We start from the raw sequence: 139537 nt of genomic DNA on the forward strand, positions 1-139537 counted from the left end.
GATGATGAACTTGGGGAAGCTATAGGCCAACCAGAGCAGCCTGGGTCCCTAGGAGCCTGGAGTGGTTGCTTGGCGGGAGGGCTCCTGTGTTTGGCCCCCAAGCACCAGGGAGCAAGAAACACATTGCGTCAGAGAGGTACAACTGAGACAGGTGGGCAAAGCAATGAGGACCTGAGGAGGGAAGCAGAAAACAAGGGATGTAGGTGCGACACGGGAGAGAGAAGTGCGGGGGGCGTGGCGGTACGAGCTCTTGTCTGCCTGTTCCCAGCCCTTTGGCATGGGAAGTCTGGGCCAACTGAAAGGACTCAGGCCACAAATGACAGTAAGGACTACATGACTGTGTTTGATCCTTCAAGGCCCCCTTGAAGGCCTCTTGCGTGTGCAAGCTTTCTGGTTTAGACCTGTGGGTCCATAAGCAGCCATTAGCCAGGCCTGCTTCCAAAGGAAGTATCTTCTGAAAAAAGAAAGGGAATTTTCTTTTTGGAAGGAGTTACCTTTATTTTTTTCTTAACTGCGTTGAGAATAGGAGGAGGGAAGCGCAGGGGCATCTGGCTTTGGGCCGTCCACTGCCCGTCCTGAAGTAAAACAGACTTGAACTGGCCCAGGGCGAGCCATCATGAGGGAGGGCTAGCAGACTGCACCCCAGATAAGAAGAGCCAGTCCTCTACGTAAAAGACTACGAGGCAAGACAAAACAGACCGCAAATTAAATACGTGACACTTTGGGGCGCCTGGGTGGCTCAGTCGGTTGAGCGTCCGATTTCGGCTCAGGTCATGATCTCACAGTTCGTGAGTTCGAGCCCCGCATCGGGCTCTGTGCTGACAGCTCAGAGCCTGGAGCCTGCTTCACATTCTGTGTCTCCCTCTCTCTCTGCCCCTTCCCTGCTCATGCTGTGTCTCTCTCTGTCTCAAAAATAAATAAAAATTTTAAAAATAATAATAATAAAATAAATAAATAAATAAATAAATACATGACACTTTGATGAGGAAACAACACAAAGCTATTTTAAAATAGGAATAAATACATCTAGCCATTTTCATCCAAGAAATCCAGAGAACTGCTTCCAAACCCTTTGAAGAGTCCTGAGACACAGGAAATTGGGAAGATGGAATTAGAGCGAGGGGCGCCTAGTGGGGGCAGAAAGGCATATGGGCAGCTTAACAAACGTGTCATTTCAGGGGCATGTAATGGCACAGCGCTTCCCCGATGCTCCATCTTCGCCACCGGTGGCTAAATTCGCTCCATGAATAATGTATCTCCATCCAAAGGCCTTCTCAGGACTCCAGCACAGAGGTTTCTCAAACATGTCAATCCCCCTGCCCTGAACTTGTAGCCTTAGCTCGCTGGTTACACTGAAACGACTGGAGGACGTTGGGGTCCCGTGATTACTCAGCACTGGGGGAGACGGGGGGGCGGTGGCAGAGTGGATTTGAGGTAATTTTCTCCTCCCTCCAATACCGCCAATACATCTTATCCTAGGGAACAATCAGATGCCATCAAATGAGCAATAGAAACTAATATGGGTTTAATGAAATGAGGACCTTGGATTGACAGTGCTTTGTTTTAAGGACTCTCTGGGGCTCTGGCAGCATAATTTATTCATAACTTGCAACTCCCCAGGAAGGGAAAAACAGATGGTTCATCTCTGTTTTCAAATTGGAGGGTGAAGGACTAAGATCAATAGGCATGATCCCATGGCAAACACTGTTGTCTGGCTCTTCTCCAAATCCCCCTTCCCTTTTGCCCTCCTCCCATTCTAGAGTGAAAACGCTAGAGGCTCATGTTCCAAGCCCCCTCTGCCACTGAGGCGGTGCTAACAGAACACTGCTGGGAGGTCTCTGGGAAGGAGTTTTCCTCCCTGATCGAAGGTGGGAGGCACACAAGCAAAACACGTGTATGTGACCCTCCTTTCTGCCTCTTGGTCGTGATATAGGGCCTGGAGCTGTGGCAACCATCTTGTGACCACGAGGAGAAGGCCAAACACTGAATGAGATGGCAGTCGTGTGTCTTGATGTCATAGAAATGCTAAACTTACCCAGGAACCACCTACCTCCAGGCGTCTTGTTGAGGAAATAAAAGCATACTTATTGTGTAAGCCCCTGCAATTCAGGTTTTCTGTTACTTGTAGCTAAACACGTTATTTTTACATTTAGTTGAAATAAACAGAGAGGCACAAGTAATATACCTGAAAATACAGAATGACAGAATCAAGGGGGCAGCACAGGGGCAGTGGGGACTTCCATTAAAGGCTGGGATACTGGTAACACTTACTAGGTGGTGGGAAGACATTTGTTTCAGACTCTTAATTTTCATGCCTGAGATTCAAACTGAAACAGACAAATTAAAGAGACCCTGTGTAAAACTTTTCCTGCTTCCTACATCCCCGCCTGGGTGGCTCAGTCGGTTGAGCAGCCAGCTTCGGCTCAGGTCACGATCTCACGGTCTGTGAGTTCGAGCCCCGCGTCGGGCTCTGTGCTGACAGCTCAGAGCCTGGAGCCTGTTTCGGATTCTGTGTCTCCCTCTCTCTCTGCTCCTCCCCTGCTCGTGCTCTGTCCCTCTCTCTCTCAGAAGTAAATAAACATTAAAAAAAAAAAAAACAACCACCCTACTCTCACTTCCTCTAGGCTCATGTTTGATTTCCATCCTGTGAGAAGCCAAGGGACCGTCATGGCTGGTCCTGTGGGACTCTCTCTAGGTCCTCGGACCCAGCCAACCTGTATCAAAAGCACATGCCTACTGAGGCTATAGTGTTACGAGACATGGTAAGAAGCACTTAGGATTTGGGGTTACGTTGGCTCCTTTTTGCAGCTTCTGGCAAGGTCCTACAAGAAAAAGATAAACACAGGTTAGAGATCTGTCGTGACAAAGGGAAGAAAAAGACCTCTTCTGGGATGTTCTCTGCTGATAACCAGCGATCTAAACTGACGGAGCATTTCACAATTCGGAGACTTCTGGAGTCAGAAGCAGGGAAGCGTGGACATAGCAAAGGCTAAGCCGGGCAAAGTTAGAGCCAAACCTCTCCAACTCCTCTCGTTCAGTTTTCTTCGCCTGTGGGCAAAGGTCTGATAAAAATGAAGCCTCCCCATCCGACACTCTCTCGTTCTTAACTTCTTCACAGCAGCCACCATTAACTGATAAAGAGAGAACACAGACAAAGCCGGTCAACTATACTGTTGGCCGTATCCTTGCACCTCCACAGCAGCCCCATTCAGGACCCCTTTAAGAAAGAAGGCGCAGTGAGAATGGTTAGCTGATAGCCTCTGGCTGTGAGCCCCTTTGAGATGCTGCTCAGCTGTAGATCAGAAGCCGCAGTCTTTCCGAGAAGCCTCTAGTCAGTGACTAGATAGGGCTGGCTATTTCTGCACAATGTGGGATCTTCTAATGAACTATCTTTGCTCTGAAGCTCCCTTCTGAGTTAGCAAAGACTTTATCAGATCCGTAGCCAAGCTGGAGGCTTTTCCTGCCCAATCCGACTTCCTTCACCATTTTCTCTCACAGAAAATGGGGCTGAAGGCTTTCCTTGCCTTGCATCGTATTTTCCTTGCCTTGTATTATAGTTCTTACTGTGTATCATAGGCTTCCAGATAGGTTAACTAAGAAATTGAATCCTCTCGCATCCTTACTGTTTATTATAGATCAACGGGACTGGGTATGTGCTAAAAACCAGAGACTATTGTGTGTTTCCCATTATGCCTTTTCCAAATGCAAGATTTTGTTAAAGACAGTTTCTTCCTTCTACATCACTGTGTTCGAAGCAGGTATGTTATCTCTCAGTTGTAGGCTGTTGCACTTTAAGAGTCTACATGGAGACATGATGGAGATTACCAACCACCCAGAGATTGGGGATTTGGCGGTAGCTGTAGTAACTGAGTGATTCTGTACGTTTGTCCTCCCATAGAAAATGGGTGACAGCATTCCATCCACAGTGGCTATTGGGGAGGAGTCATGTCTAGAGGTGGTGAGTGGCCAAGGAGACGGATTCTGGTTAACACCCTGGCAGGCCATCCACAGGCATGCCCAACCTTCTTTTCCCTTGTATACCTTCCCAAGTAGAAGCTGAAAACAACAATGGATATTCTCTTTAGCAGCTTCCTTTGCCACTGAGATACAAGGGAAGTCTGGAGGGAAGGCTTCTGGAAAAGTGATCTTTCCAATAAAAGAGGTACACAAGGAGAGGTCTATTCTGCTTCCTTCTTGTGGTTACAGTCATGTGGGGAGTTGATATCTGGAGCTACGGTGGCCATTCTACAACTGAAAAAGCAAGAAAATGGCGCAGATAGAAACCCAGGCCCTGAGACTTGTTGGGAGAGCAAAAGGTGTTCTTGTGATTTCAGTCATTGGGTTTTCAGTTAGCTGTGACTGAATGCGTGTAACTGATCTCATTTCAGACTTCTTTGAGACAAGCATCTACAGTGTCTCCAGTGGATTTGGTTACCTATGTTCATCTGTCTGAAATTAAAAACAACCCAATCTCTATCTTCATATAGATCATATAAAATATTGGAAAGTAAATAAAATTTATAAGACCGTGAGCTAATTATTTCCTTAAGGCTTCATAATTACTAGGTAAGAAATATATCATCTATTCACTCTCGTCAAACTCCAAATCGCTGGTACAGTTGAAAATGCTAATAAAATAAATATCCAGCCTCATGCATTAGATTTAAGATAGTATGCTAGGCCTTGAGATGTTTTCCCAGCCTTATAGGTAATGGAAGTGGCCAAAGAATGGCAGCAGGACAAAGCCCTGAGGTGTTGGGAAAGGACCTCCCATTTAACCTAACTTTGCACTGGATTCTTCCAACATTTGCACCGTGAGAGGGGACAGTGCTCTCTATAGGTACAAAACTAAAACAAAAACAATAAAACAATACTTGGCCTTCCTGCCAAAAGGCTCTAGTTACTGGGGAGAGTCATCTGGCTCAATGACTTTCTAATCTCTACTATTCTTTAGATATCATCCAGTCTGATGCCCTAATTTTACAGATAACAAACTGACATCCTGAGCTGTGGGGAAGACTTGTTAAGTTTGCTTTGTTCTTAGTGACAGAATAGGGGTGGGAATTAACCCCAGATCTCTTGCTGTCTGTGGGGTGCCTTATCTACTGAACTTTTCTTTCCAAATGGGCAAGGACAGCATGATCTCTTCTTCTGTCTCACTCCTTCCAAAATATCTAATCCAGAGCTGTTACGACCATCTCTAAGAGATGTCCAACAACGCCTTATGGAAGAAAGGAAGGGATGGAGGGAAGAGGAAGGGCTACACAGTAAACTTGAGAGAATCACTTTGTGGATTGTTCCAGTTGGACTTGGGAGCCCAAACTTGTTCAGAGATTTTTTTTTTTAATCCCAAATCACCCCACCGAAATGAAGCACTGTACTCCGACACTATGAGCCTTGGACATCATAGGCACTCAATGAACACTTACTGAATTGAATTGAATGAATGGAATATACTCTTTATGAGGTCAAAAGTAGCACAGACATACATATTTAGATAAACTTCTTTGCTTTTGAATTACATTATTAACAGAGCCAGTGGAAATGAAGCTTACTAAAAATATTAATGGGAGAAGATGAAGATTCTTACATTTCTCAGAAATCCATGAAAAAAGTAAATGCTTTCAATAATCCTTTGAATATGACTCAGTTCAATAAACTTCATAGAGCACCTACTATCTACAAGAGCATGATGGGGCATTGTTGGGTACGCAAGGGTGAAATAGATACAATATCCTCCTGCTCTCAAAGAACTTAAGATCTGATATATGAATAAAACATTGATGTCTGTATCAACAAATAATTGTTTTATAAGTGCTATAGAGAGCAATAAAAGATATATATGTATTTGTGACTTCCCAAGAGAGGGCAGGGTCCTTAGAAGCTATGTTAATGATTGATCTTCATCAGAAGAGAGGCAGAGAGCTATTGATGGATTTTAATTAAATGGTGTTTTGATGTGTATTTTAAAATGCATATTAGTGAAGTGAGGCTGAGATTATTTATTTCACTACATTAGAAATCTACTAATAGCACTAGAATACTGGTGATAGACCTTGCAAACTGTTCTCAGATGAGATTCCTTCTCCAGATTTGATGGTTGTGAAAAACCTCAGGCCCCCTTTGCTGTTCATCATCAGAAAACACTTGAGGAGCACTGACAGTGATCTGGTTGCTGATCTGGGCTGGATAAAAGTCTAGGGCTGTGTTTGTATAATGATAGATTTAATATATGCTGGCTCACGGCATCAACGCTTTATCAGAGGAATAAATGGAAAGTTATTCTGGGCTGAGAGGGTAAAGAGATCAGTTTATGGAAAAGAGAGCCTCCTTATGCACATATTCTGTAAACTACAGATCAAAAGCCAGAAGAGGAGCGCCAGCCATGAATAATGAAATCATACATCCAAAGGTCTGGATGGAGTCAGACATCCTGATGATTTCTTTTTAAGGAAAAATCAAGACTTTTGCCTAGTGCTGAATGCTTTGAAGATAAGTGCTCTGAAGGCAGAGCAAGATAGCTATCATATTTAGGAGAGACAGGTGAACTTTCAAATTGGGTTCATTTAAATGGTGTGCCCTAGAGTATCCTGCCAGACAAGAAAGGTCAGAGTGGCTTTCACTGAATTTGAGGGACACTCTGATCCCCAATAATTTGGGTGTTCCATGACGTCAGGTGGTTAGAGACTAAGCTGACCTTACTGAAGATCTCACTTTGGACTAAAGCCCAAGCCCACATCCTAACCAGTGAAATTCCCAATCTAGTGAAATTGTCAGAAAAACACAGCACAACCACGAGAGCCACAATCATACCCACAGGAGTACATTTCTTGATTCCTACTCACTCCCCAACCCATTAAACTTTATCCCTGACTTCTCTCCATCCTCAGTTCCAAAAAACTGCTGATGCTGAGGTAGGAAACCCGCCATCTAGGTGGGCCTGGCATTGCTCTGCAAGGGCTGCATCCAAAGCAGCTCCCCACCCCCGCAGGCATGGGTAAACGAAGATGGTTGGTCACCCTACAGAGGTCACCACTACTTCCCAATGGACACATGCACTGACCCATTTGAATCCCTCGCACTTGACCTCTCAACAACTATGGATGTAGGTTAGTGATTGTGCTTCAAGAAGACTCTTTACTCCTCTGGCTTCCTTGCTTCCCCGCTCTCACATTTTTACTTCCTCTATCTCTCCTCTCATTTCTCTGCTGACACTTCCCTTCTAACCTCCAGAATGTTAGTGCTTCTCAGGATTCTGCCCTTAGCTTTCTTTCATTCTTTTCTTTACCTTTATACTACATTGAATAATGCCTCGCCACACACAATTCATGTTCACTCGGAACTTCAGAATGTGAGTTTATCTGGGACTAGAGTCTTGGCAGGTGCAATTAATTAAGTTAAAGTGGGGTCATACTGGATTAGGTTGGGTCCTGAATCCAGCACGACTGATGTCCTTATAAGAAAAGGGGAGGGCCCACAAAGATAGACAGACGCAGAGGGAAGGCCGTGTGACAACAGAGGCAGAGATTGGATTGATGCAGTTGCCAGCCAAGAAAGACCAAAAATGGCCAGCAACTATCAGAAGGTAGGAAGAGGCAAGGAAGGATTCTTCTCTAGAGCCTTCAGTGGGAGTGTGGTCCTGGCGAAAACCTGATTTCAGGCATCTAGCCTCCTGCACTATAAGAAGAGAAAACATTTCTGCCCTTTCATGCCACCAAGTTTGTGATAATTTATTCCAGAAGCCCTAGGAAACTAATGCAAGCATCTTGAAATATTTTATCTGATCTTCATGGTCTCAGTTCTATCTATTTGCCTGTGACATCTAGCCCTCTCCCAAGTTCTAGAGCTGTGTTCTAAGCATCTGCTAAAACAGCAGAACAGTGGATCCCTGGGTCTTTCATGCACTGTCTGTGGTTAAGTCCAACTCTGAATTTATCTTTTACATACCTGCTTTCCCCCTCAATAGATTTTCTATCTAGGCTTGTGGCCTCACCAAACACCTGCCTCCTCAACCTTAAATCCTGATGTGACCCTTGATTATTTCTCCTCCTTCTCCCCTTCCTCCTCCTCCTGCATTTATCTGGCCATTGAGACCTCACAAACCTCTCCATACAGTATTGAGTGAAGTAGACGGTGTGTCCAGCCAGAGCCCAAGTGATCTCCACGTTTTAGACATGTGTCTGAGCTTGTCTGATGCACTCGGGCACCAGCAGGTGAGAGAGATCCAGCCAAGAGTCAGTCTGGGTAAGAGATTTGAGTGAATTTGTGATAGTATAACCTACATGTTTCCTGGTTTCACACGCCTATGATTATAAAACAAGGTCATACTTCCCTTTTACAATCCAAATTATTATGGCAGGAGACCTCATCCTGCTTGCCTGCAGGAGGCAAGTCTTCCTCAAAGTGTCCTCATGTTATTTCCCGAAGTCCCCAGAAGGATGTGTCATCTGTACTCACAAATCACACTGGCACCTGCTGGCGTCAGAAAGTGCATTAGTCGGGGCCATTTTGCCACTTGTGTCAGAGGGCATCACAAACGAGCTTATGCAAGATGAGAGAATAAATGGGTCCCATGGTTAAGAAAGATGCTGAAGGTTTTCATTTAATTGAGGTGGCAGTGGAGGGGACCAGGGCCCCAAGGACCAGAACCCGTGTTCGGTGCCTCCATAATACTTCTCTCTCCTCCTGTCTCTCACTTCTGCCATCTTTGTTCTTCTTTATGTACTGGCTTCATCTTCTGTCTTCACTCGCATGGCATAAACCATGCCTACGTGAATCAATCCCAGGGACAGACTCTGATGAACTCTATACGGGTCTCATGGCCATGCCTGGGCTCATCACTGTGGCCAGGGAAAGGGAAGCTATGATTATTAGGCCTGGTCCCTTCCCCATCTCTGCAGCTAGGGGACAAAGTCTGTCACTGGGAGAAAGAGTGTCAGGCAAAATCAGTCGCTACCCCAGGCCACTACCCATGTGTCTTCCTTTGTCATCTTTTCCTGCATGTCTGTGTCCACTGCTTCCAAAGCCTCGTGGTAAAACCTCACCACTACCAATGCCGTCATGAGACCCGGAACACAAGCAACACTATTTAAGGCCCAGTGACGAACTGCATCCCCAAGAAGAGAAGAAGGGCATTCTTTCATGTGAAAATTCATAGTCTGATACCCAAGGACTCCCAGTAAAGTCAGCAGTGCTATCTAGCATTGGATGAGGGAGGAAGTAGGATGAAAACGGTGACAATATCCGGTGTGTGACTCTACAAGAAGAGGAGGTGAGAGTTTTAGAATCAAGGTCAGTGTCCCAGGATTGGCTTTATGGACAGCTGTTCAGTTAGCACCAAATGAGATAGAGATTTGTGAACTCAGAGATCAAACCAGCAGATGAAGACTTATTGGCCCAGGGGTTTCTTTGAAAGGTATGTGTGTAGGGGGGTGTATCTGTCCTTACAGGGCCAACTAACCCAACGAACAAGCCAGTTATCCTACACAGGTTCAAGATTCAGTAACCTTAGCATCCCTGACTCTTTACGTCTTTCTCAAAACATCAGGTCACAGAGCTTCTCCGGGGGTCCCATTGCAAGTGTTTGCCTTTTGCCTTCAGGCCCCATTGCCACTTGTCCTGGGTAATGACAGTGCAGTCAGATGCCCCATGCGGATTAGGGACAGTAGAGAGCCAGGTGGGGCGGAAATGGAGGTGTGTGAGCAGCCCTGCCTGCTCCTGGAGGGGGAGCCCTGATTCGACCCTCGGCCTGGGTCGGTGGCCACAGAATGTGAGGCAGGTGGTTCTGCCGCAGCCCATTCTGGTCTCGCCAGTCCACTGCAAGCCTTGCCATGGCCTGAGCCTTGACTATAGACAAGTCAATGGAGCCAAAGTTAGCAGCCAAGGCTGATTTAAAGCTACCATTTAGACTGATTCTCACTTGCGGCGTGAAACACAAATGATCGTTCTTACCGAGAGTCGTTTGGGGAATCGAAGTTTGGGGCTTGACAGAGTGTAATTAACACATCATCGGCACAAAGCCCAAAGACGGACTCCGTAGCATCACCGTGATCACTCCCAGGAAACACACGGTAATTGTATCATTGCATGCAAATATACTGGGACAAGCATTTTGTGTCTGGATGAAAGTCAAGGCAGATTAAGAAGCGCTTTTGCCAGAAGCAGCTTCCCTGACCAGCATGAAGAAGCAAGAGGTGAGAGGAACTAGGAGGGCCTGGTAAAGTAAATAATTCCACAGCCACACAATAGAATGTGCTGCATAATTAGGAATTACGTTGCAGGAGAACATATAACAACATGGAAAATTTCCACAGTCCAATATAAAAAGGGAAGAATAAGAAAATTGAAGAAACCATATAATCGCAAGACCCTCAAATGTTTATTATTTTTGTGTGTTTTTTCTGTATTTCTACAAGTTTTCTTGAAACCAACTTTCTTTGTATAAGGAGAAAATCTCAATTGGCCTGATTTGAAAAACAACAGTGAAGGTCAGAAAAACCTTTCTCAAACTAGGAATTTTTCTTTTTCTTTCTTTCTTTCTTTTTTTTTTAATTCCTGACCTTCTTCCCTAGTCCCTGGCCTGAATCCTACCCAGGAGTCTTGCCTGAGAGGTCAAGACCTCCTGTCCCCTTTTCTGCCCCTACTAATAGTTGGAGTCACCTGCGAGCAGAAAGTCCCAGGGTCTAACTTGATATGGGACACACACAGAGACAGTAAATAGACAGCCATTCCAATGGGGACTTGAAAAATAAACCCTTTCACTTAATGATGTTCTACAAAAACTGATTACTAAAGAAAATAAATGATAACAAAAGCAACACCACAAAGGATGGCCATCTTCTGTGAAGGTCGTTAAGGGATTGTCTGCATGGGGAAGGAGGTTGAGCCAAATTATCTCTAAGGACTCTTCTGGATCTCAAATTCTATGAAATAAATGGTGTGTCCATAATAAAGAGAGGTACAGGGGAAAAAAAGGGGAGCCACCCCATTCTGCTTTGATATATATTCTGCGACTTCTGGCACCACTGCGTGCTCAGCCTCAGACTGGTCAACTGTCCCGTGTTTCAAAAACACTCCCCCATAGATGGTCTGTTTCCCCTCGAAGGAAACGTGGGCACCACCATGCTTTAGCCCACTGTCCCTCTCTGTCCCTGGGACAGTTCTGATGACCACCCCTCCTTTGTCTCCACCAGCTTCTGTCAACCACCAGGTGCCCAAAGGAGGGCATCCTCTCTGCAAAGGGCTCAACTTCAATCCTTCTCGTGCCTCTTCCCTCATCCCTCGGGCTGAGATATCAAATCCCAGAATGTGGCCGGGGTGGTTTCTCACCGCGCAGAGCAATGGCAAAGAAACAAGCAAGGCTCACACTGGAAGGGCTTAGGCCTTCGTGTCACACGTTTTAGGACAGTGCGTTTATGTATAGTGTATGTGGGTTTGTGGCGTCATCAGATCTAAAATGGATTGGGGGGGGAGGGGCCTGGAGCCTGCCTTGGATTCTGTGTCTCCCTCCCTCTCTGCCCCTCCCCCACTCCGTCTCTCTCAAAAATAAATCAACATTAAAAAATTTTTAAAGAGGGGCGCCTGGGTGGCGCAGTCGGTTAAGCGTCCGACTTCAGCCAGGTCACGATCTCGCGGTCCGTGAGTTCGAGCCCCGCGTCGGGCTCTGGGCTGATGGCTCGGAGCCTGGAGCCTGTTTCCGATTCTGTGTCTCCCTCTCTCTCTGCCCCTCCCCCGTTCATGCTCTGTCGCTCTCTGTCCCAAAAATAAATAAACGTTGAAAAAAAAAATTTTTTTTAAAGAAAGAAAGAGGGGCCCCCCAGGTGGCTCAGTCGGTTAAGCGTCTGATTTCGGCTCAGGTCACGATCTCACCGTTCATGAGTTCGAGCCCCGCGTCGGGTTCTGTGCTGACAGCTCGGAGCCTGGATCCTGTTTCGGATTCTGTGTCTCCCTCGCTCTCTGCCCCTGCCCCACTTGTGCTCTGTCTCTCTCTGTCTCAGAAATAAATAAACATTAAAAAAAATTTTTTTTATAAAAAATAAATAAATAAAAGAAAGACAGAAAGAAAGGAAGGAAGGAAGAAAGAAAGAGAGGAAGGAAGGAAGGAAGGAAGGAAGGAAGGAAGGAAGGAAGAAAAGAAGAAAGGAAGAAAGAAAGTGGATTTTGTCCCTGGCTCATTTGTGAGAAAGGAAGGATGAAGGGGGTGCTAACACTGGCTGACCGCCAGGGACACCTGTTAGGTGCTTATCTGAATTCATCTTGCTCTTCTCGAGAACTGCATTTTATAGAGCAGGAGCTGGAGATCCTAGAAGACTCGAGGATCTTGCCCAGAGGTACACAGCCAATAAGTGGCAAAGCAAAGGTTAGAACTGAATTTGTCCAGTTCTTACAGTTTATGTAGCTGGTTAAAAACATACGATTTTGTTAAATTTTCCTGAGTGTCACGCCATTTGAAAAAAAAAAAATAATAACGCGTGGATGTAAAGGTTATGCTTGTACCTCAACAATATTTCAGTTTAAATTTCAAGTTACATGTAATTAAATTGTATAATTTAGAATATAATGATGCCACTGTATTAGCAAGATAGACACACTTAGTGATGCTTACTACTGAACACAAAAGAGCCATTTAATTTAAACAAGATAATTCAAACATTTGCTTTGCCTAAAGCTCATAAAATGCCATTTCATTAAATCATGTTTTCATTTCTGTAAGATGACTGTCATATCAAAGCTATTTTATTGTTATAGGAGTTAGAACAGTATGGCGTATTGTTATTAAATTATGAACATATAATGAAAAATACTTTTTAGAATAAAATAACACTGGGCTATATTAATTTATTTAGTCACTTAGTAAATACCAGCTGAGTATCCACTATGTTGTGGGCACAGTCCTAGGTGCCTGGGGCATAGCAGATTGCTCCCACTGAGCAATGGAGGGAGACAAATTGCAGGAGGCACGATAATGCCCCTCCCCCACCTCCCCCAAAATATCAGGCCCTAAATCTCTGGAACCTGTAAATGTCAGCTTGAAGGAAAGAGGTTCTTTGTAGATGTGATTGAGTTAAGGGTCTTGGTATGGGAGATTATCATTGATTATCAGAGGGGGCCTCAAATGCAATTATATGTATTCTTCTAAGAGGGAAGCAGAGGGAGGTTTTGACACAGACACACAGAGAGGAGGTGACGCGGCCGCGGAGTTGAGAGAGCCGGCCTTGGGGGCTGGAGGAGTGCAGCCACAAGCCAAGGAATGCTGCCGGCCACCGGAAGGTGGAAGAGGCCAGCCCAGGTTCTCCTCTAAGAGCCTCCATAGGGAGAATGACCCTGCGGACGGACACCTTGACTTTGGCCCAGGCCCAGCTCTGATTTCCGACTTCCGGCCTGAGTTAACTGTGGGAGAATAAATTGCTGCGGTTTCAAGTCAGCAAGCATGTGCTAATGGGTTTCCGCACCCACAGGAGACGAATACGCACATGTACAAGTAAACACGAGTACGTTGGTGGCGACTGACAGAACTGTGCATGTGACAGATGGGGACGAGAGGTGCCAGCTCAGGCGACACAGCCGGGGCAGGCCTCGTTTACCAGTGAGCATTTCGGCGGGAGCCCGTGAGCCTGGAAGGATGCTGAGCGAGAGCAGCTGGCACTCGGCGGGGGAGGCAGGGCTCCGTGGGTGTGGGGAGGTGGGAGCCAGGCCGACCAGGGCAGAGGGCTGTGACGCGGGGTCAGACAGACTGGCTGGAGCCACTGCGGGTAGGGTTTTGTCAGCCAGAGTCGGGAACCCAGATTTTTAGAGTTGTGAGCCATGGAGACGCGCTTTGCATTATGTAGAGCTCCCCGGGGTAAAGGGTGGCTGGTAAGGGGCAGGTGAAAGGAGGCAAAGTAGCAAAAAGCCTCTTGCAGGATTCCAGCCCCAGGGATGCTGGTCCCGGCCACCAGTGCTCCACTTTGCTCTGGGTGCCAGCTCCCCCTCTGGGCGTCCCCATTCCAGCGACACCGCTGCTGTTGCCCAGGGTCTATGGCAACACGATGGATGGGCCTTTTCACTTTTTCTTCTCCAAACCCACCACCCCCCCCCCACACCCCCACTGCCGTCACACAGGACCAGGTGGCCTCTGGGCCCACGGTATCGCAGCCCGCCTCTAGCGCTCCCCACTTTCGCTCAGGCCCTCGTTGTGTTTTGCCTGAATAAACAGCTTAGAGCATCTGGCGGCACCCTGGGTCTTCCACCTCTTCGGCGGGTGACCCCGGACAAGTGACTTAACCTCTCTATCCCCCGGTTTTGTTATCTGTAAAATGGTGAAAATGGCAGTCTCCCTCCCAGTGGTGGTGTGGGCATTACCTTAGGGACGTGAGACGTGCTTGAAACAGTGCATGCCATTCTAAGGATTACCTGCCATCCTCTCCCTCCTCCTCCTCCTCACCATCCTCCTTCTCATGCCTGCCATCCCCGCCGGTCCCCCTTCTTCCTGGCCTTCTGTCCCCCAGTCCGTCAGACGCTGCTGTGGGACTTGTTTGCCGAAGCACTGCTCTGATCGGCCCGCTCTCCCCAGACACCTTCAATAACCGTGGGGTGTCTCTTGTAGGGCGTCTGACATCCCTAGCCTGGCTTCCGGCCCCCTGCACGGTCCGGCTTCCCACGTCCCTACTTACTTCCGGCACCACAGCCTAAGGGTCAGCCCCACCTTTTCCGAACACGGCCCGGCCCGGATCTGCCTTTTCGCCTCCAGGCCTCTGCCCTCGGGCGGGTTCCTCTGCCTGCACTTCCCTCCCTGAGAGCTGCCTCCAGGGTGCATCCTCTGGGGCCGGCCTACATTTAAGCTTTTTTTCATCTTTGAAACCTTCAAAAGTTTCTCAGCATTTCCCACGGAGCCCTTACCCTCTATTCCTTGAATCAGTTCACTTATCTACATGTCTATCTGGGGATGAACCAGGGACGCTGCTTCCGGCCTGCTTTTATCAGAAGTCCCGGATCAAGACAGTTTAATCCGAGCCAGGCCTGGCACCACGTCTCCATCTCCCTCTGCACCAATGAGCACTTCCTGATGGCCTTGGAAAGGCACGGGGCCTGGGGGAGTGGGGGAGTGGGGGAGTGGGGCATGCGCTGTTCCGAAGAAGCAAGACCAAAAGGAGACAAATTGGAAACGCGCCCCTTTCTCCAGGTGGGTTCTAGGATCAGGCTGTGTGGTCTCTGAGGAAATCTTGCTAGGTGCGACATCATAGATGGCCTGGTAAGGCGGTCAGCCTGCCCACAGGTTCCCCTGGGCCAGTCAGCAGTCCCCAGCGCACCTGCCCAGCGGCTGTGATGACGGAGCCAGAGACAGCACTGCACATGGAGGCAAAGCTCTAGGTTAGAGGATTCTTGAAGAAACCTTTAGAAAGGCAGAGCATTTTCCCAGTGCACCTGCGGGGCCCCTGCACTGAGATCTGGGGAGGTGGCTGTAGGGTGGATGACCAGAGGGAAGAAATTCAAGACCAGCGGTGGGGAGGGGGCGACGTGAGGGGACAACCTCCATGTACAGCCCCAAGTCTGGAAGGTGTGGCAGAAGGACACGTCTACCTAGAATTTCAATTGTAATCCTCCCTACATATTTGCAAACGCTCATCGGAGATTTTGTCTGGCAGTTGTTTGTCTTGCCAGGAACATTCCCGGCTGCCTTTCCTGCCCCATGCACGTACACATGTTCGTGGAGGAAAGGGGATTTCCATTCCAAGATCAGAAAGGAGTATCGGAATGCCTATTTTGGTCCTCTTTCTCACCCTTTCTTCACAGTTCCCAAAAGAGGAGGGATTGACCTGATTGATGAGTGGACAGAGGAAGAAATTCTTGGGATCCTGTCCCACATACCAGCGGGTAGGGGTACGTGGCCTTAAGAGTGGGGAACAGGCTCAGCCCCTCTCTTGCTCTCCTGGCCCCTCTTTGCTCAGGCTAAAGGGTCCTTTGTATTCCCAAGCTGCACAGGGATGAGGTCACAAACCAGACAGGCCTGCTGCTGGGAGGCCTGGCTAGGTGTCCGCCCTCCTAGTTCCTTTTCCTTCATCTGTGACTCAGTGGGGGGGTCCGCTGGCCTTCACCGCAGACCTTATAACTTCAATTCTGGGGAAGGGGGTAAGGAAGCACAACTGGGCCCTGGGTGCCCCACAATGCTATAGCCCAGAGTTGCCCAGAGACCTATATTGTCAGGGTCATTGAGCACCTTCCAGACCCGCAATAAAGTGGATCCAACTTTTTACTTGCCAAGGTGGCAATGTGTACCATTTCTGGATTGATTAGAACCTCCAAACAAATAGCCATGCAGTAAAGAATTTCACATATCTACATTGTAGTCTGAAGGAGTGGACCCGGAAGAGGCTGAAGCATAGGTCTATCTCACCTTAGGTGAGACAGACCTGGTCTAGCCCTTTGGGTGGGTTCCTTCTTAGATAAACCATAGAGCCAGCTGCAGAGAAGAGACTCATGACCAGGAGATGCTGGATAAGACTCCAGATTCGGGAGGCAATATGATTAACCTCTTGACTGTCCTCCAAGGATTGGTAAAAATCCCCCTTACGAACAGAAAATGAAGGGACCCTACCACACCTATGCAATTTATCTAATCCCTCTCCATATTATAACCCCCTCATCATTTGCAGCTATGTTTTACTTGTCTTTGTATTCAACTGTCAAGCACTGAGTCTGGCATAAGGTAGGAGATCATTCATATTTATTGGACTGAATTAAAGCCAGACTGAGTAAGACGAACCTCTGGGTGATAGATTTAAGGATGAGGTTGAAGGGCATGGGCTCTGTCAGTATCAAAAAAAGAAGCCACTGCTCATCTCACTTCAGTAAGAAGTAAATGACACCACTAAATGGAAGTAGGATCTTTAAATACAAAGAACAAGGGGTTGTGAAAGGAGAAACAAAATCATTAAAGGAATTGAGAACCTCTCTAATTAGTTCAATTTTTCATTCTCTTGCCTTCAGTGTATTTTCTTATACATTCTCTAAAAGATTGCAGTGTGGGTCCTCCCTAGTCCTTCAGCTCTGCTGGCTCTGGTTCATGCATGAACACACACACACACACACACACACACAGGCAGCTGGTCCTCTCAACTGAGTATCTGCTAAGTTGCTATTCAGAAAGGAATCCATGAAGAAATAAAGACCCAATGAGACTAACGTCACAAATCTCTTCCAAGGCACTGGGTCCCTCCTGTCATGGCCTCTTAGGTACACAGCAGTCATCCAGATGCCAGCTATTTGCAAGCGATTAAGAACCAGGTAAGTTAAATTGATGATCTGAGATTCTGCCTTGGGGCATTAACTTCAGTCAATTATTGAAGTTACTGCTAGTTCTGAAATAGTGTTTGCTTTAAATCTCCAATAATGTAAATCTCACAGGCAGGAAGAGTCCCCCAGCAGCCATTCCAGCTCAGTGAGTAACCGGAAAAGATGCTGAGGAGTTAGGACGCGGTGCAGACCAGGGTCTCCCATTTGACTAACACGATGGCCATCTTTGCCACCCAGAGAGGAGATGAAGACTTTTGTTTTGTAGCATTCGTGCTGCAGAGAGAAGCCACTGACGGGTTTCAGCTTACAGCACAATAATTCACTTCTGCAAATCATAAGTGAGATCATATCACGTCGTAATGAATAAAATATACACACCGATCCAATGCAGGCAGGCATCTCTCCCTTGTTAATTCTTGTATTTTGTTTGTATTTAACATACCATTAAGTTCTAAACTTCTAAAATGTGTCCACTCAACCAATATTTACTCGCAAGCGCTGTGATCTGTGTCGGGGAGTGGGCTGTAGGGAATCTTTGAGCTCTCAGTCTACTGAGTGAGATCGGGTATGCTCGCAAGCAAATGCAATTTACAGTCACGCTGTAAGGACCCTAAGAGGGTGGGTTGGTTTGCTAGGACTTCAACAACAAAGTACCACAATCTGGGTGGCTTAAAACAACAGTAATTTTTTCCCTTAGAATTCTAGAGGCTAGAAGTTTAAAATCAAGGTGTCAGTAGGGATCCGGCTTTCTCTAAAGACTCTAGGGGAGGATCCTTCTCTTTCTCTTCCTCGTTTCTTTTTGTCATCGGCAAGCTTTGGCACTCTTTAGCTTGGAAGCTGCATCGCTCCAATCTCTGCCTTTGTGGCCATATGGCATCGCTCCAACCTCTACCTTTGTGGCCACAGGGAGACCCGTGTGTTTCTGCGTATACGTAGCTTTCTTCTTACAAGGACCCCAGTCATATTGGGTTAGGGGCCCACCCTATTCCAGTATGACCTCAGCTGAACTGATGACATCTGTAATGACCCTTTTTTCCTTGTAAGGTCATAACTGAGGTATGGGCGTTAGGACTTCAACTCCCATCTTTTCGGGGTGGGGGGCACAATTCGACCCTTAACAGAGGGATCTCGAAAATGATGCCTTTTGGTGAATGACAGCGAAGCATTAAGGTTTAACTCTTACTCCACTCACAGGGCTCAAGCATGACTGTAATGTGGCTCATCTGGCCAAAGAGTCAGCAATTGACATCGGGCCCAGTCAGGCATCTGTACTGTGAGTGTCAGGGCTGTCCTTCCAGGGGAGGGCTGACCGGGAGGAAGGAAGGAAACTGTTTATATCTTCCTTCCAGGTTTCTGAATCCGGCTGGAGCTAGAGAGAGGGGAGCAGTTTACATATGGTGACAGGTAACAATTTTGATATCAGATTGTGGTGGAGTTTTTAATGTCTGCTAATAAGAATGGATATTGTCACCTGGAAATAACCAGAAAAGCTATGCACTCTATGTATCGTCCAAGGGCAGGGAAGAGCGGGATTGAAAGAGAATGGTAAGAAACCATTAAGTGGCACCCCATCATGTGCAGCTGAAACATGTATGGTAGTAAGAGGATTATGATGGAAGTGGTAAAAAAGCCTTCAGTGAAGGGTCAGGTGTAGCTCAGAGTAGCTCTACCATGTTGGAGAAATAGACGTTCTCTGTAGATTTCACTTGAGCATTGGCTTGCCAAGGAAGCAAGGACCACAGACTTGAGTCTGGGAAAGGTTCTGGTAGAACAGGTGCTTGCCATGGACACCCCCACCCCCGTCCCCTGGCCACCTTCCTTTCTCCCCTGCTCCTCACTCTCCCCGTTGCCCCCACACAGCCCCCTCCTTACAGTTCCCCAGTAAGGGGAACCCCCTTCCCCCCTCCCCCCATTCCACCTTGGAAAACCCTACCCTTCCCCAAAGGTGTCTCAACCCTTTGGTTTCTTCCCTTGTGTTGCAAAAATGAGTAGCCAGGGTGCAGCCAGATCCCAGAGGAGACGCCCAGCTCAGTCCTGTTGACATCAGAAAGAGAGGTTGTGTTTGTCTTCCTGCGGGAGGGAGATGGTGGGTCCTGGGTGTGCAGCCTGAGCACTGCCTGGGAGCTTGATGGTGAGGAAAAATCTTGAGTCTCACCTAAAAACCACTGAACCCAAATCTGCATTTTAACAAGATCCTGTGGGATTCATATGCAAATTAGCATTTGAGAAGCAAAAAAATCAAAAAGGCGCTAAAATCTTGCGTTAACAGACACCCCAGATGATGTCCGTGACATTAGGAGAGGAACCCTAAGCCAGACAGCACTTCCTATATCCCATATGTTGAGGGGGAGCCTGTGTATTCAAAAGTCTTGCCCTTCTGGGTCATTCTCTGAAAAGCAACTTCTCAAAATCCAGATGGTGATGATGACGATGATGAATTTTATGTATAATATATCTACATTTTTTTTTAAATTAAAATTGTTAAGGTTTCTGTAGTCACGTGCCTTCATCCACCTAGGAGGGCCCACAACCCTTATCACCTCACAACGGGCTATTGAAATCCATTCTCTAGTAAAGTACTCACACACCACTCAGCCACCTTCTAAGCTCAGTGCGTCATTCGAAAATAGCAGGTTGTGAGGAAGAAAGTTCTGGGCACAGTTGGTGCCACCAAAGCAGTAGAAACTTGAAAATTTCGATTGGATGTTTCTTCAACATTCCTCAGAGAATGCATTTCACAGAGTGACTAGTTTAAAAGAACAAAACAGAACCTCTGGAGGCCAATGTGACATTCTCCCGAATTCAAAATGTGTACAAAATCTAAGTCTGACTTTAAGTTTTGGAGGTTTCCCCACCCCACACCCAGTAAATATCCATAAAGGTCTCAAGATAGGAATGGAGAACTGTTCTCCATTTCCTCCTAGCATATTTTAGCACTTTATTTTAAAATTCTGAACTTTGTTAGGATCTCCTCCCCAGCAACATACAGCATTAAATCAACAGAATCAGCGGTCGCAGCCTCAAACCCCTCATACAGGATGGGGAGCAAGATACATCCCAGGTCTACTCCAAGATACATGACACACAAGAACCCCTTGAGTAATCCATGCTCTCGCGCTCAAGATGGACTCTAACAAAATGCATGCCCAGACATAACGAGCTCATTTTTTCTCGGCCAAATTGCAATTCAAGTCTAAGAAGTGTATTCGTTTTGCATGAAATATTCTTTCCAAGAAGTTCCTCCCAGGTGAGGAATTTTAAATGCGCCTGCCTCGACTGAGAAGGCAGACAAATGGCTTTGGCTGGTCAAGGGTTATATTTCTCACAGCCAGGATATTCCAAATGGTTTCTTATTCCATGGGATCAATAAACAGCCAGGCTCATATGCATAAAACTGTCTTAACCTTGCCAATGTTAACACAGACCATTTCTTGAGCTTCTCCCAAGGTGGAGCCTTAAAAAAGCCTGACATCACTGAAATATGTACAGTAACAAAAACAATAAAAGGTTGAAGATGAGAGAGACAAACTCAGCTCTGGACATGCCCTCAAGACAGTTGTTCAGTGCAATTCAGGCTTTCTTCTTGTGCAGAAGGAACACAGGCCAAATTTAACTCTGTCAGCAAGAACAAGCCCAGATTTCTGTCACAGTCATCGTCGCCCCAGATAGGACCTATAAAAAACCAGCCGATGTGAAATGAATTAATGTGACAGGGCAATCACTGTTAGTCATAAAACTCCTGGAAGGACCTCAGGCCTGCAGAAGATCACAAAGATCAAAAATGTTTAAATGCCATGATCTCCATTTATAGACCTCACTAAGTGCTTGAGTGTCAGGTGGCTAGGCTCAAAATCCATGCCACCCCCTCAGCCACAGCCTGTCTGTGAACATCAACCATCAGCTCCACAGCCTGGCCCCTGAAGGGCCAGCGTGCACATGGGATACCACACTTCCTTTTATACACATATTTCCTTCTGGAAGCAGAACCATGAGAAAATTTTGTCCGTCTACCTCCTGGAAGGTTTTGTGGGAATGTGTGCTCTTTTCAAATATAGGGTGACTTTTCCTATGAAGCTCTTGTGAGGAAATAGGATCAGAACTGATCCGTCATTCTCTTTCATTGTGTCTTCTAGCCCCTTCTCTTGGTATCCCATCCCTGTATCACTGTGACCGAAAAGACATTGGCCTTAAGATCCTAAGTCTAGGAAGTTAGGCTTCCCGTCGGGTTTGCTTCCCTCCAAAACCTCCCAACAGATGGCAAAGAAGGACAACGGGGAAGACTAGTTTGGGCTTCTGCAAAGATAGCCACTTGTCCATCATTTGACCTCGGAAGAACCTTCTCCCAGTATTGATATTGACCAGTCAGTTGAGCCCTCGGTAAGAACAAACACATATAAAACTCACTGTAAAAAAGTAGATGAGAATGCAGAATACCAGCAGTCACAAATGAGACACGAACATGACGGCATCCTTGGACATCACTGCACAAAAGGGAAAAGACAATTGGAAATTATAACGGCATTCAGTGGCACATATCTATTGAGTCTACCGTGCGCTGACCAATATCCGAGGCCATGCAGGTAGAAAGGGACACACTTGATAGAAAAACACTGATGCTGACCTTGAGGACCTCAGGGATAAGTGGGAATACAGAAAAACGAATGTTTCTGCGGCACAGCGGGGTGGCGGGAGCCAGACGTTGTTTAACAACACAGGTGGGAAGGAAATCGTGCGAGCGCAGAGAGAGATACCTGATCATTTTCAAAGCAACCAGGAACGGTTTCTCAGAGGATGTTTATCACTTAGGAATTTTAGAGGACAGGTTAGTCTAACAAACCAGTCGTGTGTGTGGCATATCTGGCTCCGTGAGCAGGCAGTAGTGTTAAAAGTCAAATCGGCCTGGGTTTGAACCCGGGCTCTGACCCACTAGCGGGATTTGCCCTGAGCAAATCACTTCGCCTTGCTGACTCTCTACTTCTGAATCTGTAGGATGGGCAGAGTACTGCGTATCTCCTAGAATTCCTATGGGGATAAAATACCACCATACGTCCAAGATGCTCACTACCGTGCTCGGCACATTCTAGACTTCCAACACAACTTCTGTTCTGTTTCCCACTTTGCGCTTCGGTTCTTAAACTGAGTGGCGGACCACATTCGCGAGAGACCGAGTCCTGAAGGAGAGGAGACTATTGATTTTCACTGCTGCTACCAGTCTGTTGGCAAACGTCAGGACTGCGGTGCTGAACTCCAGAAGGGCAGACTTGGGGAGCTGCAGCTGACCCTTGAGGGGACAGCTGGGGGTCCACCAGTTCTTCTAAGTCATTCAGACTGGACTCATCGGAGTGCTGAGGGCCAGCACCCGAGGTGGTCAAGACAGAGCTCTCCAGGCCAGTTAGTATCACTGGAGGGGGTTCGGCTCTGGCTGGAGTCCACAGCATCGAAAAGCAACACTTATTCAATACTACATATTAGGGTTGCCAAACTTAGCACATAAAGACACCCGATGTCCAGTTACATTTGGACTTCATAGAAACAATGCATGTTTTTTCAGTATAAGTATGTCCCAAATATCCCATGGGACATACTTCTATTAAAAAAAAAAGTCCATCGTTTATCTGAAATCCAAATTTACCTGGGTGTCCTGTTTTTATGTCCCAAATATTTCATGGAACATACTCAGGCTGAAAGATTATCTGTTGTTTATCTGAAGTCCAAATTTAACTGGGTTCCCTGTATTTTATAGCCGGCAAGGCTACAACATACATATACACAGGCCTAAAAGAAAGAGATATGGTTCTGTCTGCTATAACCCTGCCGTCCAAAGCAGAGAATCGCCCTGAGGAAAAGTCCAAACTTCTCCATCTGGCATTCCAGGATTTCCGCTATCTGCCCTACTCTTTGCCAGCCCTTTTCCTACTCCTTCCCAGTAAAGCAATTCCATTCTAGCCTGGGCAGTCTCCTTCCTGAGCCCTGAACATGTACAAAACAGCCTGCTGTCCCTCACACGGGGACATAAATTTGTAGCGTTCTCCCTCCTGCTCACGGGTCCACATCTCAGCCATGCGTCCCAACCTACTCAAATCTCCCCCTCCTCTATGTGTTCCAACATAATCCCTTCCCAACACTCCCTGCCCCCCCCCCCCCCCCGCCACCCTGAGGTCACCTTGAGGTCACCCTCTCCTGCGTGGAACTCAGGGAACATCTGCTTTCTTCCTCACTCATTTGGCCTTGGGTTGCCTTGCCAGGTGATTTTCCTATTCCTTTGTCAGCTATGAACTGGTGACTCTAACTCTACAGGGCAAGAAATGACTCATTCCCTTTTCTTCTACATCTGCTCTGAGCCCCTCCCTCCCCCCCTTGCCCAGCTGGTGGGAAAAGTAATCCCAGTGACCGAGTGGATTTCCACCACAGGACCATACGTGATTCCCAGGCTTGTTAGCACAGACGCACTGGGGGACAGGGTGGGGCAGGGGATAGATGCTGACTCCGGTCAGTCGTCCAGTCTGCAAACACACCCTGGTACACGCAAATGTCGCCTCCCAAACCACACGGTAGGTCTGGCAACACCTCTTTCCATGGGAGATTGCATTAAGACTACTCAGCCTTTAAGACCAAGCTGATGAAGCATTTTCTGACTTCTTCAGAAAGAAGCCAACACCCACACAAGTGCCTGTAGACCCTCCCTGGTACCCCATCCTCCCTCCCTCCTTGCTGCATTGCCCATTGCTTCCACTTTGCTCACTCTGCTCCAGCTACCCTGGCCTCTTTGCTCTTTTTCAAACATGCCGTGCATGCTCCCTCCTCATGGTCTCTACCCTTGCCGTTCCCTCCGACTGGAAGGTTCTCCCGCCTGTTATTCACACAGCGCCCTCTCTCTCCCCTGCCGGGTCGTTGCTGGCAATGTTCACTCTTCAGCCAGGTCTGTGCTGACCTCCCTATTTATAATTGCAGCAACCTTCCCAGCCACCCCCATTCCTGTTCCTGCCTCACTGTTCTCCTTCACACTTGTCACCAGGTAACGCTCATCAGCTTCTCTTATTTGTTGTTTATTGGACCCCATACTGGACTATAAACTCCCTGAGAGCAGGAATTTTTCAATCTGTTTCGTTTCACTGCTGTAGCCCTAGTCCCAAGACATAAAGATAATCAACACATTTTGTTGAGTGAACAAATGATTTTTTTTTCAATATGTTCACAAAACATTATACAAAATCTGTAACCCCACCTAGTTTATTTTCTGGTGTCCGTAGGTTGTACCCCCCCCCCAACAGAGCCTTCAGTTTTCTCTAGTGAATGAACAACGAATGTGCCAGGGAATTGAAGCAAAGGAACTATGTCACGGTCCTTAATGTACGGCAGGTACTTGGCAAATACTTGCTGATTAAATAAAAAAGGAAAACGCCAAAAACACATGCACAATTAGAGAGGATCAAATAGGGAATCCTGGAGAAAACCAGCGTTGACCTTTGCAGAGGGCAAAGGCACCACAGGACGTAGCTACATTCTCCAGTAGAGGTGTAGACAGTGTGTTGAACCGTCTATCTCCTGCTGCTCCCTCCTTTCTGTTGGCGTGCCCTCCCCCTAGTGTCACACACACAGGCTCTAGCCAGAGTGGCTGGGCGCAGCCCCTGGCAGTGGAGGAGAGTGAAGTTAACTGGCCCCCAGGGGGATTGAACCCAGACTTTGGCCTCATTAGCACCAGCTGCAACCCACCAGTCGCACACAGACTCCACAAAACAAAGAGAGATCACAGGATGGTTGGGCCAGGCCCATGAATAAACCAACACACCCGTAAAGAATGAAATATTTACACGAGCCACAGGATTTAGCAAGACTTCGTGAGGAGAGCATTGAGTGGGAAAGGGAGAGCATCAGGGTTCTTTCCTCTCAACCAGGAAAGGCAACGCCCCCGCTGTGTGTTTTGAAAGTAGGCACCAGGTCTCTTCAGTCTGATAGCCCCAGCAATTTGCGACGGGGTTTTGCTGCTGTTGGTGTTCTTTAGATTATTAAAATACCTTTCTTTTCTGTTTTAAGAGAAACTGATTGCAAACACCTTGGGTGCAAAGACGCTTAATTTTCTCCTAGTTCAATGCCTTTGTTGATGAATAAGAAAGGCCCATTACGCTATTTCTTTTCTTATTAAATTTTTTAAATGTTTATTTTTGAGAGACAGAGTGCAAGTCAGGGAGGGGCAGAGGAAGAGGGAGACACAGAATCCGAAGCAGGCTCCAGGCTCCGAGCTGTCAGCACAGAGCCCGACGCAGGGCTCGAACTCACGGATCTCAAGATCATGACCTGAGCGGAAGTCGGACACTAAACAGGCTGAGCCACCCAGGCACCCCTCATTACACTATTTCTTAAGAACAGTTAACCAACCCTTTCTCACACCTCGGCCTTTAGGAAACTTGCAGCTTCCAGAAATCACTGTAGAGTCAGGGATCCTGCAGCAAATGAAGGCGGGGTGGGCAGGTGGTCTATAGACTCACTGAAAGAGAAGGGTTGCGCTTTTCCCCACCCGTTTATTTGCCTGAAAGCTGTTTAAAGAACGTTGCCACAGCCCTGATGACACTTCTAGGTGATTTTCTCAGTCACATCCTCCTTGCAGAGCCTGAGACAAGGATTATAGTACAGCTATTTTCTTTGGGAAGTAAAACCCTAGAGAGGTGGGGGTGAGAAGAAAAGGGGAAGAAGGGCAGGGAAGACAAGAAGCAATGTGATGCCATGGCCACCAGAATGGCTTCTTGGTGGGTGGCCAAAGACACGGGCTGCTCTGTGGTGTGTCCCCTCAGCCTGAGGAACGGCTGTAGGTTTGCCGGGAGACGCCACCGCTCAGAGACAGAATAGGTTCCCCATCTCCAGTTACCTGAGTCCACGTTCACTCCCGGGGAGGCAACATCCCGCTCTTCTGAGTGTCTTCTGGTCCCTGAGCAGCCACTCCGGAAACCAGGTCCCATGCCCCTGGCTGTAGCATGACATCTAAATCCTGGAATAGACGGCATCTGGAATGAATGTGCTCCACAGTGAGGCTGTGAGGCTTAGGGCCTCAGCTTGGCAAGGGGTCCATTCCAGAGCTTGGCAAAAGCAGCGATGCCGTTGGTGGGGGATGTGGGGACGGGCGGCCTCTTCAGAAACAAGGTACTCCTGAAGCACATCTGAGGGCGCCTCCGATGTTTGTGTCCCATACAGGGGGGATCTCAAAGAGTTCTTCCTACTTCCAAAGTAGGTGCACAGTTTCTTCACAGAACACTTTTTTTGAAATCCGTTGTCATCCCTTTTGGCTAATTTGTTCGCTTAAATCCAAGTCGGGACTCAGTTTCACTTGGAACGATTCTGCTACCTTCCCCTTCTTAGGCCCACGTTGTTTCGCACTTTTTCAATACCGTATTCCCAAATTCCTCTTGCTTTTGCCCAAGCGACACCTTGTTTTACTCTCCCACCCAGGCCCTTTCCTCAGCAGAGGACTAAAATTCTCCGAGACTACACCTGAGAACCTGGGTTTCAAGATGGTGACTTTGAACGATACACAAGCCTCAAGAAAGATCGTTCGGCCTGTCAAGGTAGCAGTTGCAATTAAGTTGGCTCCCATGGGAAACGATTCTGAGATGGGAGATGGGGAGAACGAGACTTGGAGGCAGCCCCTCCAGGTTCACGGTCTGTCTCTCGTCATCATTGTCGTAGTGTTCCCTGAGGCTTGAGTGCCCCACTTCTCACTTGCAGAGACTGGCGTCACAGGTAAGCACAGCATCTCTGCGAGGTGCTGGTGAGATGCTACAATGACATTTTAATCCACTGACGTCCAAGGCTTCCAGAGAACTCGAGATGTAAGACGAGAAGCGGTTTGGATCCAGTTAGCAGTTTCTTTCAAAAAGGTGATAGAATATGCATATTTTCCCAGATGGAACGCAGGCATGTTCCCACCATTTTCCACAGATCATTGATTATTTTGTACTTGAACGCAGCTAAGGTAAGGGTGTGTGTGGGGGGGGGGTGTGTACATGCACACGTGTGTGAGGGGTTATGAGGCCACAGAATGAGGCAGGAATAAGATCTGAAAAAAGTCTCCACCCCAGCCCCGTGACAACACAAAGGAAATCAATGCAATGCAGTAGGTTATTTTAGAGGCAGCCGATGAATAGAAATCTCTCCGCCATCGCCCTGTGCTCAGAAGAGACAGGGACCCCTCCTGCCCTTTCGCTGTTCTGCCTCCAAGACCCATTGTCATGCTTTTTTCGGGAGAAGTTGAAAATTAATTTGGTTTCCCTGCATCTTGTCCTATTTTTGTCTAAGTGCGAACTGTTCACTCAAAAATAAAAATAAAGGATCACGAGAGATGCATGCAACTGCCTTTTCTACGTAAGGATGAAAAACTGGTTATGAGGGAGGTTAATGTTGTTATTCCAGAGAGATAACCCCGGTTGCTATGGCGAGGAATCTTCTGTCAATCACCCCGATGAAGTTGGCTCTTCTTGTAAGAACAGCCTCGATCAGAGCTACAGTTTGAATATATTTGCCGCTGAGCTTTGACTCAAATGTTTAACTTAGTGGACAGGTCTGTGTTTTAGCAATTGGAATATTGTAGACTTTAAACGTGATGCCTATAGAATGTGGCTGAGTGAAACCTCATGCTCTCAGAACGGGCCAATTTAACCACCAGGCCGGAAATTCTTCAATCTCTGAAAAAGCGTGTAAGGATTTGGGCAAGAATAGAGCTAACCGTTGACCAACGGAGGAAAAGACCCAAAGAATATGTTACAAGATGTGGTGTGATTTGGTTTGTAGAATGGGAGTTCTTCTTCATGGATTAGTTGATTGATTTTTTTTTTTTTTTTAATTTCAATGGTTTTGATCTGTGGTGTTCATGGCTTAATGATCTGCCATTCCTGCTGAAATTTATTCAGGCAATAATCCACAAGAAATTGGTTGTTTTCAGCGGTTTATGACTTGTTATTTAACATTTAACAGAATGGCTATTTATTTTGGAAACAACCAATTGTGAGAGGTTTATTGCTATTGTAAACCATAATCAACTGCTTGTATCATTGCTAGTTTTGCACGAGATAAAATGGGCAGCTGCGAGGGGAAATTGTTGAGTAGCTTTAAAACATTTGCATCTCCCATCGTACAGGGGAGCCACTTCACCTTGGAGTTCGCCTTACATTCGCGGCAACTATGCACTTGCCTTTGGTGCAAAATATTTGGCCTTCCGGTTAAAATCGGATCCGAAAAAGATAATGCTCCAGAAGGTCTCTGCGATGTTTTTTTTTGCAATCACTTACATGGAAAAAGAAGATACGATTTGGAGGAGCTAGGACAATGCTGTAGATTACATTTTGTTTATCCCAGTATCATAGTAGGAATTAAGTTTCACGGCATCTCAAGAAACCCAAGCGTTTGAGTAATTTATTCCACCAAACCCTCAGAGAGCTCCCACTGCCACCAGGGTTTCTGCTTTGGCTCTTGCTGTTCCACTTGCTGTAGATTCACTGCAGGGACTAAAACTGCGGACCTGATTAGATCTCTGAGCGGCACTCAGTTTGGAGCCCCGGCCAGCGCATGTGGCCGTAGGTGACAATTTAGAGAGAACACTGTGTGCATTGAAGCCACCCAGACTCTCTGGGGCAAGTCTGGTCTGAGTTGTTTGGAATTTCTTTTTTTTTTTTTTTTAATGTTTATTTATTTTGAGAGAGAGAGAGAGCACGTGCGTGAGAGCAAGCAGGGGAGGGGGAGAGAGGGGGAGAGAGAGAATCTTAAGCAGGCTCCACATTCAGCCTGAAGCTTGACCCAGGACTCAATCTCATGACCCTGAGATCATGACCCTCAGCCAAGATCAAGAGTCAGATGCTTAACCGACTGAGCCACTCAGGAGCCCCTTATTTGGAATTTCTGATGGGAACCAGAGAATCTGGGAGCTGGGGCCATGGAGGGGAGTGAGGGCCTCAAGGTCCCCAGCAGATAGGGGTCCTGGGGCAATGAAACTTCGTGAGGGTGAGCAAATCACGGCATCTCTCTGAGCCTCAATTCCCACCTTCAAAAATGGAGACGATAATAATAATACCACCTCTCCTACTATAAAAGGGTTACCCTAAGAAACAAAGAGTAGGGTAATAGATCAAAAAATAGATTATGAAAGGGCTAGGATTTTAAATGCAATGCTATAATTATAAACATTTTATTTGTAGTTATTCTGCATGTTTCCAAGCAGACTAAATCAGTTAAACAGCCACAAAGATTTTGTTTCAATACAATTGATATATTTGAAAGTTTGTTTTGTGATGGGACCTCCTCACCCAGAAGGTTTCCCCAGCAAGAGCCCATGTACACTATTTCTCTTTAGGAAAAAGGGCTGTCAGAAGGAAGGGCGCATTTTTATCTCCTGCCTGGGAAAGAGGAACCATTTGCTGAGGTGCAGCCCCCTTCCTGCTCCTGCAGCAAATGTCTATCAAGGGTGTGGTGGAGGTTGGGGAGTGGCATGGGTTTTATTAGTAGTTCCAGACCACAGTCCCCAGAGGGGCTTTGAAGACTCCAGGGACACAAGGAGCCAAAGAGTGATAGGCAAGGGAGGAGGGAACAGAAAGAGATTCACGGAAAAAGACAAAAATACACAGAGATAGAGAGAGAGAGAGACAGAGAGAGAGAGAGAGAGAGAGAGAGAGAGAAGGAGAGGAGGCAGCTCTTTGGGTCCCCCCCAGGTTGCTGACTGAGGCCCTTATTAATAGCTGCTGGATGTGGGGGCACCTGGGTGGCTCAGTTGGTTAAGTGTCCAACTTTGGCTCAGGTTATGATCTCGTGGCTCGTGGGTTCGAGCCCCGCGTTGAGCTCTGTGCTGACAGCTCAGAGCCCGGAGCCTACTTCAGATTCTGTGTCTCCCTTGCTCTCTGCCCCTCCCCTGCTTGGTCTCTCTCTCTCTCTCTCTCTCTCTCTCAAAAATAAATAAGCATTAAAAAAAATTTTAATAAAAAAAATAGCTGCTGGATGTGAAGGGAAAGGAGGAGACAAGGCAACAAAAAGAAAACTGGAGAGTGTGTTTGTTTTGAGTGGGATTGCTGTAAAAGACAAAATCATTTGCAAAAATGACAGACTTATAATTAAAAAAAAAAATCCCTCCAAACCTCCATAGCTTAAACCAAGAAGTGTAAAATGCTATGAGAAGCCTGGCAGCGTCCTCGTGCAGGGGGCACGCAACGGAGACTTAGCACAACTGCCCTGTGGGCAGAGGGCTGGGGCTTTCAGGATCCAGAAACCACCCCCAGGCCCAGCACCTTCTCATCCCTGTCCCACAGGAAAGGGGACCAAAGTCATAACACAACACGGATGCCAAGGCTCCTTGATCTTTTATTATCCTGAAGATTTCTAGAGCAAAATAACAGTAATTCCCATCTTGTATTAGCATATCTGATGTGCCGAGGACTGTCCTAAATGTTTTTCATGCATTATCTCATTTATTCGTCATACAACCCAGGGAGTAGGCACTATCACTGCTCTCATTTCACAGAAGGGATCACATCTGTCTGAACATATTCTTAACCACTCTGATACATATATATCAGATATATATAAATATATATATCTGTATAATATATATATGTGTATATATCTGTATATAAATATATATATATCAGATATATAAATATACATATCTGTGTATAAATATATGTATATATCAGATATATAAAAAATATATATGTATATATTTAAGGAATTTTAGAAGAAAAAAGTCCCATAACACTCTCTCTCTCTCTCTCTCTCTCTCTCTCTCAGGAATAAAGAAACATTAAAAAAAAAATTTTTTTTTAATTGGGGCGCCTGGGTGGCTCAGTCGGTTAAGTGTCCGAATTCGGCTCAGGTCATGATCTCACAGTTCGTGAGTTCAAGCCCCGCGTCGGGCTCTGTGCTGACAGCTCAGAGCCTGGAGCCTGCTTTGGATTCTGTATCTCTCTCTCTCTGCTCCTCCTCCACTCATGCTCTTTCTCCCTCTCTCTCTCAGAAATACATAAACATTAAAAAAAAAATTAGAAAAAAGTCCCCTAACTCACGCATGCAACCTATTTTTCCATAAGCCCAATGATAATAAGCTTATACCATATACTCCCATTTTTTTCATACATCATCATGTCATCGTTATTACAGCGTCTCCCTCACCCCTAAATGAAAGATATTTGGCATGAACATTATTTGACTGTCCTACATAAATTTCCTTGGGGTCTGCATTAGGTCTGTGCCAACCCAATGAATGTTGGCTGGGTACTTCCAATGTCAAGTACTGTGCCAGGTCCTGGGTAAGCACAGGGGGCCCCACCGCTAACACATGTCTCTACATGAGGCAGCCTCTGCCCCTCCTGGGCTGCAGAGCACAGTCCAGATCCTAGAACCGTGAGCATGATGGTCAGGACTAGATTGAAAGTTGCCTTACTTTTGTTTTCCTAGGAAGCAGCCAACAACAAGCAGTACAAAGGACATAAACAAGACAAAAATGCAGGAGGTTAACTGGGGCTCCCCATACCTCTGCCTATTTCTCACAGGGCACACCCAGTGTTTCCGGATCCTGCCAGCCGGTGTGGATTTGAGGTCCACCAGGATGAAGAAGCACAGAACTACTGCCTCACTGCCTTTGTACTCCTAGCCTCATCAGCCACCAGAAAGATGGATGTGACCAAACAAGGCAGTAATCCTGACACTCAAGGGTTTTTTCAAGGGTTAGGCCAGCATGGTCCAATGGAACTTTCTGCAATGATGGAACTATTCTGTATCTTTCCTGTGCAAAATGGTAGCCACTAGGTGCAGGTGGCGATTGAACACTGGATATGTGGCTAGTGCACCTGAGAAAATAAATGTTTAATTGTATTTAATGTTAAGTAACTTAAATTCATATTTTAACAACCATTGGCCATTGGCTACCATATTGGACTGTGCAATTCTAGGCTTTGAGATTTCAGGTGGGTCAGTGCTGGAATAGTCTTCCCTCTGTTCAATTCTTCTCTCCATGCCTCTTGGGGACCCTCTGTGGGCAGACGTGAATCGTGTCCTTATGTTTTTATACAATCCTGATTTTCATAGTAGGTCAACTTTCCTTCGCTCTGTGTGCAAGCAGCCAGGAGGCAGAGTCGAAGAGCTATGCAAATCAGGCAGGCCCTTTCTTGCAAGCAACCGGAACGAACTCAGGCTGATTTGAGCAGAAAATAAACTCATTACGAGGATATCAAGAGGCACACAGAATCACCAGGAAGGCAGCGGAACCAGGTTCAGGGGCCTGCAGCCAGGACAGTGCCTTGGATCAAATGGGGAGGTGACAGTCTACATTACAGATACTGCTAACGTCAGTCACTGGGTGCCACCAGTCAGGGCCGTTACCAGCGCTTGCCCTCAAAAGGTCGTCCTTCCGCAGCTACTACCAGCCCCTACGTTGTCATAACTCTGGGGCGAGTTAGAGGTCTGCCCACCTGCCAGTTGTAAAGAAGGCTGATGGAGCAAGTAGCTGCCATTTTCAGCTTCTCCAAGGGCAGGCAGGATTTGCCCGAGCTCAGGGAATTCAACAAGGCTAGGAAGGAGGCTTGGATGCTCGGTAACGAAGACAATGGACATCCTTCACGACCACCACACAACACGTATCCAAATCTCCACTGAGGCCAGAAAGCCCTGCAGTCCCTCTGATTCGGTAAAGCCCATCTGTGAGTCTAGCCAGGCCAACAGAGCCCGTGTAGCCAGATCTGACTGTATCGGCCTCCCCGCAGAATCGCTTACCCTGAAGGGCACTCGGGTGTGATGCCATAGGGGGACAGTAAAGGATGTCACATAACACAGCCCTTGAAACGTATTATGTCCGCTCTGAGGATACTGCTGAGGACACTGTTCATGACCCCTAAAAGGGTTGGGTTGGCTGCTATAAGGCTTAGGGCTGAAGCCGTGGCCCATCTGAAGCCTAAGTAGAAGACCCCAGAGTATGTATTCTACGCATAAACCTCATTCTTCTTTTTTTTTATTCCCTCTCTACCCCTTATTTCCCTGTGCCCTGATTTTGTCACCTACTTTAAAGTATGTGGCTTATTTTACATTTTAATTGTATATTTGAAATCCACCTTACCTCCCTCTTAGAGGACGTCAAAATTAAAAATATACAATAATGAGAACTCACAATTATGTCAAGAGGTCATTTCAATATGCTAAGGATACACAAAGAAGCACCAGCGGGCTCTGCCTGGTGGGGTGGGTGAAGGAGGGGCAGTGCTGGGGAAGGCTCCTGAGAGGTGATGACCTTTGAAGGATGGAGAGGTAGACACTTATTCGCAAAAAGGACAAGGCAAGGGAGAGCCTTCCAGGCAGCATGAATAAAAACCAATATTTAATTTTGTTGTTCGGCCTTTTTTTTCCTTCTAAAGAATTGCTGTTGCGGTCCGGAGGTGAGTTTGCAACGCACAGGCTCCTGGATGGTTTTCTTTGACTCAGGTTCTTGCCTTCCACGGTTTTCCTATTTCCAGGGGCCCTCGGAACAGAGTGGGAAAGGACTCTGAGGCTAAATTAAGAGGCTATCTGTTGGCCCTGTTTGGATTCCATCTGCCCCATTTGGCCGCCATCCTCTTGACAGGTGGGCCTGGCACGGCACTCAGGCCTTTTGGCTAATCGTGGGCAGCTCTGAAAAGGCCTGTTCACTCACTTCGGAAGGAAACACCCAAATAAATCCACCCTTTTGGGGAGATTTAGCAGCCAAAGTAGCTTTCCGGAGAGCAAGTGGTGCCAGACCTATTTAATTTCCTTGTCTGCTAGAATGAAAGGACACAGAGATAAGGAAGCAACAACAGATGCAATCTCCAAGGGCTGCAGGAGAGCTTTCAACTCGGCCCCGTGGATACTCCCATCAGCAGAGCAAAATGGCAGGCGTGCAGCGCAGTGAAATATGGAGCCGGGTCAAGTGGAGCTTGATGACCAACGTGCCTGAGGCCCACACAGAGAGCCCAAGTTCCATGCCAGGATCAAAGTGGGAAGCTTCAAAGACTCTCCTGAGACTGGAGGGCTCCTTTCTTTGACAACTTGGTGACCCTGATGGACCTCCAGCAGGCTACAGAGGGTCTCTCACATGCGGGGTTGGTGTGGCTACAGGGACCCATTGGTGGTAGGGAGCACCTTCCGTGGGAAGCAACACCTGTGTTTTAAAGAGCCTGGCCTTGGTTGTCTTGGGTGTCAAGCAGACCCATCAAAGTCTGGATGCCAACTGTGTTCCTTGTTGCTAGCTGGGTGACTGCCAGAAAGTCATTTACCCTCTCTAGCCTTCAGGGTTTTTTTTTGGTCTGTGAAATGGGCAGAATTCTTTTCTGTAAATACCTTTTTGTGTATTAATAAGTAGAGGTTAAAGTGAATGTAAAATGCACCGTGCCGAGCACTCACTAAATATTATTTCCTTTCCCTCCTAACCCCGGGCTTCTCAGTGCTCCCTAAATGGTCTGTGCCCAGTAAACCAGCACAGTTTACATTGGCCTAGTTAGACCATTGTTATGAAGGGTCTGTAATGAAATAAAAATCTCTCAGGGGCCTAGAATCCTGGAACCCCAGGCCAAGAACCACGGAATAAGACACAATCAAACAAAAGGTAAAGCCCATGGGTGCATAATCACGTGTGGATAAAGTCAATTGGACTTAATGATTTTCGTTGTTGGTTTCTGTTGTTATTGTTGGTCTGGCTTTGTTGAGATATAACTGACATACAACATTGTATATATTTAAGGTATATAAGCTGATAATTGGATCCTCTTATATACTGTCGTTGCAGAATAATTACAATAGGCTTAATTAACACTTCCATCACCTCATATAATTACCGTTTTATATTTTTGTGGTAAGAATATTTAAGGTCTACTCTCCTAACAACTTGCATGTATACAACACAGCACTGCTAACTATGGTCACCGTGCTGGACATTAGATCCCCAGAACTTATTCATCTTATAACTGAAAGCTTGTGCCCTCCGACCAACATCTCTCCGTTTATCCCATGCACCAGCCCATGGCAACCATTCTACTCTCTGTTTCCTCGAGTTTGGTTTTTTAGATTCCACATATAAGTAAGATCATCCAGTATTTGTCTTTCTCTGACTTAGTTAACTTAGCAAAATGCCTCAAGGTCTGTGCTGTTACAAATGGCAGGATTTCCTTCTTCTTTGTAGTTGAATGATTTTTCCATTTTATATATATATATATATATATATATATATATATATATATATAAACCATATCGTCTTAATCATTCATCTGTTGATAGACATTAAGGTTGTTTCTGTATCTTGGTTATTGTGAATAATGCTGTACTGAATAGAGGAGTGCAGACATTTCTTCAATATCCTGATTTCCTTTCCTTTGGATACCCTCCCAGAAATGGTATTGCTCGATCATATGGTAGTTCTATTTTAAATTTTTTGAGGAGTCTCCATATTGTTTTCCTTCACTGCACATTAATTTACACTCCCACCAATAGTGCTCAAGGATTTCCTTTTCTCTACATCCTTGCCGACACTTGTTATCTCTTATCTCTCCATTAACAGGTGTAAGGTAATATATCATTGTGGTTTTGATTTGCATTTCCTTGATGAACCTGCTGGCCATCTGTCTTTTCTAGAAGAATATCTATTCAGATCCTCTGCCCATTTTTTAATCAAATTGTTTAGGTTTTCTTTTTTTTTTTTTTTTTTTTTTTTTTGCTATTCAGGTACATGAGTTCTTTCTATATTTGGGACAGTAACCTCTTCTCTGATAAATGATTTGCAAATATTTTCTCCAGTTTGGTAGGCTGCCTTTTCATTTTGTTGATGGTTTCCTTTGCTGTGTAGAAGCTCTTTAGTTTACGTAGTCCCACTTGTGTGTTTTTGCTTTTGTTGCATTTGCTTTTGGTGTCAAATCCAAAAAACCATCACCAAGAGCTTTCTCCCTATGCGTTTTCTATATATGTTCTATATATGTTCATTGAATGTATAAGAACTAAGAGATTATAGGTGTTTAGTGAGCCAGCTGATATCACTTCTGCTGCCTTCTTGAGCCAGGACGATGCAGGAGCCCTTAACCTATCCCCCTACACCTGGAGTACACATAGCGGTGTGAAGGTTGAATGCCTGCTTTCCCATTCCTGGCTAGGGTGAGTCTCGACAGCTTTCCTTCACCTCTCTGACACAGAGCAGACCCTCAAAAAAGAATAATTTTCATTCCATAAAACCAGAATAAACCAGAAAGATGCCTGCAGGGAACGCTGACTAGACACAGTGTACAGGGAAAGGCTGGGGGATCCTTTGGTCCGAGTGTAGGACAAAGCATGATGATGCCAAGGAGGGCAATCAGGTTGCTTTCATTCGCATCCCTGCTAAGCGTTAGACACATTGGATTCCCTTGTGTAATCATCAAACTTGCAAGGCAGGAGAGGGGTTTCTTAAGCTTTTCTTGTGCCCTGAACCACTAAACCCCTTTTCAGAATAAAGTTTTCAAACACATACATAAAATAAATAAATGAATAAAATTCCAAAGGACACCAATTAGTTTAAAACACAATTTTCAAAAAGATAAAAACATTTACGATGGAGTAATGTAAGTGCCTCGTTATAGTTTAAAAAAAATTTTTTTTTTTAAATGTTTATTTTTGAGAGACAAAGACCCACAGTGCGAATGGGGGAGGTGCAGAGAGAGAGGGAGACAGAATCTGAAACAGGCTCCAGGCTCTGAGCTGTCAGCACAGAGCCCGACGCGGGGCTAGAACTCACGGACCGGGAGATCATGACCTGAGCTGAAGTCGGAAGCTTAACTGAGCCACCCAGGCGCCCCAGTGCCTCATTATTAATTCATTAAATACTGAGAACTAGCAGTGAGTCTAACGACTGTAATTTTGAAGTAGATGAAAACAAACGTGTGTAGAGATATCTGTAGCAATGGTAATGTGAGATGCGAATCTCTGTGCCTTCTACTGCTGATAAAGTTGTCGATTGCTAAAACTCCTGTGGTTTGCTGCCTACATTCCTAGTTAAAAAGCATGCTAAATTTCAGGTATAGATTAGTGAAAATAAAAATGCTTTTGTTCCTACCCAAGTTCACAGACCCCCTGGACTCCATCCACAATTCCCTTGGCAGTCCATTATTATGGTAAAAATATTGACCACCAATTTTCAGATGAGGAAACTAGAGTTCAGAGAAGTTAACTTTTCAAAGATCACTCAGTAAGTGACCGAACCAGGGTTCAAATTCAGAAGCACGTTCACCTCTAAAGCCGGTTTTATTTTTACTGTAGCGGTGCTTCTCCATCTTTAATGAGCGCAAGACTCACTTGGGAACTTTGTTCAAATGCATAGTCCTAGGCCCCATCCCTAGAGATTCTGATTCAGGTTTGCCGAGGGATGCGGGTTTGAGAGTCTGCATTTCTGACTAGCTGCCTGGTGATACCTCTGGTCCTGCGACAGACCACACTGCACTTCCCAATAATGATTTGGAGAGACCCCATTCAGTGTAATGAGTCTATCAGCGGTCCTTGACTCCAGAGGAAGAAAGAGAGGGGAACTCTGGGCACCTTCCACTGAAAGTCAGAGTGCCTGTGATGTCAGGACCTGCGGGGAAAGGCTTGCTCTCACCATCTCCTTCTGCTGTCTCTTCTCCCTCTTTGCATGCCATCTCCCCTTAAGCAGTCTGCTTTGGCCCTGATTCTGTTCCAAGACTCCCTCAAATTCCATGTGAAGCTGGTCTCACTTGGATAAAAGTGCTGTGGGGGAAGGAGAGGCCCCAGGGTGATTAACCTCCACCAGGCCCTGGGGACCGCTCTGCCTGAAGCCCCCAGGGAGAGCGGAGAGTCCCTCCCACACTGCACGGCGGCCCTCAGGCCCCACACCTGCTGGAGCTGTGTTCCTACAGAGCTTGGGCACATGCTGGGTCACTCGTACTGTACCCAGCCCCGGGATGCCCAACCTTGGCTGGACAAGGAAATACCAGAAGGGCTTTAAAGAAACTGTTGCCTGGCTCCCATCCCAGAAAGTCTGATCCGGGGTGCTGCCTGGGCATTAAGGGTTGTAAAATCTACAGACGTGATTCCAAGGAACAGCCCAAATAGAGGAGCCCTGGCTTCATGAAAGGAAATCGATGATGTGCAGTTAGGGAGTGCTGGCTGTGCACCAGGAGGTTTTGCTCGCATCACTTTCTTTCATCCTCATGGCAATTGTGTGAAGTGGTGACACGATCCCCATTTTACAGATAAGGAAACTGAGGGCTCAGAGAAGTTAAGTAAAGTCTTATTATGATGAGCCCTGAGTAATGTACAGAAGTGTTGAATCACTATATATTGTACACCTGAAACTAATATAACACTGGGTGTTAACGACGCTGGAATTAACATTTTTTTAATAAATAAAGACCTTGTCAATAAAACAAGAGTGATACAATGGTATATAGCAATAATTTGTGATCTCCTTTTACTTTAAAAGAAATAATTCCTTAAAACTGTAGACCTACATCTTTAAAAAAGAAAGAAAAAATAAAGAAGTAGTTAAATAACTTGTCCAAAGCCACACAGCAAGGAAGCGTATGAGCCAGAATTTAAAACCACATTAGTCTGTCTCCAAAGCCCGAGTTCTTGGAAGCCTGCCGTTTCCCAACGGAGGGGACTTAAAAGTGGTACCACTCTCTTTTGCCCCCAGGCCTGATGCTATCCCTTTTAACTCACAATGTTTATCCTCTTTGCTGTGATCAAGTGCTTAGAAAATGCCATGGATCTGGAAATCCATCAGACAGCGCCTGGAGGAGGCCTGCAGATCTGCAAGGTCTTTTCCCGCTCCAGCTTCAGCTCCTTAAGTCTATTTGTCACAAAAGGGCCTCCGTTCATTTCGCTGGATGCCTCCTCTGGCATCCTGAACGCAACATGACAAGTGACAAATGTCTTCAGAGGTAGGGAGGCCCTTGGACTGTGATCATGTTGGAATGAATGACCACCCCGAGGAGACTTCATAAAATCCCCAGCATCCTCTCTAAGCCAGGAGTGACGTTTTCGGGAACTCAAGCTAAAAGTCTTGAGGGCGAGTTTTGTACTTGGCTGGGAACGCTTCCTGGGAGGCAGCTGGACAAGGGAAAGAGGACGGACTTCGGGGTTAGTCGGATTGGAAGCAGAGGCAACTCCATTCCTTCCTAACTGGGATTCTGAGCAAGTGCTTAAGCTCTTGAACTCCCCTATTTATGGATGAAATGGGGATAAAAATACCTAGTTGAGTGGGTTGTTGTAAGGATTAAAGACATCACGTATATAGCATGTTTTGGGGGTGCGTGGGTGGCTCAGTCGGTTAAGTATCAGACTTCAGCTCAGGTCATGATCTCACAGTTCATGGGTTCGAGCCCACATTGGGCTCTGTGCTGACAGCTCAGAGCCTGGAGCCTGCTTCAGATTCTGTGTGTGTGTGTGTGTCTCTCTCTCTGCCTCTCCCCTGCTCACGCTCTCTCTCTCTGTCTCTCTCGAAAATAAATAAACAGTAACAAAAAAAAAATTTTTTTAAATACTGTCTGGCACAAATATCAGGCACTCAGTAATTACCAGTTGTCATACCTGGCTTTGCCGTAAAGCTGGCCAAAGGACTGTTTTTTTCTCTAAATTCTCTTGGATCGATTTTTCAGCTGTTAAATAAATAAGAATACATATTCTTATTTAGTCACAATTATTGATAATCAGTTATTCATTTCAATAAAAACATTCTAATTTTATTACAATGTCATTGTAAAATATAGTTTGATTTCCCATCTAGAGATCTGTGTATTTGTCCACAGGGGTTTTCTAGAAGATTCCTAAGGCTCTATATTAAGATGCACTCGAAGGGGCCCCAGAAAAAAGAAAATGGTTGATGTTCAGATGTTGGAATTATTGGTAATTTGCTATTCATTCTTTTATTCTTTTATTTTTTGTTTGTTTGTTAAGAGAAAGAGAAAGTGCAAGTAGGGGAGGGGCACAGAGAGAGGGAGACAGAATCCCAAGCAGACTCCACGCTGTCAACCCAGAGCCTGACATGGACCTCGAACTCACGAACCCTGAGATCATGACCTGAGCCGAAATCAAGAGTCAGTTACTTAACCAACTGAGCTACCCAGGCGCCCGTTATTCATTCTTTAAAAATCATTTAATTGTTATTATGTTTGTGTAGTACTTGAAATAAAAAACTAGTAAAGTCAAAGAGACAAGCAGTAAAAATGAACATTTGTGGAAAAGCTACCGTGCACAGGCGCTAACAAGCACGCACATCCGTATCTATGAAATCTTTAAACTCTGGAAATAACCCTCTGAGGTACATAATATTATACCCATTCTATGGGTCAGGAAACAGAACTTCCACAAGATCATTCTACTAACAGAAGGTGGAGCAGAGATTTAAACTTAGGTCTGTGTGACTCGGGAACAAGTGCTTCTCCAGATGGCACGCATCTGAGAAAGCAGCGCATTCAAGTATTTCGAAAAGGCTGTGTCCTGCCCAAAGTCACATAGCTCATTAGCTGCAGAACCAGGGCAATTAGAACCCAAGTCTTCAGTCAACGTTACAGGAACTCAGGTGTGTTCTTTTCTTGGAGGAAAACCGCCATCTTCAAACACATTGTCGAAAAAGAAAACACAAAATCCTCAAATAAGTCCTTATTGGGTAATTTAGGTCAGACCCACAGGATTATCAGAAAATGCCTTGATAATTAACATAAGGATTTGTCGTCCCGTCCCCTCTGAAAGCACTTTGGATGGGCAGATAGTTTTCCAAGAGGCATCTACAGAAATACTAGCATCAGGAAGAGAAACTCGAGGCACCATCCTCGTCTGAAAGCAAATCAAATCAGCAACATGTGTGGGTGCGTCTGCTTAATGGAGTGGGTGGAGAACAAGACCAAAGATGACTCAGTGTCAAGTGAAAAACATCTTCATATAGGGCTGAACATATGCAGATCCCATCAGAGCCACGCGAGTCACTTACAGATGTTACCTGGCAGCTTTGCACCTGGCTCTGTGAAAAGTACTAATTGGCTTCCAGGTATAGTTGGACACCTGACTGGCTGGGTTGCCAAGGAAAATTTTAAATCCTTGCGCCTGGTGAGTTTGCAGCATAGATGCACAGAGCATCCTGTGCACAACGGTGTATGTGCTCGACATCAGCTCACACACCCAGCCCTAGGTAGAAAACTTAAAATAATGCAGTATTATCTCCCGGCCACCCACAAAATGGAGCAAAGATTCATGCCTGAAGCTGGAAATAAAAAATAGCAACTTCAAAGTCTGTGCTATTAGGCGGTGGGCGAGGTACTTCGCCCATTTATAAGAGAAAGGTTCAATTCAACATTCCAACTCTGTACACATGCAAAATTGGTTCTCAGATGAAAAAAATCAATGTTGCCATACTTTGCAAAAAATATTAATAATGACTTGAATAAACATCTCTCTTCAAGGTGTCCAGAACATTCAACGTGTCTCTCATTATTTCCCACTCGTTTCTCATTGGTCTCACCATCTCACTCTGTGGGCAGGCAGGTGGATGGTATTCCAGCAGGAGCAAACGCGGCGAGGCAGGCTGGGGTGCTGGGTTGTGGGCCCAGAGCTCACCGACGGCCCAGCAGGAATCACGCCCCAGTGCCCCGATGCCGGATGCTGCCGCGGCTCCCAGCCTGATGCAAGCGTGACTGGTACGAAGGTGAAAAAGAGGCCAAGAGTAGGAGATGACAAGGGCAGTTTGGTTTATTAGGAGAAAGAAAAACTCTGACTGCCGCGTTGTGGACATGTAACTCCCAGACAGCAAAGACCAAAAGCTCGGTTTCAGGCTAGGCAGCCTAAGAACCAGAAACGGATGCTACTGGGGGACCACAGGGGGGACACAAAACCTGAAGTCAAGCAGTCAACTGCTATGCATTTCCTTACTGAATCCAGAAAGTCGAAACCGTTACTGTAACACCAACACTGAGAAGCTTTAAACCTCTTTCGGTTGATCAATATGTCCTCTAAAGTCACATTATTCTATAATAATTCCACCACCGCCAATGAATGGGGCTCTGGACAATTACTGCCTAAACTCCTGCTGATCTCCACTAACTAGGTTGTTTGTGGCTCCAGATGATTCCTTCAAACGGGTAACAGATTTGTCAGCCAGGTTCTTCTTCTTTCCCCAAGAGTAACTTTCAGCCAGGCTTTGGGGGAAAGCACACTATTCCCTGGATAGTAGGAAGTAGGAGAGACCCTCAGACCTCCTGACACCACACTTTACTCACAGCCCTACAGGAAGAAGCTGTTAACAAACCGAGAGTGTTACTGAGCCATACATCAGACCCTAGGAACTGCCCGCTAGGTATTCTTGCTCTGCGAAAAAATTCAACCCCAAAAGGAAGATGGTAACATATTAAAATAATGTATTTGTCTTTGTATTTGTGCATAGAACATACGTACTTCACACGTATTCTGAGCAAAAAAATTCAAGTTAATGTTATCAGTTGCGTTGTTTTCAGGTTTCTCTGATTTTCCCCTTCGTTACATTTCTTAAAACTTAACATCCCACACACCATACGCATTCTTGCAGTTCTCATACCATGGTAATATGTACTCAATTATGTCTGTACAGAAAATTGATGTTCCATACATAAATCCTATCGGCAGAGCCAAATATAACGCGTTCACCGTATGATTCTGTATACTGTTCTTAATTCACCAGACTGCTGTGAAAAACATCCCTCCCCGACGAAACAAAATTCAAGCTTGTATTTTATGACAGACACACCCTATGTTGGCTCAACACTGTCAGTCCTGGTTCCTCCACCGATCTGAAGAACAGATCACAGGATGGGGCCTCAGGACAACACGAGACCCTCCCAGAACACTTAAGTGACTGCTGTACGCTCTGGCCGTGGGAGGTAATTACGAAGCGACCACTTTATGGGGCACGGCATGTGTGGGGGCGGTGGGAGGATGAAGGGCGAGATTGGAGAAACAGAGGGTCCACACCTACCTGGACTCCCCTCCTGTCAGAAGCTGGAAACTGAACAGTAGTAGCCTTATCCTTCACTTACACTAAGTACGGAATCAGGCATCTGTGCCCACATACTCGGTAATACATTCTAGGGGTAACAGTTCGGGTTGTGTCAGCATTTCCACCACCAATGCCTACGTTTCGAGTTGTTTAGGCAGTTAGAAGTGCCGCAGACCAAAAACTGCTAGGGATACACCCGAGGCAAGGAAGAAGGAAACCAAGGGAACAGGCACTCTCTTTGGTATTTGCATTACAAGATACCTACAAAAATAAAATTTAAAGTATTACTGGGCTGATTTCTATTTTTTTTTCCCCCTTGCTTATTTTGGTATGCAGGGTAAAAACCCAAGTTTCACTAATGGCTTCTAAGAAAATCCACATGTTCACAATTTTGGTGCCTGACAGTTATCCTTAGAAGTAAACCAATCAATACTGTGTCCTGAGGGACACCCGGCCAGGCATCTCCTGAAGTAGAAATAAAAGCAGCGCCTGCATGAAAGCTCAGTGTAGACGAAGTTACGTTACATATAAGATTAGTGCCTTTTCTACAAGAGTTGTACGACAGAAAAAAATTGAGTGTAAATTCAATTTTAGCAAGTCAGACTTCATTTTAACTGTGCTGGGAAAATGAGACAGCTAAAAGTATCCCACAGTTTATCCTTTACAATTTTAAAGCAAAACAAACACAACAGTGTGTATGTATATATGTATGTATGTATTTAATTTTTACATATGAGGTTAAAAAATATGCTTGCAAGGGGAGAAAAGCCCAAACAAGTATATAGTATGTAAGTGTAAACCGGGACAGAATCAAGTGCTAACTGAATACCTATGTCCCAAGAAGCTGAGGAACAAGGCATAAAATCAGACCCAAGCAGGGTTAATTAGGGAAGGTTGCATTTCTGTGTGTACATGCGGCTTTCCGCAACACCGTACTATAGAATGTGCCGGCACAATTTGAAAGATAGAGACCACGCAGATACAGTATGGCATCTCACCATCACAGGACAAACACTATTAGATTTCATCCTACTCCAGAGGCAGAGAAGCCAAAACGTAAACACTTCTGAAGTCAACTCCTGACTATCCACATTTACAGAAGGAAAGAACAAAGGCAAGGGTAATCTAAGAGTAGATAGATGGAAGATCCTGGAGTTGGCTTTGGAATGTACTTATTCTTGAATACATGTATATCTAACATTCAAGGAATGCACAAATCTCCTATGAATAGGAGAGTCATGCATAGTTATAAATCTCTGGAAGTTTGAAACCTTTTCACCATTTGATTAGAACACCTTTCTGAAAGCATAGAAAATTAAGTGATAATCTCAAGACACATTGTTAGATTGGCAACTAAAGATCTATGGGTCCTACTAGACAAGCCTATAACTGTGCAAAATGTAATTTTGGAATTTGGCATAAAAGCGTGGCATGAAGAAATAACCCAGTCCACAGCTGGGAATATTGGCAAATGATTTTTGAAATGTTCTACTGAGCACTGGCAATTCTCTTTCAAATGCTGTAAGTGATCTCTTCTTGGTTCAGTTGTCTCTCCTGTTAACCTTAATTTTTTCACTACCTCTCTGTTCCTTTCAATAAATTCAGCTTTCTTATTCTCATCTTTATTACACCGAGCAATTTCTTCATTTCTCCCCCAAGGTCTGCTGATTCAATTTCACAAGCCATCTTCTGAACGTTGCTCTAGATGTTTTCGTAGGAAACTTCTGCCCATGAAAGTTTCAAATAAAATCTCATCCCCACTGAAGTCAGAGAAACTCACACTGCTAAACTCCTTAAGTGAACTCTCAGTATGTGCAATTGGATGGATATCACAAGCTTCCAGGGCAGAATAAAAGACATTAGGCACTCCTTGTTCATAACGCCAAATGTAACGCCAAATGACACGACCCTTCCCACAAGCCTTTCACAATCTATAACCCAAGGTTCACAAGCAAAGAATGAGTCAAGTCCCTCCATTTTACAACGATTCCCATGTGTCCAGAATTAGTTTAATACAATAGAGCATGTAAAGAGCATGTGCTTCAGAGTCAAGCCAAACTGGATTTGGATTCCAGTTTCACTGCTTATTAACTATGTAATTTTTGGCAAGGTTCCTAAACTCCTCTGACCTTACCTCTCTTTCTCCATCTGTGAAATGGGGGATACAGATAGTAACTATCTCTTAGGGGTACTGTGAAAATTAAAAGAGAAAATGTAGGTAGGAGGCTTGGCACATGGTGTTCAACAAATATTTGCTATTATTAATAAAATCTCTTGAACTTACACTAACAAGCCAATTCTAATTTCTTAGTCTTTAGCACTACTGCTTAGATGTCAATACTGAACCAATATCTCAATGTGATTTCCATGTTGTCAAAATTGAATTAAGTTTCCCACCGTTGATTTAAATTTCCAGGGGCATCTTCCCCCCTTAAGTTGAGGAACTAATGTGAAATTTATGGCCAATTTTAGCCTGAGTGATCATACTCTGCCCATCTGAAATAAAACTCTTTCTTGATGTTGGAGATTGCATATCTATATTATATAATAGTCTGTTCAGACTTAAAGTGTTGACCAGTGCGGCTAGGCACTATTGAATTGAGCAGAGGGGGACAGGGGGTTATTATGGCAGGAAGAGAAATGAATAGTACTTAATGAACTTGCATTTCAATTGAGCAGGGTTTTTAATAAAAAAAAAAAAAAAAGCTTTTTATAAATTCTTTTGCTCAGCAACAATAAAAAAAGGAAAAGAGCACTCAACTGGGAACAATAGCTGCTCAGCTCATAAAAATCATTAGAAGGAACATTTTCTTTGTCTACCATGCCCAGCAATTTTACTGGTGGGCAATGATCCAAATCACTTAGATTCTACCTAAAAAATGAGTCCAGAGAACTTCTCAACTTTTCCAGCTAATAAGTTAAAATTCTAATTTCCTAATGTGTATAACTCTGCCATAAATAAAATTCAGCTGGTAATTGACGGAATGCTTTTGACAAGTAGATGATACTGATCTAGCGTTAACGGGATATGCTCTTTGGGTTGCCTTTCTGTTAGGAGGGAAGCACAATGCTGACACATTCACTTTGCTACCATCAAATCCTCCTTGGAGCCAGAGGCCTTTAAGGAGGTGACTGTGGGCAAGGGGCTGAGTGCCTGTGGATGGCGTGGTTGCCAAAGTGCAAAATGAGCCGATCTACTTAGATATTTAACTTTGCACCACGGCCCCTGTAGTTCATTCTAAGTGAGTTGAGTCAGGGAAACTTCAGTATTTTTGACATTAAGGGCCTAGCTGATTCATCTTCTCCTACGTATGTCATTAAACCACCTTAAGCTAATTGCCAATTGTGTCGGAAATATGTCATTAAAGGCTCCTTTCTGTGTTCAAGGTTCCCCATGACAACAAAAGAATTTCTGTCCTTGGATATGATACGTTATTTCTAATGACCATGCTGGTCATCACAAGCATGACTGGTAATACGACTCTTAATATTTCTTATTTCAAAAGTATCAGGCAAAAAAAAAAAAAGTTCTCTGTTTTTTTTTTTTTTAATATTTTTTTTTCAACGTTTTTTATTTATTTTGGGACAGAGAGAGACAGAGCATGAACGGGGGAGGGGCAGAGAGAGAGGGAGACACAGAATCGGAAACAGGCTCCAGGCTCTGAGCCATCAGCCCAGAGCCTGACGCGGGGCTCGAACTCACGGACCGCGAGATCGTGACCTGGCTGAAGTCGGACGCTTAACCGACTGCGCCACCCAGGCGCCCCAAAAAGTTCTCTGTTTTTAAGAATCTGTTTTTCTATTTAGTTTGAGCATATTACACATTTTAAGAATAAATGTATTTTATAACTTTACTGCCTGACATAATTTTCAAACCAAATCAAGGAAATGGTTTGAAGACTAAAACAATGTCTTCCAAAATCACCATACTTTTTTTTTCCTTACTAGACTTCTCTCCACTTTTGACTTTAGGCTGGAGATTGCACCACCAATTATAGTGTAAGTGGCATTCTATGCTCCCTTTAATTAACTGCCCATTTGACTTACACTTTCTCTGGAATCTGGGAAGTAATTTTTTTTTTTTTAAAAGGTCTTTCCTGCTTCCTCAGATTGCATCTAAGATGTAAAAATAAACAGAAACTGCAGTATCAACAAAGAACCTAATTAAGAAGAATATGCAATGACAGCAAATATGTAAAAGCCATCTTTACTGAGGATAAGTGACGATTCAAATAAGCTTTTTAGATAATAAGGAGTTGAGGGTGGGTAGCTTTTAAAATTCTATTCCGTAAGTACAATGCCATTTGCAGAATGACTACTAAATTAATATCTACCTAAAGTAGTAGTTGTGTCATCGGAAACTACTCTAGCTAGTTTACTTGAATTCTACACTCCTGACAACATTTTGAAAGCAATGCCTTAACTGACTTGAGTAAGGAGAGGAAAATCTAAACCCTGCCCTGCTACATATTAAAAATGGCCACTATGGGGCGCCTGGGTGGCTCAGTAGGTTAGGCGGCCGACTTCGGCTCAGGTCATGATCCCGCGGTCCATGAGTTCGAGCCCCGCGTCGGGCTCTGTGCTGACAGCTCAGAGCCTGGAGCCTGTTTCAGATTCTGTGTCTCCCTCTCTCTGACCCTCCCCCGTTCATGCTCTGTCTCTGTCTCAAAAATAAATAAACGTTAAAAAAAAATTTTATTTAAAAAATGGCCACTAATCCACTAATTCTTTCACTATCCTCTCTATCCTCTCCCTTTGAGACTTGGCATTCTCTGTTCCTATCGGAACCACTGCCAGTTTTCAGACCCGGCCTCAGTTTGCAGCTTCTACTTCCTGTCCCTTCACTTTCTTTGTAACACGGCCACCAGAATGTGATGATGCTTCTCTCCACAGCTCCATGGAGAAGCGTATTCGGACAGCAACTGAGGCTCCTGGCTGACTTGTCCTGGTGAACTTCCCAGCCAAAACCGGTCCCGACTTGCCAGCCACATGAAGTGGCTCCTCCAGAGACAGCTGATGCTGCATGGAATAGAGACGAACTGTCCCCACCATGTACCCAAACTGCAGATTCAAGAGTAAAATTAATGATTACTGGAACACACCTTCAAACCTTAATTCAAGGTATTCTGAAAGATTTTAAATTAAACGGGCAGTGAACAAAGCAATAATTCTATTTTTTGAGCATTTGCTATGTGACTAAATGCTTTACATATCCTTATTTCCTACAATAACCTTATTAAATAGGATTATTTTCTCTATTTTATAAATGAGGTCACTATAGACTTGCAGATTAACTGCCCAAGATCACATAACAGAAGGAGAGTATTCAAAGCTGTATCTTGTCAGACTCTTAGGCACATGCTTAGCAGGAAAATGGGATGAAGGAAATTCCAAGCTAATGCTACAGGCTCAAATTCTCATAAAATACAGTATGGATTAGAAAATAGCATGTTAATTAAAACGTATATCCTGAGGGGCGCCTGGGTGGCTCAGCTGGTTGGGCGTTCGACTTCGGCTCACGTCACAATCTCGCAGTTGGTGGGTTCGAGCCCCACGTTGAGCTCTGTGCTGACAGCTCAGAGCCTGAAGCCTGCTTTAAATTCTGTGTCTCCTCCTCTCTTTGCCCCTCCCATGCTCATGCTCTGTCTCGCTCGGTCTCTCAATAATAAATAAACGTTAAAAAAAATAATTTCTTTTAAAAAAGTGTGTCCTGAGAACACCCCATTATTGCTTAAGATAACTTTTAAAATTAGTGGTAGCATTTTTTAAAACACACTATTTGGAAAACAACATTTTCTCAGTGCTCACAACTTCGTATCTGCTGTGTGCAAGTGCTCCATACTAAAAAGAGGTTATGAAGATGAACGACAAGATTCTTGCTCCAATGGTTCTTGCATTTTTGAGAAATAAGGCGTGTTACACAAGGAGTTTTTTTTCCACAAGGTACCAAGTTGTAACTATCATGAGTGAGGAAGACAGTGCTATGGGAATTTATTCGTTCATTCAACAAATATTTATTGAATGCCAACGCAGCAGTGAACAGATAGATACGGTCCCTACTCTCAGAGAACTGACAACTCACGGTATTACTTTTGCTGGAAACGCCAGAAAGACAGGGGTGCATTTTAGCTTGGCCTTGAATATTCCTGGGCTTTTGGCAGGTGCAGATGCAGGGATCCGGGCATTCAAGGTACAGGGATAACAATGACCAGAAAAACGAAAAACCCTAATGCACAAGAAAATTAGGACATCCATGGGGACTTTAAAGTGAGAACAATATTTTAGTGATCCTAAGATTCAACTGATTTTCAGTGAGATCACTATTTTATGTACCAAAGGAAAAAGTACTTAAAATTTACAGCAGTGGCTCTCAACCAGGGGCGATTTTCCCTCCAAGGAACATTTGGCAATGTCTGCAAACATTTCTGGTTGTCACCCTGAGGGGGTGCTATTGGCCTTTAGCAGTTAAGGGCAGGGATGTTGCTAATTATCCCACAATGCACAGGAGAGAGGAATCACTCAACTCAAGATGTCAATATTGCGAATATTGAGAACCATCAAACTATATAGGATGTCATAAATTGAGAGATGCAACTAGAATATTAAAAAAGTATTTGAAGACAGATGAAGTATAGTGGCTCAGTTTACCTGGGATGACCCAGGATTGATAAAGGATTACAGGAAAATATTGCTGGTACCCTGTATCTGAATCCGTTTTCTCAACTTTGGGATAGTAAAGTGATGACGACTGGGGCTCTATGAGATAATAAATCCATGCAGTATAAAAGGCTGGCCCTTCACGATCATGCGTCCATCTATTGCTTTTGAGAAACCCTGTACTGTAATCACACTAATAAATCTTATTTCTACTAATTGTGACTGATCTCAGGGGAAACAACACTGACTCACCAATCATGTGGTATATTTCTTACTAATTGTATTTAAAGCCCAGCTCTTAAGCCACTTATTCTCTGAGGCTCCTCCTTATGCTCTCAGCTTAAAATATTCTCTTTTTCTTTGAACTTCTTTAGCATATCACCTGTACTTCCCTAATAGTGTTCCTGTGATTTATCTTTCCTCTAAATATAACTTTTGGGGGGTCAAGATCCATGGTTAGTTCACACCTGTAACTCTCAGAGGACCCACTATAGTGCCTTCACATCATAGGTGGTCAATAAATACTTGCAAAATGAATAATTGAATAAATATACAGTACTGGAAGGCTATAATTAAAGACAAATTCCTCAGACTTTTCCTACGTCTTTTCAGCCTTTCCTCACAGGGCTCATTTTGCAAATCTTTAATCATTTTAGTAGCTCTCCAAGTTCTCATGCTTCACTTATAGGGTCTCAGAGAGAACAGAGTTCTTTAACAAGTCCTAACCACTACTTTACAAAACACCATTTAGTAAATTCGATGGAGTTTCCGATCATTTCCCCATGGGATGGCAGTCAGTGTTTGATCTCAAAACATGTAAAGCACCTTACACAGGCAGAGTACTAAAGTCCTCTGAGGAAACAAGGGACAATGTGAATATAAATAGAAGCAGTAAGAAAATCTCTACTAATTGCTCACAAATCCCACGTTACTGATGATGACACTTGAGTGAGGGAGGGGAGCCGGGGGACCTTAGGACTAATGAACAAAAATCTTACACTGTGTAACTACCACAGAGAAAGGAGGAAAATAAGCAAAGTGTTCCTTTAAAAGATAATAAACAGATAGATTATTAATATTTTATTATTATATACCTTAATATTGAAATAAATGATTGTGGTCAATACATGTACGGAAATTGTGAAGGTCGTGGCTTAGATTAATTTGCAGGACTTTCTTGCTTTAAATTCCCCCTTCTCTTCCTTCAGAGTGCTTCTTGGGCATCAATCAATGTTTGGTGGTTGCTTCCAGCAAGTCTTTTGCTTCATTTATTTTGGTTGCTAAGTAAGGAGATCCACCTAGGAGGACAAAGAAAAAACAAATGGATTAAAACTTCATCACTGACATTTTTAAAAGTCTCAAATAAAGAAAAACACTCGTAATTGGAATCCTCTGATATTTTCCCACACATTCATCCTGTTGACAAATTATTTTACAAGCTAAGTAGAAATCATAACAGCATAAATTAAATTTGTTTAGTGAAGCGCTACAGATACCCAACAATCAAAGATAACCTCTGAGGAAAATAATGAAAGAAAGCTATGATCAGGAATAATTTGAAAAACACTCAAACATTTCATTGGTCAGACACTGCCATTCAAATATTTGATCACAGAATTTTCTGAAATTAAGTGGATGGTTAGGTAAATAAAATAATGGTCTCTGTCCAAGACTTTTTTTTCTGTAAAGAGAAGAATATTCATCTATGAAGGAGGGTATCTTTCTGAAGGAGGTAAAGCAAGCCACAGGAACTTTCAGAGATGTATCAAACCATACATTTCCACAAAAATGAAAAACATGTTAGAAAATCAACTATGTACTATCCAATCCTAAAAATCATATTTACTAATGCAGATGAATGAACTAATAAATGAGTGGTAATAAAAATAATGTTTAAAGGAAATGCTCTCTGTTCTCCAAAATAATCCTATTAGGATACTTATGTATACTTGAGTAGTCTTAGATTCACTGTACCCTAAAATAAAATTACATCAGTTCTTTTTTTTAGAATTCTTTCTAATGCAAATAGTAAGAAGGAAATTGAGCTGATTTTCAAACTCAGAATCATTATAAATCACAAACAGAACCTAACTGACATACAAAAATACTAGCCCCGGGGCGCCTGGGTGGCGCAGTCGGTTAAGCTTCCGACTTCAGCCAGGTCACGATCTCACGGTCCGTGAGTTCGAGCCCCGCGTCAGGCTCTGGGCTGATGGCTCAGAGCCTGGAGCCTGTTTCCAATTCTGTGTCTCCCTCTCTCTCTGCCCCTCCCCCATTCATGCTCTGTCTCTCTCAGTCCCAAAAATAAATAAACGTTGAAAAAAAAAAAAAAAATTTAAAAATACTAGCCCCAAACAGTCACATTAGGCTATTTAAGCATTATATGCCTTCTCATTTCTACCCCTGAACATTTTTACTGCTTAACGCTTGAGCTAACAATCATATTATGGTTCACCTATCTCTCTGTGTTTATTTTTATTTTTTTACTCTCCCCTTGAGTACAAACCATCTATGGCTTTTGAAAACCTCATAAGACCTCACTAGCTTACAAAAAAAAACAAAATACACCTAGATAGCATTGGTGTGTAAATTGTCCAGGTTTTATCCAAGCCTTTCATTAATATGATACCACCCACTTTATATAGGAATAAAAAATCAGGGAAACAAATCAACAAACATGGTTATAGCAGAAAGGGCAATGCTGGAGGAAGCTATATTTAGCTTTTTGCCCTTGAGGATAATACTGACATTTTTACATCAAGATTTGAACTGCTATAAACACTTATGGAATATATCAAGGAGTGTCCTTGAATATACAGTAAGAATTACAAGCAACGTTGATGAAAGTTTCCATATGCACTTACTTGGTTATGAAATAAACTGATTTCGTGATTATCTTTGAAAATGATCTTAACTTAGGTAATGTCAATCTTGGAAAGCTGTTTAAATGTTTAGAGTTACCAAGGCAATGCCAGGCATTCTGCATGTCCTCAACAAATATTAAAATATTAATTGAATTCAAATATAACCTGTAATTGATTGATATGCACTCTGGATATTGAAATCGTAACATGCTCATTTAGCAATTAGCAGACAGAAAAAAGCCCACACTGGGCTCTGCACATGGCGTGGAGCCTACTTAAAACCAAATTGAAACTTTCCCCTTATCTCACACCATATACAAAAATTGATTCCAGTTTATTACAAATACAATTATGTCAGGTAAAAGATTTCAGAAATTATCTTCATGACCTTGAGACAGGCAAAAATTTCGTAAACAGATAAAAAATGCACTAGGTATAAAGGAAAAATCTGACAAACTGGACTTTATTAACATTGATATTTTTTTCTTAAGTTTATTTAATTATTTTGAGAGAGAGAGAATGTGTGCAGGTGTGCATGAGCTGGGGAGGGACAGAGAGAGAGGGAGAGAGAGAATCCAAAGCAGGCTCTGTGGTGTCAGTGCAGAGCCTGACACGGGGCTCAATCTCACAAACCAGGAGATCATGACCTGAGCTGAAATCAAGAGTCAGATGCTTAGCCAACTGAACCACCCACACACCCCTAAAATTAAGAATTTCTGTTCAATGAATGGACACCATTAAGAGGCAAAAGCAAGACACAGAGAGAAGATATTTACAACACAAAAGACTCATGTCTAGAATGTTAGAATATATAATGTTCTCAAACGTCAATAAGAAAAGGAGACAACACAACAAAAAATGAATAAATGGAGAATATATATTCGTACCATGGAATACTATACAGCAATACAAATGAATGAATCATTTCTATAACATTCACTGCTACATAAATGAATCTCACAAAGATAATAAATGAAAGAAGATGAATACGGAAGACTGCACACTACAGGATTCCACTTACATGACATTCAAAAAAAGGCAAAGCTAATCTATGGCTATAAAAGCCTGACAGTGGTCACCTCTGAAGAGTGGGGAATGACAGGAAAAGTACCTGAGGAGAGATTTGTACGGTTTTATTTCTTAATCTGGGTAATAGCTGCATAAATGAATTCATTTTGTGACAATTCATTGAGTTGTATACTTATCATCTATGTACTTTCATGAATGTATATTTCAATTTTGAAAAGCTTATTGAAAAATTTACTGAGGTATGTCGACCTCCTGCAGTCTGATGACACTACAAATTCATACTGTCCAAAAATCACTAGGTTCAACAAACCTATGATCAAGACCATGATGATGAGGGTAGTGACTAGGCGTTATTTGGTGTTTCCAATTCTATTTTCATAAATTAAAGAGTCTAAATCACAAAACAAAGTGTAGTAAGTTGCCCAACACCAGCCACAGAGTTCATATGAAGTGGAACCAGGATTCCTAGGAAGCCTGGCTCCTGAGCTGCCCATATTCTTCTTTTTTAAAAGATTTTAAAGTAATCTCTCTACCCAATGTGGGGTCAAACTGACAACCCCAAGATCAAGAGTCATACACTCCACTGACTGGGCCAGCCAGGTACCCCAAGATGGCAATCTTCTTGATCACCATACCACACCATTTTGTTTACAAGATTTCTTGGGTATTAAATTCCTATCGTATCGAACATGTGGTTGTTGTAGACCTTTTCTGCTTTCTTCAAGCCCATAATCCCATCCTAGGCCATCCCGTTCCTTCTAGAGAAGATTGAAATCATGAGTGTGATTTATCATTTGAAATATATATCTATATACCCATTAGATAATAAATACCTTGAAGAACAACCTTATATCTGTATTATCAACACAGCTCTGAGTACACCAATGGGGCTTGAGGTACTCTTTGTGGAGGAGTAGAAAAGTGATGAGTTACTATCTATTATTTTCTTAAAAGTTTTTCTTTAAGTTTATTTATTTTGAGAGAAAGAGACAACAAGGGAGTGACACAGAGAGGCAGAAAGAGAACCTCAAGCAACCTTCACATTGTCAGCATAGAGCTAGACACGGGGCTCAAACTCACCAACGTGTGAGATCATGACCTGAGCTGAAATCAAGAGTCAAACACTTAACTGACCAAGCCCATCCAGGCACCCCATATTATTTTTCTTGCATCAGGTACCAGCTTCATAGAAGAAAAACCACTCCAAAGACCCAAAGATACGGAAAACAGTAACAAGAGTGTCACAAGTAGGTGCTTTAAAAAATAAATGTCTGCAAAACAGCTGAGTAAGAAATCCTAACAAGTACAAAAGAAAATAAATATTCTATAATTAGTAAGTGTTTCAAAGTTAGGTATAATTATTAATAATTATATATAACTAATAATATTAGTTATAACTTAATAATTATACCTAATTAAGTAGAATAATTGTTACTAATGTGAGTTTCATAATTAGCACACCAATCTGAGGATTAAGAAAATACAAGTTCCCTTATATCCTTGGGCTTTCCTTAGGTAGATCTTTTCATGGGTTTTTACATATTCTTCAACCTTCATTAAAACTTATGAATGTCTACATTCCAAACCTGTAAGACAGAAGTAAAAAGTATTACCATCTGCTGATTTGAAGGATCCTTAAAGGCTACCCACAATTCTTAAAAGAAAGATGTTAAAATCATGTGGAGACAGATGGACTTCTGGCATGAGGAGTTCCACTGATCTGCTCCCCAGTGGAACTGGTGAAAACTATGTAAATAACCCCAGCCACTTAAAACCTCTGAAAATGGTCTTAAAAGCAAAAGTAAAAAAGAAACATCTATTCAAGAAAATCTATGACAATTCAGTAAGAAAGGCAGGAAACTGGTATTTGAACCAAAACAGCTTCCCTCCTCTCCTCTCGGCTCAGCCAGACAAACACTTCTGCTGGATTGATGCAGCCAAAAACACAGGGCTCCCCTCTCTCCCTACCTCCTGGACAAAGGGTTTTCTTTCTGGGAGGAGCATGATCTCCATTATTTCTCTTCCTTCCCCCAGCTGCCTGCTGCTGAGGCTAAGTGCTAAGCAAGTGATACAGAAGCTCTACCTTAAGTGTGGCTCCTTTAGAATACTGGGCCTCAAGAGTCCTTCTCCAGTCCATAAAGCGTGGTGGTTCCACACAAGAGAGGTAAGCCAAGAAGACCTCAGGCTACTGCTCCCTGTGTTGCATGCTTAGATCCTACAGCGGGGGTTTCATTTGCAGAGAAGACTGCCATAGTTCCCAGTCTCAACTCCAGAGCCCTGGCAGATATTTTTCCTATGAAGTAAACAGGCCATGAAACAGAGAGCCCCAAACCTCTTTCCAAAGGAACTGACTTCATTTACAACAGAGCATGGAGGGTGCTCTCAAGGACAGTACAGGGAGGGACAGCAGAGGTTCCGAAAAGCAACTGGGAGAAGATTCATGAATCTAGTGAACATACACAGTGACTGTATGTTCACAGGACAGAAACAGGGAACAAACAGCAGAGAGGAGCCCTCCTGGGTTCAGAACAAACATCAGACACTGACTCCAGAAACCGTTTCATCAAAGGTGCAACTATTTGATTGCATTCATTCGTAGAGAAATTTGTGTCCCAGGGCATTGTTGAGAACAACTGAGCAACTGGTCAGCAATCAGTGGAGTTTACAATTGGGTGTGATCAAGAAAAGAGAGGAAGAGTGCCCGACCAATACCACTGTTATCCCACAGTGGCTGAGTTGCATACCCAAAGCTATGCCACCTTGAGGAACAGTGTAAAAAGCTTAACAAGGGGAGGTGGGGGGGGTGAGGGTATCAACTTCACTAAAATAATCCAGTTACTAAACAAATAAATAAAAATAATAAGCCCTCCCTGGGGTGGACAAATACCCTGAGCTGCTACAAAATCTAAAATGTTCCGTTTCCAACAAAATACTATGAGGCATACAAATTAACAGGTCATGACAGTATGACCCATACATACACAATGAAAAAGCAGCAACAGAAACTACCTGTGAAAATAATCAGATGTTGGATTTATAGGAAAAGATTCCCAAGAAGCCATTATACATCCACAGAACAAAATTGAAAAATCACTAGAGGTGCTCAAGAGTAGACCTGACCTGGCCTAAGAAAGAAGTAGTGAACTTGAAGATAGAGCAATTGAGATTACTCAAGCCAAAGATCAAAAAGAAAAAAGAATGAGAAAAAAACAACAGTCTCAGACAAATGTGGGACATCATTAAAACCACAAATATACATGTAATGTGAGTACCAGAAGATGAGGAGAAAGAAAATGAAAAAAAAAAAATCTTTAAAAAAAATAATGGTTAAAAATGTCCAAAGTTTCCTGAAAAACAATAACCTACTCACCGAAAGAGCTCAACAAACTCCAAGAAGGATAAATAAAAAGAGATCTAAACACAGACACATCACAGTAAAAATGCTGAAAGTCAAAGGCAAGGAGAAAATCTATAAAGCAGTGTTAAATTAATTAAGTAAGGTGGCCATTGGGGCGCCTGGGTGGCGCAGTCGGTTAAGCGTCCGACTTCAGCCAGGTCACGATCTCGAGGTCCAGGAGTTCGAGCCCCGCGTCAGGCTCTGGGCTGATGGCTCGGAGCCTGGAGCCTGTTTCCGATGCTGTGTCTCCCTCTCCCTCTGCCCCTCCCCCATTCATGCTCTGTCTCTCTCTGTCCCAAAAATAAATAAAAAAACATTGAAAAAAAAAATTTAAAAAAAAAAACAAACAAAAAAAAAAGTAAGGTGGCCATTGTACGGAAGTGGCTTTAATGCCTTAGTAGCCTACATAACCAAACCAAAACCTAAGCCTGTAAATCCCTCAAGATTAAGAAATTGAAATCTGAGGGCAACTAATCACCAACAGCCAACCAGACTCTTCCAAATAAAGCAAATGCTTAAGCTGTAGTCAATCAAACAATTTCTTTGTTTTGCTTCTGCCTCTTCTCTATACAAGTATTTCCCCTAGCTCCTGTCAGTGGCGTGTTCCTAACCAATTGCAGTTTGGTGCAATTCAAACAGATTTTTGCTCAAATAAACCTTTCTAATATGCCTAGGTTTATCTTTTAATTTTTTTTTAACGTTTATTTATTTTTGAGACAGAGAGAGACAGAGCATGAACAGGGGAGGGTCAGAGAGAGGGAGACACAGAATCTGAAACAGGCTCCAAGCTCTGAGCTGTCAGCACAGAGCCCGACGTGGGGCTCAAACTCATGGACCGCGAGATCATGACCTGAGCCGAAGTCGGACTGACCCACCCAGGCGCCCGCCTAGGTTTATCTTTTAAAAGTAGCAACAGGAAAACAATGTGTCACTTATTTAAAAAACCCTCCAATAATACTGATAGCTGACTTAACAGAAACAATGGTGGCCAGAAGCAGTGGGATACATAATCAAAGTCCTCAAAGAAAAAAACGGTAGGCCAAGAATCCTAAATTCAGCAAGGCCTTCATTCAGAAATGAAGGCAAAACAAACGCTATCCCATATACACAAAACTGAAAGAATTTGTTGTTAGCAGACCACTTGAGAAGAAATACTAGAGGAATTTCTTTAGGCTGTAAGCAAATGGCCATAGACAGCAATCTGAATTCACACACACAAAGAACACTAGGTAGAGATCACCATAATTATAGAAGACAATATAAACACATATTTTTCTTTCTTCTCTTAATTCACTGAAAAGGCAATGAATGGTAGAAGATAATACATACAGAATGTATTGTTAAACCTATAACATTTAGAAACATATGCAAAATATATTTGCTAGTAATAGTACAAAGGAGGTCTGTGGGAACAAAGCTAATATGGACTAAGGAAATAACATGAGATGATAAGGTAGTAATACTAAGCGTACTGTTGGGTTTGTAACATTAGTAGATATAATACGTGTAACAATAATACCACAAAAAGGGTACACAAGGAATAGAGCTATGTAAGACTAATGTTTCTAAATATTACTGGAATCTAGTACAAATATGAAACAGAGTCTGATAAAGGAAGGGTACATATGAGAAACCCTACAGCAATCACTTTTTAAAAATCTCAGAAACAGTGAAAAAATAATTAATGAAGTTAAAATGCTAGAAAATATTCACTCCACGTAAAAGAAAAAAGTAAAGGAGGAACAGAGGAGTAAAAAAAAAAAAAGACATGAGACATAGAAAACAAAAAGTAAATCAGACATAAATCCAACTATATTATTAGTAATAATACATGTGAATGGGTTAAACAATTCAATTAATCAAAACGTTGTCAGATTTTATTTAAAAAAACATGGCCCAACTATATGCTGTTTGCCAGAGACACAAAAACACAGATTGAAAGTAAAAGGATGCAAAAAGATATATCATGAAAAAACCAACCATAGAAAAGCTAGAGTGCATATTCTCAAAATAGACTTTAAAAATGTAAACGAGATTTTTAAAAGGAACACCTAATAGGATCAAATTCATTAAGAAGATATAACAATTATAAACATGTATGCATCTAACAACAGAGGACCAAAATATATGAAACAGAAACTAACAGCATGAAGAAAGAAGCAGACAATTCAACAACAAAATTTAATGCCCCACTTTCAATAACGGATATAACAACTAGAAAAAAGATCAAGAAAACAGAAGAATTGCACAACACTTATACCAACTAGATCTAACAGACATCTACAGAACAAAACACTCCACCCCCCAAAAAGCAGAATATACATTCTTCTCAAGTGCACATGGAACATTCTCCAGGAGAGACCATATGCTAGGCCATTAAACAAACCTCAATAGGCTAAAAGGATAGAAATAATCACATTATGTTTTCTAAACACAATGGTATGAAACTAGAAATCAATAAGGACAGATTTAGGAAATAAATATGTGGAAATTAAACAACATACTCTTGAACAATCAATGAGTCAAATGAGTCAAAAAAGGGAAATTAGAAAGTACGTGAAGATAAATGAAAATGAAGACACAACATACTCAAACTTATGGAGCACAACTAAAGCAGTGCTTACAAGGCAATTATAGCTATAAATGCCTATGTTAAAAAAGGAAAATCTTAAATCAATGACCTAACCTTCAACCTTAAGACAATGTAAGAAGAAGAATAAACTAAACCCAAAGCAATTACAAGGAAGAAAACAGTAAAAATTAAAACAGAGGGGCGCCTGGGTGGCGCAGTCGGTTAAGCGTCCAACTTCAGCCAGGTCACGATCTCGCAGTCCGTGAGTTCGAGCCCCGCGTCAGGCTCTGGGCTGATGGCTCAGAGCCTGGAGCCTGTTTCCGATTCTGTGTCTCCCTCTCTCTCTGCCCCTCCCCCGTTCATGCTCTGTCTCTCTCTGTCTTAAAAATAAATAAACGTTGGAAAAAAAAAAAAACAGAAATTAATGAAAGAGAGAATAGAAAAAAAAGAATTACAGAAAAATCAATGAACCTAAAAGCTGGTTCTTTGAAAAGAAACCTTTAACTTGTTGATCAGCAATAAAAACCTTTTTCTTGTTTGACCAAGAAAAAGAGAACAGATTCAAATTATTGGAATTAGAAACCAGTATTACTATCAACCTTAGAGAAATAAAAAAAGGTTATGAAAGAATACTATGAACAGTTGCATTTCAACAAATTGGATTACTTAGATAAAATGGACGAATTCCTTGGAAGACACAAATTACTGAAACCTGACTCAAGAAGGAATAGACAATCGAATAGACCTATAACAACTCAAGAGATTGAATCAGTAATCAAAAAACTATGCACAAAGAAAAGCCCAGGCCTAGACGGTTTATAGAAGAGGAGGAAACACTTCCGAACTCATTTTATAAGGCCCACATTACCTTGATACTAAAACCAAAGACATCACAATAAAACTACATATCCATATTTCTTATGAATATGTATTCCAAAAACCCAACAAAATACTAGAAAACTGAATATAGCAACATATAAAAAAATTATACGCTAGACCAGGTGAAATTTATCCCAGGGATCTGAGGTTGGTTTAACAACTGAAAACCAATTAATGGAATCCATTACATCTACAGAATAAAAAACAAAAATAGAAGGGAATTTCCTAACCTGATAAAGGGCATCCATAAAAAAAACCTACAGATAATACCATACTAATGTGGTAAAGACTGGATGTTTTTCCCTAAGATCAGAAACAAGACAAAAATGTCTGCTCTCACAACTTCTTTTCAATATATATAAATATATATATATATTCAAACATCAATAAGTACATTAAACATAAAAGAACTAAATACTTGTATTAAAAGTCAAAACCTGTTAGATCTCATTAAAAAACTAAAACCTGCTGCTTAGAAACGTCAAACTTCAAAAGTTAAAAAAAGGCTGAAAGAAAAAGACAGGAAAGGATATACCATGTAAACACTAACCAAAAGAAAGCTGGGGAAGCTACAGTTTCAAATAAAGCAGACTTTATGGCAAGAAGCAATACTAGATATAAAGAAGGATATTTCAGAACGAGGAGTCAATCCACAAGGAAAATATAACAATTCTAAATTATCTGTCCCCAAGCTATATAACCATACCATCACAGTAAGTGAAGCAAAACAAAACTTAAATGGAGAAATAAACAAATACACAACCATAGTAGGTAAACAAAACAGCAAGGATATAGAAGATCTAATTGACAAAACAATTTACCTTACTCATATATCTTTAATACTGATTTCAAGAATTACAGACTATACAATGTGTTCACAGATTACTTACCAAAAATTAACCATATATATGCTGGATCATAAAGTAAGGTTCAACAACTTCTAAAGAACTGAAACCAGAGTATGTTCTCTTCCCAAGTGGAATGAAGACAGAAATCACTAACACAGATAACTAGAAAATATTCGGTCACTAGGAAATTAGGCAATATATGTTAACACATGAGGAAAAGAAAAATACTTCGAACTAACGGTAGCTAAAACCAATGATCTGAATATTCAGTTTAAAAAATAGAAAAAGAACAGCAGGGTGCCTGCGTGGCTCAGTGGGTTAAGCATCTGACTTTGGCTCAGGTCGTGGTCTCATGGTCTATGGGTTTGGGTCCCGTGTCAGGCTCTGCACTATCAGTGCACTGCAGAGCCTTCTTGGGATTCCCTCTCCCTCTCTCTCTCCCTCTCTCTCTCTGCCCCTCCCCTGCTTACTCTCTCTCAAAATAAATAAACTTAAAAAAAAAAAAGGAAAAAGAAAACAAACAGCAAATTAAAAACAAAGTTAGAAGAAATAAAAATAACAATTCATGATACAGAAAATTAACTTACAAATGCAGAATAACAAAATACGACCCTAAGTTTTTAAAAGACTAATACACATATATTGACCTTTAACATGATCTGTCAAGAGAACAAAGAGGATGATACCAATGAACAAATTACGTTAACACTGAGAATGAAAAAGTAGTGAAAACCACAGCTACTACAAACATTAAAAAGGTATTAAGGGCAGGGGTGCCTGGGTGGCTCAGTCAGCTGAGTGTCTGACTCTTCATTTCTCTCAGGTATGATCTCACCGTTTGTGAGCTGGGCCCTGAGCTGATAGTGCTGAGCCTGCTTGGGATTCTCTCTCTCTCTGCCCCTCCATCGCTCTCATTCTCTTGTTCTCTCAAAATAAATAAATAAACTTTAAAAGACAAAAAAGGTAACAAGGGGATATTATAAACAACCTTGTGCCAATCTGAAATTTTAGGTGAACTGGAAAAATTCCTATAAAAACGTTACCCAAAACTAGGGATAAGGAGAAACAGATAATCTGAAGAGGTGTATATTTTTTAAATGCTGAATCTGTAATTTTAAACCTTCCCACAAAGAAGTCTCCAAGCCCAGATGGCTTCATTGGTGAATTCTTACAAATATTAAAACAAGAAGTAACACATCTTACACAAACTCATTCAGAGAACAAAGGAGAACACTGCCAATTCCTTTAAGAGGCTAGAGTGACCCTGATAGCAAAATCTATTAACTTTCTAAAAAAGCAAAACTACAGGCTAATTTTTCTCACTAACAGAGGCACATTTTTCCTTTTAAATACCTTAAGTACTATTTATGCCTTATTTAAGAAATCTTTACCTACTCTGTGTTTTGAAATATAGAGATGTATTGCTGTTTCGTATCACACATTTACATTAAAATCCATTAAGAATTAACTTTCTATATGATGTGAGATGGAGTCAACATGCATTTTTCTCATATGGGTGTATGGACACTTTGGTGCCATTGCCTTTACTGGTGCTAAGGCACTAGCAGTTTACACACCAATGATGTTTTTGCAACATCATTACAAATGTCCACACAGGAAAAGGAAAACAGTTTCACCTAAGAGCTCCTGAAAGGGTCTCAGGAACCCCTCGTGGCCCACAGAGCCCACCTTGCTAAGGCTGCTATGTATCAGTGAGAATGAACACACTATTGCTTCACATTACAATATGGATAATTCTCACAAGGATAAATACTGAATGAAGCAGCCAGGTGCAAATGACTACACACATTCAAAAGAGGCAAGACGTATTTGTGATACTATGAATCAAGACAGTGGTTCTTTTTAAGAGTGAAGTGGAACGGGAAGGGCTCCTGAAGAGGTTTCAGGGGTGTGGTGATGTTCTAGTTTTTGACGTAAGGGATGGTTATACAGGTGTGTTTGTAAAAATTTATGTAGATATATACTTATGATCTGTGCACTTTTCTGCTTGTATACTTCAAAACAAAGTATATTTAAAAAAAGAAAAAGAAGCAGAGATTGAGGAGAAAATTTTCTTAAGAAGTAAATTACATCACTCTACTGCTTAAAAGCTGACAGAAACTTCCCACTGTGTTTAGAATCAAGTATTACACACCACCTACAGCATTTCATTATCATAAAGCACACCTGCAGTTTTCAAAATGTGGACACCACCTCATCTCCTGCTCTCTCTCCCCTTGCATATTACACCCCTATCATTCTAGTCTTCTTTCAAGTAATTAAACACCCCTAGAGCCTTTGCTTATGCTAGTTCCCTGGCCTCGCAAGCATTCTTCACACAGCTGGCTTCTTTTCATCCTTCAGGTCTCCTCACGGAGGCCTTCCCAGCCACTGCATGCAAAGCTGCCTCTTTCTTACACCCTTTACTACACTAACTACGATGTGAAATAGGTTTACTTCTTTTTTGTCTGTCTCTCCAGTAGAATTCTTGCTCCATGAAGCCAAAGGTCCAGTCGTCCTGTTTTACAGTTAAAGCCCCAAGATTTACCACATCTGGCACATTACAGAAGTTAAATAAATACCTTCTGAATGACTGAAAGAATAGTTACAGATGGTTTTATATCAATCAATAAGTATGTAAAATATTTCATATGATCATTATGTATTATCAATCCCAATTCTATTTTACCTGTAAATTTTATTTGTATGCTTGCTTTTTATCCATTTTCTTATTCATTACTCATGAAAAAAAAAGTTCAAGTGTCAGCTATACAGACTATAAAGATGAATAACCCATGTTCTTTTTGTTTTAAAGATCACATCACCTATTTACCAAGGAAAATCAATGCGGATAAAACAAAATCATACATTTACTAAAAAAGTTATTAACTCAAATACACAGCCTTATATCTAATTAAAATTGTTGAAATAAGGGGAAGAAAAGATGAGCCCTTTGAAACAAGTATGAGTCTAGTACATCTATCAAAAAAGGAAATCAAGCTAATTAAGCACCACTTTTTCTTAGTGAATCCATTTTGACTCTTGGTGATCATGTCTTTCTTTTTATAAATGTTTGCAGTACATCTTCTAAGTGTAACATATTGTAATAAATTGTAATATCTTATTACTAGGGCTATTTGTCAAATTTAGCTTCTTCTACAATGAGAGTAATTAGGGGAAATCCATTCAATGGTATACTTTGATTTGTCTGTAGCCCCATTATTTAATTTTTATTGAAACACAGTGAAAGAAGAGTGACAATAAACAATGTTTATTGAAAGAGGGCATAAATGAGAAAAGACAGAGAATCTCTGCTGCAGGCAGGTAAACTGCAGCTAAATGTAAGAACTTTCTAGTAGGTAGAGCTGCCTACCAACAGGCTGCTTGTAAAGCAGAAAGCTCTCCATCACTAAAAATCTTTCAGGAGAGCTAACAGGCCATTTTCCCCAGGATGAGCAGAAACAGTCCTGACTTAGGAGGCAACATTGATCAGATCAGTGTCTTTCAAACTATGGTAAAAAAGCACCTTTTAAAATATTTCCAATTTGTAGTGGACCGATACTTTCACAAATTACAAAAGTATCACACATTTGGATGTCACCACAATGTCAAATTGCTACAGAGGCTTCTAAATGCTTACTTTGATTTTTGTTTGAAACTCACTGCATACAGGTGACAAGCCGGCCTGCATGCACGAGCAAACTATCCTCTGAGTAGCACTGGATTAGAGAGTTTGTAAGAGATCGTTGAGGTTCTACAGTTTTTCAAATTTACCTAGTCTGTCTTCCTTTCTATATTCATTCATTAGGCATAATATCAAACTACTTATTTCCAAACATCTAGCCTCTCCAGCAATTTCAAAAAAAACATAATCTAATCTGAATACATTAGATCAACTGAGATCTTATCTCCCTAAATTGAATAGCAAAATTTACTTTTTACCAAAGCACATCTGAATGCTTATTTAAAACTGGTTACAAAAAATGTATTTTCAGCCATTACCACACCTACTTTCCTGGTGTCACTTTCTTTGCATAATCTGATCATGAAATGTGTGACAAATTATAGTTGATCACACATCTGAAGTTCTAACTTTGTTTTACTAGCTGGCAGTAAAAGTGACTTGGGGATAAAGTGGGGGTACATTCATGAATTTCAGAAGCATGGAGTAGAGGATTTAAGTTTTTTCAACTACCTATGTAACAGTCAGTGCTGATCTGGCCAAAGCAATATGGTGAAGAATTAGAAAAAGAAGAGACAAAATTAAGAGTTGCCCATTCTCGTATTTCCCCCAATTCTTCTGGCTTTCTCTCTCTGAGGACAGTGAGACATTTTTGTTTAAAATCTGTTATCTTCTTCTCATTCAGAACAAAACAAAACAAAAAAATAAAATAAAACAACCTTCCTTCTCAAGAGACAATTTCAGGATTTATGGACTATTATCTCCCAATTCCATCATCTATGAATATTCTCCCTTCAGTAATTCCAGTATTCCTTAATTCACACTACTTGTACTAGAGCAGGAGTTCTTTTTTATGTTTATTTATTTGAGAGAGAGAGAGAATGTATGTGCATGTATGCAGAAGAGGGTTGGGGGTGCGGGGTGGTACAGAGGATACAAAGCAGACTCTGTGCTGATAGCACAGAGCCCAATGTGGGGCTTAAACTCAGGAATTGTGAGATCATGACCTGAGCCAAAGTCAGGTGCTTAACCAAGTAAGCCACCCAGGTGTCCCTAGAACAGGAGTTCTTAACTGTGAGCATATGGCTGGGTGTTGAGAGGTCTATGAACTCTCTGAAACTCCAAATGTTTTTTAAAATTGTGGGTGAATGAGCAATTATATGGACAAAATGTACACAGTTGCCAACATATTCTTAAAGGGTACAATAATCCAAAATGATTAAAAGTATCTTTCTTAAAAATGTGATCTGGGGGCACCTGGGTGGCTCAGTCGGTTAAGCGTCCAACTCTTGATTTCAGCTCAGGTCATGATCTCACGGTTTGTGAGTGTAAGCCCCACATCAGGCTCTGTGCTGACAGCATGGAGCCTACTTGGGATTCTCTTTTTCTCCCTCTCTCTGCCTCTCCCCATTCTGTCTTTCTCTCAAAAATGAATAAACTTAAAAAAAAAAAAAAAAGTGATCCGAATAGAAATACAGAGCACAAGGGCACCTGGGTGGCTCAGTCGGTTAAACGTCCAACTTCAGCTCAGGTCATGATCTCACAGTTTGTGGGTTCGAACCCTGTGTTGGGCTCTGCGCTGACAGTTCAGAGCCTGGAGCCTGCCTTGGATTCTGTGTCTCCCTCTCTCTCTGCTCCTCCCTCATTCATGCTCTGTCTCTATCCCTCAAAAATAAATAAAAGTTAAAAAAAGAAAGAAAGAAAAATACAGACTACAGGTTTTTCATTAATTGAATAGGTATATAAAGATATTACATTCTATAACCAAAAGGACTTTAGAAATAAATCCCTTCATCTTCCAGAACATAAAATTGACATTTGGAGAGTTTAAGGAAGTGTTCAAGGCCATATTGCTGGCTGAAAGGCAGAAGCCAGAGAAAAACGCCAGCCTCCTCCTTCCAGGTCCCTTCCCTAACATCCTGCCTCCTACACAGGGCCAGACAGGATTATCAGTAAGCATGCTACAGGCAATCAACAATCCCACCTCTGATAAATATATGACCTCAACACAAATCAAGTAATTTTTTGAATACTACTGTATAAGATACACATTTTCTTTTTTCTTTCACTACAGGTATCTAAAAATAGATGTTCTCTTAGATCCATTTTAGAACTGGTTTCCTTGCCAGTAGGCACCGTCAACAACTTGTCAATTGTCTGAAAGACCTGAGTGCCTGATCCCACTGCAATCAATCAGAGAAGGGCACACACTTGACCTGGAAGGGACAAAGGATGCTTAGGAGAAAGAGGGCTTTAAGGAGGCACTTTAAACACATTTCTGCCTGAGTCAATTACTCAGAAACCCCACAATACAAAGTAATAGTTGAGTAGATCTTTCAGTAACTGTTAAAGCTATTTGGAAATTTTAAGCAAAACCTCTTTTCAAAGTTTATTTTCTGTTTATTCATACTAAAGAATAGCAAATGCAAAAATCAATGATGATGTTTAGTGAAAAGAATTTTTATAGGAAATAATTAAGTAAGAAAACTCAAAAAGAATGCCCTACTTTGGTGTGAGTTAGGATGTGCAGAAATCCAAAATTTGTTTTTAATTTTTTTCAAAATAATTAGAAAACTGAAATCCTGTAAATAAGAATCCAAAAAACCCTTCACTCCCCCCCGCCACCCTTGACTTCTGAAATACAGTGCAACTTTCTACCATCTGTTATTTTAGAGAAGAAACAGTAATGAACATATGGGCTTTCTCTCTCAAGCAGCTGTAGTGTAGTTAAAGTTATAATAATTGTCTTTCTGTAAGATAAATTTACATTAAAAACCTGGCCAGTTAAAAACAAATGGCTCAGCCTCAGAGCCTTCCAGAATAAAATTAAGAAATACAGAATTATCTATGACATATTACAGAGATTTAGAGGATATCCTCTAAATCTTATGTTTTTATGTTTAAGGTTAAACCAACATAACTCATGATGCCCAAATCAGTTTATACAGAGTCTACAATTCATGTTTTCTCTTTCCCAATCAAAATGCTAGGAGCCTCAAACAGTAGTTAGGTACACATATGTAAAAATCAGTAACTAAATTCTTGAAAGCTTATGATACAAACCCACCACTTCTGTGGGTCAATGAACTCTAATCCAAAAGCATATTTATTTATAAGAAAAATCACAACACAGGTGGCACATAATCTTCCATTTCAAATATATGTGTGTGTGTGTATACATATATCACTTATAATGAGTTTAAGTAAACTGAAAAGAAATTCAAAGCAGATTCACATCCACATATTTTGAAAATTAGGAATTTTGCCTACCTTTATCTGGGTGATTCAAAATCATAATTCTCCTATGAGCTGTTCTAATCTTGGCCTTGCCAGCAGATGGGCTGTAAAAAGAAATTAAAGTGCTTATAATAAATAGTGTCAAATGCAGATTATAAATTAACAGTTTATATGGGTTTTAAGGAATTAAAAACTAATGAGAATTTCACCATCTTGTGGATAAATATGAAATTACAGCTTGTCACTTAATTTTACTAACTATCAAAATAAACCGTTGATTCAATGTCACATGCATTTTTCTTCCTTTGTAATGCCAATCTCTATTCTTAATCACTTTAAAAAATAAAACACAATATATAGGGTAGGACAGTCACAGTCTATAGATTATACTCAGTTTGAAAACTTATGCTTCAAGTTATTTGAGGAGAAGGTATTTTATATAGTGTGTAATAAACACATATTCAGACTCCAGAGCTCCTAGACTACCAGATTTTAATCCCATTCCTATTTAGGATAAGGGTAACCTTGGTGACATTTTTTCACCTCCCTGTATTTCAGTTTTCTCATTGTAAAACAGGGCTCAGAAAGACATATTCCTCACAGAGCAACTGTAAGGACTGAATCAGTTAAAGCCAACAAAGTGCTAGATCAAGTGTTCCAAACTAGTTAGCTTTTATTATTATTACATTTCAACAGAGCATCTCAAAACTCTTCATAACTCATACTTTTTTAATATAATTTATTATCAAATTGGTTTCCATACAACACCCAGTACTCATCCCAAGTGCCCTCTTCCATGCCCATCACCCACTTTCCCCTCTCTCCTACCCGCCATCAACCCTCAGTTTGTTCTCAGTCCTTAAGAGTCTCTAATGGTTTGCCCCCCTCCGTCTCTGTAACTTTTTTTGCCTCCCTTCTCCTCCCCCATGGTCTTCTGTTAAATTTCATAGCTCATAATTTATTTAGCTTGGGGAAACCTATGGGAAAAGCCTAGCTGTTAGAGCCTATGCTGTAAACAAAAATTAAAGGAGAAAGTTAAATAAACCTAAAATTATTTCAGTAAAAACTAATCTATCCAGTATTGGAAATGTTTCTCACTAGCACATTCTCCAGGCAAGGAAACAAAATTAACACTAACAACAACAAAATTCTGGTATTGCTTATTAATAGCTATATTATCTTATCTAAGCTACTTAGTATTTATGGGTCTCCAATGGGGATAATAGCAACTGACTTAAAGTATAGCATGGCTGTTGCAAAACTCAAAGTAATTTAATTCATATGAATGAACCACACTGCAATAGCTAAAAAGCAGGTACTTTTAGAGAGATATTCAGACATAGGTTTAACATCCAGATTCTACCACTCATTAGCTACAAAACTCTGTCTTGCTCACTTAAACTCTCCTAAGTAAAATGGACATAATAAACCACCTCCCAGGATTATTCTAAGGATAAATTAGATAATGCAAGTAAAAGGATTAGCATAACATCATATACAGTGTTCAAAGTGTTCAAAAATAAATAGTTTTTAGTAATTATTATGAAGACAAAGGATGCTTATGAAAGTACACTACATATTTCCTTTCAAAACTGGGGTATAAATAACCTAATTTGACGTCTCTTGAAGGACTCAAAAGTATTATCATGAGTATAAATTAAGTGCAAAGAAATTCTTAAGGTCTGCAGAGATTTGCTTACCCTTGTTTTAAAGAGTTCTAGAATGCTTTCCATTTAAGTTTTTCTATTTACTTTTAGAACTGCCTCCCTTGCTATCAGCTGTCAAGCCTTGATTCTGCCATTGTTCCAGTCTCTAGCTATTCCTTGACCATTACTTACTACTTCTAATCTTCTGAGGTTAAATACCAGATCACCAAACATGTTAAAGCAATAAGCATATAAAACATTCTTCTATGAATAAAAAATGTCTTGAGTCAAGGACGAAATCAAAAGAGAAAAAATATTTTGAGACAAAAAATGGAAATATAACGTAACAAATTTATAGGATGCAGCAAAAGCAGTTTTAAGAGGAAAGTTTATAGTAATAAATGCCCATATTAAGAAAAAGGAAAGAGCTCAAATAAATAACCTCCTTTATCCCCCAGGGAACTAGAAAAAAAGGAAAAACTAAGACCAAACTTAGCTGAAGGAAGGAAACAACAAGGATTAGAGTAAAAATAAATGAAATAGTGACTAAAAAGATGACAAAAGATCAATGAAACTAAGTTATTTTTTTAAGATAATCAAAATAGACAAACCATTAGCTATACTCACCAAGAAAAAAGAAGACAGTACTCAAATAAAATCAGAAATGAAAGAGAAGACATTAAAAGTGATACCACAGAAATACAAAGGATCATTAGAGACTATATTAACAATTATACATCCACAAAATGGAAATGTAGAAGAAACAGATAAATCCCAGAAACATACAACCTACCAAGATTGAATCAGGATGAAACAGAAAAGCTGAACAGACCAATTATTAATAATGAGATTAAATCATTAATCAAAAACCTCCCAACAAAGAAAAGCTCAGGACCTATGGCTTAAATGAAATCTACCAAACATTTAAAGAATACCAATTCCCCTCAAACTTTTCAAAAAAAAAGAAGAAACATTTCCAAATTCATTTTATGAGACCACTATTATCCTGACACCACAAGCGGACAAGGACACTATAGAAAAGAAAATTATAGGTCAATATCCCTGATGAACATAGATGCAAAAGTCCTCAACAAAATATTAGTAAAAGGATCATACATCATGAACAAGTAGGATTACTCCAGGGACGAAAGGATGGTTCAACATCCACCTATCGATGTGAAACACCATAAATGTGAAACGAAATACAGGATAAAAATCATATGATCTCCCCAAAGACACAGAAAAACCATTTGACAAAATTCAACACCCACTCATGATAAAAACTCTCAACAAAATGGGTATAGAGGGAACATATTTCAACATGATAAAGGCCATACGACAAATGCATAGCAAATATCGCACTCAATGGTGAAAAGCTCAAAGTTTTTCCCCTAAGATCAGATACAACACAAGGTTGCCTGCTCTCACCACTTTTATCCAACATAGTACTAGAAGTCATAGAGCAATTAGGCAAGATAAAGAAATGAAAGGCATCCAAATTGGAAACAAAGAAGTAAAACTGCAGATTACATGATATTATATAAAGAAAACCCTGAAACTTAGGACTGATCAACAAATTCAGTAAAGTTGGAGGATATAAAATCAATATACAAAAATCTGTTACCTTTCTCTATACTAATAACAAATAATCAGAAAGAGAAATTAAGAAAACAACCCCACTGGTGCCTGGATGACTCAATCAGTTAAGTATCTGACTCTTGATTTTGACTCGGGTCATGATCTCAGAGTCGTGAGATTAAGCCCCGTATCAGGCTCTGTGCTGGATGTGGAGCCTGCTTAAGATTCTCTCTCTTCCTCTCCCTTTGCCCCTACCCCTACTCACATGTACACACACACTCTCTCTCTCTCCAAAAAAAGAAAAAAGGAAAATGATCCCTTTTACAATTGCATCAAGAATAAAATACCTAGGGGGCGCCTGGGTGGCGCAGTCGGCTGAGCGTCCGACTTCAGCCAGGTCACGATCTCGCGGTCCGGGAGTTCGAGCCCCGCGTCGGGCTCTGGGTTGATGGCTCGGAGCCTGGAGCCTGTTTCCGATTCTGTGTCTCCCTCTCTCTCTCTGCCCCTCCCCCATTCATGCTCTGTCTCTCTCTGTCCCAAAAATAAATAAACGTTGAAAAAAAAAAATTTTTTTTTTAAAAATAAATAAATAAAATAAAATAAAATACCTAGTAATAAACTTAATCAATGAAGTTAAGACCTGTACAATGAAAACTATAAAATTCTGATGAAAGAAATTGAAAACACTAATAAATAGAAAGATATTCCATGCTCATAAGTTGGAAGAAATTTGTTAACATGTCCATACTATTCAAAGCAATCTACAGATTCAATGAAAGACCTATCAAAATTCCAAAGGCATTTTTCACAAAAATAGAACAAACAATCTTAAAATTTGTATGGAACCACAAAAGACTCCAAACAGCCAAAGATCTTGGTAAATAACAAAGCTGGAGGCATCACACTTCCTGCATTCAAAGTATATTACAAAGCTATAAAAATCAAAACAGTATAATATTAACTTAAAAAGAAACACACAGATCAATGAAACAGTTCTGAGAGACCTGAGAAATAAACCCATGTATATATGGTCAATTAGCTTATGACAAAGGAGCCAAAAATGTAAAACAAGTAAAAGATAGTCTTGTCAATATGGTGTTGGGAAATTTGGACAGCTGACATGCAAAGGAATAAAACTGGACCCTTATCTTATACCATACACAAAATCAACTCAAAATAGATTAAAGCCTTGAACTAACGACCTGAAACCATAAAACTCCTAGAATAAAACACAGGGGGTAAACTCCTTGACATCGTTCTTGGCAGTAATTTTTAAAATCTGAAATCAAAAGCTAGGCAACAAAATTAAAACAATGGGACTCCATCAAAGTTTAAGAAGTTTCTACACAGAAAGGAAAACCATCAACAAAGTGAAAAAACAACCTATGGAATAAGACAAAATATTTGCAAATCATATAACTGATAAGAGGTTATATCCAAAATATATAAAGAACTCATACAATTCAATAGCAAAGATAGATAGACGGACAGACAGACAGATGATAGATAGATCTCATTTTAAAATGAGTGGAGGATCTCATTAGACATTTTTCCAAAAACATAAAATGGCAAACAGGTACACGCGAAGGTGATCAGCATCACTGGTCATCAGGGAAAATGCAAATCAAAACAACAATGAAATATCACATCACACCTTCTAGAATGACTACCATCAAAAAGACAAGAGAAAAACAAGTGTTAGAAAGATGTGAAGGGAACCCCTGTACACTGTTGGTGGAAATGTAGACTGGTACAGCTACTATGGAACAGTATGGAGGCTCTGAAAAAGTTAAAAATAAAACTACTATATGATCCAGCAATTCTACTTCTAGGTATATATCGGAAGGAAATAAAATCACTCTCAGGACGCCTGGGTGGTTCAGTCGGTTCACTGTCCAACTCTTGGTTTCGGCTCGGGTCATGATGTCTTGGTTTTGTGAGTTTGAGCCCCTCATTGGGCTCTGTGCTGACAGTGTGGAGCCTGCTCGGGATTCTCTCTCTCCCTCTCTCTGTCCCTCCTCCACTCATGCTGTCTCTGTCTCTCTCAAAAATAAATGAATAAACTTAAAAAAAAGTATCAGTCTCTCAAAGAGATATTAGCACCCCCATGTTCACTGTAGCAAGACATGGAAACAACCTGTGTCCATGGGCAGATGAATGAATGAAAAATGTCACACACACACACACACACACACACACACACACATAACAGAATATTTTTCAGTCATTAAAAAGAAGAAAATCTTGCTACTTGGTGACAACATGAATTGACCCTGACAGCATTATGCTAAGTAAAAAATCAGTCAAAGACAGAAAGACAAATACTGTATGATCTCATTTATATGTGGAATCTAAAAAAGCCAAACTCACAAAAACAGAACAGACTGGTGGTTGCCAGAGGCAAGAGGAGAAGGGTGGGGAAAATGAGTGAAGGTAGTCAAAAGGTACAACTTACAGTTGTAAGATAAGTGAGTCCTGGGGATGGAATATACAGCATGGTGACTACAGTCAACAATGCTGTAGTTTATATTTGAAAGGTGCTAGAACAGTAGATCTTAAAAGTTCTCATCACAAGAAAAAATACATCTGTAACTATGGGAGGTGAAGGATGTTAACTAAAGTTGTTATGGTAACCATTTTGCAATCTGTACATATTATACATATGTCAAATCATTATGTTATACATCTTAAACTAATATACAATGTTATATGTCAATTATATCTCAATGAAACAAGAGGGAAATTTTTTAAATTAAAAAAACCTTTTTAATAATAAAAAAGTCTTTTAGTATAAGGACTTTAGGGTATTCCTTTTGGCTTATGAAAGTCCTTTGGGGACCATTTCAAACTTACTTTTTGGTTTGTAGATACTTCCCGGATAATCAAGACAGTGTCTGATTCTAAAGACTACTAAGTTTTGAAAAATAAGTCATTAAAATTACATCATGGCTGTGAACACTTTATTAATTGCCTATTAAGAAATGGAACACACATTATTTTTTTTTAATTCCAGTATGGTTAGTTTCCTGCCGCAAACTTACATTTCTCATTCTCTTTTGTGGTGCTCTACAGCCCTTCTTTCCTTTATTAGTTATACTTTCTAGTTGTTCTGCATGTATTTAACATGTCTTCTTAAGGTAGATACTAAAGAGCAGAAGCTATGATTTGTATCTTAAAATAGCATCCAGTATTGAATATCCAATATGTGCTTAATGCATTTTATATAGTCCTCCAAAACAAAATGGCTCTAAAAGGTAAACTCCTTCAAATAATGGCTCTATATTAGTAAACACTGACACTATAAAGGATTACTGTATTGCAGAAAATCTTAAAATGGAAAAAGAAGCGCTTTAAAAAACATTTCATAAAACAAATCAAATGTGAACCACTAGATAATGAAGATGTAAGTTGGGTAAAATCCAAATGTACATTCTATGTTCTTTGGGGGGAGTATAAATGGTAAGTTGCATCTTACCCTGGATATTAAACTTTAATTTAGCATGTAGGACAAAATCGGAAAATTATCCTTGATAATTATGTCTCATAGATTATCGTTCATAATCACTTACATTGCCTTTAACACTTGGTTTTGTACATAAAAGTCCATAAAGCATTATGTACAATGTAGTCTGCCAACCACTGAAATATACTGAAGGAAGTAAGAAATGCAAGGAAAGTTTCTATGTACAAGTATGGCCATTCAAAACATTATGCCTTTAAGATAATAATGATCAGAGTCCTAGTGGTGAGCTCTGGGGATAAGGGAAATATTCTTGTGTGCCTGCAGAATTTATTCCCTTTTCCTGACTGCTATATTAAGGCTCTAGGAATTTAATACACTTTAGTACCTTTATTTGTTACTCTAAAGATTAAACGGGATGGGAGAACCCTAGTTCTTAAACAGTACAAAAATTAAATAAAGCTCGGATATATCTCCAGTACGGACAATTTCACCGTGAAATTGAAATTTAACTTTAAATATCATGTTGCCTACATCAAGGAATACAAACTGTTCCCAGGAATGCGTGTGACTGGGACTTGGGAAGTGGGGTTCATGGGACTGAGTGGTGTTCTCTAATCTCGTGGCAAATGGAGCAGTTTTGGTTTCATCACTTTTACTATTGGTCTTTTGAATAATATTTAGCTTAACATAATTCCACAGAAGTGTTCAGAAAGTATGAAAATCTCAAATGTGCATCATTTCAGAAAGTAACAAGTATGAACAACAGTTTTCCTGGGCCGCTCGGTAAAATATTTTAGGCTTCGAGAAATCAATAAGAATGCATAGACTCATCTAATAGCATACAGAGTATTTTTCTAATAGGTCATCAACAGTCAGCTCCACTGTGCCTTTGCCTACTTGTTACATAGTCTAAGTAGTTTAGAGTCAATGATCACAGAGAAGGGAGCCACAGCAACGTATTCACATCTTGAAGAGTCTTCTCAAAAACAACACTACCTGACTGAAAGAAAAGGCTAGAGGAAAGCAAATAAGGGTTACCTTTCTGTTTAATATGTAAAGGGCAAATATTTAGCTTCTGCATTTGTGATACAAACGGGAAGAAAGAGGAGCCAACATTTATTTAGCATCTGTTATTTGGTAGGCACTATTATAAAAAGGTATCGTCATATCATTTTATATTATTTCAACAAGCCTAAATATTACTAACTCCATTCAAAAATGAAGAAACTGAAGGGCAGAAAAGCTAAAAATAACTTGACTGGGATCCTATAATGCAGTGCTTCAGTGACAGAAGCAGGATAAGAATCTGTTTGGCTCAGCTGGTATTTGTTGTTATTTGTTAATACATAAGACATTTATTTGTTATTCTAAAGATTAAACAGGATGGGAGAATCCTAGTTCTTAAACACAGTACAAAAATTAAATAAAGCTCGGATGTATCTCCAGTACAGACAATTTCACCATGAAATTGAAATATAACTTTAAATATCATGTTGCCTACATCAAGGAATACAAACTGTTCCCCGGAATGCACGTGACTGGGACTTGGGAAGTGGGGTTCACGGGACTGAGTGGCGTTCTCTAATCTTGTGGCACTAAGTGCTGTGTTTACGTGCAGAATTATCTATGTATCGGTCTCCACAACAACCCTACCAGACAGAAACTATTATTATCTCTATTTTACAAATGAGGACACTGAGGTCATGCAGCTAGTAAATGGTAAAACTGGTACTCATAGATTCACCTGTTAAGAGCATATACTTTTCAGTTTACATTGTGAGAGAGAGCACATGTGCATGCGAGTGAGCAGGGGAGGAGCAGAGAGAGAGAGGGAGGGAGAGAATCCCAAGCAGGCTCCACACTGTCAGCGCAGAGCCAGATCCGGGACTCACTCTCATGAACTGTCAGATCATGGCCTGAGCTGAAATCAGGAGTCTGACACTTAACCAAATGAGCCACCCAGACTCCCTGAGAGTATATACGCTTAACCAGCAAATCATCTTTGTGAAATTTTCTACAGTTTCTAGGTTAACAAAATAAACCTTTAAAAACAGAAATCTTAAGTCAACTCCTAATTATCTGTCGTAACAACAGGAATGCTGTGGATGATATCGACTGATATTCTCAAAAACCTTTGTGTTTTGTTTTATAGTAAGTTCCATATTCACATTTCAAGACTATGAATGGGATGCTCTGGGGGCCCAATAATAGTTCCAGAAAAATAACAAGGCCATCCTGAATAATATTAAAGCAAAGAATGGTCAGAAATAGAGCCAACTTCCTATTTTGGTTCCCTCCCCTACCTAAAACCTATTCTCAGTGAGAAACTTCATCTCTTATATTTAAATAAAGCACCAAGCTCAACCGAACCATTTCCTTTGCTCCCTACCCCTTATCTTTTCTTGCTAAGTCAAAAGAAATAATAACATGTTTTGGCCTTAAAAATGTGCAAATCTACAAGAGATCCAAAAAACTGTATCAATACAGGACTTTATGACCTATTCTGCTTAATGATGTTGATTAAATCATCAGAAGATCTGCTGCAGATGACATACTGTAACCAACCCCCACAAAAATGTGAGTGGGCTCTAAGGGAACATAAGGTAAACAAATGAATATAGCGACTAGCAACTAAATGGCAGGGGGCATATTCTTAACTTTAAGTGTTAAATGTTATCACAGAGCAATCACACAACATCATTAGCTTTCTCCTATGTGGTCCAAAGTCACACAATAGATACTAGGGTGAAACAATTATAATAAAATATGCTAGATGTCAAATTGTGAAAATAGAAAAGAACTGTGAAATAGATCCTATATTATAACAGAAAATATGATAGATAATAAATTTTAAAACTGATTTCAGAAAGAATGGGGTATCACAGTAAGGGAGATTTTGACAATTGCTTTGAAATTTTACTACTGTATTCAAACATAAGAGCTCAGAGCCCCTTGTTAAGGAATAAGGACACATCACATCTTTGCCTGATATTTTTAGGGATTTGGGCTTTTAAAATGTAAAAATTTTGTATTTTTTCCTCTGTTTCCTATTCATAATTTAAAATATAAGGAAAACTTTACTGTAACATTTTCTCCCTTTTGCAAGACAAGCTTGGCCACAGAATAAAATAAGACTTATGTAGCTCACCTACCTTATACCCAAAATAAGACTAGCTTCTCGCCTACTCATTTTCTGTTCAAATCCTCCTTTATAGTAGGATGAAAGGCTCTGTACAGGAAAGAAAGAGCATGAAATAATTAGTTGCATGTATGAGGTGGCAGGACCTCAAACCTATCATAGCTGCAATAAGAGTAATGCATTTTACTACAAGGCAACCTGAAACTGTAGGGGGGGGAGGGCACTAAACAAGGATCCTTTACAAGAAACTATGACCAAGACGAACTTAAAAAACATTAACAATTTTTTCACATTCAAATACATTAATTTTTCTACACTAAGATATAACAGAATCAAAGCAATCAACAGAAGCAAAGGCTTGAACTCTTCCTGAGCTCTGCAATAATTTTCTCATTGGGTAACCTTGACAAGTCATTTAATATTGCTATGACACACATCTTTTTTACCCACTGGACTGGCTGATAGAGAAGGAAGAGGAAGAGGAGGAACTGACAAAGTGGGGAGGACGTCAGAATAGCAGACAGCAAGGCCAAGAGAGAGCACAAAACTGGACTGAAAGGTCACTGAAAGGTGGCTGGAAATGCATGAGCAAGGAAGACCGTAGTATCAGAGAGGCAACTAGGGGCCAGATTGTGGGGGGCCCTGTAAGTAGCAGCAATCTTTAGGATTCTATTCTCAATGGTAGGAGAAACCAGGGCACTGGAGTCATGTCATTTGGCTTTCGTTTGAAAGGATTACTCTAAATACCATGTGAAGAATAGGAAGAAAGGTGCAGGAGAGAATCAGGAGACCAGTTAAGAGGAGATAACAATAACCTAGGCAAGAGATGATGGTGGTATGGGTCAACGTGGTAATAGAGGAGGTAGTTTGAAACTGGTCACATTCTAGATGTATTCTGAAAGGAAACCTAATAATTTGCTTGGCAGATTACATAAGGGATATGAAAAAGGGATTAAAGATGATGCAGTAAACACTACTATACGTGTGCAGCTCCCCCTTCAGACGTGAAGGACTTACTTCGTGGACGTTGGGGCTGTTGCTGGCAGACAGCACTCAGCTGTCAGACTCATTAGAGGAGTTGCCTTGGCTAAAGAAAGTCAAGCTCAGGCCCCCTTCCCAGGGCAGTTTTCTATTTAATGACTGGTTGATATGGGGGGTATAAACATTGTAGTTCATTGAGTTCAGTCCTTAAACTGCCTACCTATATTCACTTATCGAGTGACATCATTCAGTCTTGTGGCTCCTTGCCCCAACCTGGGACAACCACAATGAGCTACCCGTGCTTCAGAGCTCACTATGGGGTTGGCTGAGGCCTACTGCAGCCTAAATTGTCCTTCTGTCCTTCCTTCTCTTCCCTTCTGGAGCTGTTGATCCTAAAAGCACTCCCTGATGAACTACCAGCTTGCTAATTTCTGTCTGTCTGCTTTGTCTCAGTTCCAGGGAACTTAAACTGCAAATGACTTTAAGGTTTCTGGCCTAAATTGCCAAACTGCCACTAAATGACTTAGAGAGGGAGCAGTTGTTTATTGAGGGTAATAGGTATCAGGAGACTGGTTTTGGATATATTGAGTTTGAAATGTCTGTTAAATATCTAAATGGAAAAGTCTGACCTGGAGATAACATTTAGGAGTCACGAGTATATATAGACAGTATGTAAAGCCATGAGACTGAATGAGATCACCTAAGGAGTAAGAGTAGGTAAGAAGTCCAAACAGTGAGCCCTAGAGATTGCAGGTTTTAGGGGCACACAAATGGAGAGGAATCCGTAAGCAGACTGAGTAGGACCAGCAGTAAGGCTGAAGGAAAAGCAGCCCAAAGTAAGGAAGGGAAAAAGTTTCAAACACTTCTGTAGGTCAAATCAGATGTGAGCTGAGAACTGACTGCTAGATTTATCAAAGAGGTCAAAGTCTTTGACAAGAGTCGCAGGAGTAGGAGTGAGAGTCTGATGAGACTGGGTTTGAGAGAGAACAGGAGAGAAGGAATGGGAGACAGCTCTTTAGGAGCTCGTAACAAAGCAACAGGATGCACGAACTCAACTTTAGAAGGAAAAAAAAAGTGCATCGATGACTGTACTGTATACATGTTTCTAAAACATGAAACTCTATTTTTGTAAGGAAAGATAAATAAGTGTATGTTTACATAAAACAAACTCTGAAAGTATATATACACTAAAATGTTACTTCTAGTTGGTGACGTTATGAATAATTTTTTTTCTTCTTTATTTTTATTTCCTAAGTTTTCAACAATGAACACAGACTATTCGTATAATTTTTTTAAAAAGGAGGACTAAATAAAAGACCAAGAAAACAAACTTAAAAATGAGTCCCAGGGAGCCAGATCTGGTCATTTATATAAGCTGCTCTCTTTGAACAGCTTGATATAAATTTCCACCTGGGAATAATTCCCTGGCAATTAATTCATTTCACAAACACTTCAGCACCTATTACATGCCAGCAACATTTCAAAAGAGACAGGTCAAGTTCCATCCTTATCACATAGATGCTAACGTATCAATGCACCAGTGCCGTGAGGGATATGACGTACTATTTCAAGTTTCAAGTAATTTACAATCTAGAAAGAAAACTAAAAATACCCGTCTCTAAGTTGTAAGGGGAGCAAAAGAATCAAATTATGGAAGTACACATAGTAACCTGGACAAATTATACACACACATGCACGTGGAGATTATATAAAGAACGAGGGGACTTCACAGAGGAATAACAGCTAGTTTTAAGTTTTCTCTCAACAGATCAAAATTTTTACTAGATACGTACCTTACTCCCTGACATTTCTGTAAGTATTTATTTACCTTAGGGAACTCCAAAATCTCAGCATAATAAACATGATAAACTGATGTTTCATGAAGTGTCACCCCATGAGTCAGAAACTCATTAGCCCTAACAGCAGGTATTGTATCAGAGCAATTGATTTACTTTCTGGTTTGCCCAGGTAGAAAAGGAGACACAGAAAAAACTACTTAAATTTTTTAAAAATTCTTTGTAATGTTTATTTATTTTTGAGAGAAACAGAGACACAGCAGAGTGAGTCAGGGAGGGGCAGAGAGAGACAGAATTCGGATTCCACAGAATTCCACAGAATCGGATTCCACAGGCTCCAGGCTCTGAGCTGTCAGCACAGAGCCTGACACAGAGCTCGAACCCACGGACCGTGAGATCAGGACCTCAGCTGATGTTGGATGCTTAACCGACTGAGCCACCCCGGTGCCCTAGAAAAAGCTACTTAAAATATAGCATCTAGATGAGACTCATACCCTAAAACACTGACCTTCTTATGAATAAGTTAATCTCTGCATATCTATAAGGAACAGTTTAACTATACAAAAACTCCATCAAATAGAGTAAATGGTTATATTTTTCTAACAGAATTTCCAAGAATAGAAACAGGATGCCATGACTTTTATGCTGCCATTTGAAATATACCCTGCACCTTACAAATTATTATTTTGTGTTATTCTATCCATAAATTATATACATAAACAACATACCTCAAAATCATTTTCGTTCTGAAATTAGCATTAAATGCCATGGTGTCACATATTATCAAAGGAGATATGAAATGAACCAAGTTCAACAAAACTTCGTTAATTGGCTCAGCCAAGAGCTTAAAATACAAAAGCCCTCCACACAACCAAAGAAGAACTATATCATTCCATAATCTTAAGAAGAAATAAATTTACCATAAACTATATCTCCTATTATTTACAATAATCTATTTCATTTATAGAGCCACAGAGGTACGATTTTAATTTGTGTTGTTTCCATGAAATTCACTTAACCATAAAACAAAAGAAGTCCAATTTTTAAAAACTGTATTCAAATAAGGGGACATTTTCACAAATAGAAAAATAAAAGCCTCGGGGCGCCTGGGTGGCTAAGTCGGTTAGATGTCCAACTTGGGCTCAAGTCATGATCGCACAGTCCGTGAGTTCGAGCCCCGCATCAGGCTCTGTGCTGACAGCTCAGAGCCTGGAGCCTGCTTTGGATTCTGTGTCTCCCTCTCTCTCTGCCCCTCCCCTGCTCATGCTCTGTCTCTCTCTGTCTCAAAAATAAATAAAAACATTTTAAAAAATTAAAAAGAAAAAGAAAAGCCTCAGAAGAAGATGAGTGACTTGGGTTTCTTCCCCAGGAAAAAAATTAGGGGTAAACACTGACTGAGTTTATAACAGATACTAACATATGAAAGGTCAAGCAAAAAAACTACTGGTTCAAAACAGAAGATTGAATAAAAAAAGGTCTTTTGCTTCCTAAAGTGCCTCTGAAATAAGAAGAGAGAGAAAACAAGAAATGAGACAAAGAGAAAACCAGAAAGCTGAAAACAGGTAAGATTACAATTAAAGACACAAAAACATCACTGCAGCTTCAAACACCAGAGGAAAGTGGAAAAGCCTTCCCAGGAAATAAAGAAAACACTAACTTTAGAGTCAACAAATATAATAATGACATCAGGATAATTAATTAAACCAGAACAGCAGAGATGACCATTTCTAACTCCATTAACACAGAGCATAAGGGGCCCACCACCTGCCATTTTTGCCCTCTGGCTAAGAAAAACAACTACTAGCCTGAGATGTATCTCATTGTGGGTGGTAGGTCCCAACAGAAGCAAAGGAGAGTACTAGCAGATCACACTACAGAACCCAGGAGGCCAGTGAGGGGGGACAGTTACGCCAAGGAATGAAACATACACAGTGCTTAATCTTTCCTCAACCTCTCTCTGGAGGTCTCAAGCCTGCCTCTGGGTTCCTTGCTTTGGAAAACATGTCTGTTGACATAAACCATCTTTGTATTCACAGCCCACTATCAACACTCTTGTTCAATTAAAGTGAATGTACAGGGGCGACCTGGGTGGCTCAGTCCATTAAAGTGTACAACTTTGGCTCAGGTCATGATCTCATGGTCTGTGAGTCCGAGCCCCAGGTCAGGCTCTGTGCTGACAGCTCAGAGCCTGGAGCCTGCTTCAGATTCTATGTCTCCCTCTCTCTCTGCCCCTCCCCTGCTTGTGCTCTGTCTCTCAAAAATAAATAAACATTAAAAAAATTTTTTTTAATAAAGTGAGTTTACCAAACTGTTATACTATTATAACATTTATATTATTCAACTCAGTCCTCACAAACATACACCAATAACCAAGGATTGTTAGACATTTGAACAAATCCAATACCACGGGGGACAATAAAATAGAAGAAAGATGAACAAGTAACAACTGGCTTTTGGAGGAAGGAGGTAAATCAGAAAGCAGAAGAGGACTTGACAATTTTCAAATTAGTATCTTATATCCATAAAAGAGTAAATTGCTATGAAAAGAGATATTAAATATTACTGAAGTAAAACATTTAGTGATGGATTAAATAACAGACTGGCCATTGCTAAAACCCAATCTGGTGATCTGGAAGATAAGCTATGGAAATACTGTGGAATGTAAAACAAAAAGATAAGAAGATGAAAAATAAGAAAGAAACTGTTCAGTGACATAAAGGATAGACTCAGAGGTCCAATGTGTCTCTAGTAAGAGTTCCAGCAACAGAAAAGAGAGAAAATGTAAAAGAAAAAATAAAGAAAAAGTATAGGAGAATCTTCTAGAATAAAAGATAGGGAGTTTTCACTTAAATTTCACTGAGAATACCTGTGAAATTTCAGAACATCAGTAATAAAGAAAAAAAAAAAAAACCCAAAACTTCCAGAGTTAAAAAACAAATAAAAATTACCAAAAAACTAAAAACCTAAAACACAAACAACAAAAGAAAACCGAAACAGGCTGCTTACAAAGGAGTAAGAATAAGAACACAAGAAATTCCGGCTCAGAGTCTCAGTTACCAGAAAATGTGGCTGAGAGTATACAGGAAAGCATGTATGTGGGCACTGAGGTTCAGTCTGAGCAGAGATTTTTTTTTAAGTAATCTACACTCAATATGGGGCTCAGACTCATGAGCCTAGAGTTGCAGGCTCCACTGACTGAGCCAGCCAGGTGGCCCCTGAGCAGAAACTTCTGTTCTTCCTTCATACTGGCTCACCAGATTTCCAAGGAGCCAGCAGCTGATGACTAACAATGAGAGAAAAGAAACAAACCGTTTAGTAGAGAAGAACTTAAAACATTTACCATCCATGCACTCCATATGAAAAAATTACTCCAGGTAGTATTCAAGAAAAATGGGGGGAAAAAAAGGTATGAAAATACAAAGATGAAATTTAAGGACAAAATGATGTTAAATAAAGTACAGAGAAAACAAACTTCAAGAAGAAATTTAAAAAGAACCCATAGAGGGGCGCCTGGGTGGCTCAGTTGGTTAAGCATCTGACTTTGGTTCAGGTGATGATCTAGCAGTTCCTGTGTTTGAGCCTCACGGGGATGGGGGGGATGGGGGGGATGGGGGGGTGGGGCGGCTCTGTGCTGACAGCTCAGAGCCTGGAGCCTGCTTCAGATTCTGTCTCTCTCTCTCTCACTGCCCTTCCCCCGCTCACACTCTGTCTCTGTCTCAAAAATAAACATTAAAAAAAATTTTTTTTCATTTTTTTAAATTTACTTTTGAGACAGAGAGAGACAGAGCATGAGCAGGGGAGGGGCAAAGAGAGAGGGAGACATAGAATCCTAAGCAGGCTCCAGGTTCTGAGCTGTCAGCACAGAGCCCGAGGCAGGGCTCTAACTCACGGAGTGTGAGATCATGACCTGAGCTGAAGTCGGATGCTTAACCAACTGAGCCACCCAGGCTCCCTTAAAAAAATTGTTTTTTAAAAAACATAGAAACTTGAACCTTGAATGCTTTCCAGGTTCTCTTGAGCGACAGAGATTTAGTGGCACACAGTTACAAATTCCTATTTTTTTAACAACCCTATTTGGTTTAATAATGAATCATATTAATAACATCAAAACATTGTAAATGCTGTGTTTTATGAAGTTTGACTTTTTGGAATCATTAGTGCCAAGAGAAAGCATGCACATATTTAATTTCTCAGTTTCCCTAGAATTATTAATATTTAAAGAATTGTTTAAAACACCCTTATCTTCACAGAGGTATAATTATGATGACAGTGACGATGATAAAGATGTTCTAAAAAATATTTTCACTGCCAACTGCAACAGTAGTATTTTGTGGGAGAAAACAGGGCCAGATTTATCAAAAACTGTTTCTTAACTCAAGCCCACAAAGGAAAAGGAAAGAGGGACACATTATTTCTCTATTTAGTATACCCATGACAATCTCTCAAATTATTCTACCTTATCCGTGAGCCTCCACAGAGCAGTGAAAATTTTCTCATTTTCTTGCTCTCTCTTCCTTTACAATGTTAAATAATGCAGTTCTACAAAACTTGGGAGTCCTTTATTTATAGCATAAATATATCTACTGAATATCACCTTAACAGAAGAGAAATAATTTCTGAAATTCTCTCCATTCATTATTTATAAACATATGGAAAGACATAAGTAACACTGAATTAAGGAACTATGCCACTATTTTCATTCCTGTATTTCAAGCCACCATTTATCTATTACCTGAAGTATCTCAATACCCTCTTAACTGGATTGAGAGCTTTTACTCTGGCTTGTTCTTGTTGACCCTCCATGCAGCAAAGTGATCATCTAAAATGCAAATCACGGGCACCTGGGTGGCTCAGTTGGTTAAGCGTCTGACTTCGGCTCAGGTCATGATCTCATGGTTCATGAGTTCGAGCCCCGCATCGGGTTCTGTGCTGACAGCTCAGAGCCTGGATAGAGCCTGCTTTGGATTCTGTGTCTCCCTCTCTCTCCGCTCCTGCCCCGCTCACATTCTGTCTCTCAAAAATAAATAAACATTAAAAATAAAATAAAATGCAAATCACGTTGCCCCCATGCTCAAAACCTTCCAAAAGCTTTCCATTATACTTGAAGTAAAATTCACAGTTTTGATCATAGTCTATGGGGCCTCAAATGATCTGGTCCCTATTCTACCACTATTCCCTTTGCATATTTCACTGGGGTTATTCTTGCTGCAAAGCTCATTTCCACTTCAGGACCTCTGCAGTGTTTCAGTCCCTAGATAGCTCTTTCTTCAGAGATTCACATCTGCTCTCTCATCTTCTCAGTGAGGCCTTCCCTGACCCATCTAGTATCAATTCCTCTCTGCTGTTATTCTTTAAACTCTTAGCCTGATTCAGTTTTCTTATAAGCAGTCAACACTTCTACATAGTATATACTTTACTTATTCATTCACTTGTTAATTGTCTGTGTCCACTAAAATATACACTCCTAAGGGCAATATCTTTATATGGTCCTTGACTATACCCCACTCTCCACAGTAATGTCTGGCATGTAGAAGGCCCTTAATGAATAATTACTGAACGAATGCTAAATACCTATTAATACTGTAGCCAAATAAAATATAAATAGGAACACAGAAAAAAAAAACACACATGCTCCCTCTAATCACAGACATACATTTATAGGTCTGCAAAATCACTCGCAGTTCTTTTGGACCTGAGTTTAATTATTTGTATGTCATCCTTTGAAAGTGTGGTCATTGTTCATGGCTAACTAAGCCTCACAAGCCTGTAATGCCTTTGCTAAAACAAGTCATTCATTCTCCAATTGCTGCAAGCCAAGTTGATCTATCCCATATCTGCTTCTATTTCCCAGAAGTCAACGATTATGCTGCAACACTTCAGTGAGTTTTCTTTGCATTGTGTCCAGTAGTTACAAACCAGTCCACTACGCAGTAGCTTTTAAGTACCTACTATCATTCATTCTTCACTTACATTTAGCTCAGCAGAGTAGCTACAATGCCTATAGATGAATGTATAAGCCCTATAGGATTTCAGCATTGGAATCTTATAATTTTATGTTTGAAATGATCAGGCGGTGGTACACGGGGATCAGTTTCAAATTTTATGATGAAATAAACTCTTGGGTAAGCTCCATCAGGGCAAGGAACTTGTCTGTTTTATTCATCAACTATATCCAGCTTCTACCACAAGAATTAATATAGACAATCACTAAAAGAATTAATATTAATTAAACAAGGAAGATAAATTACCTCAAAGTTGGTGTGATACTACTAAGAGAGATATAATAATTAGATGTCAAAAGCAGGAATAAGATTAGAAATAAAAATAACGTGACTAAGAGACTGAAACAAATCAAGAAATAGACAAACACCCCAAGGGTATCATGAAGAAAGTAAACTACAAATGTTGAAAAATCTAAGACATTTTCTAAATTACTACCAAATATGGCATATAAACAAAAATCAAAACAAGCCTTCTAACTAAAGCCATCTTTAACTCACAGGAGTGGAAATCTTCTTTGCCGTTTCTGTGATTACTTGTTCTAGAGGTTTCCAGATCTGAAATGCATAGCGACCTAAAAAAACAACAGGAATAAGAGCAAACATATTTTCCATAATATGGAAAGACAATACCCACAAGGTAGTAACTACAATATTTATCGATAGTTTCTTTTCTATGTATTATTTCAATAACTATTTCAAAATTTACCAGAAAGTTCTATTTTTCCAAATGTCTAATTTATTGAATGGAGGAAGCATTTCATTTTAACATAATTAAAATAGTTATTAGATTGAGGGATGTCTGGGTGGCTCAGCTGGTTCAGCATCCAACTCTTACAGGTCAGGTCATGATCCCAGGGTCGTGGGATCGAGCTCTTGCATTGGGCTCTGTGCTGAGCATAAAACCTGCTTGGGATTCTCTCTTTCTCCCTCTGCCCCTCTCCCCGGCTCACACATTCTGTCTCTCTCAAAAATAAAAAATAAAATAAAAATAAAAATAAAGTTATTATTTATCAAGTTCTAATTAATGATTATAAAATTAGAAAATGTCAATGTTTATGTATAATATCTTCTATTTATACGATAGGATAGGTAATCAAAAAAAAAAAAAAAAACATCCTAGTACTCTAACACAAACTATAGATAAAGTCCTTTTATGTATGTGTAGATTCACACATCTGGTTATCTGTACTGATTTTCCCAGTGATACTCACTTTGAAATACTTAAGAGAACAAATACTATTTAGGATCTGTAAAACATAGGAACAATTTTAATGGAATTATCTACAAAGTAAAAAGCAACTATGTAAGAAATATTCACCAAAGATATTCACTGTCAATTTCTCACCAAATTTAACTATTCTCCTAAAAGCATAATTTATTTTGGTGCTTTCTTTTCTTAGGTATCCTAATAATTAAAACTCCTGAGTCATCAATAGCAAAACAGGTCCCAAACTATTTTGAGGGCATAGAACAAGAATAAAATATTACCTGATTAATTTACCTTTTGTACCCTAATCAGCATTATGTACCGATCAACAGTAGTGTCTCTCTTCCCAAAAGTCTTGCTAGAAAACCCACTATGATACTCTGGATTTTATTCAATTTCCAACCATAACCTTCTTTGCAAATAAAGATTTCCACTGGGAAAGCTCAATTACATACACCTCTTAGAAATTTCCTGTCTAGGGGCACCTGGGTGGCTCAGTCGGTTAGGCGTCAGACTTTGGCCCAGGTCATGATCCCGCGCTTCATGGGTTCAAGCCCCACGTCGGGCCATGTGCTGACAGCTCAGAGCGTGGAGCCAGCTTCAGATTCTGTGTCTCCCTCTCTCTCTTCCCCTCTCCTGCTTGCACTCTGTCTCCCAAAAGTAAATAAATATTAAAAAAAGAAAACATTAAAAAAAAAAAAAAAAGAAGTTACCTGTCTAAACACACTATTATTCCTGTGCAAACAACATGTGAAAAATAGGATACTAGATATGGGAGATGGGAAATAGTCAATCCACATAGAAGAGAAAAAGTTCTTGACCTCAAGGAGGGCATTAAATAAAGGGAAATTAAATAAGTTAAATAAGTGACACTGAATTAAGTGAGAGCCTAACTCATCCAAACCTCTTGTCCTATAGATGTCAATTTCCATTTGATTCCACAATAGTACACAGTATAGCTTTTAAATTATCTCAAAATTTAAAATATAAAAGCACATATAATCAGGCAGTCTTGATGAAAAAAGTAGGTAAAGTCTTCAACAAGTGACATCTGAAGGTTTACTTTAACCATAAACCAGAAGACCAAGTTCCAACAAGTCTAAATGTACTTTCTCCTAAATTCCATTATTCAGTTGCATTTGGCTCTGGAAGAGAGCTGCCTGCTATTAACATTCTAGTTAGTAATAAGAACTTGGCAAAAGTGTGGTACGTACACAATTCACACACCAATTCTTCTCATTTTAGAAAGAAAACCCTGGCAAAAGTACAGCATCTGTCTTTAATTTCAAATAAAAATCTTCCATTTGAATTTCAAAATAACTATACCTATTCTGCTAAAATAGTTGATACTAAAATTCACGTTTCATGTTTAGGGCCAAGTTTGTCAGAATTCCTTTTTGGACGATAGTCTTCTCAGAAAACCTCAGTGTAGTCATCACGATGAGACACAAGACGTTGATGGCACAAAGACCAAGAGAATCTGAACCACTGATCTTGATTCTTAAGTGTTTATGCTTAAGGTGCTTTAAGAGAGTTGCGTGAAATTAAGTATCATATAAAACAAAACAAAACAACAATCTTTTATGTCCCATTTTGCAATTGGATCTTACCAACTCCATATAACCACAATGGAATGTAGCTTCACTTAGAGAAGATCCAACAAACAAAATCAAATCCACGAAACTTAAGAGACACAAATGCTAAAACAAAAAATGTAATGAGAGGGGCGCCTGGGTGGCGCAGTCGGTTAAGCGTCTGACTTCAGCCAGGTCACGATCTCGCGGTCCGTGAGTTCGAGCCCCGCGTCAGGCTCTGGGCTGATGGCTCGGAGCCTGGAGCCTGTTTCCGATTCTGTGTCTCCCTCTCTCTCTGCCCCTCCCCCGTTCATGCTCTGTCTCTCTCTGTCCCAAAAAATAAATAAACGTTGAAAAAAAAAAAAAATGTAATGAGAGATGCTCTCAGATCAACATCTGATTAGGAAATAGCTATCCAATTTACAACTGGAAGAGATAACAATTTTGCTTTAAATTTTTATAACTATTCTTTGGTGATGTGGACAGTAAAAGAAATTCTCCCAGGTTTTCGGAAGAAATTACACCAATGTGTTAAAAAAAAATGAAGTAGTTAATACATTACAGGGAATAACTATGCTCATCAAAAAAAGTGACTGCTCAGGAAATGTGACATCTTACTGCAAGAAAAAAACAAGAATAAACAAACAAAAAAACAAGGGAGAACAGAGGAACCCCATATCACTTACATTGCTTCATACTGAAGAATGTTTTTAAAGTACATTATAGATCAAGCTAAAAAAAAATACTATGAAGATCAACTATTATTGGGGCTAGTTTTCCTAGCTTCTTATTGTTAATTTTCTTCACTACACAGTTATCTAGCTTTTGCTACACTGACAAATGTTCAGGGACTATAAATGGAGAAACAAATGAGAATGTATAATGTCTTAAAACCCAAACCTCAGAATACAGAGGGTACCCTCATGAATCACTATAGAAGCTATTTGGAAATATTTCTCCTGCAACATTTATTGAGAAGTATGCTTTACTTATCTTACCTGCAAAGGCAAGAGTTGCAACACCCAGTCCGACAGCTATCAAACTTCTTGCCTGCAAAGGAAAAAAATGATTATCACTTATAGTCTTACACTGGCTTTTTTTTTCTTCAAGTAAACCATTTAAAATAATGAGAATAATTAAGTTAAATATTACATTTTACTCAAGCTCTGCTGTGAAAAACAGAATTTTTTTTTAAATCTGCAGTGTCTATGGGATTCTACCTGCTGTGTACCATATTAGCTAATTTTCAGTAAACTTGGGGCACCTGGGTGGCTCAGTCGGTTAAGCATCCGACTTCCGCTCAGGTCATGATCTCATAGCTTGTGAGTCCAAGCCCCGCGTCAGGCTCTGTGCTGACAGCTAACAGCCTGTAGCCCACTTCAGATTCTCTGTCTCCCTCTCTGTCTGCCCCTCCCCTGCTCATGCTCTATATCTCTGTCCTTCTAAATAAATAAACATTAAAAAAAATTAATTTTCAGTAAACTAAAATTATTCTAGATTTCACTTAATTTCTGTATATATGAATTCATTCTACCCAAGAGCTTTTATGCTAAAATATTTTCTATAGGTTATTCTTAATAGTGGTTAAATATATTTATCTTCTACAAAGATAGAAGGAACATATTTCCTTTATATTTGCAATAGCATTTGCTATCTTTTAAATTTTGATAAAACATTAGATCTATGTTTAGTAAAGAAGTCAAAGTGCCAAAAATTAGTAAGAATTATGAATAATTTAAAAGTTAGTTTATTTCTACCTTTACAGACCAATGTAAAGTTTTTTAAATAAGAGCCAAGAATTTAGAATCCATAAAGTTATGAGCTCATTCTGATCAAAATCTAATTTAAATTGGTTATATACTCCATATTATTCTATGCTTTTCTCCTTTACCATCTCAGAAAAATATTTAAATCAAAACAGATAAGGTTTACATAACAGAGCTCAATAGCTCCCTCACCCCAACATCCATTCCCCCTTTCTTCTCTAGGATCGGGAATTCCTATTTTTAGTCAGACATATTTCCAAGCCTCCCTTAGACTATGACTATGTTAACTAAATACTGGCTTATAAGATATTAGCAGGATGGTATATGCAACTTCTGAGAAGTCCTTTGGGGAATGGAAGAAATGTCCTTCTCCTTTTCTATTCCTCCTTCTTACTGGCTAGAAATGTAGACATTCTACCTAGAGCAGCCATGTTGGATAAAGAAGGAAAAACAATGAAATGAAAGGAGACTGTGGCCCAGATGATCAGGGAGATGCCATAGCACCCCAGGACTGCCTCTATTTACACAAGATAAAAATAAAATTCTATCTTTGTAAGCCACTATTATTTTTAGGCGCTTGCAGCCAAATCAAATTTTGATGGATACAGAATTCAGGAGAGACACGACAGGAATGTTTTTCTCTAATGGTGAGAGGTAAATCTGTAAGATCCAGGAAAGACTAAAAAATACATCTAGAAAAAAAATTTCCTCAGTAGGGAACAGAATGGATTCATTTCACACTGGTGCAGAAGTAGTAAGACAGAGGTTGAGCCTGGAGGGACGTTATGAAAGTGCACTAACTTTAATATCCAGCATCTGTCTCTTAGAAATCTAGAGCTCTTCATAGACAAGATGAAGGAAGTTCATCTATGGTTCTCCTCCTCAGTTCTAATGCTAAGATATACTTTTTTACCAGGCAGTAACACTGGACACCCTAGTAAAGAAAGATTTTTTTCCCCCAGCAGAGCAGAGGAAGTCTAGAGCTAGCTACCCAGAGAGGCAAAACAGTTTCCAAAGTTCCCTTCAGGTTGTCTAGACAAGTTGTCTGTCCTGAACAGAAGGGAGGTATAGATTTAAAGAGTATAGATTTAAAGAGGATATTCTGTTGAGGTATATGTTTACCATTTTCTAAAGCTTCCCTGAGGCTGTATGGTTTGAAATTTCCAGTCTTATCTTCCACTGGTTCACTTTAATGAACCTCAGTCCTAACAAACTACTCAACTGTTTCATGTGTGAATTTATTCCTTCCTTATAACCTTGTTTAGTCTTTCATCTGTCTAGAAATATTTATATTTGCCTACCAGATATGTCCTGTTCTTAACACTTTAGTCTAAATCTGCCACAGAATTGGAGAAGTCATTTGTAACACATAATAGACAATGAGCATATATCCAAAGACATGTACAGAATTCCTCCATATTACTAGTAAGGGAGACAATCCAACAGAACCATGGGCAAAAGGTCAGGGACTTTATAGAAAAAAATCTAAATGGCTAATAAACATATGAAAAGGTACTCAACTAAAAGAATACCTAGGGGACGCTAACAACAAAATGCTGCAGAAATATTAATACCAGCACATAAAGACCTTTGGCCTTTGTGGAACTTCTGTCCGGTGAGGCATCTCAAGCGCGAAACAACAGTATCTATACTTCCTAGGGTTATTGTGAGGATAAAATGTAATTATGTATGTAAAGGACTTAACACAGTGGGTTGGCACATAGTAAACAGTCAGTAAATGTGAACTGCTTTTAATATTATCAACAAAATAACTACTATTAATTGAATATAAGTGGTATAGCAGAAAAAAGAACAGTGTTCTGCAAACACTTAAATTTGTCTAAGGGAAGATTCATAGAAGTAATTTTTGAGGTAGGCCCCAGAAAATGAGTTGGTCTTCTCTAAATTAAATAATACAAATTCTCACATTTCAAAAAACCATATTTGAAAAATATAGTCTTAAAAAGTTGTGTTATTCTAATTTCACATTTTTATAGATTAATAATTGTGTCACTTTTACTATTTTAACTACTCAAAATACAAATTGTTGCCTCTACAATTCCAAAGAGATTTTCATTTGGAGGTATTTATATCAGAAACATTAAACCATTAGGCATCTGGTCATTTTTCCCTTTAATATGTAAATCTAAAATGTTTAACAATATTCAATTGAATTCAACAAATAAGTATTAAGCACTCTGCTGTCATTCTCCATTTGTCCTTCTAGATTCATTCTCCACCCTTCTCTGACTTGCTCTGTACTTCTGCATCCCCTTATCCACATTATCCAAGTCCTCACTTGCCCACTAGTTTCTGTCTGGGTTTTACCAAAGAGAGGAAGTTTCAAAAAGAACACCAGGCACAGGTGACGAATCCCAGGAGAGGACTCCAAACACTTCTGCCTGTTGCATCTTGGTATCAAAGTTGCCAAGGAAAACATTACACAGTCAAGCACTGAAAAATGCTTTACTTACGCGAAAGAAGACAAAGTTCAGCTCCAGCTGTATGCATCAGTCCGTTATGGCTAATGGGTTCCCCCTCCCCCACCCCCAGTGCTAGCTAACTAAGGGAAATGGGCCTACAAACACCCACCCCTCTGGTGGCGCAACAGAAGGACTCACCCCTCTCCACCCCACACCATCCCTGGAGTCTGAAATACTGAAAGCTGAGGGCATATGTGAGAGCCATTGACTATGCTTCAGCAGAACAAATCCCACAAAGGTGGTAATCCCAGCACAGGGTATGTGAACTCCTCATCTCTTGGTAGGGAAGTATTCTGAGCCCAGCACCCACTTTTATGTGGCCAAGTGGGATTGAGAACTGCACACAAAAGACCATCTTCTTAAACAGGAAGCATCAGCAGAATAGCAAAAGGTGGAAAAAGATAGAAGTAATGGTACAATTTACTTCCTGTTATGTTTCCTTTTCAGCCACAGCTCCTGTTAAAGAGCTCCTCTTCCATGCCCACGACTCTCATTGGGTTCTGGAACATACATAATTCCCATTCTCTTGCCCCTTTCTCTGGGTGGATAGCAGTCCCCAACCATTGCTAGCCCCTGGATGATTCATCACCCATTTCTGGTTACCTTAAACCATGCCTACCTCTGCAAATAATCTCTTCATTAAACTATCTTCAAAAAAAAACCATCCATTACTGCCAGGACCCTCACTGACACAAAAATTACTGTACATCAGTCACTATATTATGCACAACAGACATAGCATGTAGCAAGGCAAAGGTCCATATCAAATGAGTCCTATGTAGGACCTGAAACGTGATGGGCCTCCAACGTTTAATCTCCCAAAGACCTTTATTTTTACCCTTATTACAACATTTACTACACTAGTTTATAGTTAGATGTGCTCTGTCTCCTTTAGCTTTTCTACATATAAAGAACCTTTTAAAAATCTGGTTAAATCTATGGGTCACCCCAGAAAACCACACATAGGTACACACAGCGAATTTTTTATACATAATTTGAAGGGATCCAAAGGTTTCTCTGAAGCCCTTTAGTTCACAAGCCCAACATGAGAACCTCCATAAAAAATATATAAATAAATAAGCTCGCTAAGGTCAAGAAGGGTGTATCATTTACCTTCGTGGTCCTAGAGCACATGAGAAGACCTGCCACATATATTTCACTTTACATTCATTCAACAATACAAGAAAAGTATTAATAATACAATAATATATCAAAATAATACCAGAAAAATAACACTGACGACAGAGTTAACCTCTGTTTCTCAAGACTAACTTTATAGAAAGATAAACATGAAAGGCCTTACAACCTTTAAAATCAAAAAGAAACCAAACCCAAATTAGGTAGATCACTGGCGCAGATAAGAATGTTCAATATATGACCAAAAACTGCAGTCAAATCTTATTTACCCACAGTGAATGGACAAAGCTGTGCACAGCTTTCATCAAAAACTCATCTTTCTGGGGCACCGAGCTGGCTCAGTCGGTTGAGCGTCCGGCTTCGGCTCAGGTCATGATCTCATGGTTTGTGAGTTTGAGCACAGCGTCAGGCTCTGTGCTAACAGCTCAGAACCTGGAGCCTGCTTTGGATTCTCCCTCTTTCTTTGTCCATCCTCCACTCACGCTTGGGCTCTCTCTCTCTCTCTCTCAAAAATAAATAAATATTAAAAAAAAAAAAACCAACCTCATTTTCCTTATTGGAAGAACTATAACTGATTTACCTCTTTAATTATATTTTAATTAATTGATATTAAAATCGTTTACACTTTTTAAGCATAAACCATTTATAACAAATAAAAATATATTAATTGGAAATTGAACTCCACTTGAGATTTTCAAAAAATACCATGTATCTTACACAATCAGATCTTAGACTCTGAAATAAGAACATAGGTCTTTCTCATAAAGTTTTCTATGGAAATACTAAAACTGTTAGATATAAAGCAATTAAGTTAAAACTTTAACATTAACTGGTCCAAAATAAGAATATGATCAATTTCCTAGAAAAACACATTTATCTGCTATGTAACAGTTTTTCATGCACTAAAACATCATTGGTATTTTTTTTTCAGACACAAATTGAGAGAGCTCTAAGGCAACAATAAATTCCCCCAGCCCTCCACATATCTGAATGACCCTAAAGGGGAAAAGAAACTATCTAATTGCAAATGTAGAAAACAGGAAGTACAGGAGATTGAATCTGAAATCTCAGCAAGTAGTTCACACAGAATTCTTGACAATACCTTTATTCGACTTTAATTTTTAAAAGTAAAATAACATCTAAAACATACTGGGGCGTTTAAATAGCCCATGGTTCATTTGGCCTAACTCTGTAAATATCAGAGAATTCCATCAACATCTCTAATTTACCACTATTCAAAAAAAATTTCGCATATGCTCTATCACTATGCTATTTCACATTTACTTAAATTTCAGTATTATATCCTCAGGCTAACAGGATCTAATTTCTTTCTTTTATATAAGCAACATCATATCTGATCCAGTGTCAAGCACACGATATACTTCAATTTTTATTTTGAATGTGTTTTAAATAATGATTCTTTAAAACTAAATTGCCAGTAACAGAACAACAAAAACGACACTGAAAAGACAATTTAAAAGCAAAATGGTGAATGAGGCACAGCATTACTACCACAAAGACAGTCATTTTCTAACAACTAGGCAATAACCAGGTTAAATGTCTAAAATTGCTCATGCGACTAGACATGGTACATCTGTGATTTCACAGAAAACTAGAGAAATGTTATTTCTTTGACTTAGGAAAATTACAATAGGTGCTGAAAATAGAAGAAATCAGGCAGTGTTCTTTAAAAAGAAAGATGTGTAGGGGCACCTGGGTGTCTCAGTCGATTGAGCATCCGACTCTTGATTTTGGCTCAGGTCATGATCTCACGGTTCGTGAGTTTGAGCCCCACATGGGGCTCTGCGCTGAGTGGGAACCTGCCTGGGATCCTCTCTCTCTCTGCCTCTTCCCAGCTTGTGCTGTCTCTCTCTCTCAAAATAAGTAAACTTAAACAATAAAATAAAAAACTGGGGCGCCTGGGTGGCTCAGTCGGTTAAGTGGCCGACTTTGGCTCAGGTCATGATCTCACAGTCCGTGAGTTCGAGCCCCACATCAGGCTCTGTGCTGACAGCTCGGAGCCTGGAGCCTGTTTCAGATTCTGTGTTTCCTTCTCTCTGACCCTCCCCATTCATGCTCTGTCTCTCTCTGTCTCAAAAATAAACGTTAAAATTTTTTTTAAAAAATAAAATAAAAAACTGAAAAGAAATATGTGTATACAACTGTACTCTGACTTAGCTACAACTGTCACAGGTGTCATACATACATAGGAGAGATAAGATGGTAAATATGGATGCTATACAAGGATTTTTGTTATTGTTTTTAGAAATATCCACAAAGCCGCCTTGTGCAAGTTTTAGTTTTGAAACATCGTCTCTAAAGATTAAGATGTATATGGGTTTGAAAGCAGCTATTATTTTCTAGGTATACAGAAGATCTAAATAAATTCTTAGATACATTTTTCTTTTCTGTACAAAATTAGGCTAGCACATACTTAAAGAAGCTGATCTTTCTACAAAAATGTGCACATATAAGAAATACAAATACCATATAATTTAACTTACGTGGAATTTAAGAAAAAAAACGAATGAACCTGGGCAGTGAGCACCTGGATGGCTCAGTCAGTTAAGTATCTACTTCGGCTCAAGTCATAATCTCCCGGTTCCTGAGTGTGAGCCCAGCGTCAGGCTCTGTGCTGAGCCTGCTTTGGATTCTGTGTCTCCCACTCTCTCTCTGCCCCTCCCCTGATTGTGCACTCATGCTTTCTCAAAAAACAAACAAACAAACAAACAAACTTTTAAAAAAAATGAACATGGGAAAGGAGAGAGGCAAACCAAGAAACAGACTCTTAACTATACAGAACAAACTGAGGGTTACTGGAAGGGAGATGAGCAAGGGGATGGGTTAAATAGGTGATGGGGATTAAGGACGGCACTTGTGATGAGCACCAGGTGTTGTATGTAAGTGATGAATCACTAAAATCTACACCTGAAACTAATATTACACCATATGTTAACTAACTGGAATTTAAATTAAAACTTGGGGGGAAAATGTTCACCTAAGAAAGAAATCAGTTACAAATCAGTTAAAAATTCCACCAACTAATTCTTTACAACTGGTCCAGACTAGTGTTTGGGAACAGTGGTCTATATATAAGGAAAACAGAAAATATTCTACTTGCACCAAATTTGGAAATTCAGCTCTTAACAATTTCATTATGGTCACCATGGAAAACAAAGACTATATGTACACACAAAACAAATGTATGTGACATTGGCCAATGGTATTTAATTAAGTCTTAAAAATTCATGACAATTTTAGATTATATCTGTGAAAAATGCCACAAAGCGGTTTTCACTTTTCATAAAGCATTATCTTTGACCATACACAAAGTATGAATATTTTAAATTTTAAAATGTCCAGGCATATGCATAATAGCATATGCAGAAACCAATGAATGGTAACTTCTCAACGAAATCATTGATTGGTTTCAAAATGGTTAGAGAGTTACCACAGACAATCTTTTCCCTAGACTGCTAAGCCTGGCTGAAGAAAAGTTTTATGTCCACACTAAATGGCATCAGTAGAAAATTATGGCTTCTGATGTCTGCTGACCTTCAAATCTGTTCAGTATCATCATCATCCTCAACCCAAATTCATACCGTTCCTCTTTGCCTTTACTATTCTAAATATTTACTTTTTAAATAAGACTTCATTCATGTTTTTCATCCATGCAGCAGGTATGAACTCTCTCAATCTTCCACCCTGATTATCCATACATTCCACTCCTGAATGTATAGATAAACATGGGCTTCAAAGTTAAACAGGTTCAAAATCCAAACCAACATTTACCAGTTCTGTTACCCTAAGCTGATCTGTCTGGGCCCATTTCCTCATCAATAAAATGGCAATGTGAATGCCTACGTCATAGGATGCTCAAAATGATTTATGAGACAAGATTATAAAAAATGACCAGCACACTGTGCAAACAATAGCAGATCTCTGCTAGTCCTTCTTTACTTTTACTCCTTTCTATTCCTCTCTCCTCAGTCCACCTGGAAAATCCCTACTTATTCCTCAACAAATAGCTTTAAGTCATCTCCCAATGAAGCTTTCCCCATTCACCTCCTCACCCAAGCAAACCTCTTTAGTGCCCTCACTAGTGCTCTCACGGTATTTAACAGATCTATTATAATACATGATACATTATTAATAATGGTTTTATCTGTCTACTTCAACCCCTCCAAAAAGGTGAGCTTTCTGGAAGTAGGGACTGTTTATCTCTTTGCATTTCTAAAATCTAACAAAGTATCCAGTACATGATAGGTTTTCAAAAACTTGTATAATGAGATAAAAATGACCTTAAGAAGGTTCCCCACTATCCAGATGCCTTTTGGAGTTTGTATGATTTGTGTACTACATTGGTGTCTGCTACTGAACAGAATTTTATTTGAAATAGGAAAATATAATGGACAAGGACAGTCACATTTAATTAAGAAAATAACACATAATCATGTCTCTAAACATCCTGGACCAGATAAATACATATCCAAAAGTCTCATGGATGACCAAGAAAATGAAGTAAAAAGTCGTACGTCAGTAAATTTCATTACGTAAGTGAAGATAATCCACAGGTCCATATAGGAAAACATGAAGAAATGATTGAGTTGTTATACAAAGAAAAATAAAGAAACTCCCAATAAAAGAGTTAGATATTTTTCAAGTAGCTATTTGGAGGCCATCTCTCATCTCTGACTGGTTGACTGATTTCAATAAATACTCAGTGAGTGCCTACGATATTATATGCCAGTCACAATTCTAAGTCCTGATGATTTATCAGACAAAATCCTTATCCTTCTGAAGCTACATTTTAGCACAAGAAATAGACATTAAACAATATAAATCAGGAAAAGAGACAATAGAAAGTGTTATGTGCTATGGAGAATATTAAGCAGGTAAAGACAAGGATGTGTATTTATATACTGAGAACAGCAAATTTAGATAGAATAAGCAGGGAAAGATTCACTGAAAACGTGATTTTTGGAAAAAAACAAAAATAAAACTGAAGGAAGTCAAGAAGCCATGCCAATATTTAAGGAAGATAGATCACTGGGCAGGTGGAACAAGTTTGAAGGCCCCAAAGCAGGGGTATACCTAGTGTGCCTGAGGAATACCAGAAGGCCAGGGTACACAGAGCAGAACGTGGGAGGGGGAAGGGGGGGGGGGGGAGGAAAAGGTAATGAGATCAGAAGATACATGGGGAACAGCTCATGTCAGGCCTTAAGGATCAACATAAAAACTTTAACTTCTCTCTGAGTGATAGGAGACTTGATTGTTTTGAGAAGAGGCCTAACATTATCTTAGTTAGAACTGTAAAATGACCACTAGTTGTCATGTTAAGAATAGAATGTCAAAGCCATAGGTATGGAGACGCGTTAGGAGCCTATTAAAATATCCAAGAGATAATGGTTGCTGGGACCAAAGTGATTAGTGACGGAGAGGGAGGGGGGCGGGGGTCAGATTCTGGATATACTTTCAAGATAAAGGCATTAAGATTTGTTGAGAGACTGTATGAAAGAAACCGTGTCTACTGACAGATGAATGGATAAAGAAAATATGTATATATACAAGGGATATTACCCACAAAAAAGAAGGAAATTCTAACATCTGCCAACAACGTGGATGGGCCTTAAGGGCATTATGCAAAGTGAAATAAGCCAGACACAGAAAGACAAAACTGTAAGATCTCACAGAAGCAGAGTAGAACAGTGATTGCCAGGCTGGGGGTAGGAGAAATGGGGGTGATGTTGGTCAAATTTTTAGTTATAAGATGAGTTAAGTTTTACACTTGACTTTGCTAAGAGTAGGTCTTTGAGTGTCTCACCAGACATATCCACACACACAATGTGAGGTGATGTATGTGTTAATTAGTTTGATTGTGGTAATCATTTCACAATGTGTATCAAATTGCATGTATACCTTACATGTAAACAATTTTTATGTGTCAATTATACCTCAATAAAGCTGGGGTTAAGAAGAGATGTCAAGGTTTGCCTTAAACAACTGGAAAATGAGTTCCCTTTTTGCTGAGAGTAAAGTCTGTGACAGGACTGCAGTCAGAGGAAAGGGAGGCCATAAGCTCTCTTTTGGTACTTATTTTTCTAAAAGCATGCCATGATAAGTGTAATACATAAAGCCCAACCAAAGCAGTATGTGAATTCATAACAACTGGAGAGAAAAAAAAAAAAAGGTCTCGTCTACGATTGGAAAAGAAGAATGAGCAAGTTGTATCAAAAAACACTCTTTCTTTGTTATCTTGCAGTGACTCTCAATTCTCAAGGGTTAATCACAAGCAAATCACTTTCTGCTGAACTCAGAATTTTATGCTGCCTTATTATTTGGTTCAATTTCTACAAAGAAAGCTCTTTGAATTTAGACAACATAAGTGGAAAAGAAAAAAGAGAGGAAACAAGAAAGACTGCTGGCAAATCAGCAGAATTTGGGAAAGAAAAGTACTGCACATTCAGATCAAAAGAAAGAGAGGAAGAGAACTGACATTCAAGAAAAAATGTCAGACATGATAAAATGACATTAGGAAGATAATTTTTACAATTACCCTTCCCTAAAATCTTCAAGCTGGCATGAATTTCACAGACTATCATATCTAAATTGGACTAGTCCACATTAATCTACCTGCCTTTACCAGCCATTGTCAAAAACAAACACGCTTGAACCTCTCTCAAAATACCAATTCCCCTGAAAATCTTAAATTACGTAAAAAGCGAAGGCAAAACTAACTACATCTGTATTTCCTCCACTTTAAGGTCACTTGAGGGGCGCATGGGTGGCTCAGTCGGTTAAGCATCCAACTTCAGCTCAGGTCATGATCTCGCGGTTCATGGGTTCGAGACCCGCATCCCAGCTCTGTGCTGAGAGCTCAGAGCCTGGAGCCTGCTTCAGATTCTGTGTCTCCCTCTCTCTCTGACCCTCCTTTCCTCTCTCTCTCCCTCTCTCTCTCTCTCTCTCTCTCTCTCTCTCAAAAATAAAATAAAAACATATTTTGCGGCGCCTGGGTGGCTCAGTCAGTTGAGCGTCCGACTTCAGCTCAGGTCATGATCTCGCAGTCTGTAAGTTCGAGCCCTGCATAGGGCTCTGTGCTGACAGCTCAAAGCCTGAAGCCTGTTTCAGATTCTGTGTCTCACTCTCTCTCTGACCCTCCCCCGTTCATGCTCTGTCTCTCTCTGTCTCAAAAATAAATAAACGTTAAAAATAAATAAATAAAAATAAATTAAATAAAACATTAAAAAAAATTTTTTTAAGTCACTTGATTTATTTTTAACTATAGACAAGCATTAATTTATACAAGACTACATAGTAAATCAAAGGGCAAAACAAAAACAAAGCAAAACAATAAAACAAAACAAAGCCAAAAGTCAAACATAGTTAAGAAACAAAACTCAGGCATGGTCCAATTGAGTATTTCTCCACTTTCTCATATAATTAAAATCCCCAAACTGAAATCCTTGCTGTAAATAGTGATTTCTTAAGAATAGTCTTCAAGTACTATTTTGCATTTCTTCAGTGACCCACTGATGTAAACCTTATCTCCCCTTTTCCTAATAAGATAAGCAGCTTTCTTTTTCACATTCAATATAGCTTGTCAAAATCCTGCCCCAGTATCAACCTAGCCCTGGATGCCTCAGAGAGCACAAAGAGCTCCCGGGCTCATCACAGGTTTGCCAAACCAGGCTGTACATTTGGTTTCATGTCCTTAAACCTAAAGACACTGTGATGGTTCATTTCATATGTCCATTTGGCTACGTCAGTCATTTAAACACTATTGTGTAGGTATTTCATACCTGTGGCTAGTGCGTATTATCTTTAAAGAAATTTATCTTTGATAATATTGGTGGGCCTCACACAATCAGCTGAAAGGTTCCCTAAGGAAGCAGAAATTCTGCCTCAAGAATAAGCTGCTGTCTGAAAGCTTCCAGCCTGCAGGCCCGCCCTACAAATTTTAGACTTGCCAGTCCATGTAACTATTTAAGCCAAATCATCAAAATAAATAAATAGATAAATAATACATACTACTTGGTTCTGTTTTCTGGAAAATCCTGACTGATACAGATTTCTGCTTTAGGACCAGAAAATAAAGCTTTTAGGCATATGCCCTTGATTCATATATTATTCACTAATTAAATCAACATTTAAACATTTAATCTGGGTGCCTACTACAGACCAGACACTGCAGTAGGGATAGAGAAACAGATCAGTAAGTTTCAGTTAGAGAAACTAACCTCACAAAGGTTACAAACTGATTCACAATCTTAAACCATGCATGCCTTCAAATTTTACTAGTTTGCTTTCATTATTTTATTTATCCATAAGTATATTTAATTCCTTTTAAAACTTACTAGATTTTTAGCTAGAAATACTTCTTGGATAATAAAGGTATGCTAATACTAGTTGTCAATGATTCTCAAAAGTTGATGCATAGGACACTTCCATTCTTAGGCTCAGACTTTAAGTCAGATTATGGACCACATATAAAGCATGCTCTAGGCTACTTGCAAAAGCACATGGTTGTAAACCCCATCCATTTTCTCGTGTTGCTATATTAATATGTGGGAACATCGAAGTTAAGATCCACCGCTTTATACAATTATACTGAGATAACCAGAGCGCTAAGAATAATCTAGTACACATACTTTGCTAGTGTTAACACAGTTCATCAGTAAATTTTGGAACAAGGATGCACTAAGTAAAAACTATTCTATGCGTATAAAATTATAATCATATAGTAATTGGAATTAGAAATTTTGTGAAAACTTTCACTTTAACACTAGATATAACTTGAGAGGGGAAGACTTCATTTTAATATCTTTATTTCATTTTCGTTGATGTAGTAGGGAGCAATGGAATTGAGAGGCTGAAAGAGGGCTTTTGCAGATATTTGACAGAGGCTGCCAATAAGAAACCTGTACCTACTCTTACACATTTTCCGTAGGAGCTGGTCCCAACCCTGTATCCAGAACACGGCACTTTTTATTAAAATAAGTTCTCTCTCCTCTGAAGCTGCTGGCTGTGAGCAAGGGAGCAGAGGTACCTGAGTCATATCCCCACTACCCTCACTGACTCCACTAGTCCCTGCCCTTCTATGTCACCACCCTTCACGAAAAGGTGATATGATCAATCCTTATCCCTAACAGAGAAGAGTGTTGCGAACATGGCTTTTCAGCTACTAAACAGGAAAGAAGAAAAATGGAACTACTCTAGACAAGGCAGCAAGATCAAGTAAACTCTCAAATATGAAAGAAATCAATGTCATTGGAATCTCCCCTATTCCAACATCAATACCACCTCTCTATCTCCCAGTTTATTTTTCCATTGTGATCCCAGAATTGTCTCCCTTACTAAATCATGAGCCTCTAGAGAGCAAAAAGTAGGCTTTATTCATCTTTATATTCCCCAAATATAGTATGGGCTAAATAAGCTAGTAGTTAGTTGACAGGATGGATGTATATGGGGACAGATGGTTAGACAGACAGATGGCCAGCTGATTGAGTACTCTGCTTCTAGGCAATAGATGGCTTCTGAGAAGAGTCCAGATAAAGCTGAAGGACACAGTCAAGGTTAGGCCAAAGAGGAAAAAGGGAAGGTATAGAGACAAAATAAAGGTTAGAAGCTGGGAAACCTGACTTCTGACTAGGGTTCTGCCCTTAACTCATTGTGACCTTTGGTCATCCCAAGTGAATGTGTATGTGTGATAGAGGGCAGGGATCATCTATAGAATATATTAAATATCTATAAAATGTTAAATACAGATTAGACTAGTTACCTATGGAATATTTTAAACAGATTAGATCAGACAACTCATAAAACATAAAGTCAACCTTCCATCTATTTAACAATATGGAATCATTTCAAGATTAAGCAGACAGACCAAAAACAGACAAGATTTTTGAAGCAAAATTCTGATCAGAAAGCTAACTCAGAATGATACTGAAAAATAACCACAGCATTTGGAAAATACCTATTAAAAAGTAATAACTATCATAGGCTCTGTATTCTTCCTTTGTAGCTCTTGATGTTAAACACATCAAATCTATAAATACAACTTCTGAAATGTGTTCTTTGATCTGAAGCTTCAGATATACCTCTTCTCAAAAGCTGGGTCTTCTGGGCACTTCAAGGTTCATTTAGGTCTAAGAGTTACTTTAACTTGTTCATCACTGCTATTTAATTTGCTGGTCTTAAATTGATCTCTTTTATGTTTAAGGAGTATCCTCAGTTCTGTTTTCTAAAATTTGGAGGACAGAGACTTTTTTATCCAACAGATATCCTTTACCATTTTATTCCTGTACTTTTATTAAATTATTTCCATGTCCAGTGATGTCCTGAATTAAGAGTTCTAAACTATCCTTGAATTACAGTTCTAAACAAATTTTGCCTTTCTTCAAATGAGCTTTCCCCTCCCCACACCTCCACACTCAATACATACTTCTTCCCTCAATACATCTCTTTCTGGCAAGTTTCCATTTCTCTTTAAAAATGTTTTTTTCAACTGAGAACAAACTGAGGGTTGATGGGGGGTGGGAGGGAGGGGAGGGTGGGTAATGGGTATTGAGGGCACCTTTTGGGATGAGCACTGGGTGTTGTATGGAAACCAATTTGACAATAAATTTCATATATTGAAAATAAATAAATAAATAAATAAATATTTAAAAAGGAAAAAAATCAAAATGTTTTTTTCATGTTTATTATTTATTTTTGAGAGCAAGAGAGACAGAGCACGAGTAGGGGACTAGCAGAGAGAGAGAGAAGACACAGAATCTGAAGTAGCTTCCAGGCTCTGAGCTGTCAGCCCAGAACCTGACGTGGGGCTCGAACCCACAAACTGTAAGATCATGACCTGAGCCGAAGTCAGACACTTTACTCACTGAGCCACCCAGGCACCCCTGGAAAATTTCCATTTCTATTTGACTGTTTTAAAAGGTACAAGCAGAAATACACAAATTATTCTAGATATAGAGACACCATACTTTTATACAAAAAGATATGTTTCTGTTTTGCTTTATTTCCAACAGCTTCCATAGGGTGTCCAATGTTTTGTTGTCGTTTCTGACTAATACAGTAAGTCAATGTCACAATCATAGAGCTGAAAGGAATTACAGAAAACATCTAGCATAGAAAAACCCACATTTTATAGAGGAAGACACTGATGTCCTAAAAAGTGACATTCCTTGTCCAAGGTTTAGCATTGGTCATTAGTGTCTGCACCTGGACTAAAATACAAGTATCCTAATTCCAGACCAGACCCTATGTCTTCAAGCAACAACTTAAAATTATTGCCATGCCCTCTCCTGCTTGCACTCTATCTCCCTCAAAAATAAATAATAAACATTAAAAATTTTTTTTAAAAAAATGGGGCACCTGCGTGGCTCAGTCGGTTAAGCATCCGACTTCGGCTCGTGTTTCATGGGTTCGAGCCCCACCTTGGGCTCTGTGCTGATAACTCAGAGCCTGAAGCCTGCTTCGGATTCTGTGTCTCCCTTTCTCTCTGCCCCTCTCCTGTTGGCACTCTGTCTCTCTATTTCTCCCAAAAATAAATAATAAACATTAAAAAAAATTTAAGTTATTGCCATGCTCTTTTAAAAGATTATAAAAATTCGTCAATCCTTCCAGTGTGAGCTGATAGGCAATGAAACATCCCTATCTGACTTCAACACCCATTCACAAACACCTTATAATGTCTTATCCTATTTATTAGTTTTTTAATGACCTAGAGAACATAATGTCATTTAATTATTTCATGCCAAACTAGATTCTAGCACCGGTCCTTGATGCCCTTACTCCTCATAATTCCCTATTTTTTCACAAAATTTTATATTCCCTCACCCACTCCCAAAAAGTTGTATTTTCAATACTCTCACATTTAATATAAAATCATTCAGTTTTGGGGCGCCTGGGTGGCGCAGTCGGTTAAGTGTCCGACTTCAGCCAGGTCACGATCTCGCGGTCCCTGAGTTCGAGCCCCGCGTCAGGCTCTGGGCTGATGGCTCAGAGCCTGGAGCCTGTTTCTGATTCTGTGTCTCCCTCTCTGCCCCTCCCCCATTCATGCTCTGTCTCTCTCTGTCCCAAAAATAAATAAACGTTGAAAAAAAAATTTTTAAAATCATTCAGTTTTTAAGTATGGAAGTGGACAAAACTGACCACTTCAATAAGCAAATAAGTGGAATTACTCATTTTCCTTCAACTTTTCTTCTGGATGGGAACATGTGGCACTCTGTCATTCTTTCAGTATAAAGACCAGTACTAATGAAAGGCACACAATTTAGCCAACAACTGAAAGTCTTACAAGTTGTTGAGGGAGTAACTCAATGAACAATCTCATGAACTGATGCTGGGAATGCAAATTGGGACAATCTGTCTTGAAAGTAATTTCAGCATAGGAATCAACAGCCTTAAATATATGCAAGACACTAGGCTCAGTAACTACAATTAGAAAAAACTACACTAAGAAAATAATCAGAGAGGTGCATAAAAACTTATATATGAGAATATTTATAACTGCGCTATTCATAATATAAAAAGTTGGAAACAATTAGAATACCCAACAACAGGGGATAATTAAATAAATTAGTGCATATGTGAAACATGCACTGACCTATCTACTTACAAATAAACTTTAAAAACAAATTCTCCCTGGCACTCCCCAATAAAAACAAATGCACTGATCTCTGGCATCTCCCTTTTTATCCTTGCACTTAAGTTTGCACCCTGAGCATAAAAATGATCTTGCTGAATCTCTAGCTGGCCTCTTCTCTATCATGTACTCCTACAAGCTTTTATTACACTGACTTTAGAGGCCCTGGGCAAGTACTCCCTAAACTCTCTTAGATTACATCTGATGTACACCTTACCTGCAACACTCTGTAGCTTTGCTTATTCTTCTTGCTTGGCAAATCATGCCACTTTCTAAAAGCTACTTTTACTCCCTTACAAGAACCTATTTTACTTTAGGCAACAATTTCTTGGAGTGGTAATACTCACAGCTTAAATTTCATTACACAGTATTCTTTTCTTCCTTTCTGAGTTAAGGTGAGATAAAATTAACTCTGCTTCAAGGTTTAAGAATTTTAAACTATCTTGAAGCATCTGAAGACTCTGAAAATTACCACAAATATCAGGGCTATAAATCATTTCTTGGAGTTGGATTTCATCAATTTCCGATATCTAAATGATGAAGCAGCAATATAATTTAGTGAAAAAGTCAAGGACTTCCAAAGTCAAAATTGGTTTCATATTCTAGTCCTGCCACTTACTAGCTATATGACCTTGAGAACTCTTTGGTCCTTGGTTTTCTTATATGTAAGAAAAGTAGCATCTAACTTCACAGGGTTATGATGAGAAATGGGACAATGTAATCACAGTGTTTGGTACTTAGCAGACATTAACTGTTAGTTTACTTCCTCCTTAACCATTTGCATGCACATCATGCACTCAGTACATTCATGCATATCATACAGTTTTATCTTCTTTTCATACATGCAATGAATAAAAATAGAAAATATTACTAATATTATGGAAGCAGGAGGAGACAGGTATGAAATTTTTCATTTTATAAAAGAACTTACATTTGAAAAGATTAAGAGGCAGTGTTTTGGGGCAAACAAATCTGGAAAAAACTTGTACTGGCCGAAAGTGAATTAAAAAAAAAAAAAACTCCTTTATTTATTTTTAATGTTTATTTTTGAGAGAGAGAGAGACAGAGTGTGAGTGGGGGTGGGACAGAGAGAGAGGGAGACACAGAATCCGAAGCAGGCTCCAGGCTCTGAGCTGTTAGCACAGAGCCCAACACAGGGCTCAAACTCACGAAATATGAGATCACGACCTGAGCTGAAGTCGGATGCTTAACAAGTGAACCACCCAGGCGCCCCCAAAAGTGAAAAAGTAATCCTCTACAAAATCTCGGAGTCAAAAACTCTATGATACCAATATAGACAACTTTAGTATCAGAAATAGATGTGTTAGGGGCACCTGGGTGGCTCAGTTGGTTAAGCATCCAACTTTAGCTCAGGTCACGAGCTCACGGTTTTTGAGTTCAAGCCCTGCATTGGGCTCTGTGCTGACAGCTCAGAGCCTGGAGCCTGCTTCAGATTCTGTGTCTCCCTCTCTCTCTGCCCCTACCCTTCTCTCTCTCTCTCTCTCTCTCTGTCTCTCTCTCTCAAAAATAAATATTTTTTAAAAATTAAAAAAAAAAGAAATAGATGTGTTGACACTTAGAAATGAGAATGAATGAGTCAACAGTTCTAAACTACATGATATTCCATGTAGTTTAAATAGAATAGTACAAGTTTTCCAGAATGGAGGGAAAGGCTGAAACGGGCTACCCTGAATCAGTTAAAGGAATATACAAACTGGGTATCAATTCAGAGCCTTTTTTAAAACTTCTATTTAAAATTCTTCACAGGGGTGCCTGGGTGGCTCAGTCGCTTAAGCGTCCGACTCTTGATCTCAGCTCAGGTCTTGATCTCAGGGTCATGAGTTCAAGCCACACATTGGAAAAGGGGTGTCAGTTGAGTGTCTGACTCTTGATTTCAGCTCAGGTCATGATTGCAGGGTTGTAGGATCGAGCCCTGCATCAGACTCCATGCTGAGTGTGGAGCCTGCTTAAGATTCTCTCTCTCCATCTGCCCCTCTCCCCTACTTGCATGCTCTCTCTTTAAAATAAAAAAATAAATAAAAATAAAAGATTCTCTCTCTCTCTCTCTCTCTCTCTCTCTCTCTCCCTCCCTCTGTCCCTCTCCCCTGCTCATGTTCTCTCTCTCTCTAAAAAAAAAAAAATAATAAATCTACTCTTTAAAAATCTACTAATTTTACAAAAACCATATATTTAGAAATATTATTAAATACTATATAGTAATAAAGTTTTTGGTGAATAAAACTGTAACATCATTGTATGTAGGCAGTATTTGAGGGGAAAAGTGCTGTTTGTAGTACCATCTGTAACTGATTTCATGGCTGGCTTAGTTCTTATCTCCTCAGTTCTATATGCCTGCTATACAAAACTAATTTTTTAATGTTTATTTATTTTTGAGGGAGAGAGACAGCACGACGGGGGAAGGGGTAGAGAGAAGAGGACAGAAGATCCAAAGTGGGCCGTGCGCTGACAGCAGAAGTCGGATGTGGGCTCGAACTAACAAACCAGGAGAGTATGACCTGAGCAGAAGTCGGACGTTTTAACCGACTGAGCCACCCAGGCACCCCCAAAACTATTTTTTCAGTTGTGATGGTGATGATAGTTACTGTGAAATTCCAGAGATACCAAAAGGAAGTGGAATTATTCTCTGGAAGACCATAATAAATTACTTAGAGGAATATGTGATATTTTACCTTATCCCTGGACATAGGCACTTCTGTTCACTGACCTGGTAAAACTATAACAAACTTGAAAAATAATGATAAATACAGAACAATTGATGAATCTCTCTCTCTCTCTCTCTCTCTCTCTCTCTCTCTCTCTCTCTCTGATTTCACAATCCCCTGACACTCTCTGTCGGCAGATATTGAAAAACAAAAATAAAGCCAAACCAACAAAGCAAAAAAGTGCATTGCTGAAGCTGTAGGAGAAATGCCACATTCTCTAGTGGACTAAAAGCAAAGCCACTTACTCCAAGACAAGGAAGTCTTTTACTATCATACTTCATCAGCTACACAAGAGGAAGATAAGGAAAATGGGGACAAGTTGGGTAAGAGGATAAAAATGAAACTATTAGGATCCAGAGTTGTGACCCAGAATGAAGTTTCCCATGAGATAAAATGTTATACACACAAGGCTTCTTGGAGAAATGGCTGATTCTAGGACAGGAGCAAGAAATATACAAAATAAGCCTAGAACGCCTTATAGTGCCAGAAGTAAGGAAGCGCTCAAAAAAACTCCACAATAATGGGGTATGTCAAAGGTATATGGGAACCAACTGAAAGAGATACCAAGGCCGAAGGAAGAATAATTTAAACAACAAAATAAACAATACTGTTATAACCCAAAGTATAAATATCCATGAATCCAGGCCAATATAAATACATGATGGAATAAATAAATAAATGGGGGAGAAGAGACAAATCTCCTGTGCAGAAAAATTCCAAATACTTTCATAAAGAACTCCACCCTCAAGGAGGGGAAGCATAACTCCCTACTCCTTAAATGTAGGCCATACATAGTGACTTCCTTTCAAAAAGTCCAGTAGGGGAAGGGAAAGGGGAAAAAACAGCTAACTTTACAGTGGAGAAACCAGACAAATGCTACGTCATCAGATTAGTTCAAGGAGAACCCAAATAGTGAGAAATCATGTTTCTAGTACGTGCCTTCCATATGGACAAATTCCAGTGGAGGGGCACTACAAAATATCGGAATAAGCATTCCTCACATCTGTCAGGCGCATCAAAAACAAGGCAAGTCTGAGAAACTGTCGGCCAAGAGGAGCCAAAAGAGACATGAAAACTACATGTAATGTGATCTCCTGGATGAGATCGTGGAATACATTAGAAGGGCTGTAGGTAAAAACCAAGAGATTCTGAATAAAGTAGGGACTCTGGTTAATAATGTATGAAGCAACAATCGTTTGTTAATGATAAGAAATGTACCATACTAACACAAGATGTTAAAAGGAGAAACTGAGTGTGGGTACATGGAGATTCTGTGTGCTCTCTTCTCACTTTTCTGTAAATCTAAAACTGTAGTTGAAAAAACATCTAATTTTAAAAGAAAAAAAATGTTATATGTGATTAGATTTTTCACGAGAGCTAATAATGTTTATTGAATCCCTAACAGCATTTAGATAACATTCAGAGCACATAAGACAGTGAAAATGGAGTTCCTGAAATACTGTCTTACGCTGTGAGTTACATAGACCTGTGGGCTAAGGGAATACACACCATTTATAAACTAGTGTTTGGTAACACTGCTTGTAGGAGACTATGCTTTCAAATTTCTCACATCTGTGAAATTCAAATCACCTTACAGCTGAAAACAGATAAGAGTGTGTTGGTCCCAGACCTGTTTGCATTCACTGATCCATTTCCCGGCTTTTCCCTACTCTGTTCTTTTGGGAGGAGAGCTGAGTCCTGCAGGCTCCTGTGTCACCGGGCTCCAGGTGAGTCTGATGAATGGGGCTCAATGGTGGGAGACAAGAGGGTGGGGAAAAAGGAAAGTCCACAGTATTTCTCCCCTTTCCTCTGCCTTGTAGCAGCTCTCACAGCAGCAGCGTCTCCGAGGCTCCAGCTCCCTCCTGCACAGACCCCCACGGTCTAGTTACAGAACAGTGGTTATGAAAACACCTCTTCCTTTTGACCCTGCAGCCAGAGAGCGCTAGTGGCTTTTTCCTGTTCTCAGCCTCTGCACTGCCTCACAATGCCATCTTCTCAACAACTCCTTCACCTGTAAAACCAACTCTCTACATTCCATTTCCTTTGTTTTACATAATTTAAATGTGTCTGTTTTCCTGGTTAGACCTTGAGGACACAGACAGGTTGAAGGGCAATGGAGATGGAATATATTTTGAGTAAAAGCAGAGTAAAGAAAGCAGAATTCCGGGGTGCCTGGGTGGCTCAGTTGGTTAAGCGACTGACTTCGGCTCAGGTCATGATCTCGCAGTTTGTGAGTTCGAGCCCCACGTCAGGCTCTGTGCTGACAGCTCAGAGCCTGGAGACTGCTTCGGATTCTGTGTCTCCCTCGCTCTCTGCCCCCCTCCTGCTCATGCTCTGGCTCTCTCAAAATTAAATAAACATTAAAATAAAAAAAAAACTAAAAAAAAAAAAGAAAGAAAAGAAAGCAGAACACCTTTGGAGCTCATCCACACATCAACTGTGTGGCACTGGACAAATTATTTCACTGCTTTAAGCTTTGATTCGTTCATCCATCAGTGGGGGATTATAACAGTATCTACATTTCACCCGGTTATTACATGGACTAAATTGGTTCATGCATTTAAAGAACTAGCCTAATGCCTGGTACAAAACATTTAGCTACCACCACTATTACAGCTGCCATTACGGCTTCTAGACTCCAGAGGACTGTCCACTGTAATACAATCTTAACTGGTCTTGCCCTCTTCTGCTTCTCTATCCTCTACCCTTCTTGAACAATGCCCTAGGCTTTATCTTCCTGAAGCCCACTACTGATCACACAGCTCCTACAAAACTGCAACAGCCTATAGATAAGGTATTCGTTCCTTAACCTGCCACTCAGGTATATCCACAATCTTATCCCAACATATTTTCCCTTATTTTTTCCCCCTTAATATAAGCTACAGTTGGTTTTCTCTCTTTCTAGCTTCTCTTGAAAAATGAGATATTTTTCAAGGCTCTTGAGGAGAAACCCATGTTTGATTCATCTTTGTACTTACTACAGCACTTAGCCTCAGTACTTTACCTAATAAAATGGGACTCCGTATCTCACATTTAGGTAGTTTTGCTTTTGTCTCTCTTGCCCGAAGAGACATATCTAAAACATGTTGCTAAGGCCAATATCAAAGAAATTGCTGCCCATGTTTTCTCTTCTAGGAGTTTTAAAATAGGACAGCACTTAATAGAATCGGTCTTGCATTAGGTATTTAAATTTGATCCAATTTACCTTCTTGAGCAGTGACGGGCAAACTTAAAGCCCACAGGCCAAATGCGGCCCTCCAACTATTTTGTTGGATAAATAAAATTTTATTGGAATAAATATTTTTTGGAATACAGCCATATTTATGGATTATCTATGGCTACTTTTGGCTTTACAATGGCAGAGTTCGGTAGTATAGTAGCGACCCTATGGCCTGCAAAGCCTAAAATACTATTTAGCCCTCTACAAAATAAATTTGCTGACATCCGTCATTGAGAGTGGCAATCCTGGTTTATCCATATCCTCCCCACAGACATCTAGTATATAGCTTCCATATATTTGGTGTTCAAAAAAAAAAATTTTTTTTAACGTTTATTTATTTTTGAGACAGAGAGAGACAGAGCATGAACGGGGGAGGGGCAGAGAGAGAGGGAGACACAGAATCGGAAGCAGGCTCCAGCCTGTGAGCTGTCAGCACAGAGCCCGACGCGGGGCTTGAACTCACGGACCACAAGATCGTGACCTGAGCTGAAGTCGGACGCTTAACCGACTGAGCCACCCAGGTGCCCCCCAAATTTTTTTAATTAAACTGAATTGACAAACTTTAAAAACAGAGTTGGAGACTGTGTTATTGGAGGTTAATAAGCAATAAAATTACCAAAACCTAGAAAAGCACATCAGAAGTCAGAGTATTACGTATACTCTGACTACACAGACTATTACTTATATTTTAGCCCTCTCTTTACCATTAAAAAGTGAAACAAGAGAGTCTCATTTATCTTATTCTTTTTTATTCCTTAGGGCTATCAGTTCATAATTCTATAAAACATTTCTCTCATCTTCTATTTTTTTCCTATCCAGTTGTTTTCATTCAATTGCTAATTTAAACATTCAATAAAAATTTATGGAGCAGTAACCAGGTTACTGGTACTATGTTGAGAGCTGAGAGAACGAGGATCCTTAAAACTTGGTCCCTGCCTATGAAGGCTATCTAATCTTAGTTTAAAAGACATATTTCAAAAAAGAGAAGCACTATTTAAATACCAGCAAATCAACAAGTGGGTCAAGTCTGGTATCTGTTACTGTCACCTAATTTCAAATCTTCACCAGAAAAAAAACAAACAAAAAAAACCAAACAAACTAAAAAATTTAAATGTTCCACTACTATGAATCCAAGTATTTCTGAAAATTGGGAAAACAGCTCACTCCATCACAACTGCCACTGCTGGGGGAGGGGAAAAAGAGCATCAAATTTGTTTACTAATTCCCTAAGGCATTTTATTCTTCCAAAACAGCATAAGCAGTAAATAACCCTCTCAATAAATATAAGTTGCCTGAAAGTGTTATAAAATGCTGAAACTTCTATGGAGACTATAACACTTAAGTTCAAGATAGACAATAGCTGTACCAGTGGGAAATTAAGAAGGAAAAAAATCATTCTGCCTCAGGAAGAGGCAGAACTGGCGATGCAGAGAGTAAAGATGGAGACTATTCACTCATACCACAAATATTTATTTAGCATTTACCATATACATATACAAACATTTACTCAGCATGCACCAGGCCCGGTGCTAAGTAACACAAAGACTCCTGTTCTTCCTCAGAGGCTAACATAAAGGAGAAATCCTACAGAAAAAACACATTCATCAATGTCAGAATCAAACATTCATGTTTAAGTCACTCAACAGTAATAAAGTTAATAGCTGTTCATTTAATAAACAATTAAGTGACTACCCTGGGTCAATTACAGTGCAATCACAGAAGCATAAAAAAGTTCTTGCTCAGAAGACTTCACAGCCTGGGTGCTTATACAAAGATGAGTAACTTTTTAAAGTCTATTTATGTATTTTGAGAGAGAGTGTGCACATGCAGAGAGAAGGGGCATAGAAAGAGAGGGAGAGAGAGAATCCCAAGCAGGCTCTGCACTGTCAGCATAGAGTCCGACACAGGGCTTGAACTCAAACTGTGAGGTCATGACCTGAGCCGAAATCAAGAGTCGATGCTTAACTGACTGAGCCACCCTAGCACCCCAACAATGAATAATTTTGATATATGAAATATTTCAAAAAACTGTACAACTTTCTGAGGAAGTACACGAGGAAACATTACTAGGGAGAGGGAACTTGAGTCAGGCAAGGCTTCACATCAGTAACCTGAGTCTCACAAAATGAACAGGAGTTTGCCAGGCAAAGAATTTCAGACAGAGGAGAAAACCACACCAAGTGAAGTCAGAGCACAGGGTACAGTGCAGTGTGGGGAATGGAAAATAGGGTTGGGGTAAGTTGTTTGGGAGTCAGTTGATAGAAAGCCCTGTATACCACCCTGAGGAAAGTTTGGACCATGGTACACTTATAAAAAGGTTATAAAAATAACTGATGGCAGTGTGAAGTTTAAAAAGGATAAAGTACCAGAAGCCAAGAGGACTGCTTTTTAAAGGCTATTACAATAGGCCAGGGGAGAGATGATAAAGACTAACAGAATAGCAGTGGCAAGGTCAGAGAAAGAAATCAGAGATCAGGATAACGGACTAACAGAAGAAACCTGGAGATAGAGAAGAAACCAGAAGTGATAATGGCATTGTTCACGATAGGGGAAAGAAGAGAATCAGCTCGTATGGGGAGAGAACATAATAAGCTACATTTTAGGCAGCTGAAGTTTGTATTTTTGTTTGTAGGACTCAGTGGTGAGACAAGTGGAAATTCTTATTAACTCCATTCACTGAGAGAATAGTTCTCATTCCTTCCCATTCCAGAATAACATTTATTCATTCAGCAATTTCTTTTTGGAAAGCTTATCACATATCAGGCACCATTATAAATGCTGGAAAAACACAGACAGCAAGCAAAGTCCCTGCCCATGGAGCTTAGATTTCAGCCTCCTCTTATCATACAAAGTTAACCTCCGCTTATGATAACAGTGAGGGAAAAAATCAGATAAAATTAAAAATATGGGTATACAATATGTAAGTCATGTGATTTCTTCAAAGGGAAGCTTCAAGGTAAACATTTTAAATCAAATTGCAATGAAAAATACTAGAAGTGATTTGTTTTGGTAGTAAGTAGTTAATGACTTACATGTTTGATAGGTTTTCGTTTCCTAGCTGGCCTATACTGAAATGTGTATGTGGCTAATTACATGTTACACTATGCTACTGACACTAGGAGTTACGCTTTTTGGGAAAGTACTGAAAACTGAAGGCTATCATTTCATACAAACCGGGTTTTTTTCAAAATGCTTTAAAAACTGGTAATATTCTCTTCCTAACATTCAAGTTTCTTCTCTACTTTTTCATAAGAATCAGTTTTGCTACAAAGCAAAATCTGACCATGACCTCTATTAAAAAATTAATTTTAAGCCACTATTTTATTCAAGGTATGACACGGGTATTTTTGCCTGTATTTTTATCTTTTTAATCTCCTAAACTGGTTATTGCACATTAATTCCTAGTCTCTAAAGGGAAGTTTACCTGAGAAAGAGTTATTTAACATCTACAGCTGCTTTAGTATATTTCAACAACTTTAAAATAAATTGGATCTTTTTAAGAAACAATGTAAAAAATTTCTTCTTCAACTCCTTGATATTTTATTTTTTACTATTTTATTTCCTAAGATTACCCATATGTCTCACTCCTGGGTTGTTTCTTTTTTCCTAACACTTACTCTTTGTCAGCTTCCCATCACTTTCAGTACTTCCAAGCTCTCCCAAAATTATTACTATCAGTTCTCTTATCTTCGAACACATCATTGGTCATTACCTGGGCCAATGATTCCAACAGAAGCAGAACAGATCCTTAGGGACATTTTGAAAATCTGTGAGGACCTTTTGGTTGTCACAATCATTTGGATAGGACAGAGGGTATTTGATGGATGGGGAACCATTCATCCTAGAAGTCCTAAAATGTGTAAGACAACCCTGTATAACAGAGAACTGTCTGCATCCCTCAGGATTTTAAAAGATCTGCTGGGCATTAAGTAGGTGGAAAGTTTACTTATGATCATCTTAGTCTAAACTTTTATAATATAGTATATATAAAACATATCATTTTTGTGCTATTTAAAAAAAATTTTTTTTAATGTTTATTTATTTTTTGGGACAGAGAGAGACAGAGCATGAACGGGGGAGGGGCAGAGAGAGAGGGAGACACAGAATCAGAAGCAGGCTCCAGGCTCTGAGCCATCAGCCCAGAGCCCGACGCGGGGCTCGAACTCACGGACCGCGAGATCGTGACCTGAGCCGAAGTCGGAGGCTCAACCGACTGAGCGACCCAGGCGCCCCATTTTTGTGCTATTTTAAAGTAGACCAAATTTTTCAGAAGTGCAACTATTATTTATGTAAATTGAGGGAAGTATCCACTTTGTTGTGTTCAAAATTTTACCAAACATTGTTAACAATTTGGGAAAAATCAGTTTGTCAATGATGATGGCCCTTACGGTATCTGAAATGCCAGAATGCATGTGAAATCAGTCTGCATTTATAGTTGTCACATTCATAGTGATTCTTTGCAATATGCCAGCAATTGATTACTTCATTTTATCTTCTAATATAATCATGTCTGAGCATTTACATACCTAAATAGCAAACCTGTTATTTTCTAATAAAATATTTCACCTTTATGTTTCAGTTAAAGCACTACATTGGTTGTTTGTTTTTTTTTTTTTAATTGATTTATTTTGAGAGAGGGGGAGGGAGGGAAGGAGGGAGAGAGAGCGAAGACCGAATCCCAAGCAGGCTCTGTGATGTCAGTGCAGAGTCCCACGCGGGGCTTGATCTCACGAACCCGTGCAATCATGACCCAATCTGAAAACAAGAGTCAGACGCCACTTAACCAACTGAGCTACCCAGGTGCCCTGCACTGCGTTGACTTTTAAAAGTTATATTTATGAGTATATTTCATTGTCTATGATGATCATTTTAGGATATTACAGAAGACTTTACAAAATATTTATTATAAAAAAGGGGGCACTAGGTAGGACAGGAATCACTTTAGAATCACTGGCCCACACTTTAGCCTTCATGTGCCTGGACTACTGAAGACATCTAACTGATATCTTAAATTCTACACATACCCTCTTCCAAATGAAGTACCTACAGATGTGAAAGATCACCAATATTACTTCTATCTTCAAAATACCAGAGCTGCCAACTGCCTTGCAAGTCGGTCCAGTACTGAGATTTCTACAATTCTCCATAAAGAGATTCCTCTACCTAAGAACTTACCCGGTCTACATCACAGACTGAATATTACCCTCAAAAAGCCTTATTTCTAAGAAGTCAGCAAGTCACGGTGGAAGGGTAGAGGGAATCCTAGGTCTGCCCCTTATTATGACAATGATCCTGGGTAAGTTACCACTTTTTTTTTTTAATGTTTTTATTTATTTTTGAGACAGAGAGAGACAGAGCATGAGCAGGGAAGGGGCAGACACAGAATCTGAAGCGGGCTCCAGGCTCTGGGCTGTCAGCACAGAGCCCAACACGGGACTCAATCTCACAGACTGCAAGATCATGACCTGAGCTGAAGACGGACGCTTAACCAACTGAGACACTCAGGCGCCCCTACTTACCACTTTCTGAATCTCCTCATTTCTTAAATGAGAAAAAACCTTCCTCCCAAGGTTGTGGTATGAAATGACTCAAACAAGTAAGAGCTCAGAGCTTACTACTTCAAACCTTCACCTGTTTTGTTTACTCACCTATCCCAAGGCCTTAGAATAATAACTGGCACAGTATTCAAGAAGTGTCTGTTGAATGAAAACACATTGCTTCCGGAAACCTTCCCAGGCAAGCCCAATCTGACCACTCCAGAAATGTATCAGTTAATCAAGCAAGGATAACTGAGTGCCCACAAAGTGAGTGGTTACTAGAAGAAAATCCCCAGTCCCTGCTCTTAGGAAACTTAGAAAAATACCGGAAAACGACAGGTCAACATAAAAAATGTCATAGTACAGTAGTCAACAAAGGGTATGGGACAGTTAAATGCTGTGCATCTAAAGGCAAGGTCTACATCACGGCAGGCTGGCACAGCATGGAATGCCACGTGAAAAAGAAACAAAACAGCCATGTTTCTAGACTTCTTCCACTCTTCTTACACAAAGCCTGAGAGAACTCTACAACAGCCAAACCTGTCACTTCTCTGCTTAAAGCTCATCAAAATGGTATCACTGCCCTCAGGATATCCTAACTTGTTCACGTGTTTTATCAGATACTTTGCATGTTCTAGCCCCCACTTCTATCTGGCAACTGCACGGATTAATAATGTAGCCACTAGCTACATGTGGCTGAGCGCTTGAAATGTGGCTAGTCTCAGGTAAGATATGCCATTAGTGTAAAACACACCCTGGATTTCAACGACTTGGCACAATAAAAAAAGGATACAAATAAAAAATACCTCAACAGTTTTATATTGATTACATGTCAAAATATCAACGTGGATACACGGGGCTAAATAAAATACATTGTTAAAACTAAATTCACCTGGGGCACCTGGGTAGCTCAGTCGGTTAAACATCCGACTTCCGCTCAGGTCTTGATCTCCCGGTTTGTGAGTTCGAGCCCCATATCAGGCTCTGTGTTGACAGCTCAGAGCCTTGAGCCTACTTCCGATTCTGTGTCTCCCTCTCTCTCTGCCCCTCCCCCGCTCTCTCTCTCTCTCTCAAAAATAAACATTAAAAAGATAATTAAATTAACTTCACCTGTTTTTCACGTTTTAAAAATGGCTACAGAAAACTTAAAGATCTGTATGTGGCTTGCATTACGCTTCTACTGGACACTTACTTTTCCCAGCTCTGCATTTTAGCCTGAAGAAACCACTTGCAATTTCCAACTGGGCCCTGTTTCTCTGGCTTACGACACTGTAGACACTACTACCGGTGCCTGAAACACTTTTTCCTCTTCCTTTCGCTGAGTTATCTGCCACTCATTCTTCAGATCTTAGTTTTTAACCGTCTTTCTCCAAGAAGCCTCCTCTGACTTCACGCCTTACCCCGCAAGGCTGGAGTGCGGTCCACTCTAGGCGATAGGTGAATCCATCCTACCTAGGGATGATAGGTGATCGGCGAATCCATCCTACCGTACTTATCACGCGGTATCCGCAACTGCCTGTCTCCTGGTCTATCTCCCCGCAAGACTGTAAGCTCCTTGAGGGAACAGAGGCTACACACGCCTACTCGTCCACGCCCGGCACCGAGCACAGCTCGGCGCACGAAAGAGGGGGTGGGACAAGGACGTGAACGCCGGGACTACCACCGTCGGAAGGGAGAGAGGGGTGAGGAGTGACGCACGGCCTACAGGAGTACGCGGGGTGCCAGCAGGCAGGCCCGGAGACGGGCGGGAACGGCCGGCGGGACTCACCAGTCCGTGGTCGACGTCCGCATCGGCCCTTTTGGTCGCCGGCGGCGAATACTCGGCGTAACGCAGACCTTCGCCAGCAGGAGCGACGCCGCCACCGGCAGCCATGGCAATGGGAGGCGGGGAGGACTCCGGGCGCCGGGGCGTCGCCTACGAGACGGCCGCAGGGACAAACTAGTTAGGGCGGTTCACTCGCGGGTTTAGTTGGCACCGCCCCCCGCTGCCCCAAAGGAGGGCGTGGCCCCAGAAGATCTCCTTCTCACCCAGGCGGGGACCGTTTTGTCCCAGCGAAACCTGGGGTCAGACTCCGAGCTGAGACCCCCTAGGACGTGTAGGGTTTTTTGTTTGACGGAGATTCGGAGGCCCAAAGTCAAGGTTGGGCCTCTTGGGCATTGTGTGGTGGAGCTGGCTCTTCCCCAACCCTCCTTCCTACCGGGGGCCAGGATTTAAACCCTATGGTCTGATGTTATTCTCATCAAATTGCTATTCAAGGGAGACCCGGAGGCTCCAACCGCAATGCCTATAGGTCTCTGACCCACACCAGACCTTTCTTCCCACCCCCAACTACTGATCATACTTCTGTTTAATGCCGCAATTCTCCAACCCATGAAAGCAATAGAAGTGGTAATTTGCGTATTCTACCCTTCGCTCCGCATGGACGGTTATATTTAAGATGAAATTACAAAGAAGAAACATAAGGAAATAAACCTCACTCCCCACAAATGGTTTTGTGCTGACTTGGATGTAGAAAGATCCATTTTATTATTAATGTTTAAGTGAAGCCTTTTGGTGCAAAAATTCACCAACAGATGAAGCCAGTGAAGGGTTTTCCAACTCCTGAACCCTCTTAGCCCTTCTTTTGCCGTTTGTAACCATTGGAAGAGGTGTGAGTTCTAGTGTATGGTCTATCATTTTTCTGGGCTTGTGTCCCTGCAATACCCATTTACCTCTCCAAATCTCTCCTTATCTGTGGAAGGGGAATGACATTGCCCAACATTCAGACTCAGGGAAGTTGCAAGGATAAAATGAAAAAAGGCGGGGGGCGGGGGGGGGAGGAGAGAAGGATATGGAGGCAGTTTGTACGTGCAGTTACCGTATACTACACACAGTTACTACCACAATGCTGTTGGTATTTATGGGAGGGCATAGTCACTTTTAACAGGGATCTTCAGAGAAGGGTCTGATGACTCCAATTTTAAAGAAAAAGCTTCCACAGAGACTATCAGTTCTCAGCTTTTGGTTCGTTGCTAAGGTCACCCTCACCCCCAAGGAAAGGGTGGAAATGAACAATTAAGTCCCCTCTCGCCTCACACAGATGTCTTGAGCTAAATTCACTTCTCTGGTTTCCCTGAGAACGAAAAGGAATGCTTTTTGTGAAACCCGAAAAGGAAGGCACGTTACATTTTCATCAGCCCGTTTTTATTAGTTACACCATTTCAAAGACAGGTTACATTATGTTCAACAGACTTTGTAAAAGAAAGGCAGGTGCTGGTAGTATATCTTAGAAACATTTTGGTAAAAGATGTCTTAAACATTTGTTGCTTAAGAATACTTTTAGCAAAAAAAAAAAAAAAAAAAACAACCTCTGTGTGCCTCAGTCTCCTCATCAGGAAAATGGGAGATGATAATGGAACTTCCGTGGTGAGGATTATATGGGTTTTGTAAAGCTCTTATTTTTTTTTAAATGTTTTATTTGTTTTTGAGAGAGCACAAGTGGGGAAGGAGAAGAGAGAGGGAGACAGAGGATCTGAAGTGGGCTCTCTGCTGAGAGCAGTGAGCCCAACAAGGGGCTTGAACTCACTAACTGAGAGATCATGACCTGAGCTCAAGTCAGACGCTCATCCCTCTGAGGCACCCAGGTGCCCCGGCTTTTGTAAAGCTCTTAAAACAGTTCTGGATGCCTTGTAAATTCTATGAAAGTGTTAGTTACTATTTTCTGTTTATTACTTCTTTCACTTATTTGTTTCCTACGTATTTTCTCATTGCTGCCCCCTGCCCCCGCCAGCGATTGTGTTTGATCTCCAAGTGATTGTCCTGTCTTTGAAATGATAAAATGTGATTAAACATTATATATAATGAGAAAGTGTAAGTGTGGGGAGAGAAAAATTTATTTTTATGAAAATGAAATTAAATGCATTAGAAATACTTCATAAAAAGCAACTTATGCATATATATTTAAAAAAAAAAAAACTCAGGGGTGCCTGGGTGGCTCTGTCAGTTAAGCCTCCAACTCTTTTTTTTTTTTAACGTTTTATTTATTTTTGAGACAGAGAGAGACAGAGCATGAACGGGGGAGGGGCAGAGAGAGAGGGGAGGGGCAGAGAGAGAGGGAGACACAGAATCAGAAGCAGGCTCCAGGCTCTGAGCCATCAGCCCAGAGCCTGATGCGGGGCTCGAACTCATGGACCGCGAGATCGTGACCTGAGCTGAAGTCGGACACTTAACCGACTGAGCCACCCAGGCGCCCCAAGCCTCCAACTCTTAATTTCAGCTCAGGTCATGATATGGTTTGTGGGATCCAGCCAGATGTTGGGCTCTGTGCTGACAACGGGGAGTCTGCTTCGGATTCTCTCTCTGCCCCTCCCCCACCAAAATAAATAAATGAACATTAAAAAATAAAAATAAAATAATAGGGGTGCCTAGGTGGCTCAATCAGTTAAGTGTCTGACTTCTGCTTAAGTCATGATCTCACAGTTTGTGAGTTCAAGCCCTGTGTCTGGTTCTGTGCTGACAGCTCAGAGCCTGGAGCCTGTTTAGGATTCTGTGTCTCCCTCACTCTCTGCTCCTACCCTGCTAGTGCTCTCTCTCGCTCTCTCTCAAAAATAATAAACATTTAGGGGCGCCTGGGTGGCGCAGTCGGTTAAGCGTCCGACTTCAGCCAGGTCACGATCTCGCGGTCCGTGGGTTTGAGCCCCGCGTCGGGCTCTGGGCTGATGGCTCAGAGCCTGGAGCCTGTTTCCGATTCTGTGTCTCCCTCTCTCTCTGCCCCTCCCCCGTTCATGCTCTGTCTCTCTCTGTCCCAAAAATAAATAAAAAACGTTAAAAAAAAAAAAAAAAAAAAAAAAAAAAAAAAAAAAAAAAAAAATAATAAACATTTAAAAATAAAGTAAAATAAAATGCTGTTAAACGGTAGGCATGGAGTGAGAATCGTAACAATGGAGCATGATTCTACATTCAGTTTGTTTTTCAAATGTTTTGTTCCCCCTCTATTTTAAAGGAACCCAAATTGGGAATCATATCGGAAGATTATCTATGCGGAAGAAATCTGAGGCAGAGGACCCACATCCATATAAAAGGCCTTAACCCTGAAGATAGACACGGAGCACATGAATAGATACAGTGTGTGTTTGTTGTGTTATCAAAATTTCATAGGCAATGGGAGGAAGGATGCTTTTAGGATAAAAATAAAAGTCTGAAAAAGCTCTTTAGTGAGGGGTGCCTGGCTGGCTCAGTTGGTAGAGCATGAGACCCTTGATCTCAGGGTGGTGAGTTCAAGCTTCACGATGCGCATAGAGGTTACTTAGGAAAAAAGAAGAAGAAGAAGAAGAAGAAAGCTCCTTAGTGAGAAATAGTGATTTATAAGGGATCTTTAAAAAATAATGTTTAGGGGCACCTGGGTGGCTCAGTCAGTTAAGCAGCCAACTCTTGATTTAGGCTTAGGTCACGATCCCAGGGTCATAGGATCAAGCCCCGTGTTGGGCTCCACACTCAGCAGGGAGATTCCCTCTCTCTCTCTCTCTCTCTCTCTCTCTCTCTCTCTCTCTCTCTCTCTCTCTCTCTCTCTCTCTCTCCCTCTGCCCCTCACCGCAGCTTACACTCTCTCCTTGTCTCTCTAAAAATAAAATAAAATAAAATAAAATAAAATAAAATAAAATAAAATAAAATATTAATAATAATGTTTAAAGCATATGTCATTATCGTCATGATCCCTGATTTATTTAGTTTTTCAATTAACCCATCAACCACTATCCTGGTCTGGTCAGAAAAGAGGGCTCTCCTGTGTGGCAAGTGCAGCGAGCATAAAGGAGGATGGGTCTAAAAAAAGAGGAAAGGATTCACAGAAGACAGCGTTCAAGCTGACTATGGGAGAATGAATACAGATTTGCTGGATTGATAAGACTGAGACAGGCTTGGGGGAACAAGGTATGAGAAAGCAATGTGTATGAACGGCACTACAAGTAATTCAGTTCTGCTAAAGCTTAAAGTATAGACAAGAGACTATAGATAGATGAGAGTGGACAGATAACCAGAGGAGGGCCAGATATTAAGCAGCTTTACTTAATAATAAAAGGCATTTGGAATTGACCTTATAGGTAAAGCCAAGACATCAAAACATGTAGACTGTGGCAGTGACACGATCAGATCTACACGCTAAGAAGATCATTCTGGTAGTGGTGTGGGATTGATGGGTCAAAACAAAAGGAGGGAAATCTGCAAGAAAGTTATTTCAAAAGTCTCAGTAAGAAATGTCGGGTGCTGAACTAGGAACGTAGGCAGACATGGCAAGGAGGGATATGGTGACCTTTATTAGTTTCCTCCCCACTTCAATCCCTCTTGGCCCCACCCAAAGGGACCCAAGAATTGACTCTGTCCCCAACTGTCAGGGTCGGTCCTGAGTAACCTAAGCCAACCAAGGTATCACATCATTCTAAGCATATGTTTGTTCCATGGATGGCACATATCTCTTCTAGGACATTGGGGTTATAGAAAATATTTGCTGGGTGCTTCTGGGAGAGCAGCTTTTTCTCTCTTCTGCTAGACATGAACAGAGAAGCGTAAAGACCTAACTGTGGTTGGCAATCGTGGGACAACCATGAGCTACGGTGACCATTTTACTTCCCATCTCAAACTAGGTTACAGGTGAATGAAAGTCAATGCTATAAATAATTACGTTAGGACTTTAGGATGAAGCAAACACCGTTGAAAGCCACAAGGAGATTAAAAAGAAACTGAGGCCCTCATGATATTAACTACTCTTTCAAGTTTCAATTAAAGTCTACCTCATCTCTGAACTTCTTAAAGTAAAAATTCCCTTTCTTTTAATTTCTCTTTAAGTATTTAAAAAGCATAAAGGTAGTAGAATGAACCCTCATATTCCGCAAATCCAGATTCAACAATTGTCAAGATTCTGCTGCAATTCTTCATCTATTTTCCTTTTCTGATGAAGTATTTTAAAGAAAATCAAGGTATCATGTCATTTCTGATTATTTCTGATTATTTCAGTAGGCGTTTCAGTGTGGACATGTTCTAATGTCACGTCATTGTGAACCTAACAAAAATTGTTGATAGCCTTTTGTGTTGTCGGGGAGGAAGACTGTCCTCTGCCTTTCACAGTTCTTCTAGCTGGACTTGGCATCAAATTGACATGAGACGGATTAAGAGGAAAAAATCAAATTTAACAGGTGTACGTATGAGGAATCCATACAGACATCGAATTCCAAAGACAATGAGGCAACATGAAGTTTATATGAGCTAAGGAGAGGGGTAGGGTCTGAGGAGACAAAAAGTAGGAAGGCCACTAGCAGGAAGGTGAAAGGAGATGTTTTGGAAAAAGTTTGCTCTATTATACAGGTAAGTTTCTTAGGTAAATGGGAGTTTCTGTTAATAGCTCCCTTTCTGGTACGGGCTCTTCTTTCCAATGTATATCCAGGCAGTTGAGAATCAGGAAGAGGGCTTTTCCTCCATCTGCTGTGTTCAGATTATATTTAACTCAAAATAGTGTTCATGCCAAGGAAACCCACCTTGGGGCAGCCTGCCCTTGTACAGTACAGTGTCATCTAATATCCAGTACTTATCCAAATTTCCCTGATTGTTACAAACAAAAACTTTAAAATAGCTGGTTTGTTCATGTTGGGATCCGAACAAAATCCAAACAAACATGCAGCAGCTGATGTTTATGTCACATTAGTCGCATTTAATCACAAAAATCCCTTTCCCCACATTTTTCATACCATTGACTTGTTGAAGAAACCATCACCCTAGTTTTAAGCCAGGTTTTAGTGGGATTTTCCATATTTGTCACCGAAGTAGTCTTACTAATCCAAGGGGAGAAATCTAAGGAGTGAAGAGATAGTGTCAAGAAGACAGGGGATTGAGCAGATAGAAGGGAAAAGGAAAAGGGAAGAGTTCGAAGTGATTCTTAGATTTCTGCCAGTGGCAACTACTGGGGTAGGAAAACACATATAGAACAAAAAGAAAGAAAGAAAGAAAGAAAGAAAGAAAGAAAGAAAGAAAGAAAGAAAGAAAGAAAGAAAGAATTAGACTCTGTGCACACCAAGACTGAGAAAGCAGATGGGAGGAAGGGAGAGAGGAAGGAAACTACGAATAAAAAGCCAGAAAGGTAGAAGAGGTAGAAGTCAGGAGAGAGTGGGGTCATGGAAACCAACGAAATTTCAAAAAGGATGAAACAGTGGAAAATGCCAGATACCTGTAGGTAAACCAAGTAAGATGAGGGTCTAATGTGCCCATTGAATTTGACAAGTAGGTATGACATAGGCAGGCCAGACCCGAGGACCCAGAAGGGGTCCCATAGGACCAGCCAAGGGGGTCCTTGGCTTCACGTAGGATAGAAATCAAACATCAGCTGGAAGGAAGTGAGAGCAGGATTTATTGAAGATAGAGAAAGAATGCAGATACAGACAGAGCATCTGGGAAATTGGGAAAGGAAAGGAGAGTGAGTCTCTCCTTTGCTTGGGGTCTGCGGGGTTTTTTGAGGATTGTGGTCTCATGTACGTGTCCTCTCAGGCAACCAGGAACAAAGACAAAGACAAGCATCTAGGCATCCTCCATAAGTCATTTATGTCCTGCAGCCGGTGGTGGTTGTGTCAGGTATCTGGAGTCAGGGGTCTGGAAAACACACATGACAGTCTTAAAGTGACCTGGTCACTCCTCAGATGTTATCTACTGTGCTGGAAGCTTCCAAAGAAGTCATGAACTCTTTGACCCTTGCAAAGAGGACATACCTATTATAAGGCATGTGGGGGGGGAGCGTGCAGGTCCCAAAAAAAAAAAAAAAAAAAAAAAAAAAGGCTGGAAAATGAACAAAAAAGCAATTCTTCATGGAGTCCCCTTAGTTTCCCTATCTCAGGTGCTCACTTGTGACCAGAGCAAAAATAGTTTCATCCATCACCTCCCATCACACACTCTAGAATATTCTAAAAAATATTCTTCTAAAAAAAAAGTATGAGTTGAGCAATGTGGAATCCTATTCCCCTGTGCACTGATATCAGATAGTTTACGTAGCACAAAGAGAAGGCAAAAAACGAGTTAATTTGGATTTTATCAACCATCAGATGATTAGTTTTTTAAAATGACTATTGCTCACTCCATGATGGCTTGGATAATTGCTACAAAGTTCATCCCTTGGAACTTAAGTAGGAAGACAGTGAAATACTCTGCCTTCTTCCCCGTAATAAAATTCACTGAACTACCTAAGGCAAAGAAATACAGCTGAGGCGTGGTTTCAGGACTGTATTTCTAATCTGATAGGAGATTTTAAAAACAAAGAAATAAGCCTCCAGGAAGTCACTAGGGGATAAGCCAAACAAAAATGCATTTTCAGTTTTTCGCTTCAACACGTATTTTCAGTTGACTGACTGCCAGTAGCTGGAAAGCTGGTTCTGGCCTATGTCAAAGGCAGTGAAGTAAGTGCCCTTCATGGAGGTGTCCACTCATGGAAAATGGGAGTCTACATCATGTAGGCTCGTCTAATGGTCACCCAGAGCAGCTTCTGCTGTTCAGGTGCCAGCTAGAGATAATCCCATGAAAGAAAAGCTGGCGCCCGTACGCACATGTTATTTTCTGGAGCCAATTTACATTTTGTGCTTTTGTCTATCTGAGCCAGAACAGCATAAACAATGCCAAACCCGGTTTTCTGATTATTTTCAGGCTGATTGAATCTGGCACATGACATGGTTTTATCTAATTAACCCACATGTGGTACAAAACAAAACAAATTTGAAATGGAAAGCTCTTTCTGCTTTTATTGAAAGACGGAGGTGAATATATAATTATTTTGTCCTTGTCTCTCAGCCAGATTTATAGTTGAGAGAGGAGGTCTTTTTCTACCAGATAGCAAAACAAGTTCTTTGTATTACCTGACTATTATAATTAGAATTTATTATGTTTGACATGTTCCCGAATCTGGCCCTTCCTTTTTCTCTCTCTGTTCCAAAAGGAGAAGAAATGTGTGGAAGACGTGTTCCTAATTGTGGTATAATAAGAAATATAGTTGATCTTTGCCCCTGGTTCCTGTCACAGGTCTCCTAAAACCCTCGGAATTGCTTCAGCAATACAGAGGAGCATCTCTTGCTATCCAAACTAAATTGCTTTGGAGCAGTCTGAGTGTATGCTAATGAGTGGCTTAGGGTGGGGTCCCTGGATAGCCTCAGGATAAGGGGGTCACAAAAACCAAGTAATTAGAAGGTTGCAAATTTCAGCCCCACCCACCAACCTCTGCGAAGGAGAAAGGGGCTGGAGGCTGCACCTTAGGCTGTTAAAAAGTGCTGAACTAGGAGATTTGATGAGCTTCCAGGTCGGTGAACTCAGGAGCACCCTGCACCCCAGTTCTAAGGGGATAGAAACTCCTGTGCTTGGCACTCTTCTGGACTTTATCCTATGCACCTCTTTATCTGGCTGCTCATCTGTAACCTCTATAACGTCCTTTAGAGGAAACTGGTTAACAAAAGTAAATGTTTCTCTGAGTTCTGTGACTTACTCTAGTAAATTAATCAAACCCAAGGAGGCAGTCTTAGGAACCTCCAAATTCTAGCCAGTCTATCAGAAGCACAGGTAACAACCTGGACTTGTATTTGGCATCTGAAGTGAGACTGAGGTTGCAATTTTGTGGGTCTGAGCCCTTGGCCTATGAGAGGTACAGATACGAAAAAGGGAAGATCAGAAAAACCCTGTGGTATTCAATCAGAATCAGTGTAAATTCCGTTTTATATTTATCTCATAGTCTATCTGTATAAGTTTCTATTGCTACTATAAAATTACCACAAATTCAGTGACTTAAAACAACACTCATTTATTAATTGGCTCTTAGTTCTGTAGGTCAGAAATCCAAGGGAGTTCAGTTGGGTTCTATGTTCAAGGTCTCACAAGACTAACATCAAGGTGTCCGTCAGGCTAGGCTTTTATCTGGAGGCTCTGGGAAAGAATCTGTTTTGGTCAGGTTGTTGACAGAATTTAGTTCCTTGTGGTTGTAGGACTGAGGTCCCTGTTTCTTTCTGGCTGTCAGACAGGGCCATTTTCAGCCATTGGAGGCCACCTGCATTCTTCAACATATTGTCCCTTCATCTTTATCTTTAAGCCAGCAACATTATGTCAAACCTTCTTGTGCTTCACATCTTTGACTTCTCTTCTGCTTCCAGCTGAAGAAAACTCTCTACTTTTAAAGAACTCACCTGAATAGGCAAGACTTACCTACCTGAAGCATCTGATTTGGGGCCTGAATGATATCTGCAAAACCACTTAAGAGCAGTACCTACATTAATGTTTGATTGAATAAATGAGAGACAAGAATCTCAGGGAAGCTATCTTTAGAATTCTTTTTTTCCCCATATTGTTATGGGAATCATGGGACTTAATCCCAATGGATTAAAATATCTGTATGGATGGATATGGAAGAGTGTGTGTGTGTGTGTGTGTGTGTGTGTGTGTGTGTGTGTATTTCCTATACATGTCTTTGGAAAGAGCTTAGAAACAATGATACCCCAATAAAAATATATACACCTTGCACTCAAATGGTTTCTAAATATCATTCCTTACTAAATGGAGAGAGGGTTTCTTGGATAATTGTATGGTTGAAGCAGGAAAAGTACAAGATAAGCCTGGAACATCTTGTAACAGAAAGTAAGGAAGTACTCAAAAAATGATGGGGACAGGTCAAAAGTATCAGGAGCCAGTATGAAGGGATTTCTCATTGGCCAAATGTGACAATCTAAATAAATAATGATAATAATGGATTATAACCCATTGAATAAAATAGATACCCATGAGTCCTTATTTGTATAAATGGATATATAAGGGAAAAGAGAAAACTCTTCCTTAAAGCAGAATGTCACCTAATAAGTGTTGAAGAGATGGTGGAGCCAAAATTAATTTTGCAATCACAAATGATTCAGGAAAAAAATATCAGTGGATGTTAAAACCAGCGTGTAAAAGTCTGATGAGGAAAGGGATATTTACATAGTCTCAGAGTATCTTCCCACAGATGACAGACCAGTTGCTTATTAATTATTCATTAAGTATACAATGGAGAAATTGAACATGTACTATTTTCAGCAAATGATAATAGCATGACCAATATTGGAATAAACTGCCATAATACATTTCCCAATCTGGTGTACTGAGGAAAAAAGACAACCTCTGTTGTATTTCTGCCAAAATGCATAGCTTTATTGGAATCTTGAGGAACCATCAGACAAACCTTTGCAAAGAACACTGCAGAATTACTGGCCTTTACTCTTCAAAAAATGTCAGGGTCACTAGCAACAAGGAAAAATTGGGAACAGGTCTAGCTTGAAAGAGATAAGAGGCACGACAGCTAGATTGTTCTAGACTGGATCTTTGATCACGAAGAAAGGGGTCATGGGGGAAAACGTTTGCTCTTTGTTTGCTTAGTTATGAAGGATTTTTTGAGGCAAGTGGTAAAATTTAAGTGGCATATGTGGCCTAGATGGTAGTATGGTATCGATGTTAATTTCATGATTTTTATGTTTATACTATGGTTATGTCGAAGAGTGTCTCCATTTTTAGGAAATGCATGCTCAAGTATTTACGTGTAATGGGGCTGTGTGTTGCTGAAGGTTGAATTGCGATCCCCCAAAGAGATAATGTTGAAGATCTAACCCTATCCCTGTGAATGTGTCCTCATTTGGAAATGGGATCTTTGCAGATATAATCAAGGTAAACTTGAAGGCATACTGGTTAGGGTGGGCCTAAATACAATGACTGGTGTCCTTATAAGGAGAGAGAGATTTAGAGGCACATGGACACACAAGGAAGGCCATGTGATGGCAGAGGCAGAGATAGGAGTGATACAGCTATAAGTCAAGGATTTCCAACAAATACCAGAAGCTAGAAGGCAAACACAGAACACATTGTCCCTTAGAGTATCCAGAAGGAACCAACCCTGTCAACACCTTGATTCCAAGCTTCCAGCCTCCAGAAATGTAAGAGAATACATTTCTGTTGCTTCAAGCCACCCAGTTTATGGTACTTTTGTTACAACAGCCCTAGGAAACTAAGACAAATCAAATCACTTGCTTGCTATTAACACCAGCATCGTATGTATATGATTTTCTGAACTTGAATATTTAAGAGGAACTGAAAGAGCTATACAATAATGTATTTCCATGTACATGTAAAAATATTTGTTCTTTCTCTATGCACATATCTTTTATCCACATACCAATGGAAGTCTTGCAAGTGATGTCACTGTGTCTGCTGTGGTCAGAATATGTGTGTTAGAGTTGAAATCCTAACCCCCAAAGGTGATGGCATTAGTGGGTAGGCCTTTAGAAAGGCAGTTAGGTCATGTAGGTGGAACCCTCATGAAGGGGCTTAGTGCTTTTATAACAGAGATTGACAGAGCTTTCTCCGCTCCTTTTGCTATGTGAAGATACAAAACAAGAAGTCTTGCCCAGAAGACCCTCACCTGACCATGCTGGCACTTTGATCTCGGACTTCCAGGCTCTGGAACTGTAAGCAGTACATTTCTGTCTATAAGCCACCCAGTCTGTGGTATTTTGTTCTAGTAGGCCCAAACGGACTATGACAGTATCTTTTAATTTTTATTTTCTTGCTGGATAGTATCTCCTTTAAAATGCCCAATACGATGAAGCAGAGTAAGATAGTGCAGAGGGTAGTAGAGAATTAGAGGAATTCGATTTGAAGCCTACTTTGGGAACTGACATAACACAGGTAAAAATGCCTGACCATGTCTGACACACAGCAGTATGTACCCAGTAAATGTATATGTAAATATGTGCGTGCACACACACACACGTGTGTGTGTGTGTGTGTGTGTGTGTGTAAGAACTCTTATGCAATAGTTCTGAATTGCTTGCTTGAAATTAAAGATCAAGAAACTAACATTCTTCACAGGTTGTGTCAGGGTAAATAATGAGATAATAAATGGAAAATTTCTTTTTAACCTTGAACCTCTCCTGCAGAGAACATTTCCATTATCTGTAAAAATGCTACCATCACACTACTGCATGCTTACGATACTATTTATAGATCCAGATTATTGGGTATGCCATTGTTAACTTGTTAAGTAATAACTATAAAAAACAAAAACCTTTATGATTTCCAGTGTGGAAGGATCGCGTTTGGCCCTGAAGTCATGTAAAAGCAAATGGGGAAGAGTGGTTTTACACAGAGGGAAACAGTTTCAGAGAGTCGCATAATTCACTCAAGGTCATGCCACTTTTAAGAAGAGACAACATGGGGAACTTTTCTTGTTTAAAATTCCTAAAGTGCCCGTGTCAGTCATCTCTTTGGAACACATCCTAGCCAGAAGTAAACACCTGGTTTGAAGCACAGATTGTTGATGGTACCAGAGAACGAATCCACCTATTACTATCATAACAGAATACTTTTGTTTGCTTCATTTATTTTCCCAGCGGGTTGAACATTCCTCTTGGCATATTCCGTAACTCAGGAGCATGTTTTTTTTTTTAATTTTTTTAATGTTTTTTAATTTATTTTTGAGACAGAGAGAGACAGAGCATGAGCAGGGGAGGGGCAGAGAGAGAGGGAGACACAGAATCGGAAGCAGGCTCCAGGCTCTGAGCTGTCAGCACAGAGCCCAACGCGGGGCTAGAACTCATGAACTGCGAGATCATGATCTGAGCTGAAGTTGGTCGCTTAACCGACTGAGCCACCCAGGCTCCCCTTTTTAATTTTGTTTTAATGTTTTTTTTTTTTTTTTTTTTTTTGAGACCGAGAGAGACAGAGCATGAGCAGGGGAGGGGCAGAGAGAGAGAGGAGCATGTTTTTTTTCTTGGATTAAATACACCCCCTAAAAGGGAATAACAGCATGATGATGCAAGGCCATTTGCGTCTGAAAAGCATTGCTGACAAACACAACTAGGAAATACAAAACATTGGTTTTTTGTTAGGGTCCCGACTTCGTGTTTTGTGGCAGCCTCTGTGTGAGTATGTGAGGTTTTGAGACCAAATCTACTGGGTTGTTTTAATCTACCTTGAGCAGTAAAGAACCCCTATCTAGTACTGACAGAGTACGAACTGTGCCACTTCCCGCACATTTTTCTTGTTCTTCCTACTTTACAGCCGTGATAAGTTATTGAATGCACAAGGGAGCATGGCTGTTGTGGGCTTGCTCTTCAAAATACTTTTATTTCTATAACACTGTGCCACAAAACTCATGTCATCAAGCTGACGTCCCCATATTCCAGCCACAAGAACAGTGTGAGCTTCTCAGGGTCAGCTGCACGGGGGCCAAGCAGAACCCACAGAATCTCTGACGAACAGATTTCCCAGATGTGTGTTCAGAAGGAGTTTTGAAAGCACTGTCGAACCAGAAATTTCTTACATCGGTAAACAATGTTTTATATCCTTACCTTTTCCACATTCTCCTAAAAAGTGTCAGGTATTCCATTCACGGAACAGCCTGTGTTTTAGAACACTCTGTGTGCATATTTTGTTGTCCTTTGTTCACAGGCCGGCCGATGAGTCTGCTCTATGTGGTACAACACCTACTCTATCACAAACCTCAAAAAAAAAAAAAAAAAAACCCGAATTGTTGTTCTGCGAGCAGCCAGTACTTAGTCTAGGCCTAATGTTCTGAGAAATGACCTACGGGAAGCAATACAAAATATAAGTTCAAGACTTCTCCCTATATATATATTTTTTTTTCAGTCTTCTAAGCTGTTGTTTTGTTACAGTTTAGTAACTTCTCTGTAATGTCCTTCTGGACAAAAAGCAAGCCAAGAGCTGCTCCTAAAGGAGCTGATAAGGATGCCTTATGAACTGTAGTGTTGTTTTTCATCTACAGTGCTGATTCTCAACTGTGGCTGTACATGGGAATCCCTGGCAAGTATGCAAAACCCCCAGTGTCCATGCCGTACCCCAGACCAATGAAATTGGAAATCTGGGGTGGGACCCAAGCCTCAGTGATTCTAAAGCTCTCCAAGTGATTCCAAAGTATAGCCAACATTGAGAACCACTGAGCTAGAATATAAAGAGTTGGTTCACCAACTGCAGTGTTGGTCAACAGGTTTTCCACCTTGTCTGTGATTGTGTTCCTGATTGGACTTGAGTTTCAGAGGTTCGGGTATGTCTGTTTGTTCTTACACTCTCAGTGTTCACCTCACACCACCAAAACATTGGCCTGACTTGCTAATGCCCACTCCTGGATACCTATACATTCTTACTAACTCATGGGCCTAGATCTGGAGTAAGCAGGGAGAGAACTCTAGTTCTCCTTCGATATTGATGTTTCTCTTCCATAGTGATAAAATTCCTTCTATAATTTAAAACTAGGGAAAAGGACACCCAAATTCTCTTTTCTGTTTAAACTCACTTTCTAGGTAGTCTCATCCAACCACTTGACTTTAAAAACAGTTCATAAGCTAATGAGTTCCAAACTTGTATCTTCAGTCTGGATATCTTCCTTGACCCCACACTTGAACTTCAACAGCTTACTCTACTTGGATGTCTAATAGGCTCTTAAAACTTGACATGTCCAAACGTGAGCTCATGACAATACCCTTCCTCACCACCAATACCAGAAACACCCGTCTCACAGCCTTCCCTAACTTCACTGATGGTAACTCTATCTTCTAAGGCTGAAAACCTACATATCATCCTTGACTCTTTTTCTACAAGTCAAATCCAATCTGTTTCTGTTCATCCTACACTTAAAATCCTGTTCATTATACTTTTAAAATATATCAAGAATCTAGGCATTTCTCACCACCTCTACTGTGTGTGTGTGTGTGTGCGTGTGTGTGTGTGTGTGCGCACGTGTGCACATGTGCATGGTACAAGCCAACATCATTTCTCATCTGGATTATTGCAGCTGCCTCTCAACTTGCCTCCCTGCTTCTACTCTTGCTTTCCTTCCTATCTGTTCTCAAAATATCGGTGAGAGTGACCTTGTTAAAACATGCTATATCATGTTACTCCCCTGCACCAAATCCTCCAAATGCTTCCCATTTCACGCAGAGTAAAAGCCAAAAGCTTTACTATGACTTAAAGGACCCTACATGGTCTGGCCCCATATTAGGCTTTTATCCTCATTTCCTAGTACTCTCTCCTTCTGCTCACATCAAACTTTTTGTTGTTTATCAAAGACAGACATTCTCTTACTTCAGGATATTTGATTATATTCCATTTGCTCAAGGCTGAAATTCAGCTGGGTTTCAACATGGGGCCCTAGGGAATGTTTTTGAACTGTATTAGCTTTTATTGGGTGGGACACATGCTGTGATTGGTCAGTACCTGTGTCATATTGGTTGTTTAATGTTTTGAGTATCAACATGCTCTTCCTGTACCCTTGCATCCCTGAGATCCCTATTGAGAGGTCACAAGAAGATATTCCCTGGCCACCCTATCTAAAATTTCATACAAATTTTACTTCCCATTCAATTTCCACTTTAATTTTTCTCCTTGTACTTGTATTAGTTATCCATTGCTGCATCATGTATTACCCCCAACATATAGTGGCTTAAAAAAAAACATTCAGTATGTGTTTCCCCCAACAGTTTCTGGAAGGCAGAAATTCAGGAGCAGCTTGGCTGTGTGGTTCTTGTTCACGTTGCACCAAGATGTCAGCTAGAGTTAGGGTCATCGTGATAGGGGCTGGAGGTTACACCAGATGGTCGTCTTCAAAGTTGGAGGAAACTACTTAAGGGCAAGAATAGCAGAACATAAGAATCATTGGAGGCCACCTTGGAGACCAGCTACCACAATACGACCACTGGTCCCCACAGGTTCACATGCAAGTTATCCTCATCTCCTCCCAAGACCCCCTCCCCCCAAGTCTCATGCCATTACAGCATCAGCTCAAAATCTAGACTCTTGTTATCTAAAGCAAGTCTGGTGCAGGTGAGACTCCACACATGTAGTTCTCGCATATAGCTCATCCAGTATGGTTTCTCTTGACCTGAGACCTGTGAAGTAAAGGGTCAAGTTATCTGCTTCCAACGTATCCAACATAAAATGGTAGGATGTGCATAGGATAACCAGTATAGGTGTTTATTCAAAGGGGGAAAATGGGAGGAAGTTGGTGTCATTGGGCTATAGCGATTCTAAAATCCAGCAAGATAGGGGTTGGTACTTCCTTGATTAGGACTCAAGGCATGAGAATAATTGTTTGTGGCATTTGGCTACACACTGTGGGCTTTAAGTTCTGCCCTTTGAGTTATGTTTCCTTTTCCATGAAAAACAACCCATGTATGTGGTTGCTGGTGTTCCCCGCCTGATCTCTGTCATAATGAGACTTTTCATTTCATCATGAATCTGTCCCTTTCAGTCCAAACTGGTGGTATTTCTGAAAATACAATTGTCTTAAAAAGTCTGAGGGGTTTTTTATAAATCTTACTTGGGCTTATCCCATTGGACAAAAACCGTATCTTGTCTTCTGTCTTCTTTGGTCTTCTGCCAGACTGTTAAAGGACAACATTTTTAAGCTTCTGAAAGTTTTATTCTTTGACTGAATGGTTCCTTGAGATATGCTTACCTTGGATCGTTCTGATGTCTTAACAAAGGAATTAATAGCCACTCTCGCATTTTCCACTTTAAATCAGGCTTTCATGATGGTTCTCTGATTTGATCTCTTCCTGGAGCCAATTCTTAACCTTAGCATAGTTTGCCATTTACAGAGGTTGAGAACTACCAAAATCAGCAATTCCTAGCTCCTTTTTGGGCAATAACCTTTCATTTAGGCTATCTCTATCTTCCCACATCTTACTATAAGCAGCAAGAATGAATCAGGCAGGACCTTCCACATTCTGCCTGGCTATCTCCTTACCCAGCTCACTTAGGTCATTAGGTACCTTTGCTTCCCACATCACCACAGGTAACGGTGCTGCTATCTAACACCAAATAACAGGGACCCCTTCTATAATGTTCCTAAACTTGTGCCAGCATTGTCCTCAAAGACTTTCCAGCTTCTGCCCTCAGACCAGTTCTGAAGCCAAGCCCATGTTTTCATTTTAGACTGCACCACACTTCCAGGTGCTATAATCTATAAGTTGTTTCCTGCTGCATTACAATTTATCCCAAATTTGGGGTAGGAAGCGAGAATCACTGGAGGCTGGCTTGAAATCTGATTACCTCAGTATTTAACAGTATCTAACACATTATATATTTTACTTACTTGCTTTGTGAGTTGCCCATCTAGAATGAAAGAATGTGGCAGAGGGATTTTTTTTTAATGTTTATCTATTTTAGAGACAGAGAGAGACAGAGCATGAGCAGGGGAGGGGCAGAGAGAGAGAGGGAGACACAGAATCGGAAGCAGGCTCCAGGCTCTGAGCTGTCAGCACAGAGCCCGATGCGGGGCCAGAACTCACAAACTGCGAGATCATGACATGAACCAAAGTTGGACACCTAACCAACTGAGCCACGCAGGTGCCCTGAGGGATTTTTGTTGGGTTTATCCACTACTGTAGCCTCAGTGTCTGGTTTATACTAGATACTCAAGAAATGTGTGTTAGGTGACTAAAGTAAGACTACACTTCCTGGCCTTTCTTGTAACTAGGTGTAGCTGTGCAACTAAATTTGACCAGTGAAGTGTGAGCAAAAGTGATGAGTACAATCTCTGGGTTGTACACCTAGAGGTAAACTCGCCCTGCAGTTTCCCTTTCTCCCTCCTCACTGGCTGGATTATTTATGCATTTGATGTAGATAAGGGAAGCACCCTAGAGAAGACAGAGCAACACAATAGAAGCCTGGACCCTTGACACCATAGTAAGTAACACCATCACTGTGCCAGCCGTGGCCTGCGTGTGCTGAGACTAGCACCTAAGAGACAATTTCTAAGCTGCTAAATCACAGTTATTTTGAGTCTCGACTATTGCGGCTGAACCTGTAGTTTAATCTAGGTGACGTGAGTGAGAGGGGCTGGATAGAAACACCATCATGCCTGAAAAGAGCTTGAGGAAGTTAGAGAAATGGCGAACTAGCCCTTTAGGACGACGACTATAGAACTTCTCATATGTAGTATTACACTGTAGGAATATACCACCGTTTATTCGTCGGTTATCTTGTCTTTGCCTTATTTCGCGTAGTTTTCTGGTTTTGTTAAGATATAATTGATATCCGTCGCTGTATAAGTTCAAAGTATACAGCAGGATGGTTTGATTTACAATCCATCTACTATTGATAGGTATGTAAATAGTTTCTGTTTTAAACTCTGATGAATCATGCTTGTACTGGACTTGGTGAGCACGTGAACAGTGGAATGTCTAGGTATGAAAATACTCGGCCT

General features: G+C 40.7%; 1 protein-coding gene and 1 long non-coding RNA gene across 3 annotated transcripts; one reads left to right on the plus strand and one right to left on the minus strand.

Moving 5' to 3' along the window:
- Window positions 1-21707: 21707 nt before the first annotated feature.
- On the minus strand, window positions 21708-121207 carry DNAJC15 (DnaJ heat shock protein family (Hsp40) member C15). 2 transcript variants are annotated; one of them, XR_003967915.2, is made up of 8 exons: window positions 121075-121207; window positions 90793-90844; window positions 87512-87585; window positions 78248-78324; window positions 68442-68512; window positions 50995-51198; window positions 39811-39878; window positions 21708-21752 (listed from the first exon to the last, which is right to left on the minus strand). XR_003967915.2 is itself a non-coding variant. In XM_030311397.1 (6 exons), exons 1-6 carry the CDS (start codon window positions 121177-121179, stop codon window positions 51128-51130), a joined length of 450 nt encoding a protein of 149 aa, XP_030167257.1. In that variant the 5' UTR covers window positions 121180-121207; the 3' UTR covers window positions 50966-51127. The 2 variants fall into 2 exon arrangements, 1 of the variants encoding a protein (XP_030167257.1); XM_030311397.1 differs by lacking the exons at window positions 21708-21752; window positions 39811-39878 and having other exon boundaries at window positions 50966-51198.
- On the plus strand, window positions 66403-84604 carry LOC115511001. The gene is made up of 3 exons (XR_003967919.1): window positions 66403-66413; window positions 69014-69018; window positions 84514-84604. It is a non-coding gene; the product is annotated as an uncharacterized LOC115511001 (long non-coding RNA).
- Window positions 121208-139537: the final 18330 nt, after the last annotated feature.

The sequence above is a fragment of the Lynx canadensis genome, chromosome A1 (genome assembly GCF_007474595.2).
Source record: "Lynx canadensis isolate LIC74 chromosome A1, mLynCan4.pri.v2, whole genome shotgun sequence".
Taxonomy (NCBI): Eukaryota; Metazoa; Chordata; class Mammalia; order Carnivora; family Felidae; genus Lynx; species Lynx canadensis.

Bases quoted from the DNA above. Each gene is read 5' to 3' on its own strand.
- DNAJC15 (XM_030311397.1), bottom strand. From the start codon at position 121,179: ATGGCTGCCGGTGGCGGCGTCGCTCCTGCTGGCGAAGGTCTGCGTTAC. The intron at 87,586-90,792 runs GTAAGATAAGTA...TTGTTTTTTTAG, and splicing joins TGCAACTCTTGCCTTTGCAG to GTCGCTATGCATTTCAGATC. The intron at 51,199-68,441 runs GTAGGCAAAATT...TTGTCCTCCTAG, and splicing joins TTTGAATCACCCAGATAAAG to GTGGATCTCCTTACTTAGCA.